General features: G+C 41.7%; 2 protein-coding genes and 1 long non-coding RNA gene across 9 annotated transcripts; all 3 read right to left on the bottom strand.

The window, feature by feature from the left end:
- Positions 1 to 8,183: 8,183 nt before the first annotated feature.
- On the bottom strand, positions 8,184 to 33,742 carry LOC115154889 (poly(U)-binding-splicing factor PUF60). Of its 3 annotated transcripts, XM_029701589.1 has the most exons (12): positions 33,666 to 33,738; positions 26,899 to 26,984; positions 26,500 to 26,595; positions 26,280 to 26,369; positions 25,633 to 25,683; positions 21,468 to 21,629; positions 21,211 to 21,303; positions 19,474 to 19,687; positions 19,127 to 19,359; positions 14,171 to 14,318; positions 10,562 to 10,821; positions 8,184 to 8,876 (listed from the first exon to the last, which is right to left on the bottom strand). In XM_029701589.1, the coding sequence occupies exons 3-12, from the start codon at positions 26,578 to 26,580 to the stop codon at positions 8,577 to 8,579; spliced, it is 1,632 nt and encodes a 543-aa protein (XP_029557449.1). In that variant the 5' UTR covers positions 26,581 to 26,595; positions 26,899 to 26,984; positions 33,666 to 33,738; the 3' UTR covers positions 8,184 to 8,576. The 3 variants fall into 3 exon arrangements, with proteins under 3 accessions (XP_029557449.1, XP_029557441.1, XP_029557458.1); XM_029701581.1 differs by lacking the exon at positions 26,899 to 26,984 and having other exon boundaries at positions 33,666 to 33,742; XM_029701598.1 differs by lacking the exon at positions 26,899 to 26,984 and having other exon boundaries at positions 19,169 to 19,359; positions 33,666 to 33,742.
- Positions 25,720 to 26,273, bottom strand: LOC115154905 (uncharacterized). Its single transcript, XR_003867964.1, has 2 exons — positions 26,091 to 26,273; positions 25,720 to 25,965 (listed from the first exon to the last, which is right to left on the bottom strand). It is a non-coding gene; the product is annotated as an uncharacterized LOC115154905 (long non-coding RNA).
- Positions 33,743 to 38,059: 4,317 nt separating the features above from the next.
- Positions 38,060 to 97,573, bottom strand: LOC115154863 (nuclear receptor-binding protein 2-like). 5 transcript variants are annotated; one of them, XM_029701535.1, is made up of 17 exons: positions 96,930 to 97,573; positions 53,346 to 53,468; positions 52,251 to 52,352; positions 51,008 to 51,097; positions 48,726 to 48,766; positions 48,425 to 48,519; positions 48,137 to 48,160; positions 47,896 to 48,051; positions 47,617 to 47,672; positions 43,535 to 43,630; positions 42,884 to 43,016; positions 40,198 to 40,351; positions 39,895 to 40,030; positions 39,716 to 39,769; positions 39,459 to 39,522; positions 38,566 to 38,621; positions 38,060 to 38,465 (listed from the first exon to the last, which is right to left on the bottom strand). In XM_029701535.1, exons 1-17 carry the CDS (start codon positions 97,047 to 97,049, stop codon positions 38,385 to 38,387), a joined length of 1,581 nt encoding a protein of 526 aa, XP_029557395.1. In that variant the 5' UTR covers positions 97,050 to 97,573; the 3' UTR covers positions 38,060 to 38,384. The 5 variants fall into 5 exon arrangements, with proteins under 5 accessions (XP_029557395.1, XP_029557412.1, XP_029557404.1 ...); XM_029701552.1 differs by having other exon boundaries at positions 47,944 to 48,051; XM_029701544.1 differs by having other exon boundaries at positions 47,896 to 48,030.
- Between the last annotated feature and the right edge of the window lie 24,323 nt (positions 97,574 to 121,896).

The raw sequence follows: 121,896 nt of genomic DNA, 5'->3' as shown, positions 1-121,896 counted from the left end.
AACATAGTTGGTCTCAACACTTCTTTTCCTCAACCCACATTGGCTATTTGCTGTTTTGACCTGTATTTTTGTCATGTTTCACAGGCTTGGACTGTCTGCTCTATATCAGCGTTTATCTTAGGCCAGAGTAACACTGCTTTTGCATGTCGTTTTGACTTTTCCATCCCTAGATGGCCCTTGTGTATTTTGATCAGCATGTTTTTCTGTAACGCACTTGGTATCACAATTCTTGAACCCTTAAACAGAACTCTGTCAAGTACAGATAGCACATCACTGTATTAACCATAAGGGTATGGTATAGCTTGTACAGACCACTCACATGTTATGGCTTGAATCAGCTTTCGCCAACACTCATCTTCTACAGTAGCACGTGAAATAACTGTCCACATTTCATCTGAGACTGGGCAACTCTTTCTGATAAGGTTTACATGAATGGTCTCGTCCTGCTCATATATCTGGTTTGGTTCTGAGCTGTCAAAAGCTCTGGACAATGTGTCTGCCACGAACAATTCTTTCCCTGGCCTGTACTCGAGTTGCAAGTCATATTTCAGAAGTTTTAGAAACAGTCTGAGTGCCCTTGGTGGTGTGTATGTTAGACCATTCTTTGCAATAGTAACCAGAGGTTTATGATCTTGTCACGGTTGTCGAAAGGAGAAGCGGACCAAAGTGCAGCGTGTGTGTCGTTCCACATTTTATTTATACTGTGAAACTATGCAATACATAAACCTTACAGTGAAATGCTTACTTACAGGCTCTAACCAATAGTGCAAAAAAGGTATTAGGTGAACAATAGGTAAGTAAAGAAATAAAACAACAGTAAAAAGACAGGCTATATACAGTAGCGAGGCTATAAAAGTAGCGAGGCTACATACAGACACCGGTTAGTCAGGCTGATTGAGGTAGTATGTACATGTAGATATGGATAAAGTGACAATGCATATATGAACAGAGAGGTAGCAGTAGCATAAAAGAGGGGTTGGCGGTGGTGGGTGGCGGGACGCAATGCAGATAGCCCGGTTAGCCAATGTGCGGGAGCACTGGTTGGTCGGACCAATTGAGGTAGTATGTACATGAATGTATAGTTAAAGTGACTATGCATATAAGATAAACAGAGAGTAGCAGCAGCGTAAAAAGAGGGGTTGGGGGGGGCACACAGTGCAAATAGTCCGGGTAACCATTTGGTTACCTGTTCAGGAGTCTTATGGCTTGGGGGTAAAAACTGTTGAGAAGCCTTTTTGTCCTAGACTTGGCACTCCGGTACCGCTTGCCATGCGGTAATAGAGAGAACAGTCAATGACTGGGGTGGCTGGGGTCTTTGACAATTTTTAGGGCCTTCCTCTGACACCGCCTAGTGTAGGGGTCCTGGATGGCAGGCAGCTTAGCCCCAGTGACGTACTGGGCCGTAGTGCCTTGCGGTCAGAGGCCGAGCAATTGCCGTACCAGGCAACGTCAGGATGCTCTCGATGTTGCAGCTGTAGAACCTTTTGAGGATCTCAGGACCCATGCCAAATCTTTTTAGTTTCCTGAGGGGGAATAGGCTTTGTCGTGCCCTCTTCACGACTGTCTTGGTGTGTTTGGACCATTCTAGTTTGTTGTTGATGTGGACACCAAGGAACTTGAAGCTCTCAACCTGCTCCACTACAGCCCCGTCGATGTTAATGGGGGTGAGCTCGGTCCTACTTTTCCTGTAGTCAACAATCATCTCCTTAGTCTTGGTTACGTTGAGGGATAGGTTGTTATTCTGGCACCACCCGGCCAGGTCTCTGACCTCCTCCCTATAGGCTGTCTCATCGTTGTCGGTGATCAGGCCTACCACTGTTGTGTCATCTGCAAACTTAATGATGGTGTTGGAGTCGTGCCTGGCCATGCAGTCGTGGGTGAACAGGGAGTACAGGAGGGGGCTGAGCACACACCCCTGGGGAGCTCCGGTGTTGAGGATCAGCGTGGCAGATGTGTTGCTACCTACCCTCACCACTTGGGGGCGGCCCGTCAGGAAGTCCAGGATCCAGTTGCAGAGGGAGGTGTTTAGTCCCAGGATCCTTAGCTTAGTGATGAGCTTTGAGGGTACTATGGTGTTGAACGCTGAGCTGTAGTCAATGAATAGCATTCTCACATAAATGTTCCTTTTGTCCAGGTGGGAAAGGGCAGTGTGGAGTGCAATAGAGATTGCATCATCTGTGGATCTGTTTGGGCGGTATGCAAATTGGAGTGGGTCTAGGGTTTCTGGGATAATGGTGTTGATGTGAGCCATTACCAACCTTTCAAAGCACTTCATGGCTACGGACGTGAGTGCTACGGGTCTGTAGTCATTTAGGCAGGTTGCCTTTGTGTTCTTGGGCACAGGGACTATGGTGGTCTGCTTGAAACATGTTGGTATTACAGAGTCAATCAGGGACATGTTGAAAATGTCAGTGAAGACACCTGCCAGTTGGTCAGCACATGCCCGGAGCACACGTCCTGGTAATCCATCTGTCCCCGCAGCCTTGTGTATGCTGACCTGATTAAAGTTCTTACTCACGTCGACTATGGAGAGCGTGATCACACTGTCGACCGGAACAGCTGATGCTCTCATGCATGCCTCAGTGTTGCTTGCCTCGAAGCGAGCATAGAAATTATTTAGCTCGTCTGGTAGGCTCGTGTCACTGGGCAGCTCGTGGCTGTGCTTCCCTTTGTAGTCTGTAATAATTTGCAAGCCCTGCCACATCCAACGAGCGTCGGAGCCGGTGTAGTATGATTCAATCTTAGTCCTGTATTGACGCTTTGCCTGTTTGATTGTTCATCGCATGGCATAGCAGGATTTCTTGTAAGCTTCCGGGTTAGCTCAGTGCGGATGTTGCCTGTAATCCATGGCTTCTGGTTGGGGTATGTACGTACAGTCACTTTGGGGACGACGTCCTCAATGCACTTATTGATAAAGCCAGTGACTGATGTGGTGTACTCAATGCCATCGGAAGAATCCCGGAACATGTTCCAGTCTGTGATAGCAAAACAGTCCTGTAGTTTAGCATCTGCTTCATCTGACCACTTTTTTATAGACCAAGTCACTGGTGCTTCCTGCTTTAATTTTTGCTTGTAAGCAGGAATCAGGAGGATAGAGTTGTGGTCGGATTTACCAAATGGAGGGCGAGGGAGAGCTTTGTACGTGTCTCTGTGTGTGCAGTACAGGTGATCTAGAATTATTTTCCCCCTGGTTGCACATTTAACATGTTGATAGAAATTTGGTAGAACTGATTTCAGTTTCCCTGCATTAAATTCTCCGGCCACTAGGAGCACCGCCTCTGGGTGAGTGGTTTCCTGTTTGCTTATTTCCTTATACAGCTGACTGAGTGCGGTCTTAGTGCCAGCATCTGTCTGTGGTGGTAAATAAACAGCCACGAAAAGTATAGCTGAAAACTTTCTAGGCAAGTAGTGTTGCCTGCAATTTATCACAATATACTCTACTTCAGGCGAGCAAAATCTAGAGACTTCCTTAGATTTCATGCACCAGCTGTTGTTTACAAATATGCACAGACCGCCCCCCCTCGTCTTACCGGAGTGTGCTGTTCTATCTTGCCAGTGCAACGTATATCCCGCTAGCTGAATATCCATGTTGTCATTCAGCCACGATTCTGTGAAACATAGGATATTACAGTTTTTGATGTCCCGTTGGTAGGATATTCGTGATCGTACCTCGTCTAATTTATTGTCCAATGATTGCACGTTGGCGAATAGTATTGACGTAACGGCAGCTTTCCCACTCGCCTTCTCTGGGTCCTGACAAGGCATCCGGCTCTTTGTGCTCTGTACTTGCGTCTAACTTTGAGAAGTATTTAGCCCCTGCTACTGTATGTCTCCAAATATCTCCCCTCTGGTAGAGTGTTCCCTTTTTACATACTTGTTTAGCTCTTTTGGATCCATACACAGTCTGAGCGAGCCGTCTTTCTTCTCAACATTTACTAGCGAGTGGACCCATTCAGTAGGCTCTTCTACTTTGTCCAGGATATCTAAGGACTCTAACCTCAGTAGCTCTGCTTTTAGCTAGCCTCTTAGTGATAATGGCACCTTTCTAGGTGCATGGATCACTGGTCGACAGTAGCTCTGCTTTTAGCTAGCCTCTTAATGATAATGGGACCTTTCTAGGTGCATGGATCACTGGTCTATTTGGCTGCTTTAACTCCATTTTGTGATGCACCTTGAGTTTTCCTATTCCCTGAAAAACATCAGCATATGCATCCTCAACATTTGTCATTTCACCATTCACTGTATAAACCCGTTTCACTAGACCCGGTAAGTTACATGACTTTAACCCAATAATGGGTGTTTTTTTCTCCCTTTACTATGACAAATGGAACCTTGCAAGATTTATCATCTACCTCCAGCACCAATGTGCATGTCTGAAGTGGCAATTGCTTCACCACTGTAAGCTTTCAGTATTATCCTTTGTTTTGTGTTCACCACTGGTTTTACCTGTAACCGTAACAATTCAGTGTCTGAAATGATGTTGACCTGTGCTCCAGTGTCAAGTTCGAACACAATGTCAGTTTCATTAGTCTTGTAGGTAGCAGTCCAGTCCTCGTCTGGTCCTGCAAGTGCGACTGTTCCCACAAAGAGGTCACCCAAAGCCCCCTCACTGTACTTGTTGTCACTGCTGTTGTCCTGGTCCTTGATGACACAGTGTACTGTGTTTTGTTGCCTCCGCTGCTTGCATTTGAATGTGAAGTGGTTCTTCATGCCACAGTTGTGACACTTTCTATATGCTGGGCACTAGCGATGTCTGTGCTTTCCTCCACGGTTGCTGCACTAGCACTGGCTCCCTGAAGTGCACTGCTGACTGCTGTTGGCGCTGTCCAATGAAGTTAGCCATTTAGCTGTAGCTCTTCCTTTGATAACATACTCCACTTTTCATACTGTGTCACTAAGAACATCACTGTCCATTGACCGTATGCGACTGTGTCACCTCTCTAGCTTGACTCATTTGTATCACAGGAGGTTGGTGGAACCATAATTTGGGAGGACGGGCTCATGGTAATGGTTGGAGCAGAATGGTATTAAATACATCAAACATTCCATTTACTCCGTTCCAGCCATTATCATGAGCCGTCCTCCCCTCAGCAGCCTCCACAGATTTGTATTGCTCTTTCTAGTGTCAATTCATTCTCACCAAGTAACTTTTCTCTCAGCCCCTTGTCTCTCACTCCCATGACAATTCTCTCATATCAGCGAGTCTGCAATTTGACTGAAATTACACTGACATTTCAGTTTCAGGGTCCATAATAAATCCCTCAACAGTCTCTGTTTGATACTGACAGTAATATGTTTGTTCAGTATACTTTACTCACATTAAAAAGGTTGGATGGAAACCTGGTTAATGACTGTAAACTTACTTTATAAAAACATGAAAAAATTATCCCAAACCAGTGATGCTGACAACTTCATCAAAAAAATTGCTCGTCAGACGGTTTTGAAATATACTGAACAAAAATATAAACGCAACATGTAAAGTGTTGGTCCCATGTTTTATGAGCTGAAATAAAAGATCCTTGAAATGTTGCATATGCACAAAGAGCTTATTTATCTTAAATTGTGTGCACAAATTTGTTTACATCCCTGTTAGTGAGCATTTCTCCTTTGCCAAGATAATCCATCCACCTGACAGGTGTGGCATATCAAGAAACTGATTAAACAGCATGATCCTTATACAGGTGCACCTTGTGCTGGGGACAATAAAAGGCTACTCTAAAATGTGCAGTTTTGTCACACAACACAATGCCACAGATGTGTCAAGTTGAGGGAGTGTGCAATTGGCATGCTGACTGCAGGAATGTCCACCAGAGCTGTTGCCAGAGAATTGAATGTCAATTGAATGCCGCCTCCAACATCGTTTTAGAGAATTTGGCAGTACGTCCAACCGGTCTCACAACTGCAGACCACATGTATGGTGTCGTGTGGGCGAGCGGAGTGCCCCATGGTGGCGGTGGGGTTATGGTATGGGCAGGCATAAGTAACGGACAACCAGTAGTGGCCCGTCATTTTGGGCTCGCCTGTTTTGTATGTTATTTTGGCATTAATATGTGTCACATATCAGTTTGCAAACAATGTAAAACAAAATATATATCATTGAGTTAATAAAGCTGCATCTGTGGTGGTGGGGCAAGCCATCAGAAAATACAGAGCGTTGCGCCGTAAATGGCTCAGTATTCTGTCACTCATGGGGACACTACGTCACCGCCAAGTCTAAGGGTAGCGCTAGAAATGTATAACCCCTTGGGTGCTGCCATAGAGTTACATTAGAAGTGCCCATCCAAGAAGGCTCAAGGTCATTGGACACAGATAAAATTACGTCAAATCACGTTATATGTACGTACAGTAGCTTTGATTGGACTGATCATGTCAACATCATACTTTCAAAATCTAGTCGACAATCTACTGGCAAATCTTTTTTAATCCTTGTCATATGAAGAGAAATAATGAAGGGAAATTTTAGATAAAAAGTATCGGTGCTCATCGGCCATTGGACATAAACATTACACAAGAAGTTGGAAATGGCAAATTCAACAATGAGTGGTTTGGAAGGAATCAGTGACAGTGGCTGTCTGGTCCCAAATCTGTGATTAAGGGGCTCTTTTCCAAGTTTAAAATTATAAATATTCAACATTGGCCATGCTGTCAATGGAAGCATGATTTGTGCCGTGCTCAAAACAACTGTTAACTCGGAACTGCGAAAACTTGACTTCAGTGAGTTTAAGACAACTGGGAAGTTGGGAATAAATGAGCTCCGACTGGGAAAATACATTTTGAACGGTAAATCCGGCCTCTTCCTGGAGCTACGACCTGAAGATCAATGACATCATCATGATTCAACCTTGTTTTTTTCCGAGTTCCCAGTTGTTTTGAAAGCACCATAAATCCAGAGAATGCCAGACTTTGATGACAAAATTTGCCCACGAAGGACCACAGCGCTACCTTCCTGTTCAAGTGAGCACAGCACAACAAAGTGAGTCCAAAAATGTATTGTATGCTGCATAAATTATGTAATATGCCATTGTTATTGAATATTGTAAAAGCTTTCATTGTCTGCTTATATGCCCCCTTCTTTATCCTACGGTTCTGACTTGGTGTACAGGGAGAACACTAAGAACGGCCCATGTTTTATTGACTACGTCCGTCCTAGCTCACTCATCAATGTCTTAATCTAAATTATGGATTGCCTCATATCCGCTTGTCCTCCCCTTATGCCATAGTTTGTACATCTCAATTGTCAGTAGAAACCACATTTGTTTAAGCAAGTCAGCCATATCAGCCATGTTTTTTTTAAAAAGGCCGTAAATGCCTGAATGAACTGTTTCGCTGCCAGACAAGGCTCCGCTGATAGCCAGGTGAAGCAGTGGTAAGATGTTGGGACTGCTGTTGGGACAGCTTTATGGGCATTGTTATAGTGCAATTAATGTATTGTGGCTTTGCTGGCATGCATCCCACTGTGTTTTTGCCCCACCAAAATGTACATGTTAAAATCCCCACTGCGGACAACGAACACAATTGCATTTTATCAATGGCAATTTGAATGCAGAGATACTGTGAAGAGATCCTGAGGCCCATTGTCGTGCCATTCATCCGCCGCCATCACCTCGTTTCAGCATGATAATGCACAGCCCCATGTTGCAAATATCTGTACACAATTCCTGGAAGCTGAAAATGTCCCAGTTTTTCCATGGCCAGCATACTCACCAGACATGTCACCTATTGAGCACGTGTGGGATGCTCTGGATCAACGTGTATGACGTGTTCCAGTTCCCACCAATATCCAGAAATTTCACACAGCCATTGAAAAGTGGGAAAACATTCCACAGGCCACAATCAACAGCCTGATCAACTCTATGCAAGAGGCAAATGGTGGTCACATCTCTATACTTCTGATCCATGCCCCTACTTTTTTATGTGACCAACAAATGCATATCTGTATTCCCAGTCATGTGAAATCCATAGATTAGAGCCTAATGCATTTCAAATGACTGATATGAACTTTAACTCAGTAAATCCTTGAAATTGCTGCATGTTGCATTTATATTTTTGTTCAGTACAGTAAGTGTTTGTTAACTGAAGTTTCAACTGATATGATTTAATGTTCTATTGTAATGTCAAATGTGGAATATTAGTATTTGAAAGTATTTTTCCATCCCAAACCCATAAGAAATTCACAACAGACATTTGCATAGTTGAAGAATTTATTTGTGTGAGGAAACTGGAACCAATGGCTCTAAAACAATGTTTAAAGAGTCCTGACAATGTTAGAAGAGCAAACATTGGCAAACTTAAAAAGGGGGTAAAACCTAATCATAACTTCTCACTTTGATTACAAAAAAAGCTGCAAATAACACAAAAAGAAATCAAGTCTTCACAGTAGGTGAAAAGACTAAATCCATGAGGCGCAAATATTCCTTTCTTAACCAATCCCTCAAAAGAGACCATTAATAATATTAACATCAATAAAAAAAAATACAAGTTAAAAATAGGCTCAAATCTCTAGCAGCAGTGAGAGTGGCTGAAGTGAATTTGAGCAACGGTTATGGGAAGGGTGTTGGGCGACCATTACAGACAGTTTATGCGGAGAGGTCGCTGCTGTTGAAGCGCTCTTGGTCGTAGACCTCCGCAATGACCTTGCGACCCCCGAACCAGCGGTCGTTGAGTGCCTGGATGGCCTTGTTCATCTCAGAGGCCATTGAGAACTCCACAAAGATCTTGACGATGATCTCGGCATCTTCCTCCTCGCCCTGCTTCTCCTGGTAGATGATGACTCGGTTGACGGCACCAAACTTGCCACACTCCTCAGTTACCTCACCCTCCAGGTCGTCATCGATGTCCTCTGGCCCCACCATGTTCCGTAACACCATCACCGTAGACTGGGGACGAGCACAACAACATGTCAATATGTATACCAATCCAAATCGCATTACATCAAAAAATGATCAACTTTCAGTGAAAGCACTGCACCTTTTGTGAAATTTATGCCACGAAACAAGGCAAATATGACAGAAGCAAACTGGTAAGGGCCCAAAAAGGTTACCTTTCTTAGCACTGAAACACATTTAAAATCAGTGAAGTACAAGAAAATATTTATTTGCGTCCTGTTACCGTTTTCTATACGTTCTGCACGTGCTACACAAAAACCTGTCCCTGATATTTACACCTCTACTCAATACAACACATTGAATTTACCTTTAGAGTTCACTGTATAATAGAATAGGCTACTGCAGAAAATGGATGATTTGCTCCTATCCAAAAGCCTACATGTGATTGGGCAGGCAGAATGTAGTAAGAAATATAAATGCATACTGATCTGCATGTCATTGTGGCAGTAAGTGGAAAAAACTATTTGAAACCCTATTTAGCCTACTTTACACCTTAGACCAGGGGCGCAACTTTGGTTTTAGAAGTCGGGGGGACATAACTTAGGCTGTTTGGATAAACACTCCAAACAGCCTACCCGATCGCTCAGAGGCGTCCGCATGGTCCTAAAGCACACCGTTGCCTCGTTTAGTATCACATTCCAATGATAAAACTGGAGGGGACATGAACCCCCCGTCCCCAGTGAAAGTTGCGCCCCTGCCTTAGACTGTATATTACGCTCTCCCTCCCACACATACTGCTCCAAACTTAGTAAAGTTAGGCACAAAAAATATTTCTGATTAAGATATAGCTTAAAATTACATTGAGTAGGCATATGCATCCTACCTTCGAAGCGCATCTTTGAGTAGGCTCTCTCTACCCCTTTTCCATTCTTCCTGTGCCATCCAAATTTGTGCATAGCATATTGGTCAAGTTACCAGGTTGTTAGCTAGCTAACATGAATAAACAAGGTTGTTTGTTATCAAATCAACAATAAGCGGCCTGCAATTAACATAAAACGGCCCGCGTCCAGGTTTACGAAATTCTATCAAATGCATGCAAATTCACAGTAGAAAGGGGAAAGGTATCCCCAATAATAACTTTTGAATGGTTTGGGCTAGAGACACGGTTTTCAAAGATATAAAGGCGCAAGCATGGCTGTCACTGTGCACCGTTTTTCCTTTATGGCACTTCTCTATGGCTACATGACAGCAAAGTCTAGTCAGACTGGTCTGTGCTTTTGGTTGTAACAGGCGAAATGAATGGACACAATTTGTCCACTTCACTTGCACTGCGACCCACTCCAATAATTAAACAAACAGAAAACTTATCAGTCTGCACACCCCAGCTTGTCATCACGGCTAAATTACATTTTAAAACTGATGGAGATGTGCAGAAAGAGTGGACGGAGACAGATGGATATTGGATGAAGCCCTCATTCTGATAACTCTGATATTCACTTTGTAGAACGGGTAGAGATGCATTCTGTCCTCAGTCAATTATTTCGAGATGAGAAGCATATTCCTCGGATCTACACAATTCACGTGGATGGCCTATAAGCCAGGTAGGTCGTCACTGTAAATAAGAATTTGTTCTTATCTGACTTGCCTAGTTAAATAAAGGTTAAATCAAAATAAATCAAATAAAAAGCGACAAGTTTGCATCCCTGAAATATCTTTATCTTCATGTCTGGTCTTACTTCTGATTTCCTCAGCAGTTTCTGCATGACCATGTGTCTGGCGCTGCTGCCTGAGATACTCATGTGTTCTTGGTCGCTCAACATCTCCTGGCCTGTCCCGTCCTGCAGCATCTCCTTTTCCTCCTGCTTCTTCTTCTGCAGTTCTTGCAGAGAGGGGTTGGGTTGGGCTGGGTTGGTGATCACAGGCGGCGAGGCCAGCACAGGGTTGACCAGGCCCACCTGGGGCAGCACTGGCAGGTTTGGACGCACTGGCGTCACACCTTCAGGGACATGAGAGGGACATTTACATGCGTCAGCCATACAAATATGCACAGAGTACACCAAATATTAGGAACACATTCCTAATATTGGAGTTGCACCCCACTCCCCCCATTTACCCTCAGAACAGCCTCAATTCATTGGGGCATGGACTTTACAATGGGTAGAAAACATTCGACAGGGATGCTGGCCCATGTTGACGCCAATGCTTTCCACGGTCGTGCCTAGTTGACTGGATGTCCTTTGGGTGGTGGACCATTCTTGATACACACAAGAAACTGTTGAGCGTGAAAAGCCCAGCAGCATTGCAGTTCTTGACACAAACCGGTGCACCTGACACCTACTACCAAAGCCATACATGCATAATCGATGGCTCCATTGTCTCAAGGCTTAAAATTAATTCTTTAACCTGTCTCCTCCCCTTCATCTACACTGATTTGAAGTGGATTTAACAAGTGACATCAATAAGGGATCATAGCTTTCACCTGGATTGACCTTTGTCAGTCTGTCATGGAAACAGCAGGTGTTCTTAATATTTTGTATACTCAGAGTTAGGGCTGACCCCTTTTAGTTGTCTGGTCGATTGTTTTGTCGATAAGCTGTTGGTCGATATTTTTTCCCCCAGCAGATAAAATTAAAAATTAAATAATTATGGCACATCTTGATTGACGCCTGTCTCAGTGGACTAATCCATTATGGAGGCCGTTGGGATGGCACACCAGTAGTATATTTACTGTTATTTCCCATCATTTGTAATCTACAATGTTTGTTTGGCTACCATAATTTCTGTTAATGCATTCAATATTTTAATATTAGTCTTTTATAGTTGTCATTGTCGGAGTGGACACGTTGTTTGCAGAGTGCACAACCTATGCTACACTTGTGAGAAACAAGTTTTGGTTTATTTCATTCCATTTACCAGTTGCCAATATAGTCATTGTCTTTTGTTTGGAGCACTCCAGTCAATGTTGATTAAGGACACGCACCTGATTATGGAATAGAAGCTGGCCTAGGCTACCTGGCCTGCGTGCAAATGTAGGCTTATAAATGTGCCCATTTGGGGATCTGATAGTATTTCTGATTGTCTTAACTCACCACCACTAATGAACTGTGGAGCTTCTCAAAGTAATATTTTCATCACCTAAAACAGAAAGTAAACTAAGTCTGTTTTTACATCCATTGAGAATGACAATAGTTCCTCAATGTAGCCAATTAGAAAAATCTTTCCAGCTCTCCCCCTTTCGATAACCACTCAGTTTGAAAGGGGGAAAAAAAACGTAATTCTCTGATCCGGTGGAAACGTCATAAAATAGGTCTACCTGATTATTTCTTATCCCTTGCGCAAATATCATACAGCTGTGTCCGTCTGGAGCTCACTGGAAACTGAGGGTCCAAAATATTTTATGTAATGATCCAAGTTTGTTAGTGCAAGCTTCAGGCTGGACCAAGTCGATAGTTAACACAATGTTTCAAGTTTATTGCAGACAAGCCATGTGTAGCCAATGTGACCTATTTTTATCAGGATATTTTCTACCTGCAGGCTGCAACGTTTTATTTGTTGGCTTTATGTAGACTATTTTTACATAGTTGCCAATGGCAATAGAAGTTATTTTAGATTTGAATAATTTTCATTTAGATAGAATTTTTATTAATCACACAAGTGATTCTGAGATCCGACTTCATTATAAAATAAATGAAACTGTTGCATGAACGTGGCGAGCCTGGCACAGCTCCTGGTATATGTTCATTACGTTTATGGGGGGGTCAATTAAGGAAGACATCCTCTTCTGCAAACCAGGACAACAGGAGAGGATATTTTTAAAGTACTGGACAGCTTTGTGACATCAAATGGACTTTGGTGGTTAAGATGTGTTGGTATCTGTACTGATGGCGCAAAAGCCATGACAGGGAGACATAGTGAAGTGGTAACTCGCGTGCAAGCAGTTGCTCCTGACGCCACATGGGTACACTGCACCATCTACCGAGATGCTCTTGCTGCCAAGGAAATGCCTGACAGCTTGAAAGATGTTTTGGACACTACAGTGAAAATGGTTAACTTTGTTAAAGCAAGGCCCCTGAACTCTCGTGTATTTTCTGCAATATGCAATGATATGTGCAGTGACCATGTAAAGCTTTTACAACATACAGAAGTGTGCTGGTTATCAAGGGGCAAAGTATTGACAAGTTTTTTTTAATTGAGTTCTGAGCTTAAAGTTTTCTTACTGACCATCATTTTCACTTGTCTGACTGCTTGTAGTTTCTCACACAACTGGCCTATCTGGTTGATGTTTTTTCTTGCCTGAATGATCTGAATCTAGGATTACAGGGACTCTCCGCAACTATATTCAATGAGAGGGACAAAATTGAGGCTATGATTAAGAAGTTGGAGCTCTTCTCTGTCTGCATTAACAAGGACAACACACAGGTCTTTCCATCATTGTATGATTTTTTTGTGTGCAAATGAATTCAAGCTTACGGACAATGTCAAATGTGATATAGCAAAGTACCTGAGTGAGTTGGGTGAGCAATTATGCTGGTACGTTCCCGAAACGGATGACACAAACAACTGGATTTTAATCCCTTTCATGCCCTGCCTCCAGTCCACTTACCGATATCTGAACAAGAGAGCCTCATCGAAATTGCAATAAGCGGTTTTGTGAAAATGTCATTTAATCAGAAGCCACAGCCAGATTTCTGGATTGGGCTGCGCTCAGAGTATCCTGCCTTGGCAATTCGCGCTGTTAAGACACTGTTGCCCTTTGCAACCACGTACCTATGTGAGAGTGGATTCTCGGCCCTCACTAGCATGAAAACTAGATAAAGGCACAGACTGTGTGTGGGAAATGATTTAAGACTGAGACTCTCTCCAATACAACCCAACATTGCAGAGTTATGTGCATCCTTTCAAGCACACCCTTCTCATTAACCTGTGGTGAGTTATTCACAATTTTCTATGAACAAATACGGTTTTATATGTAAGATGGTTAAATAAAGAACAAAATGATTGATTATTATTATTATATTACTATTTGTGCCCTGGTCCTATAAGAACTCTTTGGTACTTCCCACGAGCCGGGTTGTGACAAAAATTCACACTCATTCCTATGTTTAATAAATGAATCGTATAGTGTGTGTGTGTGACAGGCTTACAATGATGGAAGAAAAAAAGAAACATTTGAGAGTGCGCTGACCCTGGTGCTAGAGGAGGTAGGCAGCTGGAGGTTGGATGTTTGAAGGGCTATGGGACTATAAAAAGTTTGGGAACCACTGCTCTTAAACATTCAAACAGACCTAAGTGAGTGTGTAAGTCAGTGGACAACACCCTTTGTACTCACACATCTCAATACACACCTGTGATCATTCCGGGGGCCTGGGCAGCCATGACTGCCTGAGGGATGCCCATTTGTCCCATCGAACCCATTTGGCTCATTGGACCCATTTGGCCCATCTGGTTTGCCCCGGCCATCGCCCCCAAGATGGACGCCCCGGTCACAGCCTCCTTGAGAGAGGGGCGGGACGCATTAGCAGGAAAACACAGTGAGGTGGCACAGTCAGACTTCATACAGCATGTATAGTGTTCTACTCTGCATCTCACCTGTCCTCAAAGCTCGGCACCGATTAAACTTTTTTTTTTAAGTGGCAGGACAATATACAATATTCTACTAGCAAAAGTTGTTAATATGTTATAATATAAACAACCACTAAACTTCCAAGACTATTTATTACTAAACATAACTATGACTAATGTCAGTGCCACTGCCAGATATAGCAGTGGGAGTGCATGCTTGAGCAGTGAGACTCCAGAGTGTAATTAGCCTACACGCCCAATTAGTTTACAGGAGGAACTTTAGCATCCCATTATTATCCTAGTACTTTAAATGACAAAAGCAAGGGCCAGTCACAGGATATACTTTTTAGAGATCTTTACCTTTCAATACGTATCTAGATACATGGGCTCCGATATGTTTTCGTTTGAAATTATTCAGTACAATTCAGTTCGTTTAGAGAACGAATCGATGCGATTTGTTTCGATGCACTAACATTTGTTGCATAAACACTAGGGCCGGGACGATACCAGTATCGCTATACTCGTTAGTATCCGGGCAAGGAAACAAAACACAAAGTGGATTTAACTTCTTTAGGAAAACCCTAGTGTTAGAAACAAAGATCATTATGTTGTTGAGCAAAAGCACACAATACTTTACATACTGCATGTTTTTAAAGGACCAAATAATTTGGTCTGTTTTGTGTTTACATTTTTGCCATGGAAAAAAAAAACACTGTGATACTGGTATCGCCCAGCCCTAATAAACACATTCATTTTCCATTCTAAATTAAACCCTGCTGTTGATGGAACTCATGAGGGCTCCCGAGTGGCGCGGCGGTCTAAGGCACTGCATCTCAGTGCTAGAGGCTCCCGAGTGGCGCGGCGGTCTAAGGCACTGCATCTCAGTACTAGAGGCTCCCGAGTGGCGCAGCGGTCTAAGGCACTGCATCTCAGTGCTAGAGGCGTCGTTAAAGACCCTGGTTTGAATCCACGCTATATCACAACCGGCCGTGATTGGGAGTCCCATAGGGCAGCGCACAATTGGCCAAGCATCGTCTGGGTTAGGGTTGGCCGGGTTAGGCCGTCATTGGAAATAAGAATTTGTTCTCAACTGACTTGCCTAGTTAAATAAAGGATAAATAAAAATAAATAAATTGCTGACTTCTGTCTGTGTGTGTTTGTCAGTGTTTCCGTTAGCTGGTAATAGCCAGCTTTTGGCCGATAATAAAAAGTAAAAAAATGTACTGGTAATTGGCATTGGGAGAAGAAAAAAATCTAATTGCGAAGTAATGCATTTTAGCCTATTAATTGATGGAAATACATTTGACTGGTCATGCTTATCAGTGTATAGGTTAATTTGCATAATTAGCAAGTGTGTACAGTATATTCGTTGTGTATGTTATTTATCAAGTGTACAGCATACAGAGCGGAAAATCTGTCAGACAGCCGTGAGCGTGGCTGCTACAGCATCTCAAACAGCAAATTCATAGTTGACTGAAGGCAGGCTTCATCAGCTCGTCACACCACTTTGCAATGAGCTGGAAACATATAGTTAATTGTTTTGAAACCTGAGCGTTTTACTACATATTATGAGGCATGTCTTACCTTGCTTCAAAGTAGCCTAGCCAAATTCAGACCATTTATTTTATATCAACTTTCTTTAATTGTCCAGTAGCCAAAGGCACAACCTTAGGTCATATAAGAAACCAAAATTAGTTGTTGCATATTGGATCTCCTCTCTTTCTAAATTTCAAGAAATAAATGTGGACAGTTATTCTAACATCTTGAAAGTGGACATCAGAATTTGGTAAGAATCACCGCATAATATCGTTGCATCCTCGAATTGCATGTTCTGTTATTATGAATTACCTTAATCTAAATGTGATTTCTGTTATTCTGAGCACCGTGGTGGACGCCCTAATCAGGTTATGCACTCAATGCATATGGGTCTTGTACATTTCTCAAATCTCCGATAAATTCAAATGCTTCCCGTCAAATGTCCAGCGCAACATTTTCCTAACAGAAACCCTGGTGTGTGTGCGTGTGTCTATAGTCCTCAAACTCAACTCTGGACCACGAAGCCAGTTCCACTACTTTCTTTCATTGTTCCCCTCGAAATCGGTCACTGGCACCAGGGCATAAAATGAACACCCGCCACCTGTGGGTAGCTTTAGGTATGGCGGGTAAGAATGTTTATTTCACCAGCCACGTTGGCGGGTGGTCAATTTGCAGGGCTGTCGAGTGCGAGCATTACGTTCGCAAATAAAAAATTGTCAAAAGTCTATATGAGCACATGTGCGAGTTGCGATTTATAGCAGAAAAATGCTGCAGTAGTAGTTTTCCTCTGCCTGATAGAATTGTTTTTGGAGGTGCTGCGCACAGGCATAAAAGTTAGTCTAATTTACTCCAAAGTCTACAAAGTGAGACTTTGTACGCGTGTTTCTTGGCTATTTACATTTTGTTCACAAGCTCGGTTGTTTTCAACATTAGTTTGAGTCTGTTGCTTCAACTAATAGCAAAGAGACCACCTAGTCAGATCTCAAATCTCAGACACATCTGACAAAACTCGAGTGGCCTGTCACCATGGTAACCTCCGCCCTTAAAGGGGCAGCTGAACATTTTGTCTCATTTGGATTTTGGTTAGAAAAGAAATGTCAACGCAAACCGACGATTCGTAATGTTTGATTAGATTTTCTGACTGATGCATGCTATGTTTGGATCGTTTGGTGTCTGCGGACCGATGCATTTGTATCTTAATTAAACATCAGAATGAGAGACCGATGCAAATTGGTGAATTGTTACATCCCTAATACTTTTGCATCTGTAGGTTGAGCTCACATCACATCACAAGCAGATATGGCACAGCACATTTTGTTAGCAAATACACAGCAGTAGAATGCTTTATATTGCCCTGCATTATCAATTCATCAAATATTATATCAAATTCTAGAACTACAGGGTACATCAAAACAAACACTGTACAAAACATTAAGAACACCTTCCTACATTGAGTTGCACCACCCCATTTTGCCCTCAGAAAATCCTAAATTCTTCAGGGCATGGACTCTACAAGGTGTCAAAAGCGTTCCACATGGATGCTGGCCCATGTTGACTACAATGGTTCCTACAGCTGTGTCAAGTTGGCTGGACCATTCTTGATACACACAGGAAACTGTTGAGCAAGAAAAACCCAGCAGCGTTGCAGCTCTTGACACAAACAGGTGCGCTTGGCATGTACTATATTTTGATGAAATAAAATAAAAAAATAAAACTATCATGCCCCGTTCAAAGGTACTTAAATATTTTGTCCATTCACCCACTGAACAGCACATACACAATCCATGTCTCAATTGTCTCAAGGCTTAAAAAGCCTTCTTTATCCTGTCTCATCAGCAATAAAAGATCATAGCTTCCACCTGGATTCACCTGGTCAGTCCATGTCATGGGAAAAGCATTCTTAATATTTTGTACACTCAGAGTATGTTACTTAAAGCACAGAGAGCACAGAGCTTTATATACAAATTACATTTATCTTTAGTATATTAAAACTTTACTGAGTACATTTTGAATTATGGTTACACCTAGCTACCTACAGTACCAGTCAAAAGTTTGGACACACTTACTCATTCAAGGGTTTTTCTGTATTTTTACTATTTTCTACATTGTAGAATACTAGTGAAGACATCAAAACTATGAAATAACACATATGGAATCATTTAGTAACCAAAAAAGTGTTAAACAAATCAAAATATATTTTATATTTGAGATTCTTCAAAGTAGCTACCCTTTGCCTTGATGACAGCTTTGCACACTCTTGGCATTCTCTCAATCAGCTTCATGAGGTAGTCACCTGGAATGCATTTCAATTAACAGTTATGCCTTGTTAAAAGTTAATTGGTGGAATTTCTTTCCTTATTAATGCGTTTGAGCCAATCAGTTGGGTTGTGACAAGGTAGGGGTGGTATACAGAATATATCCCTATTTGGTAAAAAAACAAGTCCATATTATGGCAAGAACAGCTCAAATAAGCAAAGAGAAACGACAGTCCATCATTACTTTAAGACATGAAGGTCAGTCAATCCGGAAAACTTCAAAAACGTTGAATGTTTCTTCAAGTGCAGTCGCAAAAACTATCAAGCGCTATGATGAAACTGGCCAAGAAACACGAGCAATGACATTAGACTGGTGGAAATCTGTAAGTCGAGATTTGAGACCTCCATGTCTGTGAGACGCAGAGTAGGTGAACGGATGATCTCCACGTGTGGTTTCCACTGTCAAGCATGGAGGAGGTGGTGTATGGTGTGGGGGTGCTTTGCTGGTGACAGTGTAGATGATTTATTTAGAATTCAAGGCACACTTAACCAGCATGGCTACCACAGCATTCTGCAGCGATAGGCCATCCCATCTGGTTTGCGCTTAGTGGGACTATCATTTGTTTTTCAACAGGACAATGACCAAACACACCAACAAGTGTTCAGCATATCTGTGAACTCCTTCAAGACTGTTGGAAAAGCATTTCAAGTGAAGCTGGTTGAGAGAATGCCAAGAGTTTGCAAGGCTGTCATCAAGGCAAAGGGTGGCTACTTTGAAGAATATAAAATATTTTTTGGTTACTACATGATTCCATATGTGTTATTTCATAGTTCTGATGTCTTCACTATTATCCTACAATGTAGAAAATAGTAAAAATAAAGAAAAACCCTTGAATGAGTAGGTTTGTCAAACTTTTGACTGGTACTGTGCATCAGAAGTATATTTACCTGGAAGGCCAATAGATCCCTTTGGAAGGGAATCATACTTGCCTGGGCCGTTATCTTAGCGGTGGCTGCTGCAGCAGCCACGGCTGCAGCGGGGGGCAGGCCACCAGGCTGGGTGGGGGTCAACATGGGCATGGGAGGGGTCACAGCCTTGCCCACCCGCAGGTACTGGCCCCCCAGGTCAAACAGGTTCATGGAGGACACTGCGTCCAGGGACGACTGGGGCTTGTCATACTCTGCCAGGGAGAGAGGGGGGGGGGGGGGGGGGGGGAGAGGAGTTAGGAGGAGGACAAACACACAGCAACAGCACATCCCGAGGGCCGCCACCCGCCAGGGGCCTCTCTGCTCACCGACGAAGCCAAAGCTCTTGTGTCTTCCCGTGGTGGGGTCCCTGGCTAACGTGCAGGACTTGATCCTCCCGAAGGCCTCAAAGACGCTCTTGATGTCCTCGTCTGAGAGGTCGGGGTGGACGGAGGCAACGTAGATCCGGTTGTAGGCGCGTGCCTCCTCTGCCAGCTGGTCGATGATGGGTTGCGCCTGACCAATGTTACCTGGCCGCCCCACCTACAGCACAGATACCAGCACAGGGCCAATGAGTGGGGTGTCACAGCCACTGACCAAGCAACGCAACACCTCGAGCTCCAAAACCACTTAACGCCTTCAACTCAGGGCAATGCAATTACGCTTCTTTTCAAACTGTAACACCAGTGTTACACGAGTGTATACTCACTTATGTTATACTAGGGAATCTGTGTTCCATAGCTAGGGCTGACAGTGAAGCATGTGAAGAGCAGAATTAACAACCTCTGCATAAACGGTTGCTTTGTGAGAAGTTGCTAAAATTCACAGTTAGCCATTGTTATGCAAATGCTAGCTGAAAAGTACCAGTGGCCTGGCTTTGGCCCCAAGTGAGAGCAGGCCCGCCGGAGACATGGGTGCCAGCCCACGTAGACGTAAACAGAAAAATCTGAGCCTTTGGGGTAAATCCTGTATGGAAATGCTCTATTAGAGATCTAAAGGAGACGCTTTCTCTTTGTAATTGCCGCCTAATGTATTCTTAGCCAAGTTTACACTAGCCTTGCTAAACTGCATCCCTCCACCAGGGCTAAGGTAATACGAGTGATATGAAATGTGACAACCGGCACTATAGTCTAGAGACAATGTCTTCTATCGACACACTATTTTCTTTAACTCTCACTCTTTCTAGACTATAACATACCAACAACTTAATCACTTCAAAATTGTCAACTGAAATGTACTATAGAAATCATGAAACTAAAAGAAAAGTATAGCCTATCTGAAAATCATGTAGATAATCATTCTGTAAAAGCTGCTACTATGACTTGTTCACTGACTCAGGCATGTTTGACCAACACTAAAAGAAAGGCTTGTTCAGATTGCCTTAAGCCGGAGCTGCAGCTGAGGATCAACTAGTGGAAATAGCTATAAATTAACAAGACGTGTGGCTGGCACTACACTGTCAAGGACCGACATGTCTCAGAGGTATCTCCTCTAACAACTGTCATCTATAGGTTAGTGTTTGGAGCGTCTCTTTGAGCGGCTATGTTGTATATGATCTGTGCTCCAGGTGGGGCGGCCAAGCAACACCAACCAGGCGCAGCCCATCATCAGCACATCTCGGACACAGAGCAACGCATCATCACACGCTGCCCGGGTATCCTAGAGGAACTGGTCACTAAAACAATGTGATGACATCATGGAGCAGAAGACAGCGCATACATTCACAAAAACAAACACCCGCGCACACACATGCAACCACACACACACACACCTTTAAATGAATGGACATACATACAAGCAAAGAAAGAAAAAGAAATGAGTGGCTTTAAATACACAGAATTAGAGATACTACCAATTAGTGATTCACCCAGAAATAGTTCAGTTACACACAAGGAGCGAAATGAGAAAAGGGGATGTCCGAACTGTCTCCATGCATCCTCGATAGAAAAGATTAAAAAGTTAAAAAGATGATAGCAGGAGCACCGCTCTTTCCAGGGGTATAGAGAGGGGGTTCTTAGAGGTCCACTTCCACTGGGCAGGAGGGGCTGCCTCTCCAGGCCACTCACCTTGATGTTCCTGCCCCCGAGCATAACCGAGTTCATCTGCTCCAGAGCCAGCTGTGCAGCCTCCGGTATCTCATACTCCACAAAGGCAAAGCCCTGCACGCACAGACATAGACCCATGAGACAAGTTACAAACACGAGCAATGCAAATTCTCCAGTTGGGAATCAAAAGTTTCATTCATATGATTAATGCAGATCTAATTCTAATGCTATTGCAATTCTGTGTGGCGATGTAGTTTGAGCATGCTCAATAAACTGACCTTGTGCTTCATTGTAACTGAGTCCCATGACATGTCAATGCTCTTGATGGGGCCGAAGGGGGCAAAAGCCTGTCTGATTGTGTCCTCCCCGAGCTCATAGTATATGGAGCCCACATACACCCGGCACATGATGGCTAGAGCGCGCTGCCGCTGAGCCGCCACCTGGTAACCACGGAGAAAAACACACCATGATGCTTAGGGGGCCAAAGAAAGAAAGAACACACAAAATCAAATCTAGATGTGTATGGGTAAACTGTGATTTTTTTTACATTTCTTTTTTTACATTGAGGTAAATCACTGGGAATATTTTTAATTCTCTATTGTGTTTGCTTTTCCCAACAATAGACATACAGGCCAATGTCAGGGATGGATGCAATCTGGGCATATGCAAAATAAAGAGTCCTGAAAAATGGATTTGTGACTATTGCTATCTATACTGAACAAAAATATAAAACGCAACATGCAACAATTTCAACAATTTTACCGAGTTACAGTTCATATAAGGATATCAGTCAATTTGAATAAATTCATTAGGCCCTAATCTATGGATTTCACATGACTGGGCAGGGGCACAGCCTTGGGTGGGCCTGGAATGGCATAGGCACACCCACTTGGAAGCCAGGCCCAACCACCAGGGAGCCAGGCCCACCCAATCAGAATGAGTTTTTTCAGAAATACTCCTGTTTCATCAGCTGTCCAGGTGGCTGCTCTCAGACAAGGTGAAGAAGCCAGATGTGGGGGTCCTGGGCTGGCATGGTTACACGTGGTCTGCGGTTGTGAGGCTGGTTGGACGTACTGCCAAATTCTCTAAAACGACGTTGGAGGCAGCTTCTGGTAGAGAAATTAACATTCAATTGTCTGGCAACAGCTCTGGTGGACATTCCTGCAGTCAGCATGCCAATTGCGCACTCCCTCAAAACTTGAGACATCTGTGGCATTGTGTTGTGTGACAAAACAGCACATTTTAGAATGACCTTTTGTGCCCAGCACAAGGTGCACCTGTGTAATGATCATGCTTTTTAAATAAGCTTCTTGATATGCCACACCTGTCAGGTGGATGGATTATTTTAGCAAAGAAGAAATGCTCACTAACATGGATATAAACAACATTTGAAAGAAATAAGCTTTTTGTGCATATGGAACATTTCTGGGATCTTTTATTTTAGCTCATGAAACATGGGACCAACACTTTACATGTTGCGTTTATATTTTTGTTCAGTATACAAGAATATATCAACAATTTTGTAAATGCAGACACTTATACAGCTACATAACTTTAAGAAATCTGTATCATTACTGTATTTATATTAGTGAAAGCACAAGAGGTGATGGACATGCATGCCCCTCGCTAATATTTAGCCCTTGAAACTGACCTGTAGTCCAGGAGTGTATATGAGATGACATTTCAACATGGACAACAAACTAAATCAACACCTACAGTGTTGTGAAAAAGTACTTGCCCACTTTCTGATTTTCTTTCTTTTTGCCTATTTTTGATACCGAACTGTTCAACCAAAACCTAATATTAGATAAAGGGAACCTGAGTCTACAAATACATAACTTTGTTTATGAAATATGTCATTGTTGTGTCATTTGTTCACTCAGGTTCCCTTTATCTAATATTAGGTTTTAGTTGAAGATCTGATAACATTCCGTTTCAAAAATATGCTAAAGTAGAGAAAATTAGAAAGGGGGCAAATACTTTTTCACAACACTGTATATCAGTTGAGAAGCATCCATACAAAGATAAAAAGCCTGAGGAAAGCATTTCACACTTACGTCTCTAAGGGGAGGGAGGGATGGGTAACCACTGAAAGCAGTTTACTGGTTCCTTTTACTCAAGCATAGCTGCGTTATCACCCACAGGCGAACTAGGCGAACTAGTAACAGCCTAATCTATTGCATAAGAGAAAAGTGATTTCCTATTTTACAACATAAAATTTGAGATTGCCAAAAAGGGATTCCGGTTTGAGAAGGTCTCATTTTAGTTATTGAAAGAGACTACTAACCCTCTTTAGCCCCACACCAAAGCAGGCTTTCTCAGCGTCAATCAATGCAAAGTAACATCATATTTATAAAGAAGACATGAACTTCCCTGCATTGATATTCTCAACCACATTTGCATTGCGATTTCAGGCTATAGAGCAAAAAGCCATAATAAATGTTCTGCTAAAAATCCCCTAATAAAAGGTTTGTATTGTGCTCAAATACACTACATTGCCAAAAGTATGTGGACACCTGTTTGTCAAACATCTCATTCCAAAATCATGGGCATTAATATGGAGTTGGTCCCCCCCTTTGTTGCTATAACAGCCTCCACTCTTCTGGGAAGACTTTCCAATAGACGTTAGAACATTGCTGCAGGGACTTGCTTCATTCAGCCACTAGAGCATTGGTGAGGTCGAGCACTGATGTTGGGTGATTAGGCCAGGCTCGCGTTCCAATTCGTCCCAAAGGTGTTTGATGCGGTTGAGGTCAGGGCTCTGTGCAGGCCAGTCAAGTTCTTCCACACAGATCTCGACAAACCATTTCTGTATGAATCTCGAACACTAAAGGGCCTTCCCCAAAATGTTGCCACAAAGTTGGAAGCACAGAATCGTGTAGAATGTCAATGTATACTGTAGCGTTAATATTTCCATTCACTGGATTTAAGGGGCCTAGCCCGAACCATAAAAAACAGCCCCAGACCGTTATTCCTCCTTCACCAAACTTTACAGTTGGCACTATTCAGTCAGGCAATGTTCCCCTGGCATCCGCCAAACCCATATTTGTCCATAGGACTGCCAGATGGTGAAACACGATTCATCACTCCAGAGAACGCGTTTCCACGGCTCCAGAGTCCAATGATGGCGAGCTTTACACCACTCCAGCCGACGCTTGGCATTTCGCATGGTGATCTTAGGCTTGTGTGTGGCTGCTCGGCCATGGAAACCCATTTCAATGTCACTCCCGACAAACAGTTCTTGTGCGGATGTTGCTTCCAGATGCAGTTTGGAACTCAGTAGTCAGTGTTGCAACTGAGGACAGACATTTTTACTCGCTTCAGCACTCAGCGGTCCCGTTTTCTGAGCTTGTGTGGCCTACCACTTCGCGGCTGAGCTGTTGTTGCTCCTAGACATTTCCATTTCACAATAACAGCACTTACAGTTGACCGGGGAAACTCTAGGAAGGCAGAAATTTATCGAACTGACTTGTTGTAAAGGTGGCATCCTATGACGGTGCCACATTGAAAGTCACTGAGCTCTTCAGTATGGGCCATTCTACTGCCAATGTTTGTATATGGAGATTGCATGGCTGTGAGCTCGGTTTTATACACCTGTCAGCAACGGGTGTGGCTGAAATAGCCAAACCCACTAATTTGAAGGGGTGTCCTCATACTTTTCACCATGCAGTGTGTATAAATTCAAACAAATCCCAAATGTCCATTATGAATCTCTTTCAGTTTAAAAAACATTGACTAACAGCTGTTGCCACTAGTGGAAGTACTTCAGGGCACTTCTGAAATGGTGCAGTGGGCATACAGACACAAGACTTCATTAAAGGTGTAAAATGCAGAACTCAATCTGCCATTTCCTGGTTGCAAAAATTAAAAAGGTTTGGCTAATTTCAGTTTGTGAGACAAAACAAGCAATGTAAAGAGTAGAGAACCGTTGTACCATTAAACCGTTGTGAAATATATTTTCAATAACCAAAAAGATTATATTTTCAGCTGTTTGAAGCTGGTGTACAAAACCGAAAGTAAAAGATGCTAAAACTAAACTTAAGAACGGGAAGCATAGAAATAGTGCACATAGAGAACAGATCTACCGCTTCTTAGACTTGCTTTCTATGAGAATGACAGATGTATAACTCACATACATATACATACATACATATATACATACATATACATACATATATACACATATATATATATATATATATATGAATGTGTCGCCCAAAAAGGTTTTGCAGCTTTAACCAGACTGAATTAAGAAGACGCAGCACATTGTATAAGAACTTGTCCCTCATAATTATAATATTTATAAACATGTCTTCTTTTGAAATATTAGTTATTTGGTCAGCTGCAATGGCTAGGATGGAGCCCAGAATGGCCGATCAAAAAAGGGTAACAGTCCTTTTTATCATGAATGCGCACAGAGAAAAAGTGTAATAATCTATTGACCGATTGTAAAGGTGAGAGAGGATCTCCAAAGCCCATTGTCACTGCTGCCATCTGAAAGACAGTAAAGATGAAAAAGGTACTGAAAAGTAGGTTAGATATATCTTTAAGCTTTGCTTTTTCAAATGTTGTTCCTTTGCTATACATCAGCTTTTAGAGACATTACACACTCCCCATAAAAAGCTTTCAGGACTGATTAGACTTTCCCTCTGCCGCCCACTTCAAATCTTCCCCAAAACCATTTCACAACATCACCCCACAATCAAAACCCCTATGTGAAAACAAGTGCAAAGCATTCAACATGTTTAACAAAGTCTTCCTGCTGATCTTCTCCAGCTGAAAAAAAGAGGCAGAAACAAGAGGACAAATATACCCATCCTATCATCATAAGCAGACAAATATACTTTATATGCTGTGCTGCTATGTTTTGTGCTACTAAACAATAAAGTAATGTTTCATACCTACAAAGCTCCCAGGGCAGATTGTCACATAGTAATTCGATATGACTATCTTGCTAATGGTCCAAGTTACTCTTAGATATGAGCCTATAATTGAGTGCCTGTGGTTGGCGTTAAGAGATAAGAACATATGGTCAACGACATGTAGAGTTAAGTTGCAGTTGTAAGAGTATAGAATTCTGCACGTCTCACCTGTAAGTTGGTAAGCTGTTGTTGCTGATGAGCAATGGTCTGCTTCACTAAGGCACTCTTGATGCTCTGCTCCATGGCATACTTCTTTGCCTGAAGAAAAGTCATTCAGCGTGAGAGAATAAAGGAAACGCGAGAGAATAATGCAACTGCAGGCAAACTGACTAATGTAGAGACATTACGTATACACCTGTATTTAGTCATGTACATGTAGTAGGCTCACCCTTTGTAGTGCCTCCTGCTGCTCCGGGGTGAGAAGCGGCAGGCCAAGCTTCGCGCCTGTGCCCTGTCCATTCTCCATCATCAGAGCTGTCCCTCCCTGAAGAACCACAGCAGTGAAAATACATTAATATGCATGTGAGGATCCTCAGGAGACATGAACACATATTCATTGGAGAAATTAATGACACTTGCTGTGCACTGCACATTTGGTAGGCTACATCTCTCTCTTCTACTATGATCATAATAAGGATCATTTAGGTATAGATTGGGAATCATCACAGTGCATATGTCGTACTGGGGGGGAGGGGAGGGGGGGGGTGTCAGGTAATCTCAATATCAAAGACCAGTCATCAGTGATTGGGACGCTCAAGACAAGCGTGCGTAGAGAAAAGCTCCTTACCTACAACCTGCTAAACGCTGGGACCTCAGAGGCAGGATAACCCAGGGGGGAAGAGTGAATGGGAAGCCTTAACAATTCAAAAAAGTCTGAGAGAGAGAAAATGCCTTCAGACTAACATGATAGCAGCTGCAAGGCGGTAAACTTGGTATCCTTTATTTGCACTAAGTATTAACTAAGCTAGCTAATTTTATACAAACTTAGCTAGCTAACTTGCAAACTAGATAGCTATGTAGCTAGTTAGTTACTAGTAGGGGTGTAACGGTACATGTACTCGTACTGAACCTTTCAGGTAACTCGGTTCTTTCCGCACTGTGAACCCAAATAAACACACACACACACACACACACACACACACACACACACACACAAAAATAAAAAAAATACGCCTTGAGTAAATCTGAGCTAAAAAAACATTTCAGGCTATTTTGTTAAAACAACTACAGCCTATGCCCTACACGCACGTTGTAATCACAATTCAAATCTTAATTGCCGCATTTCAAATTGTCCTTTTGTGAGGCGCAGCTGGGAACTAGTTCTGTACGATGGCGAGTGGTGGGGTCGATAAACCAGAATTGGAGGATCCTCCATCATCGTTTAAATCTCCAGTTTGGTTAAATGTTGGTTTCCCAGTAGATTACAACACCGATGGAAGGAAAGTTGTGGATAAAACTTGAACAGTATGTCGCCACACTCAATGAGAATAGCCTATGCAGCTGATATCATCCCAGTATACCGGTACAAGAAAAAAACGCAAAGAAACACCACAACATCCCCTCCCCTCTGCATCCAAGCAGACCTTCATGCAACCCAAGCACACCTCCCAAATAAATTGCACGAGCGATAAGTAAGCTACGTTTATAGTTTTTAGTTTATAGCCGCGGATATGCGCCCATTCTCCATGGTTGAGAATAGGGGGTTTCAGCACCATGTTAACCTGTTGGGGATAGGGGGCAGTATTTTCACGGCCGGATAAAAAACGTACCCGATTTAAACTGGTTACTACTCTTGCCCAGAAGCGAGAATATGCATATAATTAGTAGATTTGGATAGAAAACACTCTAAAGTTTCTAAAACGGTTTGAATGGTGTCTGTGAGTATAACAGAACTCATATGGCAGGCAAAGACCTGAGAAGATTCCATGCAGGAAGTGGCCTGTCTGACAATTTGTAGTCCTTCTGTTGCATCTCTATCGAAATTACAGCATCTGTGCTGTTACGTGACACTTTCTAAGACTTCCATTGGCTCTCTAAAGCGTTCAGAAAGCGGAATGACGTGTCTCCTGTCTCTGGGCAAAGTACAGCAGCAGAGTTTGTAAGTGGCCTGCCTGGGGACAGTGAGTCTGGAGATGCGCGTTCACGAGACTTCGCCATTTTTTTCTTTCACTCTTTGAATGAATACAACGTTGTCCGGTTGGAATATTATCGCTATTTTACGAGAAAAATAGCATTAAAATTGATTTTAAACAGCGTTTGACATGCTTCTAAGTACGATAATGGAATATTTTGAATTTTTTTGTCACGAAATGCGCTCGCGCGTTACCCTTCGGATAGTGACCTGAACGCACGAACAAAACGGAGGTATTTGGATATAACTATGGATTATTTGGAACCAAAACAATATTTGTTGTTGAAGTAGAAGTCCTGGGAGTGCATTCTGACGAAGAACAGCAAAGGTATTCCAATTTTGCTAATAGTAATTCTGAGTTTAGGTTGCCCCAAACTTGGTGGGTGTCAAATTAGCTAGCCGTGATGGCCGAGCTATGTACTCAGAATATTGCAAAATGTGCTTTCACCAAAAAGCTATTTTAAAATCTGACATAGCGTTTGCATAAAGGAGGTCTTTATTTATAATTCTTAAAATAAATGTTATGTATTTTGTCAACGTTTATCATGAGTAATTTAGTAAATTCACCGGAAGTTTTCAGTGGGTATGCTAGTTCTGAACATCACATGCTAATGTAAAAAGCTGGTTAGTGCAGCATTTAGCTGTGGTTTTGGTTTTTGTGACATATATGCTTGCTTTGAAAATGGCTGTGTGATCATTTTTGGCTGGGTACTCTCCTGACATAATCTAATGTTTTGCTTTCGCTGTAAAGCCTTTTTGAAATCGGACAAGGTGGTTGGATTAACGAGAGTCTTATCTTTCAAATGGTGTAAAATAGTCATATGTTTGAGAAATTGAAGTTATAGCATTTTTGAGGTATTTGTATTTCGCGTCACGCGATTCCACTGGCTGTTGAATAGAGTGGGACGCTAACGTCCCACTTAGCCCATAGAAGTTAAACAATGTTTCGGTTCAGAAAATGTGACATTGAATTTATCGGACATTTGAGAAATTGACCAAAACCCTTATGTATTGGGTGCGTAGCCTGATTAGGGCGTCCACCCACGGTGCTTAGAATGACAGAAATCACATTTAGATTATGGTAACATAATAACAGAACATGCAAGTCGAGGATGCAATGATGTGCGGTCCTTCTTACCTAATTATGTTGCGCACTTTGAAGATGTTAAAATAACTGTCCACGTGTACTTTTTCTCAGCCAACAAGACGAGTAACGAACAGCAAAATCACTAGCCTGTCAATCTACTATCCCCCATAGTAGAGAAGTTTCCTTACTTATCTACAGCTTGTCGAGAAAGAAATAGCCTATTCCAAACCGACTGGGACAGTTGAGGGACACTAGATCCCAAATTCATAGGCCTAGGCTACATAAAGCAAAACTTTAAAAAAGCAATGAGTCTGATGCAACAAATGAGAATATTTAGCCTAAAATGTTGATAAACTATTATTTCTTCACATTATAAGCGCAGCAATACACAGTAGGCTTCGTGCGAATGTTTGTTCCACAATGCAATTAGCGGGATAACACTTGTCAGAAGCGCACCACACATGCGAGCGGTTTCATGTGACAGATTAAATATCTGTTAGAAATTTAGAAAGAGAGATCTAATATGCAACAACTAGCATGGGATGCTAATATGATGCCTTTGGCTACTGGACAATGAAAGAAAGTATATATAAAATAATTGCCTCCACGGATATGGTCTGAATTTGGCTAGGCTACTTTGAAGCAAGGTAAGACATGCCTCATAATATGTAGTAAAACGCTCAGGTTTCAAAACAATTAACTATATGTTTCCAGCTCATTGCAAAGTGGTGTGACGAGCTGATGAAGCCTGCCTTCAGTCAACTATGAATTTGCTGTTTGAGATGCTGTAGCAGCCACGCTCACGGCTGTCTGACAGATTTTCCGCTCAAAGGCTCTGTATGCTGTACACTTGATAAATAACATACATAACGAATATACTGCACACACGCGCTAATTGAATTCCACTCAATTATGCAAATTAACTCATACACTGATAAGCATGACCAGTCAAATGTATTTCCATCAATTTAATAGGCTAAAAAGAATTTTGCGATGGGATATTTTCTTTTCCCAGGCCGGTGGCAATTTTTTTTAGCGGGTATTATTGGCTAACGGAGACCCTATCGTGAAAGTGCTCGAGCCACATTACATACTTCCCACTTGCACCCATTTCAGCAAACAGGTAGCACCTGTCCAATATAAGCAAGCCAAAGCTTTCAATACATTTTCCAATGCACCGTGTTGCGCTTAAGGGCTCGACGTTAAGGATTGTCCGGGGTAAGTAATAAAAAAAAGACAGACAACCACAAAATATTTCAATTGTCCATTAATAAAAAGTAAAAACAATTACTCCGATCACAATTGGTTCAGGCAGCGGACAGCAGGGAATGGTAAATCGGTCTTCTCACAAAATCGTCTGTAGTGTCCGAACGGTTTGGCCTACAAACTATTATGACTATGGAAAGATGAGACTCTCACGAACACGATGGTGCTCTACGACCCCCACAGTTAGGGCTGTGATTTTGTCAGCCGTGATTGTCAAGCAAATAACGGTTGGTCTCACGGTAATTGACCGTTAATTAACACATTTAGCGTCTCCTGGCTTCCACACCTATAAGCCACTGATGCAGACATTTGGAACATCTACATTTTAAATCCATGTAATATAGCCTACACCTTCGCAATAAATCCATTATTTATTTTAGACAGTTCTAAAGAAATTATATGAAGAAAATGTAGTCTTTTTCAGAAAAACAGAATAGCATACTCTGAGTTGTCCTTATGTTAGGTCCTGATCTAGTTAATGCCATATGGCTGTGGGCTACACTAATTCATTTAGCAGACAAGATTTGGTTATAATTCCATGGCATTATTTTATAGTATAAAGAATCTAATTGAACTAAGCTGAATAAAATAGAAAGGATATTTTCTCCCAACGATTTGAGGGAGTGCGCACATGCGTCTATTCTGTGTTGAGCGGTTAACAAAGAAATAGGACCTCCTATATTCTTAATTTAGAGTTATTAAATGTAACAATAGTTGTTCTACAAACGTTGGGCTATATGTTTTGATTTTTAATACATTGTAAGGCTGCATGCGGCGAAGGTTGAGTCATCCAAAACATGACACGCCAAACCACGCTTCTTAACACCTGCCTGCTTAACCGGGAAGCCAGCAGCAATGTGTTGGAGGAAACACCATTCAACTGACGATCAAGGTCGGCCTGCAGGCGCCCGGCCCGCCACAAGGAGTCGCCAGAGGGCAATGAGCAAAGGCAAAAAGCCCCATCAGCCAAACCCTTCCCTAACACGGGCGACACTGGGCCAATTGTGCGCTGCCCTATGGGACTCCCGGTCACGACTGGTTGACACAGCCCGGGATCGAACCCAGGTCTCTAGTAACGTCTCAAGCACTGCAGTGCTTTAGACCGCTGCACCACTCGGGAGGCTTTCCAAACTATTCTAATAAAGTGTTGTTCCTAAAGTTGCAGCTTTTAAATGGGAATAATTATAAAAGTTGGAGTCTATGCTATTGTCATTCACAGATTTATTTTGAATTACAAATATTTTAACCCACAACAAGTGAAATTGAGCAAAATACCAAGATTGAAAAATATAATGAGTCAAAAGAACTTAGGCTACAGCTGAGGAAAGCTTATGAATGAACTGTGTAGTTGGCCTAGGCCTAGTTCCATATTATTCTAGCAATGTGCAACCTACCTACAACGCATATAGTAGCCTAGACGAATAAGAGAGGAGGATGATGAAAAAATGCAAATAGTTTATAATTATCCAGTTCTGAGGAGAGCAGTCGCTCTGCAGCTCATTATGATTTTCAACCCATCAAAAGATGCCAGGAAGGCTCTGTGACGGTGTCACTCGCTCCGTTATATAGAGCCAGATATGTACAGGAGCCTAGACCTCTCTTTCGTGCTACAGCTCCACCAGAGTGGAATAGGCTATTTGGAAAACTTTGGCTCCACCAAATATATTTTGCCAATATCATGATGCCTCTCGTCCCTCGTCGTAGCACACTAGCCAAATGCGTAGCGGGCCATTGCATGGCCGCTTGGGGGCGATAACATCATCTATGTATGGAAAAGCCCCGAAAATGATTTCAGACCCCTCCTTTGCACTTCACTCATTTTCAGTCACCCTTTTGGCTGATGGTGTTATGGACTTTGTTGTTGTTGTTGGAACAAGTGGCATAAGCTGTCGGACAAGTAAAAAATCTGTCTTACTTGTCCCAAGAACAAATGGCTAAAAAAGCTAATATCAAGCCCTGCCGCATACTTAACAGTGATAGCCCCTTTCTCATCACATTACCCCGGAGTGGGAGATGTACCTTGCTACGGCCACGCATCTGGCACTGAAGGAAGCAGTGTCATGGTGCGTTCTCGAAGATGGAAGTGGGAATTTACCACATAAAATTGGGAAAAATCCACTTGAATGGACCCCCAACTAATTCCTACTGGGAAACTTGTCTATCATCCTGAGCACCCACCTCCCACATAGTGACCTCTGTCACCTACTAACGAAATGGCCTCTAACAGCGTTTTCTGTAATTAAAAGCAATTTATTAATGTGGTTTTTGAACTCTATAATTGGTTTACAATCATGAAAGTTGTACTTGTAGTTTATGGTTGACGCAGCTTGTTGACGATTTGCCAATGGACAATTCTCGAGTTCAAATCACATGAATGCGTCCAACTGGTATTTATGACTTCACAACTGGAAACGTTAAATTCCCACATAGTTACAAACGCAGCATCAGAGTGGAAACCTGAGGCCCACATAACAACCCTGTCACAACAGACAATGGCAGGAACATTGTGAATGGCATTTAATTTTCCCGCTGTACCGAAACGTGATAACAAAAACGCAATAGTACGTACCCAACCGTGGGTTTGGTGAACCGTTACACCCCTAGTTACTAGATAATGCGAAGCATGTAAGACGCTTGCTAGTTAGCTAAATGAGTGGAGCTCAATCGTAAGTAACGTTAGAATAGTTGAGGCGAGCTAACGTAGCTACTTAACTTGGTCGTTGCATCTTCTTTAACATAGCTACCTAGCATATCACTATTTTCAATCATGCATTGTAATTCCAACAAGGCAGTCTAACATATTAGCATCTTTACCAGTGAGCTAGCAATTGCTTTATTTTTTTAGCAAGAAAGCATTAGTCTAGATCCAATTGTCGCAGTAGTTAGCTAACTTAGCTTGCTAGTAGTTGATAAAGGCCGCATGCCTAAATTCAGGTTTTGTGAATTAAACGTGGTTCACGGGAATAAACCAATAATTCCTACAAGATATGTAGGTTCACAACTATTTGAGAAACAGGACGGGGACAACAATAACTGAGTTCATATTTAACTTATTTAGCAAGTTATTTACCGCAATCTCCGTCACCGCCATGTAGCACACCTACTTGAATAGGCCCTCCACCAGTTTGCGAGTACCGCGAGACTTGCAAGACAAACACTAAACTTGAGACCGGCGAAAGAACATCGCGAGAGCTTGATTTCAGGTCAGTGTTCAGGCACTGAGGGATGGGGCTGGAGAAATGTAACCACTCAAATGCATAGACAGAGAGATGGATGAAAGGACTGACCATCCCTCAGAATTAAAGTTTTAACCATGTTTTGGCTTCTGATGGGGTAAGACTGTTGAACTAAACCCGGACTATCGCATTGTGTGCCCCCCAACCCCTCTCTTATGCTGCTGCTACTCTCTGTTTATCATATGTATCGTCACTTTAACTATACATTCATGTACATACTACCTCAATTGGCCCGACCAACCAGTGCTCCCGCACATTGGCTAACCGGGCTATCTGCATTGCGTCCCGCCACCCACCAACGCCTCTTCTACGCTACTGCTATTCTCTCTTCATCATATATGCATAGTCACTTTAACCATATCTACATGTACATACTACCTAAATCAGCCTGACTAACCGGTGTCTGTATGTAGCCTCGCTACTGTTTTTCACTGTTGTTTTTATTTCTTTAGTTACCTATTCAGTGGTGGTTCTAGACCATTTCAACTGGGGGGGGGGGGGGGGGCAGTTGTACTGTTAGAGGGGCATGTTACATTAGACGTTATTGTTGTCATATCGTTTTCTTCACTGCATTGCAGGCATTAGCAGGCAAAATACCATGTTGATCATCATCATCGTTGCCACTGTCTAATAACGGATGTAAAAAAAAAGAACGACAGCAAAAATGTGTTATATAAAAATTAGTTCATACTCCACATTTAGGGGGGCCACAAGGGGGAACAAAATTGTCTTAAAGTTGAAATGTTTGTCAGGACCCCAAGACCAATAATATATTTAAAAGAATAATACTAATCTTCAAACAGTCTCACCATGATGTGACAAATTTTTTTTTATTTTCTTTCATTGCAGTACAATAATTTACAGAAGGATAAGTAGAACACTTCCAGTACAATACAGAGCCTACATTAATTCAACAGAATCCACACGGAGGAGAAAGTGATCACTACAGAGAAAGACGGATGGATGGATGAATGGGCATACATTTTTCTTGAGCAGGTCCCACCTGGAGTCAGTCAATGACTAAGGCAATCTTGGAAAAGCAAAATCTGAACAGTTTCAGCTATTATTAATACATGCATTGCAGATTATGAGACCAGATAAGAGCAAAAATAGCACCACTCTAAGCATTCACACTTCTGTCCAAGGTAAACACCGTTATCTACACAATATTCTACCGATAACTCTTCTCCCAGAAACGTTTCCCTCGAGACTAGCTGATAAAAGGCTGGACATTTTAAGAGAAATTAGCAGATTATGCAACATCTATACAGGACCGCAATTGTAACGGGGCCACAGCTTTACAGATAGCATAAGAAACAAATGTAATGTTGTTAACAGGTGCAGATACTGAAGAATATATACTGTTCAAGATTGATTAAGAAAAGTTTTTTTTCTCCTCCCTAAAAACACTGGCAACTTTTTAAAGCCATCCATAATTTACTAAATCCATTTAGACCAAAATCCCTTATTTCTTGACTCTCGCTTTCTTTAAAAGGCATTGGGGATCTGTTAATCTCTTGTGGACAGTCTACTTGGTTAACCGAGGTTAGGGATCGGTGGACATAAAGGCTAAATAGCACATTTATTAACACAGAATTCAGCTTCAACCTACTGTACATAAGTATATAATGCTTTTTTTTGTGTTGTGTACTGTAGTTGTTATATCTTAATTTGACCAGTTTTGTCACAGGAGTAAAATAATCCTGCGGCAGGATTTCATTAAGCTAATAAAAAATCCAAATGGGAAATGAGTTTTGATTGGCTATAGTTTAGGTGTAGCCTATGGCTATATTTCGAATACACTTGTATGTCGTAGTGGAGACCAATATCCATCTTGTGTTATTAAGCTATAGAAAATAACGGTTGTTGATGTACGTTAGAATAAATGTACTACTGCGACATTCAATCTGGTGCTTTGGCATTTGAGTGAGTGAGAGAAAAAGATAACTGCGGGGTTTCAGTGAATTTTTGTAAATGACAAGTCTCATTTGAATTTCCTGCGGTGCAGGAAAATTCTCAGCGACAACAGAATGATCAAATTAAGATACAACATCTGTATCATTCAGTAAACCAGCAATTAATTGCTCCCAAATTATTTTTATTCTGGGCTTTATTTCTTCTGAACTATTTATGAAAACCCTCCATTTATATTTTGTTCGAAAATGTCTCAATTGGAGTGGAGTATATTCACTATATTAAGTACACATTCTATCTGTTTAGCTGCAATTCCTTTTCTAGAATGGATTTAAACATTTCTGCTGTGGCCCCTCTTCACATTCACAATCTAATTTTCAGAATAAAGGAAAATAAAAGTATATCATTCTGTTGACAACACAATAGCCTGAATTGTTGACTGGCTGGAGGAGTTTTTCATCTTATTCTGAAGTTGCTTTATGTTGCTGTGTTATGGGTTTTGTACATGGTAGGTTGCCATCACAGGCACTATGCAAGTCTTTGGCTTACAGAACACTTTCACAGGGAAAACCCTTAAGAGCACTACAGACTAAAAGAGAGGCATCATCTCATTACTACTAATGCACGGAGAGTCATTCAGGCTAGTAAAGGATTGGTAGAATGCACTGCGAGTTTGTTTGAAGACCATTATACACCATTAAAACTTAAACAGAAAAAGAGGTCTGTGCAACGCCAATGCTGTTCATAGAACTAAGCAAACGTAAGTTAAGTGTTAGCATTACCAGTGCATGTTGGACGGTTCTCATCTTTGTCATCAAAGTTACTCTCACTAGACATTTCTACGGTAGGTATTGCTGGGGCTTATAAAACTAGGGAGTCATTTTATATTTTTTTTTCTTTTTTAAGATTATTTTCCAAAAGCAATTAACATTTCTGGAGTTATAATCTATTAATTAAAGTACTGTAAATTAACATGAAAACAGCTGTTTTATTGGTTCGTATCAAATTAACTATGTCCATCCATCATTGGACATATCTCTAATGGCAGTACATTAACAGTAGTGGCATTATGGAGGAACAAGGTCCTGAAGACATTAAGGCATTACATCCCTTTTAGGCAGGGGTAATTATCAATCTTCCACTGCATTGTGGGATAGCTGAACATAGTGCATTTGGGAAGTATTCAGACCCCTTGATTTTATTTCCCAAATTTTATGTTACATCGTTATTCTAAAATGTTTTATAGTTTTTTCCCCTCAATCTACACACAATATCCCATAATGACAAAGTAAAAATAGGTTTTTAGAATCTTTTGCAAATGTATGAAAAAAAAAAAACTGAAATAACATATACATAAGTATTCAGACCCTTTCCTCAGTACTTTGCTGAAGCACCTTTGGCAGCGATTACAGCCTTGAGTCTTCTTGGGTATGATGCTACAAGCTTGGCACACTTGTATTTGGGAGTTTCTTTTCTTCCCTGCAGATTCTCTCAAGCTCTGTCAGATTGGATGGGGAGCGTCGCTGCACAGCTATTTTCAGGTCTCTCCAGAGATGTTCGATTGGGTTCACTTCCGAGCTCTGGCTGGGCCACTCAAGGACATTCAGAGACTTACCAGAAGCCACTCCTGCGTTGTCTTGGCTATGTGCTTAAGGTTGTTGTCCTGTTGGAAGGTGAGGTCCTGAGCGCTCTGGAGCAGGTTTTCATCAAAGATCTCTCTGTACTTTGTTCCGTTCATATTTACCTCGATCCTGAAGGTTCTCCCATCTCCACAGAGGAACTCTGGAGCTCTGTCAAAGTGACCATCAGGTTCTTGGTCACCTCCCTGACCAAGGCCCTTCTCCCCCGATTGAACAGTTTGGCCGGGTAGCCAGCAATAGGAAGTCTTTGTGGTACCAAACTTCTTCAATTTAAGAATGATGGAGGCCACTGTGTTCTTGGGGACCTTCAATGCTGCAGAATTTATTTTGGTATCCTTCCCCAGATCTGTGCCTTGACACATTCTTGTCTCGAAGCTCCACGGGCATTTCCTTCAACCTCATGGCTTGGTTTTTGCTCTGACATGCACTGTCAACTGTGGAATCTTATAAACAGGTGTGTGCCTTTCCAAATCATGTCCAATCAATTGAATTTACCGCAGGTGGACTCTAATCAAGTTGTAGAAACATCTCAAGGATGATCAATGGGAACAGGATGCACCTGAGCTCAATTTTGAGTCTCATAGCAAAGGGTCTGAATACTTACGTAAATAAGGTATCTGTTTTTTTATTTTTAATACAAAGAAATATTTCTTTAAACCTGTTTTCACTTTGTCATTATGGGGTATTGTGTGTAGGTTGATGAGGAAATAGTTTTTTAAAAATCCATTTTAGAGTAAGGCTGTAACTTAAAAAAATAAATACTTTCCGAATGCACTGTAGCCATGATGTCTATGGGTCCTCCAACCAGAGATGCTTCCTGCCCCTCTCAATCCTGGCCTATCCTAGCCCTCTATGGGATGATCCACCAATCCCTCAAACCCTCACTGGACACGACCCCTCTGATCCTGGCTGAGGGATCCTGCCTTCTGGCCCCTTTCTCTTTGAGTGGTCAATGCATGAGGCCCCTCTCTGTGAGCCAGTTTTCATAACGGACCCTTCTCACTGTGTGGTTCCAGAGGCTTTGCCCTTGTGTCTGGTGAGTGCATCCTCAAGGAACCCTGCCAGCTTCTCACAGTCCTCCTGCATGGGGTTACACAGGGTAAGCAGTTAGATCAGTACAGGATATCGATTATAATGATTAAGGCCATTTGCAATAACATTACGCAAAAATAATACCTACCTCACTTATGAAAGCGTAGTGAACAAGTTCATTGGCAAGGTCTTTGGAGCTGTCATCTGAAAGATTCATTCAAAATAGTTTAGCCTCATACAACAGTATGCAATAAACACTATTGGTGTGAATGGCCAAAGAGCTCTATTTTCATGTCATCCAACAAATGTAAACGGTATTGGCAACGGTGCTATGATCAGATGACATGAAAAATTGAGTTATTTGGCCAAGCACACCAGTGGTGGGTTTGGCGTCCAAAATAAGGATGCATAAGCAGAAAATAACCCCATACCTACTGTTAAAATATGGTGGTGGATATTTGATGTTATGGGGCTATTTTGCTTCCACTGGTCCTGGGGCCCTTATTAAGGTCAACGGCATTATGAAGTTTACCCAGTACCAGGACAATGTAGCCCAAAACCTGGTTGCCTCATGGATCTTCCAGCAAGACAATAACCCCAAGCACACATCAATATCCACAAAGAAGTGGTTAATTGACCACAAAATCAACATTTTGCAATGGCCATCTCAGTCTCCAGACTGGAACCCCATTGAAAACCTGTGGTTTGAATTGAAGAGGGCAGTCCATAATTGCAAATTAATTATATCAAGGGTCTGCAAAGATTCTGTATGGAGGGTTGATCTAAGATCCCTCCCAATGTGTTCTCCAATCTCATAAAACCTTTGAGGAAAAGGCTCAGTGCCATTATCATCGCAAGGTGAGGTATTGAAAAAAGGGGTGTAAACAAAATCTTTCTCTGAGCAATTGTGTATTATAAGTTTCACTTTTTTTAAGCATACAATAGAGCCCAGTATTTGTATTTATTTACTTTTTGCTCATCTTTATCAAGGGTGGCAATAAATGTAACTTAACAGATATGAAAGTGTCCATTAGAACTCACTTGGAAGGATGTCACAGCTGAGTTGTCGATGGAGCTTGTCATCCATCTTAAGAAACAGAGAGAGCTAAGGAGAGGAGAGAGGAATACATTTCATTAACCCAGAATATGCTTATCCCCCAAATGCAATTAGTTGTGGGGATCCAAGGATAAAAAAAAATAAGTAGGGGGGGATGTTTTGTCATGTCAGTTATGGTAACTGCAAAAGGCTGCCGTGAGGTGGACGCCATTACTTAAAAGAAGATTATAATCAAACTCACATGAGTTTTGGTCCCTTCTTCATTTGACTCCAAGTTACAGTGCATCTGAATCACCTGCAACACACCATCAGACCAACATTGCATTAGAGTGATAAGCGTACTTTAACATGCAACACTGTCTCTCTCACACAGACATAAACATATAGAATGAGATACAGACATACACACACAGACCTCACCTTTCTGCTCTCTGTCTCTTGGGGCTCAGGGGTGGGGGTCTTTACCGACTCCACCTGTTCATGGGACAGGGAGAGGGCACGGGGGACAGGGTGGGGCCGCGATAACGCAAAGTTCATGAGGGGGTATATCCCATTCCTGAGGAGGGGGATTCAGAATGAAGTCAGGAGCCATAGGTGTATATATAATACCCTTCACAATGAACAAGGCAGTCCTCTCAGGTTGCGTCCTAAATTGCACCTTATTCTCTATATAGTGTTCTACTTTTGACCTGAGCCCAATGGGTGAGTGGAATTAGCCCTTACTTGACGTCCTCCAGGAACTTGTCCAGCTCCAAAGGGGACACATGGGAGTACTTGAGCTGCACACCAGGCCGGTCGCCATGTTTGATCTCCGCCATGAGACCGTTGGGATCAAAGGACTTGGTCTTCTCCTCCACACAGTTCTCTGGGAGCAGGTCTGGATAGAGAGGGGAAAGGGAGCTTTACATGGATTCCATACCAGGTTGTCTATTAGCAAATTAAATAGAAAAATGTTTCCACTTCCATTGTAACAAAATATACATCCCACAAAATCGACATAATTTTTCAGCTGTCACATACCAAAAAGGAAATTAATGTGGAAACATTTTCTCTCTCCCACAGGCATGGCTAGCCTGGATACCACTCTGTTTGTGTCATCAAGCCACTCCTTGTCATACCAAACAGACTGGTACCCAGGCTAGCCAAACAGACTGGTTCCCCCGGCAAAAAAAAGTGATTCCTCTTGAAACCCAGACTAAAAAAAGACCATGATTTGGGGGATTTTCACAACATTTAATCCAAAGAACGGTCCTGTGGAGGAAGGAATGTTGACATATATTTGACAATTGTATCTAAAAGCATAATTGAGAAATAATTCATAAAAATTTGCATATTTCTGACATTTTGGCCTTACCCAGGCCTTCTTTAAGACTTCATAATGTTTAATTTGTAAGTGCTACAAAGCAAAATTTGGTGTCATATGAAAGCTTTACCACTTTCGCTGTAATGTGAGTAGTATTTTGATTACGATAATTGTTTTCTTTAATTCATTTATGAATATTGAAAAATAAACATGAATATATTGAAAAAACAATTTTTGATATTTTTTCACTATATTGTTGAACATAATATACTCTACGGGCATATCAAATTTTATTTGTCACATACGCGCCGAATACAACAGGTGTAGACCTTACAGTGAAATGCTTGCTTAAAGCCCTTAATCAACCATGTTGTTTTAAGAAAAAAAGTGTTAAAGTATTTACTAAAATAAACTTAAGTAAAACATTTATAAAATAAAAAATATACAAATAATTAAGGAGCAACAAAATAACACTAGCGAGGCTATATACAGGGGGTACCAGTACATTTACATTTTACATTTTAGTCATTTAGCAGACGCTCTTATCCAGAGCGACTTACAGCAGTGAATGCATACATTTCATGCATTTTTTAAATGTTTTAATTTTTTGTACTGGCCCCCCGTGGGAATCGAACCCACAACACTGGCGTTGCACACACCATGCTGGCGTTGCAAACACCATGCTCTACCAACTGAGCCACAGGGAAGCTACAGAGTCAATGTGCGGGGGCACAGGTTAGTCGAGGTAATTGAGGTAATGTTTACATGTAGGTAGAGGTAAAGTGATTATGCATGGATAATAACGTTCCAGAGTGGGATCTCTGCTACTTTTACAGTTATGATCCAACTTGTAAGCATTACCAACAGAGTGAATATGAAAATGGATTCAAAATGGTCGCCTCCTACTGGCGATTTGCAGGATGTGCAATGATACAAGTAAAAGGAGGGTTGTGATTGGTTACATTACCTATGCCAATTTCTCTGTAGAAAATGGGTCATAACTTTAAAACTAGCAGAGGTCCCACCCTGGAACTTTGATATGCCCGTAGAGCATATTATGTTCAACAATATAGTTAATAATTATTAAATAAAAACATTAGTTTTTTCAATTCATATTTTCAATATTCATAAATTAATGTAGGAAAATGATTGAAATCAAAATACTACTCATTATGGAACAAGCAGTAAAGCTTCATCTGACACCAATTTTGGTTTGTAACGCTTACAAATGAAACATTACGCCGTCTCAAAGGAGGCCTGTGTAAGGCCAAAATGTAATAAATATGCCAAATTTGACAGTGTCCGATCGAGCAGGCGGTTCTAAATGTATAACTTTCATAGCTGTGTGATATAGATTGAGACCCACACACTTCCTTAAACCTAAAATAAGTAAAGAAGTCATTTTGTGTGGAAGTCAAACTTTCTTTGTCGGAGACAGACACAAAACACATGAATAGAACCAAGAAAAGGCGCCCTTTTCACAGCGCATCTCCCCTTGTCGATAGGGTGGACACGGGCTGATTAAATTGTCAAAACGTTGATTTAGACGTTCACAAATTTTGACTATCACTAATGTCATGATATTTTGGATAAAGTAATAAAGAAGGTGAAATATTTTGGGTAGATGTTCATAAAACTGATTAACTATATATCTATTATAAAGTATGTCATGAATTCACTATGATATCATCATATTTGAATATGGTTTATTATACTTGTATTATATACTAGATCATATGAGTTGAAAAGTGTTTTGTTCTTTGACATAAATAAAACATTCCAAGTGAAAGCAAAAGGCCATAGCTTTGAGGGGGTGAAAAACTACTACATTATTCAAAATATTGCCTTCTTGGTAGATTGTTGAATATAGCCATATCAAAACAGTGCAAAACGGCTGTCAGCTCAAGAGGTTTTATTTTTCAATTATGCTTTTAGATACAAATATCAAATCCTTCCTCCAATTCTATGGATGAAATGTTGTGAACATCCCCAAAATAATGTTATTTGTTTGTCTGGGTTTTGTGAGGAATCACTCAAATGGCAATTCCACATATTGCATGCTGTGTGCTTTGGGGCTCCAGAGGTGAGGACTGAGGAAACACTCACACTGGTTGCTGATGAGGCAGTGGGCAGCCAGAAGCTTGAGGGAGTGGACCTCAAACAGCACGCGGTGGAATAGCAGGTCGTGGGCTGTGGGCCGCTGCTTGGCTTCATGACGTACACATGACTGGGTGAACTCCTACAAGAGGGAGTGGAGCCAAGTTAAAGCTATGTAGTGTAGTGGTTAGGGTTTGATAAATGTAAAGTATGTCAAATTCCATTTAAAATGTGAAGTTTGATTCAACTTGACCAGATGGTTTTCTTTCCTGACCATGTGACCTAACAAGGAAAAACTCTGTCTGGTTTCCTGGTCAGGTCACGTAGTCAAGGAAACTTCCTGTCCCTATTATTGACAGCGGCAGGTAGCCTAGTGGGTAGAGCGTTGGGCAGTAACCGAAAGGTTGCTGGATTGAATCCCCGAGTTGACATGGTAAAAATCTGTCGTTCTGCCCCTGAACAAGGCAGTTCCCTGGTAGACCGTCATTGTAAAATAAGAATTTGTTCTTAACTGACTTACCTAGTTAAATAAAGGTTAAATAAATACAATTGACAAGGTGTTTGTTTTAATCAGAGAAAAATGAATGTGTTTTTGTGCATTTGCACACTGTGTTGCTAGGCTATATTTGGGCCATGAAAGGAAACATGAGTGAGACTCACTCTCATGAGGGGATCCTCCAGAGACTGGCCTGCGTTGGTGATGGCCTCCTTGGACACAACAGCATCCCCATTAGCCTGGATTTCCAGGACAGCCATCTATAAATAAATGAGATTGTTAAGAATGGACATCAGAAGCGGTGCGTGGGTAAAATATACCAGGGAAGCCAAGGCAGGTTGTAATATGACTTTTTTCCCCTATGTGTTGTGATACAGTTGAAGTCGGAAGTTTACATACACCTTAGCCAATTACATTTAAACTCAGTTTTTCACAATTCCTGACATTTAATCCTAGTAAAAATTCCCTGTTTTAGGTCAGTTAGGATCACCACTTTATTTTAAGAATGTTTAATGTCAGAATAATAGTAGAGAGAATGATTCATTTCAGCTTGAATTTTTTTCATCATATTCCCAGTTGGTCAGAAGTTCACATACACTCAATTCGTATTTGGTAACATTGCCTTTAAATTGTTGAACATGGGTCAAACGTTTTGGGTAACCTTCCACAAGCTTCCCACAATAAGTTGGGTGAATTTTGGCCCATTACTCCTGACAGAGCTGGTGTAACGGAGCCAGGTTTGTAGGCCTCCTTGCTTGCACACGCTTTTTCAGTTCTGCCCACACATTTTCTATAGGATTGAGGTCAGAGCTTTGTGATGGCCACTCCAATACCTTGACTTTGTTGTCCTTAAGCCATTTTGCCACAACTTTGGAAGTATACTTGGGGTCATTGTCCATTTGGAAGACCCATTTAACCCAAGCTTTAACTTCCTGACTGATGTGTTGAGATGTTGCTTCAATATATCCACATAATTTTCCATCCTCATGATGCCATCTATTTTGTGAAGTGCACCAGTTTCTCCTGCAGCAAAGCACCCCCACAACATGATGCTGTCACCCCTGTGCTTCATGGTTGGGATGGTGTTCTTCAGCTTGCAAGCATCCCCCTTTTTCCTCCAAACATAACGATGGTCATTATGGCCAAACAGTTCTATTTGTGTTTCATCAGATCAGAGGATATTTCTCCAAAAGTACAAGCTTTGTCCCCATGTGCAGTTTGCAACTGTAGTCTGGCTTTTTATGGCTGATTTCTTTTGATTTTCCCATGATGTCAAGCAAAGAGGCACTGAGTTTGAAGGTAGGCCTCCAATTGACTCAAATTATGTCAATTAGCCTATCAGGGGCTTCTAAAGCCATGACATTTTCTGGAATTTTCCAAGCTATTTAAAGGCACAGTCAACTGAGTGTATGTAAACCTCTGACCCACTGGAATTGTGATACAACTGTAAACATTTGTTGGAAAAATTACATGTCATGCACAAAGTAGATGTCCTAACCGACTTGCCAAAACTATAGTTTATTAATAAGACATTTGTGGAGTGGTTGAAAAACTAGTTTTAATGACTCTACCATAAGTGTATGTAAACTTCCCACTTCAACTGTAATTGCGTTGTTTGCTCTATAACCTGTTAGTTCATATGCCTTGACACTGTGATATATAGGCCTTAAGGCCGAGACAATAAGAAGACACAATGGCAGAATAAATTCAACCACACCTTTGTTTCATCACAAAACCAGAGAGCAACATCTGTCCGGTGAATGCGTAAAAATATATTGCATGTAACAAACAGTTATATGACATACAGCAAGGTCAAGCAAGTAAAATTTTCCGACATTTTCGGACTACTAAACAACTATTGCTTTATAACCAAGGCGAGTTACCAAGTTGCAAAGAACAGGCGCTGCTTCCACTATTCCAGCACCATTTCAACATCATCTAATCACCTATGCTTAGTCTGATAGTGTTAACTAAAAGATACCAAAAACGATTTAGTCCAATCAACATAAGCTATATGATGTGGCTATCCATGGTAATGTTTTATGTGTGTGTGAGACTCTACTTGCAGAGAAATGCCAATACCACCCTCTTTCATGTTGCCTAAACAGTATATGACTCTGTGATACAAGCTTTGTGTTTTTGTTGTCCTAGGCCACCTAGCTAAAATACTTGCTCGCTAGCCTAACTTCCCTTTCATGCGCAATGATGTGCCAGGCAAGCTAGTTAACATTAGCCTAACGTTTCTACATCTAGCTACATGTTGAACTTACATCCTCTCAGGCCAGGGGCACAACGTATGAATTTATGGTTGGATCAGAATCACCGTTATAATCATTGGCCAGTACAGAGAATTAAGTAAAACCACAAGTCCAAATCCCTATCTCCATCCATGGTGAATTTAGGAAAGGGACAATTTTAGCTAGCTAGCTACCGGAGGATAACGACAGCTTCTAATGTGATGTGATTGGTCTGAAGCCAAATCCAAACTGGCTTCCCTTGGCATTCATGAATACATACCACTGATGGACATGGGTGTATTTGTATGGTCTGTGCGGTGTGTTCTGCTATACACAGTGTCTGAAATATTAGGCAGAGAGAGGACATGTGTGCACTGTGCTTAGGAACACAACTTGAAGGTCTACAAAGAGGACAATGCAACAGATCTATATTATAATACACCGAAGCAGGGTCCACTCCTACAATTTTGCACAGATTTTCTTAAAAGAAGCACATCATCCTGTTACATGGTACTGGCGACTTAATATTCCGCAATGTTTTGTATTATTTATCCAAAATGCTCATTGACTTGACATTCCAAATAACCATTAAATAAAGCCCCGGGTGACTATTTATATTAGGCTTTATTGAGTTTGACAAAGATTTACATTTAAAAAAATAACTATGGCGTCATGGCAATGCCATTTTGCTCCCAAGGCAAAGCCTATAAAAGCGTGGGTCCAGTCGCTCAGTGTGTATAAACAATAATCATGCAACGGTAGGCTATTAAACTAACCTATTCTAAATTGATCACAGATCATGACATTTACCCAAAAGAATTTGGCTACATTTAGCCTACATACACTACCGTTCAAAAGTTTGGTGTCACTTAGAAATGGCCTTGTTTTTGAAAGAAAAGCAGTTTTTTTGTCCATTAAAATAATGATCAAATTGATCAGAAATACAGTGTAGACTGAGTTGCAAAGAAAAGACTGGCCAATAAAAAGAAAAGATTAAGATGGGCAAAAGAACACAGACACTGGATAGAGGAACTCTGCCTAGAAGGCCAGCATCCTGGAATCGCCTCTTCACCTTTGACGTTGAGACTGGTGTTTTGCGGGTATTATTTAATGAAGCTGCCAGTTGAGGACTTGTGAGGCGTCTGTTTCTCAAACTAGACACTCTAATGTACTTGTCCTCTTTCTCAGTTGTGCACCGGGGCCTCCCACTCCTCTTTCTATTCTAGTTAGTCAGTTCACGCTGTTCTGTGAAGGGAGTAGTACACAGCGTTGTTCGAGATCTTCAGTTTTTTGGCAATTTCTCGCATGGAATAGCCTTCATTTCTCAGAATAAGAATAGACTGACAAGTTTCAGAAGGAAGTTCTTTGTTTCTGGCCATTCTGAGCCTGTAATCGAACCCACAAATGCTGATGCTCCAGATACTCAACTAGTCTAAAGAAGGTCAGTTTTATTGCTTCTTTAATCAGAACAACAGTTTTCAGCTGTGCTAACAATTGCAAAAGGGTTTTCTAATGATCAATTGTTTATAAAGATGTGCTGTAAAGAAGGTCTATAGCAAGATTTTGGTGTTATGTTTGTGTGCCTGTTCATGGCAGGCACTTGGGTATCAGAAGCCACTGTTTTGATCATGAATGCTTAATAGGTGATGTTTGTGCTACTGTTGTGGAATTCACAATGCTATAGGCCCTATTACCTTACCACTGTAATGTATCCTTTTTCCTGTGTAAGCCTACATAAGAAAAACTTTAAGAGAGCAATAAAAAAAATGAAGCGCAAACTCCATTTCCTGATGGTAATCTTTTCTGTGGCACGGATTGTCACAGGCCTACACATTTCAATAACTTAACAATACAACTGTTTTATATACACAAAGCTCAGACTTGCTAGCAGTGCTTCACTGTCCTAAAATACAAAATTCATTGATTAGAATTAAACTTTTCTTTTCATCCGTAAGGACGGAGAGTAAGGTTTATAATACATTTATAAACTATTGCAGCTGGGCGCTCACCTCTAGAGCACAAATCCCAAAGGAGAAGATGTCAATGGCATAGTCATCCTCAGCCGCTAGACACAGAGAGAGAGAGAGAGAGAGAGAGAGAGAGAGAGAGAGAGAGAGAGAGAGAGAGAGAGAGAGAGAGAGAGAGAGAGAGAGAGAGAGAGAGAGAGAGAGAGAGAGAGAGAGAGAACGTTTATTCTAACATGTATGATATTAACTGCCTAATCACAGCATGGTGGGAAATTCCGTAGTGAAACTGGCAACCAATAAAAGTATGAAGACCAGACATACAGTACATATACTGTATCAGAATCGAGGAAGGCTCAGTAAAACGCTCACAGCCGTATTCAGGAGAGAAGAAGTGCAGGTTCCTCTGCTCGTCTCGGTGTGCACGGACTTTACCATGAACACTGGCCTCCGGAAACACTGGGAGGACAAGACAGACAGCTAGAAAAATCAAACCCAGACCACACAGAATATTGTGACGTTCACTGATAATTAGATGTGCGGCACACTTTTATATGGTTCTTACCATTCACAAACAACCGGTGCCATACTGTGGATAGAAAAGAGCAGGGTGTCCAGTATTAACTTCAGTTGCATAGATAGAAGAACAATGATAATACATATTTGGGCAATTGTAGTACACACAATGTACAGTATAGGGGTTTGCTAGCATGCAATGCTAACTGTTACTGCTACCATTTATTCAGATGAAGCTCTCAAGTCACAATTGAACTGTTCCTAATGCATGTTACCACAGGGTTAGGTTTAGGTTATATTTAGGTTAGGATTAGGTAGAAAGTCTGCAGTGTAAGACCTGAGCCAATCTTGATGAGGCCGTTGTGTTGGATGAAGATGGTGTCACAGGTCAGGTTGCCATGGATGATGGGCGGCTCACAGGAGTGCAGGTAACTGGGGGTAAATAAGATGGCAATTGAAGATCCATTCACTTGACTGAACACTTTGGCCCTGGAGAGCTGCTGGAACATGATTAGTAAAATCAGATATGTTAGTGCTGGACTGGAACAAGAGTTAAAGACCCCAGTCCTAGATTAATAGTTCAGACTGCCATTGGATATAAATCGAGGGGATGAGAGAAAGAAAGTTATTGGTCTTACCTGAGGGCAGAGAGAATTTGGGTACACCATCTCTTCCAAGCCTGGAATGACAGAGTGAACAGCAGACACTTAAATAGTGGAATACGGTTTAAGTATGCGGAAACAGTAAACATACAGTTATGACTGCAACTACTGTTTCCTGAATGAGGGAAACGAGGTACAACACAGCTATGGGGAGTTGGCTCGCTAGCACCCTCTACTGAATAACATTAGAATCGCGCCTGACAAGGATTCATCCTTTCAATTCAGTACCCCACTTCACTGAGCCCAGAACTAGGCAGCATGGGGCCGAACAGGTGTTGTACCTTGTTTCCCTCTTTCAGGGAACAGTAGTTATAGTCATAATGGAACATTCCATTTCAGTCGGTCAGCTTGGTACAACATGGTTATGGGGATATGAAATCACGCCCAAGTGGACACCAAATGAAATAGCCTACCCAGAATTCCAACCCGACAGGAAAACCTGTGGTACTTGGGTATTGTGCAATCTGCCTATCTGCAATTTGCCCTGCCTAATGACCTTCTCATGCCCCAGTTGAAAGCATGATATGGGCTACACTGGGGGCAGTGACATCAAGCGATAAAACCTCACAAAAGTGCGTGGTGATGCCCAACTCACCACAGCACAAATATCTCCTACAGGCAACCGTTTAAACAACACCCAAGACGCCACCAGACCCCTGGTGTAGGTAATTCTTGCCTTTTGCTGTCATATGCCAGAGCAACAGCCTCCACAATCCAGTGGGAGAGACGCTGCTTAGAAAGCACTCTACCACAAGCCGGATTACCAAAACTAATAGTTGGTCGCACAAACTGACACCCCTGGTCCGCTCAATATACCTGCGTAATGCCAGTACCGGCCATAGGGCATGTAACTTTCATTGCTCCTCAGAAGCAAACGGAGGAGGCAGAAATGGAAAAAGTTCAAAAGCTAGAGACCTGTAGGACATAGTCATGACCTTAGGGGTGAAGGCTGCATAAGGACGCAACGTCACCTTTGAGTTGCCAAGGGCGGGGTGGGGTGAACGGATAACGCGTGGAGATCTCCAACGTGTTAAGCCGAGGCCAAAGCCACGAGCAGTACGGTCTTGTAGGAGAGGATCTTCAGATGACCACCCTGGAGAGGAAAGTCAACTTCAGTCCCAGCAAGCTTTCTAAGGAAGGCTACACGGCTCTCGGGAGAGCTTGTACGCAGCAGGCGACAGCGGTCGCAAAAGCTGGTTGGATCCAGGGCAGCCTGAGCATGCACTCAGTCGAGACATACAAGACAACACTTGTGAGTATCATTCAAAGACATGGTGAAACCGCATGACTGTGGGCAAGGTTGTGACCCGGCTTAACAGACTATGTCGACTCGTTCGTGCCAGTCATTTTACTTACAACCAGGGTTGGGGAGTTACATGTAATCTGATTCCCAAAAAACTGTAAATCTGTTACGTTACTAGTAATCAGATTAGACACTTTTGAAAAATTTGATGATTATATCTTTAGAAAGAATGGTTGGGAGAAAAAAATACATTGACACCTTTGTTTTCTCAATGATATTCAATTCAGCATTGAAAATAGGCGCAAGTTTAAGTTTGTTACACCTGAGCGAGTTTAACCACAAGTCAGAGACCACTATGATGAGGACACCAAATGCGTTTGATGGATCCTTTTTGTCATCTTCTAATGCCTTTTAAGAGGAAAGTAATCCGAAAGTAATCCAAAAGTCATGGAAACTAATCTGATTACGTTACTGCTTTAAGGTAATCCAAAAGTTGCATTACTGATAAAAATGTTGGATAGGTAACTAGTAAATGTAGACTACATTTAAAAAGTAACCTAACCAACCCTGATTACAACCAGTTAGCGAGGCTAAACAGGCAGAAGAATAACTAACAAATTGAAAGGAAACTTCACAAAACTAGTTCCCAAACTTTAACAAACAATGTCCAGAAGGATGAGCGTGTCCTCCTGGGACAGTAAAGTTGGAGTAAAGTATTTATTTGGTCCTAACTTGAATACCACTTTTTCCATATGGAGCTGACCGACAAAGGGAACTACCAAAGTATAATCGTCAGAGACGTGCTCAGTAGGGCACAAGGTAGAAAAACGTTTTCAAACGGAGAAAGTAAATCTGTGTTCTTATTGGACAGTTCAGGTATACCTCCCTGTTTCAAATGTTTTCTCCCTACTGAACACAACCCAACTCATGGTACTGTGGGAATCAACAAGTATGTCATTAACTGACTAGTGTCACGGATGTCAGAGGGTATTTCCCCTATGGGAGAGACACTGACCTTGACATTCATGGTCTTGTGGTTTTTCTTGGTTTTCTTGAGAAACTGCTTTAGGCTTCCTGAGGACATGTACTCTGTGATAAAGATGACCTGTCCAACAGATTAGCAGAAAGAGATACTATCAGTCTGCCGACCAAACCAAGAGATGAAGGGAGAGAAACATTTCCTGAGAGTGAGTGAGAATGATCTATTATGAAAAAAAATATAAACGCAACATGCAACAATTTCAAAGATTTTACTGAGTTAGAAGGAAATCAGTAAATTTAGAAGGAAATCAGTCAATTTAAATAAATTCATTAGGCCCTAATCTATGGATTTTACATGACTGGGTAGGGGCGCAGCCATGGGTGGACTTGGGAGGGCATAGGCCCACCCACTTGGGAGCCATGCCCACCCACTGGGGAGCCAGGCCCAGCCAATCAGAATTTGTTTTTCCCCACAAAAGGGCTTTATTACAGGCAGAAATGCTCTTCAACACCCCCTTCCCATCCTCAGATGATCCTGCAGATGAAGAAGCCGGATGTGGAGGTCCTGGGCTGGCGTGGTCACACGTGGTCTGTGGTTGTGAGGCCGGTTGGATGTACTGCCAAGTTCACTAAAAACGACATTGGAGGCGGCTTATGGTAGAGAAATTAACATAAAATTCTCTGGCAACAGCTCTGGTGGATATTCCTGCAGTCAGCATGCCAATTGCACGCTCCATCAAAACTGTGTTGTATGACAAAACTGCACATTTTAGAGTGGCCTTTTATTGTCCCCAGTGTAACAGTATAGCTTCCGTCCCTCTCCTCGCCCCTACCTGGGCTCGAACCAGGGACCCTCTGCACACATCAACAACCACCTCCCAAGAAGCATCGTTACCCATAGCTCCACAAATGCCGCGGGAAGGGAAACAACTACTTCAAGGTCTCAGAGCGAGTGACGTCACTGATTGAAACGCTATTATCGCGCACCCTGCTAAGTAGCTAGACATTTCACACAGGTTACACCAGCACAAGATGCACCTTTTGTAATTATCATGCTGTTTAATCAGCTTCTTGATATGCCACACCGGTCAGGTGGATGGATTATCTTGGAAAATTAGAAATCCTCATTAAACACATTTATGCACAACATTTGAAAGAAATAAGCTTTTTGTGAGAATGGAACATTTCTGGGATCTTTTATTTCAGCTCATGAAACATGGGACCAACACTTTATATGTTGCGTTTATGTTTTTGTTCAGTATAGATAGCAGACATACCCGAGCTTGACTCTCTCTCATGTCCAGCCAGTACTTATGGAACTTGACTATATTTGGGTGCTCAACCTGCATCAGGTTCTCAAACATCTCCTTTATCTTTTCCTGAAAAACAGATGGGGTGGGGAGAGGTTTGAGTACATACAGTACCAGTCAAAAGTTTGGACACACCTACTCATTCAAGGGTTTTTCTTTATTTTCACTATTTTCTACATTGTAGAATAATAGTGAAGACATCAAAACTATGAAATAACACATATAGAATCATGTAGTAACCAAAATATATATTTGAGATTCTTCAAATAAGGCTATCTTCTGAATACCACCCCTACCTTGTCACAACACAACTGATTGACTCAAACGCATTAAGAAGGAAAGAAATTCCACAAATTAACTTTTAACAAGGCACACCTGTTAATTGAAATGCATTCCAGGTGACTACCTCATGAAGCTGGTTGAGAGAATGCCAAGAGTGTACAAAGTTGTCATCAAGAAGAATCTCAAATATAAAATATATTTTGATTGATTTAACACTTTCTTGGTTACTACATGATTCCATATGTGTTATTTAATAGTTTTGATGTCTTCACTATTATTCTACAATGTAGAAAATAGTAATGAATAAAGAAAAAAACCCTTGAATAAGATGGTGTCCAAGCTTTTGACTGGTACTGTATGTACAGTAGTAGGTGGTTCGCCAAACTATGCACTTGTAAATCATTGACTTCTACTTCCATTGGTGAGCTTTCTCTGGAGAATGAAAGTACATTGAATTGAACCAGAGGAGGCTGGTGGGAGGAGCTATGGGAGGACAGGCTCATTGTAATGGCTGGAATGAAATAAATGGAACGGTATCAAACACATCAAACCTATAGAAACCACGTTTCACTCCGTTCCATTGATTTAGCCATTACAATGATCTCGTCCTCCCATAGCCCCTCCCACCAGCCTCCTCTAATTGGAACATATAGCCATTGACAATAGAAACCCTGTCTACATCCCAACTGGCACCCTATTCCTTATATAGTGCCCTATGACCCCTGGTCAAAAGTAGTGCACTATATAGGGAATAGGGTGCACAGCTTCTGTCTGACGTACCTCCTGTGCCTTGAAGACCTTCCTGTCATTGAAGAGCACCTCATTCCACACCACCTCCACTCCCTCCTCTGTGTCCATGGCCAGTGAAGCACTCTCAACACCTGGGACATTACCTTGACTGATCTGCAGGGGGAGACAAACACACATGAGATCTCACAAGCGCCGCATATGCCATAACTGAGGAGGAACAAGCATAAATATAGCATGTGTCTTGTTCCAGCCATAACTTACTACATGTAGCCATTATTGTGAATCATTTAGATGTTTCGGAGCCAGCCATGCTCTCTATGGCTACAAAACATCACAGGTGATTTAGAATGACCCTGCATGGGGAGGATTGCCAGCCGTTTTGCAAAGCTATGCATCCCCATTTTAAATCCTGAATGGACACCGGTTTTCATTCATTAAATGGGCAGATATGGATCTTATGTAAACAACAATTCTATAGCACTGATGTGCCATAACGTCTGACTGCTAAAAACCTGCAGCCCCGACCATCTGTGTCATGATGACGCAAAAAGACAAGGGGAGCGAGGATCAGAGATACTTCCGGAGTGAAGAGATGGATTCATGAAAAGGCAAAACAAGGGGGAGGGGAGATGGGACTAAGAACAAAAGAGAGATTGGGAGAGAGGGGATGAAAGAGAAATTGGGGGTGAGCAATAGGATGTGAGAAAGAAGGACAAAGCCAAATAGAGAGAGAAAGATTTGGGCGAGGGAGCTGACTGCCAGGGGCATGTGGTGCTACCAGACTTATGAGGACACTGAGTCAGGGAAAAGGCCAGACTGACTCTGAACGGAGCAGCAGCAGCACTGTTTATGTCTGTGTTGCAGAGCAGACAGACAGACAAGCCCTGGGCTCCCATTCTTTCCGCCTCAGATGAGCAGTGAGTATGCATTAACACAACACAGATGACTGCTCAGCCCAGAATACAGCCAGCAAGAGAATAGTCAGTCACACATTGCAGCTCAGAGCTAAGCACACACGAGATAGCTTATCCCAATCCCTTTTCCCCAGATGTACAGATAACGCAAAAGGCCCACAGTGGTCAACCTGTTCTTGACAGATACAGGAGGGCTGCCCTTCCTGTCTCTATGGAGTCAGAAAAATATTGAACAGTACAAAGATCAGCTGTTACCGTGAAACCCTCAGAAAACCTGACAGGTTCAACGGCTACACATCTACTGCAGTATTAAATTGTACGATGCACCCAAACCCATTCCACTTGTTAATACCCGGCAGTCTCTTAATGATCCTGAGCAATAGGGTGTGAGAGAGAAGAGCAGAGCCAAAGAGAAAGATTTGGGCGAGGGAGCTGACTGCCAGGGGCATGTGGTGCTACCAGACTTGAGGACACTGAGTCAGGGAAAAGGCCAGACTGACTCTGAACAGAGCAGCAGCAGCACTGTCTGTGTCGGTGTTCCAGAGCAGCACTGATCTTTTACAGGATATGCTGTGTTTTCCCTCATGTAAGATTTACATTCAAAACTTCATAGCATTTACAGAATAGGCATAAGCCATATTTGATCATCACCTCTTCTCAAGCCACCCTGTACAGGAGGAAAATAATCCTGCTACAGGAGGATTTGAATGGCTATAACGGTATTAATTTACTATTAATATCTTAAATAGTAATTACATAGTAGTAGTAGTAGCAGCAGCAGCACAGTATACATTTTCATAGGCACCTTCACAAAATGCAAAAGCTTACACATACTGTAGTTATAAACAGATTTAAAATGGCCTCTTTCACCACAGTGTTACCACATTGTTAATCAACAAGCCCACACCCAATCCACAGACCCACCCTGCTGTGCCCACTGCCATAAATATACAGCCCAGATGACAGCAGCCTGCCACATTGGCATCCTACCAGGCTGCTTTGGCCCATACTCTGCCCACCTAGCGCTGCGTTCTACCCAAGGTGCGTAGGCGATTGGCATTGGCACATGATGATTTGACCAGATAGGTCTTACATGAGGTCGCAACACAGTGTTGACCGCACAAGATGCTTTTAATATCACTGTTATGTCTGTAGAGAAAACCAATATCTGTGGTATACACGGTATACAGCCTATCCATTTCATAGTTAAAATGTTCTTGTAAACACTGTTGGCTTTATCTATTACACTACTGAACCTGCAGTGTGGTTCCAATACTCTCTGAGAAATGAAGCTAATTGATTGCACCCAAATTGGCCATTGTAATTAATAGGATTCATATAATATACAATAAATATGTAGTACCTAAAATCCGATTTGGACAAAACTTATTTCTAGGTATTTACATTTACATTTACGTCATTTAGCAGACGCTCTTATCCAGAGCGACTTACAAATTGGTGCATTCACCTTATGATATCCAGTGGTACAACCACTTTACAATAGTACATCTATATCTTTTTTTTTGGGGGGGGGGGGGGGGGGGGGGTAGAAGGATTACTTTATCCTATCCCAGGTATTCCTTAAAGAGGTGGGGTTTCAGGTGTCTCCGGAAGGTGGTGATTGACTCCGCTGTTCTGGCGTCGTGAGGGAGCTTGTTCCACCATTGGGGTGCCAGAGCAGCGAACAGTTTTGACTGGGCTGAGCGGGAACTGTGCTTCCGCAGAGGTAGGGAGGCGAGCAGGCCAGAGGTGGATGAACGCAGTGCCCTTCTTTGGGTGTAGGGACTGATCAGAGCCTGAAGGTATGGTACTGCTTTGTACACAAACACCACTTCCAGCTGCCAACTGGTGCCGATTCTAAATACATATTTCTTCAGCCAATACTCTTTCTGTTGTTTGGAAAGTCTATTTAGTCCGATAGATATGGGCAATCCACAGTAATAGAATGACACTAAGACTATGATTTTTCTCTTTGAAAGTATGTCAAACAAAAAACATTGATTGCAAAGTTAAACAAACCATACAACTCTGTGCACAATGACTACTTTAAAAATGTCCACAGAAATTTTTGGTCGGTTACGACACCAAACTGTAGTCAGGTCAAGACCCTGGTTAGGACAACAACACGCAGATGAGCTTCCCTGAGACGGTTTCTGACAGTTTGTGCAGAAATTATTTGGTTGTGCAAACCAACAGTTTCATCAGCTGTCCGGATGGCTGGTCTCAGACGATCCCTCAGGTGAAGCAGGATGTGGAGGTCCTGGGCTGGCGTGGTCTGTGGTTGTGAGGCTGGTTGGACGTACTGCCAAATTCTCTAATACGACGTGGAAGGCAGCTTACTGTAGAGAAATGAACATTCAATTCTCTGGCAACAGTGCTGGTGGACATCCCTGCAGTCAGCATGCCAATTACACGCTCCCTCAATACTTTGAGACATCATTCCCATGGTAGCCAATTCACTTTGCAATCATTCTGTTACAGATTTTTGGGTCATTCTGTTACTGATTTGGTAACAGAATGACGTGTTTTAATCACTTAATATATCATAAACCAAATTGTTATCAGTAAAACACTATAACTAATTGGTAGGTCTACCTTTACTTGTAACTTCTGTGAACGTTCCTTAACCTTCCTCCTCATGAGGGATTTAAATGTGAAAATATCTTCAAGATATGTGGGTTTTTGGTAACAGAATGACACTAGGCATTATTTCTTAACTTACAGAAGGCAAATAATTTCAGCAAAATGAAATCTAAATGTTTATTAGTTGGCAGGGGTCTTTACTTCTAGCATTATAGTGTTTGTAACTATTTCTAATACCTTTTTAAGCCCTTTTCCATCTGTTTGACCAAAAATCCAAACCTTTGTTTATTAGACATTTTTGGGATGGAAAATGGTAGAAACATTTATGCCGTCATTTCTCACAAATATAGACTTAGCTTTCATTTGACACCAAATTTGACATGCTCTTCTGAACTTCACATGTTAATGCTCATGGGCTTTTTATGTGGAAATACCCATATTCAAAATGCTTGTTAATTTATATTTTTTTGGCATTTAGGAAATGACTTATCCAGAGCGACTTACAGGTAGAATTAGGGTTAAGCGCCTTGCTCAAAGGAACATCGACAGACTTTTCACCTAGTCAGCTCTTGGACTTTTCAGTTACTGGCCCAATGCTCTTAACCGCTATGCTACCTGCCACCCCATTTACATTTTTATTTGACCTTTTATTTAATCAGGAAGGGCTCATTGAGATTTAAAATCTCTTTTTCAAGAGCGTCCTGGCCAAGATAGGCATGTCCAAGTCATTACAAAAATTACAGACAAACAACACGAAAAACTACAAGTAATCTAATAAAAACCATAGAATTCACAAGAGTATAACAAAATCAAAAACAGCAAATTAAAAACATTGAGTAATGAAGTGCCGAGTTGAGGGAGACCCGTGATCTTTACACCAGCAAAACAAAATAGTTTGCACTACACAACAAGGAAATGACTCAACCATAAATAAATAGGTTATTAGTAGGTTAAAATGTACTAGTCACAGATAAACGACTTGACATGCTGCCATCTTGGACATTCACTGTACCAGTCCATTTCCTAATACTAATAAACAAGTAAACTGGTCATATACTAATATAACTCAAAGCTATCTAAAATGTATGTCAAACAAATGTAATGATCTACAGCAAGCTGATTAAAAATTATGTTGTTGAATCCATAAGCAGTCAGCCACAGGTAATCCACAGACAGTCAGCCACAATCCTCTGGCCGGGGGCGCAACCTAGGCCACAGGAGGGGGGTGAGAATGGGGTCAAAAATGCATACTAAGCTTTTCACACCAACTCCGGATACACTTATAGTAGGCATAAATTGGCTTGTGGATGTCCATCTCTGGCTCTGCTCCAAACCCTAACTGGAGGAAACCAGGGCTGCGTCGCAAATGGCACTCTATAGCCTATAGTGCACACTTTTGACCAGAGCTCTATGGGACCTGGTCAAAAGTAGTGCACTATAAAGGGAATAGTTTGCCATTTGGGAGACAGCACAAATGACTGAAGATCTGATCTCAGGCCTCCCTGGAAATAACCTGATTATAAATATACTGCCGGGAAACCCAACACTAGAGACAGCACCACTACACACACAATGATGATGAATGAAAGCTCATCCACATGTGCCACGGGGCCGGCATAATGTCTCTGTGTGTGCTAGAGACAGGGTGCTAGAATTAGTCAGGCAGAGAGAAGAGGACCAAGGGAGGATTAGGGAGCGGTGGAAGGGAGGATGTTATTAAGGCCCTCTACAATGTGGCAGCTCGTCACCATCTATGGCCGTGCAGTGGGTGTCTCTGTACTGTACTCACTGTAGCAGAGAACAAAAAGTTAAGAGTTCCTTTGTCTGAGGGGGATACAATGTAAGTGTGTGGGTCCTGAGAATAACAAAGGACTCCGTCTCCCCACTACCATCTCTCTCTCTCTCTCTCTCTCTCTCTGCCTCCTACACCTATTTTAATACCAGGTAACAACTCAGGGTAGGTCTACTCAACTACTACATTTTGTTACATCAGCTTAACATTAATGGGACTGAGATATTGGTGCTCTGTTCTGTGGTTTACTGGTTTTCAAACTAACGATGGTGATGAAGCAACCCACAATCTAGTGTTATTCTTTGCTTTGACAAATACAAAATAGTTTGGACGAATAAAAAATGACCAGCATCCCCATACTGCACATCCCACAACAAACCAAGGAATAACTTGAATTATATTGCTAATTAAACAGTCAAACAATTTCCTAACACTGAATTTGTCATTGGTTATCACAGTCCAAGCCAAATGGTATCTTCTCCAAAGTGTTTAACCGGAAGCTCTTCTGAATAATGGCTGGTGAGAGATTTGAACAGACTCCTTTTGATTCATTTCTAAACTTTTATCAAGTTTAATAGCACAGTCATTCTTCGCACTATTTCTTTCCAAAGCGCCGAAATGTTCTGGCTCTTTGAAAGGATTAGCAAGGTCATCCAGGGTGGTCCTAATGGCCCTGTCCAAATAGAATACTCCGTCCCTGTCGACTTCATCCATAGATAGACAAGCTCTCAAGTTTCACCTCATCATTTTCTTAAAGACCATGTCAAGGATGTAATGTACGAGAGCAAGGCAGGATGAAAGATCCTCAGCCCTGAATCAGTAGACACAAAGCTGTACCATAACACAGAGCTGTTGGACACAATACAATCAAAACACACTGGGAAGCCTTGTTGATGTTGCCTTTGCTCCTGAGAGCTTGAGTGGGAAGTGGAGACAGCAAGATTCCTCAACATTTCCCAAACACAAAACAGTCTGGGGATTTGGGAGACGTTGACAGTATAGAGCCACTCAATTCAACCATTTGAAAACACACAGCTTCAAATGTGCTTACGTCAACAAAGAAAAGATTTGTCTACAGATTTTAACTGTAACAACATGGGCTTTACCAGTCCTACAAAAAAACTCCGAAACATATTTCATGTCTTCTGTTCCATGAAAATGTATGGAATACCCCCCCCCAGACAAAGAGAGCGTGATTACTCTTCTCTCTTTGTCTGCTGTGTCCAGTGTGTTGTGCTTCTTCAAGTACCAGGGTTACAAGAGTACACTAGGCACATTGTCTTTGTTCCCCGGGTCAGCCTGTTTTGACAAAGCTTTGTATTCACAGCACTAGTGGGAGAGAGATGACTAAAACACAATCACATTCTAGAAGTTAGAAGTCATTTGTTCTGGGATGTGATAAGCATTAGAACAAGTGTTGAAGACCCTTTAGATAAGCCAGTGTGTTCAGTATGGTGAGTGGAAAGGATTATTTGATCTCACCTCCAGAGACTGTGCCGGTGTCTTTGTTTTTGCATACGTTATGAGTGTGAGCGTACATGTGTGTTTGAACGTACCACGTGTGTGTGTCGCTTTTGGTGAGTGTGATGGCGTTAGGCAACCTTAGGTTGTGTAAGCAGCGTGGTTGTTGTTGCTAGCAGCTTTCTCTGTACGGGTGTGGTCTCTGAGTGAGTGGCAGCCCGAAGTGTGACTTTGCCTCAGGCCTGACTGATTAAGTTGGGTGCATTAAGTGATGCTATGTTCCTGTCATTTTTCTAGATTTTTGAGTTTGGTACGTGTTAGAATATTTTTGCCCCCCTCACTGAAGCCCTAGCTAGGTCCAATAGCCACAGTTCGCCAATCGGCTTTAATCAAGGATTCGACTGAAATTCCACAGACATAACTAGGTGTTGATGTTATGAGCTTGTGCTCATCAAGTCTCTAAAATGGAGGTTCAGATTGTCGCTTTCATGGATGATTGGCTTGAACTGTGAGGATGACCACACAATTTATTTCATAATCAGTCAAATCTATTGGATTTCTTAATAAACACAAGAGACCAGCAAAATGGATAAGAGTGTGGTGGTATAGCAGGAACAGCAGCATCTAGTGGTCAAAACCTGGTACTTTCACACAATTTTATGGCAAATAATGCAAGTGACTTGAATTACTAATTTCTCTGAACAGGGGGAAAAAACATCACCAGATTCACAGGGGATACATTACATATTATGGAGAAGCAATACTCCAATCCACAGCTTCATCCTACTTGTCAAACAGAGAGAATTGATACTGTATACTCGTTGTTGGGGTAGGATTGGCATGGGACGTGGGGACTCCATGGGTGGTGTATTGTCTTATTCATTGGTAGGAAGATGTTTGGTTCAAATCGGATGTTAGGTAATATCACGCCCCACACACACATCTACAAAATACATGTTTCACATCGGGAATTTTACAAAAATTCTAATTAATTGTGTGTTTGATGTAGGCTTATCTTGGCCTGATGTTTTGGATAGCTGTGTAATTCTCTCTCAAACAAGTTGAGAATTCCCTGTCAAGAAGACAGACACGAAAGCCCAGCTAGCTTTGCTAGCCTAGCTAGCCTGTAGCCTAAAATGGAGGACGCTAACAAATGTTTTCAACGCTACAGGAGCTGTGTTTATTTCACTTTATTTCGGGACAATGTGGACCACCCGGATGTGGAATAGAGTTCCATGAAGTCATGGCTCTATGTAGTACTGTGTGCCTCCCATAGTCTGTTCTGGACTTGAGGACTGTAAAGAGACCTCTGGTGGCATGTCTTGTGGGGTATGCATGAGGGTCTGAGCTGTGTGCTAGTCGTTTAAACATACAGCTCAGTGCTTTCAACATGTCAATATTTTTATTTTACCTTTATTTAACTAGGTAAATCAGCTAAGAACAAATTCTTATTTTCAATGACGGCCTAGGAACAGTGGGTTAACTGCCTTGTTCAGGAGCAGAATGACAGATTTTGACCTTGTCAGCTCAGGGATTCGATCTTGCAACCTTTCGGTTACTAGTCCAACGCTCTAACCACTAGGCTACCTGCCGTCAATACTTCTCACAAATACAAATAGTGATGAAGTCACTCTCCTCTACTTTGAGCCAGGAGAAATTGACATGCATGTTATTAATGTTTGCTCTCTGTGTACAGCCAATGGCCAGCCGTGCTTCCCTGTTCTGAGCCAATTGCAATTTTTGTAAGTCCTTCTGTGTGGCACCTGACCACACGACTGAACAGTAGTCCAGGTGCAGCAAAAGTAGAGCCTGTAGGATCTGCCTTGTTGATAGTGATTTTAAGATGGTAGAGCAGGACTTTATTATAGAGAGACTTCTCCCCGTCTTAGCTACCATTGTATCACTTTTTCACCCCAGACGCTTTATCTGGACATGGTTCTACACGACCTACACCAGCCGAAGCTAAGTAGTAACATTAACATGATGCCTTCTAATTGCAGTCGCTTTACTCATAATATACAGGAGAATGATCGCCTTATAGCGGAGAAAGCCGTGCTGCAAGCCCAGCTTCAGACGCAATCGTTAGGCAAGGGTAATTTAAGTGTAGGAAAGGATGAAACAGCGTCTGTGCCACCAATAACTACAGATAGTAACGTTAGTATAAATCCCCTCGATCAGTCCCCACAGCCGGACAACTTTCTCATGGCTTCTGGAGGGAAATGCTGTAGGAATGCTCAACCGGTGTCGCTCATTCAGCCGACAGAAACTTTCAACCGGTTCTCCCCATTATGCTGCGGGTCGGAGTCAGAGGCCGAGCCTTCTCTGGGCTCTACTCCTCCCGTTACGGGGTCAGAGGCCGAGCCTTCTCTGGGCTCTACTCCTCCCGTTACGGGGTCAGAGGCCGAGCATTCTCTGGGCTCTACTCCTCCCGTTACGGGGTCAGAGGCCGAGCATTCTCTGGGCTCTACTCCCGTTACAGGGTCTGAGACGCCGAAGCTTTCCACCATTAGCTCTGACAAATTGAAAACCCTAGTCATTGGCAACTCCATTACCCGCAGTATTAGACTTTAAAAAAATCATCCAGCGATCTTACACTGTTTACCAGGGGGCAGGGCTACCGACGTTAAGGCTAATCTGAAGATGGTGCTGGCTAAGGCTAAAACTGGAGAGTGTAGAGAGTTAGGGATATTGTTATCCATGTCGGCACCAACGATGTTAGGATGAAACAGTCAGAGGTCACCAAGCGCAACATAGCTTCAGCGTGTAAATCAGCTAGAAAGACGTGTCGGCATCGAGTAATTGTCTCTGGCCCCCTCCCAGTTAGGGGGAGTGATGAGCTCTACAGCAGAGTCTCACAACTCAAATCGCTGGTTGAAAACTTTTCTGCCCATCCCAAAAGATAGAATTTGTAGATAATTGGCCCTCTTTCTGGGACTCACCCACAAACAGGACCAAGCCTGGCCTGTTGAGGAGTGACGGACTCCATCCTAGCTGGAGGGGTGCGCTCATCTTATCTACGAACATAGACAGGGCTCTAACTCCTCTAGCTCCACAATGAGATAGGGTGCAGGCCAGGCAGCAGGCTCTTAGCCAGCCTGCCAGCTTAGTGGAGTCTGCCACTAGCACAGTCAGTCTAGTCAGCTCAGCTATCCTGCCATTATTGAAAGAGATTATGATACCTCACATCTCAAAATAGGGCTACTTAATGTTAGATCCCTCACTTATAATCTTGATTTCATTGGCCTGACTGAAACACGGCTTAAGTCTGATGAATTTACTGTGTTAAAATGAGGCCTCTCCTCCTGGTTACACTAGTGACCATATCCCCCGCGCATCACACAAAAGGCGGAGGTGTTGCTAACATTTACGACAGCAAATTTCTATTTTTTTTCAGTGAGGAACGCCATATACAGCGTTCCTCACTGAGTTCCATGAATTCCTATCGGACCTTGTTGTCATGGCAGATAATATTCACATTTTTGGTGACTTTAATACTCACATGGAAAAGTCCACAGACTAGAGGTCGCCCGATTAATCGCCATAGCCGATTTAAATAGGGCCGATTTTCAAGTTTTCATAACAATCGGTAATCTGCATTTTTGGATGCCGATTACATTGCATTCCATGAGGAAACTGCATGGCAGGTTGACCACCTGTTACGCGAGTGCAGCAAGGAGCCAAGGTAAGTTGCTAGCTAGCATTAAACTTATCTTATAAAAAACAATCTTCACATAATCACTAGTTAACTACACATGGTTGATGATATTACTAGTTTATCTAACGTGTCCTGCGTTGCAAATAATCAATGCGGTGTCTGTTAATTTATCGTCGAATCACAGCCTACTTTGCCAAACGGGTGATGATTTAAGAAAAGCACGTTCACGAAAAAAGCACAATAGTTGCACGAATGTACCTAACCATAAACGTTAATGCCTTTCTTAAAATCAATACACACAAGTACATTTTTTAAAACCTGCATATTTAGTTAAAATAAATTCATGTTGGCCGGCAATATTAACTATGGAAATTGTGTCACCTCTCTTGTGTTCATTGCACGCAGAGTCAGGGTATATGCAACAGTTTGGGCCGCATGGCTCGTTGCGAACTAATTTGCCAGAATTCTACATAATTATGACATAACATTGAAGGTTATGCAATGTAACAGCAATATTTAGACTTAGGGTTGCCACCCGGAACGGTTCCGTATTTCACTGAAAGAATAAACGTTTTGTTTTTGAAATGATCGTTTCTGGATTTGACCATATTAATGACCAAAGGCTCATATTTCTGTGTGTTATTATATTATAATTAAGTCTATGATTTTATATTTGATAGAGCAGTCTGACTGAGCGGTGGTAGGCAGCAGCAGGCTCGTAACCATTCATTCAAACTTTACTGCGTTTGCCAGCAGCTCTTAGCAATGCTTGAGCGGTGTATTCCTCAATGTGGTGTATTCCTCAATGTCATCGGAAGAATCCCGGAACATATTCCAGTCTGTGCTAGCAAAACAGTCCTGTAGTTTAGCATCTGCTTCATCTGACCACTTTTTTTATAGACCGAGTCACTGGTGCTTCCGGCTTTAACTTTTGCTTGTAAGCAGGAATCAGGAGGATAGAGTTGTGGTCGGATTTACCAAATGGAGGGCGAGGGAGAGCTTTGTACGCGTCTCTGTGTGTGGAGTACAGGTGATCTAGAATTATTTTCCCTCTGGTTGCACATTTAACATGTTGATAGAGATTTGGTAGAACTGATTTATGTTTCCCTGCATTAAAGTCTCTGGCCACTAGGAGCGCCGCCTCTGGGTGAGTGGTTTCCTATAGTCACAGCCTATATGCGCAATTTATAGACTATAATGATTTAATACAATTAAATGTGGTTTAAATGCTGAGGTCTATGTCCCTACCAGCCTATTGTGTCGCACTCGCAAATGGTTCACAAAGTATTTATTTGTAGGCTATATCCTTAGGCTCCCTGTCTGGCTCCTGATCTATATGCTGTTTAATATGACATGTAGCCACTTTGTTCTTGGGGACCTCCAATGCTGCAGAAATCTTTTGGTACCCTTCTCCAGATCTGTGCGTCGACACAATCCTGCCTCGGAGCTCTACGGACAATTCCTTTGACCTCATGGCTTGGTTTTTGCTCTGACATACACTGTCAACTGTGGGACCTTATATACAGGTGTGTGCCTTTCCAAATCATGTCCAATCAATTTAATTTTCCACAGGTGGACTCCAATCAAGTTGTAGAAATGTCAAGGATGATCAATGGAAACAGGACGCACTGGAGCTCAACTTTGAGTCTCATAGCAAGGGGTCTGAATACTAAGCTATTTCAGTTTTTATTTGTAATACATTTACAAAATTGTCTAAAAAACTGTTTTTGCTTTGTCATTATGGGGTACAGTAATGTGTGTATATTGAGTATTTTTTTAATCCATTTTAGAATAAGGCTTTAACGTAACAAAATGTGGAAAAAAGGCGTCTGAGTACTTTCCGAATGCACTGTACATGTGACTTATGCAATCAGAATATGAAGGTAGCATTGAAAAAACAGGTGTAGACACACAAAAGTCACTTTGTGGTCTGATTGTGTTCAGATCTGGCTCACCACTTCAGTAAGGTGGTCAGGGATGCACTGTGTGCGGATTTCTCCTCAGTCTGGATGCAAATCAGGCTACCGAAAGCGCATACAATGGGCGAGGTCATCAGCACTCCCACAAGTCTCCAGAAAACGTGTGTTTTGGGACCGAGAGGCACCTTTTCATTATAACGTTGGAGGAAATACGTTACTAGCGTGTTAAGAACGTGTTTGCTCAACTCATAAATGCTAGCCAGCTAGCTAACATTTATAAAAGCTATTTTTTGCTTGGCTAGAGTTATGCTAATCCCTTTAGTGTTGCTTGCTAGCTTGCTGGCTAGCTAGAGGTTAGCTACAGAAGTTTGCTAGTTATTGTTGTTTTGTTATGATATTTTGCCTATTCCACCGTTTGTAGAATGCATACTGGCATTTGAATATAGCGCAACAAAATGGAATCCAGACACCCTGTGGACACGGTAGACATTTAAATGTAGGTGTAGACCCATGACCTGTTCGGAATTCCATGGTCAAAACTCTATGATCAGAATACTTAAAGCTGCATAAACTGTCAAGTTTAGACACAGCCAAGGATTTCTTTTCATGCCAGCTCCCCTGTCGAAGGGAGCGCGACAAGACTCAGGCGGCCCATTTCGCATGACTGTTGAGGAAAACACTGCCAGATACCGTTCTGTATACAGTGACCCCAAAGGGTCTCGGCAAGGAACGCTCACACATTTCAGAAATAGGTCACAAGTTCCATAGGGCCATGTGGTCAATAGCATAATTAACTCCTCTGTGACCATAACGTCCATGCTCATGACCTACCAGGGGAATATAGTCCTAGGCCTAAATCGGTTCAGATATTACACTAGCACAAAAGAGCTATCCATCAGTGGACCATATAGTATGCAATATATCAAACATTACAAGTCAAACCAGTTTAAAGAACAGCAAAAAATCTGCTGCATTTCTCAAATAAGAGGAACACTACCCCTGTTAATGACAGACTCTAAGAGGTTGTGTTGGACACCATCTGGTCTGTTGTTTGTTTTGACGGAGCTCCTGCCTCGTTCAGATCTCAGCCCTATGACACTGAGGGACATGGAGTCACACCGTGTCCTGGCAACGGGATCTAGCCACACTAGTGCACCTGACAGACAATATTCTTGGCCAAGGCCAGGCCAGGAGGCCTGGAAACACCATGTGTTGTGCTGTGTGACAGGCTGACAGCCTATTGTAGACACTGACTGGTTATGGTTTGGATAGCAGCTTGTTTCAGCATAAGACAGTAATAGGCCACTTAGCAAGAATGATCACCAATGTCAGTTATTTTGTTAATGCTTTTTTAGCGTTTATTAACACCATTGTGTTTGCTGGAGTATGAATGTGCATTTCAGCATATCTTCTGTATGTTTGCTCAAAGGCAAACACCTGTAGTTTCATGAACATTTGTGACAAAAAGCTGTTCTCTGAGAGAAACTAATTTCTGTGGCAACAAGGTTTTATGAACTACTCATGTCTGACAGACCCATAAAAGGAGGGTCATAAAACATGTCCTCACACACTACAAAGGTCAATTACATTGGTAGAGAAAGAGAATGGTTAACACATTGAACACACAAACTTCAGTACGGAGCTTCCTTTTAAATAAAATGCCCAGAAAAAATCTGAATGTTTGGTATAATCTTTTGTCAATACATGTTTGCTTTTGTAAAGTTTGCCTTCTGTGTGGACTGTGGAGCATCAATTGAGGGGTACACTGTGCAGGTTGCTCAAGGCGAGATTCCCTGCCATCTGAACTCCTTTGCTTTTCACTGATACAGGACACCGTCTGTCTGCCACAGCGGCATGAAACCATTCATTCATAAATCTCCCGATGTGCTCGAAGGGGGAAGGCATTATATCACTACATGTAAAGCGGCCATCATTCTTGATGAGAAAACCTCCTGTTGACACAGATAAGAATCTGAATTTGGTCAGCCCAGCAAAGACGAACTAACAGGCCTTGTGGTAACGGTAGCCAGACGAGCTACACTTTCAGTAATGTATGTTGGCTCAGTGGGTTGTTATGATGGATCAGGTTTAACTGTAGTCCTACTCTATATCTTCATTAAGTAAGAGGTCCTCCTTTAGAATTGTATCCAATAGGGCTAACCAGCTAGATGTATGCAAGCAATTCTGGAGCATTAGGCCTATAATTTCAGCATTTTATATTGATGCTGGCCATTTCCACAGTAACAGAGTGATGCTAAGACTCAGATTGTTTCATTTAAAATGTATGCCAAACAATAACCAATGACTGCAAAGTTAAATAAACCTTACAACTCTATGCACAAAGACAACTTTTAAACAATTTCCACAAAAAAACACATTTACTTGAACAATCTGAGGGTGCACAAAGTACATGAGGATAGCTGGGGGGTGGTTGGAGAATTAAAAAATGTTCAAACAACTGAAACAGCTTTTTCCTAGTCATTATGCTTAATTCTATGTTAAAAAAATTTTTAAAAAAAAAGGCTGTCTGTATCCTCCTGACTGACTAAAGAACTTAAACACGTTTCTCTGCAAAAATCTGGGTAAAAGACAAAGGAATGTGAGCCTTATTCAGTACATCCCACTGAGCAAAAACTTATTGAATCAATGTTGTATCCCCATCATTTCAAAAAATCAATGTGATGACATTGAATCAATCTGAAAAACTGATTGGATTTACAAAAAGTCCTCACTGTAAGGACATGGTGATTTTTTGTTATGTTGAATTAATGTTGAATTCACGTTAGTTGACAACTCAACCAAATGTAAATCAAAACTAGACAATGAACTAATGTCTGTGCCCAGTGGGATTTAGTTATTGCTTGCTTTTCTAAAGTCTAACTAAAGCCAACTTTATAAAATTGATAGGTGGCTAGTAGTATTACAGAAAAATAAATACAAATCTGAGGGGGTATGTGCCCCTGTGCCCCTTAAGGGCATGATGCCCTTGAGTGCAGATGCAAAGTTTGGTAACAGGATGATCACCAACAGCACAAACTTTGCATCTATCTGTACCGCTCTTCAAGTAAATGTGTTTTTGTAAAATGTTCTGTGGAAATTGTTCAAAGTAGTCCTTGTGCATAGAGGTGCATGGTTTGTTTAACTTTGCAATCCATTATTTTAGTTTGACATACATTTTAAAGTGAAAAATCTGAGTCTCAGCATCACTCCGTTACTGTGGAATTGCCCCGATTGCTTTTCATTTTGTCTGAAATCCATGTGTTCCTCAACTCATGTCAGACGAAAGATAATCCAACAGACTCTCCCTGAAAGTGTACATGGAATTCAATCTGATTAAATATTCTTCCAGTTTAACAACCTGGAAAAATAACAATCAAGTGGGCTCTGAATATGAGATAAGGGGGGATTAATTTCTGTTATGTGCTTTTGCATAACAGGGAGTGTCTATTTAAGACATGACAGGGTTGACAAGAGAGAAAGCCATCGGCCCTCTGCTGCGTTAGATGACATGCAGCCATGTGAACAGGTGGAACCCCGGGTTGTGTCCCTCCAGGGGACATCGGAGTGGCTGTCATTCCACGTAGAGCAGCTGTTGCCCTGTCCAGGCGACAAAGTCGAGCGGGCTGTGTTGGATCATTAGGAAGTGGTGGTCATTAGAGAGATCCCTTAAAGCAAGCCAGCTGGGACATGACATGGGTTTACAAGGGCCAGCTACGCATGTGGCTCAGACTGAGCTGAGGGTTTGGTGGCCATTAGGATAATTGGTTGCTTGAGGACGTGTCAATCACAGTTACCACATGAATGTGATCCATGTACAGTACTGTAATATCATGTAGGCCTACTGTATGGTACGATAACTGTAAGGCACAGCTAAAGATGTTGCAGACAATACTAGTTTTTGAGAGACATCAACCTTCTCCATGACAGGCATGTCAAGCATGCACCTTCTAATAAGTTGCCATGGAGAAGCAGTCATTTGCATAAAGCTGTTGGTGCACAATGTTGGCACCTATTCCCCCCTCTGTCTCAAAACAAAGACCTGCAACAGTGAGCAGTGACACCTGTACAAAACTATCACCTTGTCAATCATCATTCTTACACAGTCCCTCAACAGTCAGAAATTTACATTGAGACAATCCACTGGGTTCTTCCATCACTGCAGTCCCATCTTCACTGCTACCATTGATGTAATAAGTGAAGCATGGGATGACTGACAATCTGTCTCTCTCTAGGGAGGATTAATGCAAGCATGGGATGATGGACAATGTCTCTCTCTAGTAGGGATTATTTGGGCAAAAATCCCACTTCCTTCCATCTCGCTCTCCAGCCCCCCTGGGGTTCAGTGGTGAAGGGGCTTTGGGATGCAGGTGATAATCTCCCCAGCTAGGCCACAAGTAAAAGGTCCCACACTTACAGGTCCAGGTAGAGTAGAGTTACTCCGCCATTGTCTGTGAGCTCATTTTACCTCCATGGTGCAATGAAATGCCTAGTCTGCATCCATAAATGGCACCCCTTTCCCTATAGCGTGCACTACTTTTGACATAGGCCTCTGGCATGTAAACTCCTTTCAAATGGGATGATAAGAACATGTTTTATCTTGAAAAGGGATAGGATTCTATGATGACCTTCGCCATGTTTCTGAGGTCCATCTGGCTGTCCTCATGTAAGGGCTGCACAAACACCCAAATCAGACACTATGATTGCCCCATGTAGACAGAGTACCACAAAGCTTTGAAATCAAGCTGCCAAGTTGGGTACCAGTCTGTTTCTGCTAGCTTGCTAACTTCTTATGGAATTGTCGTGTTTAGCATGACAATAAATGACAAGGAATTTTTTGGTAAGATAACAGACAGTTCTGGGACCAGGCTAGTGACTACCTCTAGGGGTTTGCAATGATGTAGAAATTGACAGCAAAAATGTAAGAGAGAAATTGCTCATATAAACATGACACACAAAAGCGAAAACCAGGTGGGGGAAAAACCAAAATGGGTAAAAATATTACCTCAATAGAGTCTCTCTGCCTGCAACATTATGACAATGTCTCTTAAGGGTTGTTCCATTTGAATTAAATACCTTTTTGACCACACGCCTTTTGAGTTGAACAAAACATTCCATACATATTTGCCCATGGTAGAATTGGTCAGAAAGTGACTTTTTCGACCTAAAATGCCAAAACATTCAGAAGATAGAGGTGCTCAAAGTTTATGTCAATGTTTGGGCAAAATAAAGGCCGGTCCAGACGTCTGTGGACGTTGAAATCAAGGATGGTCGGGACCGGACCAAAATGAAATGAACTAAATTAAAGAGAGAGAGCGAGGTTGTCCAGACTTTTCAGACTATTTCTTTGACCACCAGACAACAGAAAGACAACAGAAAGAAAACAGATTTCAACTGAACATAAGAGTATGCCACTGGAATGGAGGACAGTAACAGGTGACTCAACTGTGGTTTGTGACTACTATGATTTTCCTCATCCATTTTTCTGAAATTCTGTTAACGATTTGGTAACAGAATTTTGCGTTTTAATCACTTAAAAATTGATATCAGTCAAACACTAACTAATTGATAGGTCCATCTTTACTTGTTACTTTTGTGAACTTTCATTATCCTCCCTCATGAAGGATAGAAATGAGAAAATATCTTAAAGATGTGGATTTGTGGTAACGGAATTAAGGCACAAGACAATGTTTCTTAAACTTACAGAAGGCATATTAGTTGGCAGGGGTCTTAATATTAGTGTTTATATGTATTTCTAATACCTTTTAAGGTAGATGTTTTCTAGACCCCTTTTCCATCCTTTGACAAACATTCAAAGCCTTTGCTTATTCCTCATTTTTAGGATGGAAAATATTAGAAAGATTTATATATGGCTTAATTTAAAAAAAATGTTGACTTAGCTTTCATCTGACATGCTCCTATGAACTTCACATATTGCTGCTCATGGATATTTTTTACATGGAAATGACAGTAATCAATGAGTGGAAAAACACTGGGAGAAATGGTGGGCCGTGGTGTGTGTTAGCCAAACGTGTCTGTCATGTGAAGTACCCTGCGACTGAGAGCGGGAGGGAGGTCAGGCAATTGTGTGAAGCACAGTGGAAGCAACGGGCAGTGGCGGATTAGGCGGATGAGGCAATTGCATCAATTGCACCATTAGGCAGAGGAGGCAATTGCATCAGGCCTCACATCATCAAGGGGCCTCGTGAGCTGGCTCGTTGATGATGTGTCATCAAGGGGCCTCATTCTGTCTTGCTTCAGCAGGTTGATTCAGCAGCAGCAAAATCTGTGGGAAGCTTCAAAGTTGCAAAGGAAACGAGGAGGGATGGGGGGGGGGGGGTTGCCTGGCTACTGTGCCCTGGTTAATGAGGCCATATTTTTTTCCAAAAAGGCTTCCAAAAAATGTATTAATCCATACAGCAGAATAATAATTTATAATAGATGTTGGGTTGTCATTTGAAATACTTGCTACACCAGAAGTTAATGGTTATATGTAGGAGGAATGTATATGGTGGGGTCAATTAAGGGTGGATATGAGCCATGGGCTTGGAGAGTTACTAAGTAAGTGAAAAGGCAATTAAATGGTTACAGTCACTGATAAGGGCGGATAGCTGTGAATTAGTGAGGAATGGGGGCTGAGGTCAGGTCACTGATAAGGGTGGATAGCTGTGGATTAGTGAGGAATGGGGGCCGAGGTCAGGTCAGGTCACATGAAGGGAGAAGGAACAGTTTATTACCCACATCACTTAACTTCCTGCCTAGCAACAAAGATGTAGTGTTTAGAGAAAAGGAGGAGACTTCACCTAAAGGGGGTATAAATATATGTGCTGGTGGAAACAGGTCTTTGTCTTTTCAGCTGTTTGACCCATTGGGTGAATAAACTTGGTTTGAGCTTTTCCTAGTTTTCTGTTAGTTTATTTAGAACCTAACATAGATCAATGATTTCTTAACATACATATATTTCATATCAATACCCTATAGATAAGGATTTCCTTTGACTACATATTCATAACTCATTCATTACACATCTATAAGCATTTAAGCATCATGAATGTCTTACAACAGGTCGTAAATCCATTATTAAAGGTTAATGAAATATATCCATAGCACATTCATGTCATGCTATGCGAGCGCTCATATTTTGGTATCTTAATAGATGCATCATTAAAATAATTATGGCTGTTCTCAAAAGTGTCCTTCTGCCATACCAGTGATAATGATTATGCCTAAAGGCCAAACCACGTTTAGAAAATTATGCTGATATATAGACTTCACAATCCCATTTCCCATACCGGCCGGTATAGACCCCCGACTTACCATCTCACTGAGGTCAACAGTGCATGAAGATCACCACAGGGTTGAATACTCAGGGTAAATCTTACAGATCAAATCACGTAGTTGAGGGTAACTCTTTTGTAACTCATTAACAGCCTTCCTCCACATCACAATTAAGTTAATGGTCTATAACACACACATGAAGGGTCTACAGTGTACGTATGAATTATATGCAGTCAAACTAAAGTCCAACCTTCTGTATTTTCCCATTCATAAAGCGTTTACGGTTAACATTAAAAGGTCTAGGTATGAATTATACACAGTCAATGTACTGTCATTCCAATTTTACCATTCATACAGAATGTATAAAGCATTTATAAACATGCCACACTTATCAAAAAGAATAGACAACACAGAATGTTAAAGGAAATATGAACATTATATTAACCTTTTCCAGACGTAGAACAAAAAACAATGGACATCGCCAAAGAATCCTACTATTAACATTTTTATGTTTGACTATTCTTGAATAGACTAAACAAATCAAAGAATTCAAATTCAATTCCCCATTTCAGAGTAAAAATAACTAACACAGGGTGGTAAAGGAAGCTAGCATTTCCCTCTTATTCCTTAATGTAGCTAGCTAGCTAGCTAGCAAACAGCTAGCTAAGTCCCTGGCAATGTCAATACGTTTTCCAACTAAGTCAATAAACATTACAAAATCATCATAAATGCTAATACAACCATAAAACATTTAGTTAACAATGGTATCTATCTCACTATAAGAATTAAATTGCACTTTTGCATATTATAAACCTTTACCAACAGGACAAATTAAGATCCAGAAACAACATGAATTTCTTTCTATTTTGGCTACACAGGACGTCACTTCCTGGGGGATCTCTCGAATAGACAAAAAAAACAACAACAAAAAATTGTAACATTTAGTTAAACTTTTTGTTTTTCATGACTGACATTTAGCTAAAATAGCAAAGATAGCAGCCAGAAGAACACAGGGCTGTCACCCGGAAGTGATTACACACTGATATCTCATGGAATTCTCTGCAGTCCAAACAAAAGCAAATGGCTTCTGTCTCTTAATTTGTATTGTTAAAAAAAAAAATCGTAATGTGTGAAAGACAATGTAAATAGTGAAATAACATTGTTAACAAAATGTTTCATTAATTTTATGATGATTAAAGTGTTGACATTCTGCCAGTGGCTTAGCAAGTTAGCTAGTAGCTATATTAGTGAATAAGGGGGAAATGCTAGCTAGCTTTACCACCCTGTCTCAGAACGTTTTACTAGAGTTGTGGACTCGAGTCACATCACTTGGACTCGCGTCTGACTCAAGTCACAAATTTGATGATTTGAGACTTCACTTGTAGCCTTAAAATTATCTGGCCAGGTTTTGCAATGTTTTGTCACTCATTTTGTGGCACAGTCTCTGTGGATTACTCTCCACACAGCCATAGACAGTAGCCGCAGCATCTCCCTTGCAAAAAAACGTGCAACAGATTGACTTGTGAAACGCACACTTGGTGCAATGTTTATTGTGCACATGAATGTTAGCAAGACTCATGATGTAAAAATTTAACGTATGGTTTCCTTTGTTCATATTTCCCGAGTTATGTCGGAGTGTGTCTGTCATTCTGGTTGTGCGTAATTGCACACGCCTCAGTGCGCATAGAAAAAGGCTACGTGACCTGCGCACCACGCATAGGAGTCAGTACGTCGAAGAAAAAATTATTGTTCCATGTATGAATGGTGATTAAATATCATTAGGCTAACAATCATTAAGCTAAGTCTAATTAAGCCAAATGTAAATGGGTGTAGAAATGCATTTTACATTGTAGAACCAGTTTATTGATTGTAATTGCCAAGATTAGACTGGTCAAACGGGAGCTCAAACAAGTACAGTTGAAGTCAGAAGTTTACATACATATGGTTGGAATCATTAAAACTAGTTTCTCAACCACTCCACAAATTTCTTGTTAACAAAATATAGTTTTGGTAAGTCGGTTAAGAGATCTACTTTGTGCATGACACAAGTAATTTTTGCAACAATTGTTTACAGACAGATTATATCACTATCACAATTCCAGTGGGTCAGAAGTTTACATACACTAAGTTGACTGTGCCTTTAAACAGCTTGGAAAATTCCAGAAAATGATGTCATGGCTTTAGAAGCTTCTGATAGGCTAATTGACATCCTTTGAGTCAATTGGAGGTGTACCTGTGGATATATTTTAAGGCCAACCTTCAAACTCAGTGCAAAAAGTGCAAATCAATCACAGAACAACAGCAAAGGACCTTGTGAAGATGCTGGAGGACATAGGTACAAAGTATCTTTATCCACAGTAAAACGAGTCCTAAAACGACATAACCTGAAAGGCCACTCAGCAAGGAAGAAGCCACTGCTCCAAAACCACCATAAAAATGCCAGACTACAGTTTGCAACTGCACATGGGGACAAAGATCGTACTTTTTGGAGAAATGTCCTCTGGTCTAATGAAACAAAAATATAACTGTTTGGCCATAATGACCATTGTTATGTTTGGAGGAAAAAGGGGGAGGTTTGCAAGCCGAAGAACACCATCCCAACCGTGAAGCACAGAGGTGGCAGCATCATGTTGTGGGGGTACTTTGCTGCAGGAGGGACTGGTGCACTTCACAAAATAGATGGCATCATGGAGGTAGGAAAATTATGTGGATATATTGAAGAAACATCTCAACACATCAGTCAGGAAGTTAAAGCTTGGTCGCAAATGGGTCTTCCAAATGGACAATGACCCCAACCATATTTCCAAAGATGTGGCAAAGTGGCTTAAGGACAACAAAGTCAAGGTATTGGAGTGGCCATCACAAAGCCCTAACCTCAATCCTATAGAAATTTGTGGGCAGAACTGAAAAAGCGTGTGCGAGCAATGAGGCCTACAAACCTGACTCAGTTACACCAGCTCTGTCAGGAGGAATGGGCCAAGTTAACCATTTACAGGCAATGCTACCAAATACTAATTGAGTGCATGTAAACTTCTGACCTACTGGGAATGTGATGAAAGAAATAAAAGCTGAAATAAATCTCTCTCTACTATTATTCTGACATTTCACATTCTTAAAATAAAGTGGTGATCCTAACTGACCTAAGACAGGACATTTTTACTAGGATTAAATGTCAGGAATTGTGAAACTGAGTTTAAAATGTATTTGGCTAAGGTATATGTAAACTTCCGACCTCAACTGTACATATAAGCACTTGGCCCCTCACAGGACCATACAATTATGGGAGGCTGTGCAGTCTTGCCCTCCACAGTGCATTTGGAAAGTAAGACAAATTTTATTCCACATTTTGTTATGTTCCAGCCTTATTATAAAATAGATTAAATAAAACAATTCCTCATCAATTTACACACAATACCAAATAATGACAAAGCAAAAACAGGTTGTTAGAAATTGTTATAAATTTATTCCAAATAAAAAAAGATGCCTTATTTACAGTGCATTCGGAAAGTATTCAGACCCTTTCACTTTTTCCACATTTTGTTATGTTAGCCTTATTTTAAAATGTATTTAATTGTTCCCCATCCCCCATCAATCTACACACAATACTCCATAATATTAAACAGAAAGTTTTTTTGCAAATGTATTAAAAATAAAAAAAACTGAAATATCACATTTACATAAGTATTCAGACCCTTTACTCAGTACTTTGTTGAAGCTCCTTTGGCAGCGATTATAGCCTCGAGTCTTCTTGGGGAGTTTCTCCCATTCTTCTCCGCAGATCCTCTCAAGCTGTCAGGTTCGATGGGGAGTGTCACTGCACAGCTATTTTCAGGTCTCTCCAGAGATGTTTGACCGGGTTCAAGGCCGGGCCACTCAAGGACATCAGAGACTTGTCCCGAAGCCACTCCTGCGTGGTCTTCGCTGTGTGCTTAGGGTCATTGTCCTGTTGGAAGGTGAACCGTCGCCCCAGTCTGAGGTCCTGAGCACTCTGGAGCAGGTTTTCATCAAGGATCTCTCGGTACTTTGCTCCGTTCATCTTTCCCTCGATCCTAACTATTCTCCCTGTCCCTGCCACTGAAAAACATCCCCACAGCATGATGCTGCCACCACCATAGGGATGATGCCAGGTTTACTGCAGATGTGACGCTTGGTATTCAGGCCAAAGAGTTTAATCTTGGTTTAATCTTGTTTCTCATAGTCTGAGTGGCTTTTGGCAAACTCCAAGAAGCCTGTCATGTGCCTTTTACTGAGGAGTGGCTTCCGTCTGGCCACTCTACCATAAAGGCCGGATTGGTGAAGTGCTGCAGAGATGGTGGTCCTTCTGGAAGTTTCTCCCATCTCCAGATGAACTCTGGAGCTCTGTCAGAGTGACCATCACGTTCTTGGTCACCTCCCTCACCAAAGCCCTTCTCCCTCAATTGCAGTTTTGCTGGGCAGCCAGCTCTAGGAAGAGTCTTGGTGGTTCCAAACTTCTTCCATTTAAGAATATTGGAGGCCACTGTGTTCTTGTGGACCTTCAATGCTGCAGAAAGGTTTTGGTACCCTTACCCCGATCTGTACCTCGACACGGTCCGGTCTCGGAGCTCTACGGACAATTCCTTCGATCTCATGGCTTGGTCTTTGCTCTGACATGCACCTTATATAAACATGTGTGTGCATTTTCAAATCATGTCCAATCAATTTACCACAGGTGGACGCCAATCAAGTTGTAGAAATATCTCAAGGATGATCAATGGAAACAGGAAGCACCTGAGCTGAATTTCGAGTCTCATTGCAAAGGGTCTGAATACTTATGTAAATAAGGTATTAGAAATTACATTAAATTGACTGCATAGAATTCATTCATTGACCTTTTAAAATGTTATTCATACATTTACATTTAAATGCAAACTGCCACTGATCTATAATTACCATTAAGTGCTTAGTTATAAATGCTTTAGGAATGGGAAAATAGATGACTTTCCTTTGAGTGCATAGAATTCATACATAGACCAGAGTTCAGGTGGGCCTTCGTGCTTCAGCCACCAAAGTGAAAGGAGGAGTGTTCAATAACAAAAGATTAAAATCCTGAGGACTGACCAAGAAATCTTCCAAAAGGACTAATTCAAGGTAGAAAGGAGTTGGAGCACTCAACAACAAAAAAGCTGAGATGGATTAAAGTGAGCGAAAATAAATCAATTGTACAGGATGTGAATAGGCGACTGACATTTCCACGTCAAGCTGACATCTTCCTCAGAGTGACCTGACCATTGCACTTAGCTCTTATTTATAGCCTATTGGCGCATTGAGACACAACAATGTAAGAAAAGAATCATTAGACACTCTGGATGCTAAGAGGCTAAACTCTGATTTTTCACTATCCTCGTTTCTATTAAGTTGTTTCGTAGAGGTGTTGTTTCTCTGGATTCAAAGACACCCAAATATCAGCTGAATATTTTGACATTTACTATTTATTTTATTTTTGTATTTTATTTAACTAGGCAGGTCAGTTAAGAACAAATTCTTATTTACAATGACGGCCTACCGGGGAACAGTGGGTTTACTGCCTTGTTCAGGGGCAGAACGACAGATATTTACCTTTACCCCTATTAACAAGACACACCATTTCTCTTATTATTAGTATTATTTAGTGCTATAATTTGCCATTTACCTTGAACCATATTATCATTATTATCTTCTTAGATTCTAACATTTGTAAAACATGAATTTCTTTAGTATACAAGTAGTGGTTTCCCAAACTCGGTCCTGGGGACCACAAGGGGTGCACGTTTTGTTTTTTGCCCAGGCACTACACAGCTGATTCAAATAATCAAAGCTTGATGATGAGATGGTTATTTGAATCAGCTATGTAGTGCTAGGGCTAAAGCCTAAACATGCACCCATGGGGGCCCCAGGACTGAGTTTGGGAAACCCTAAGAAGTATTCAACCCCCTGTCAATACATGTTAGGATCACCTTTGGCAGTCACCTTTGGGATCACCTTTGGCAGTCTTTCTGAGTAAGTCTCTAAGAGCTTTCCACACTAGCATTGTTACCCATTATTCTTTTCAAAATTCTTCAAACTGTCAAATTTGTTGTTGATCATTGTTATTGAACCATTTTCAGGTCTTGCCATAGATTTTATAGCAGATTTAAGTCAAAACTAACTCGGCCACTCAGGAACATTCACTGTCTTCTTGGTAAGCAACGCCACTGTAGATTTGGCCATGTGTTTTAAGTTATTGTCCTGCTGAAAGGTGAATTAATCTCCCAGTGTCAGGTGGAAAGCAGACTGAACCAGGTTTTCCTCTAGGATTTTGTCTGTGCTTAGCTCCAATCCGTTTCTTTTTTATCCTGCAAAAATTCCCAGTCCTTAACGATTACAAGCATACCCATAACATGATGCAGGCACCACTGTGCTTAAAAATATGGAGAATGGTAGGCTTGGGTGGTATACTGTATATACCATATTCCCGGGGTATTTTGAAATAGCCACAGGATAGTTTTTCAATGACGTCAATACCACTAAAACAATTTCTTTGAAGTTTTTCACAAAATGTTTATATTTGTAGCTACTTTTTAAGTAAATACCTGCAGTCAAATTGTGCAATACATTAGGAGTTAAAGCAGATCGCATTCTTCATTTCACCGTTCACATTATTTCACATTATGAAGCATACCGTAGTTCCCCATAACAGTTGAGACAGTCACGGGTTTGTCTGTAAATGGCACGACGGGAGAAAGTGGGAGCAGGTGAGTCCAGCTATGTATTGTCAGGGGTCACGTTTTATATAGAGTCAACAGTGTTTTTCTGCTTCAATAAACTGATCAGGGACGTGCAACTATAGTTTTCCTTCACAGAAAATACATTAGTGCAACACATTCAACAGAAAGTAGCTTAATTTTCATCAGATGACAACAGAAGTGCAATGCTATTTGGTTGCCTGCCACACAACTAAATAATTTTACAATGAAAAAGCAAGGTATTTTTTAGCAAAAACAATGCATGGCCATCATATTTCCAATGTTTGTCATAAAAAAATGTAGCCAGTTACATTTCCTAATGTTTTGTTTATTCCGGCATTTTACCTGAGAAAAGTAGGCTGGCACACTGATAAAAGCACCGGAGAAAAGTAGCTCCACATCAGTCAGAGCACTGTCTGCTGATAGAACGCCCTTCGCGAATTCTCATCCGAGTGGAGAAGTGCAAACGAAGCACAGAATTTGTCTGATGCTGAGCAGAAATTACAATAAGAAGAATTTTAGTTCTGTGTAGATTTCCTGTGTGAAACACAAAAAAATCTGCATTAATGTGACCCCTAAGTTTAACTTGCTAGTTATCTAAGTAAGTGGCTGAATTAATAAGGTGACGGGGCATCATATTGTGTTAACCTTCTGCCGTGTTGGAGAAGTCAAAGCTCTTTGGATGAGTTATCTGTACAGCTGCCACTGCCATCTTTTGATTTCCTTGCGTTTTTTCTCCTCTCCGTTCTCAGCCAGTCTGCTCCTCCCCCATCTTCTCCGGTGTGCACGTCCACCATCTTCTCTGAGCAGAGCAGGCAGGCCAAACTCAAAACTCCACACAGACAAGCGAGTATATACATGCTGCTCCAGAGCCAGTACTGTTCTTCCTTCAGACAAGCATGCATCAAAACTTTGTTCATTTGCACAATGTCTCTCATTTACATTCACTTGTATATGTCCAAACTCACAGAAAATGGCATTTGATAGCTCCTACCTGTATATGTATAACTTTATGAGCTGGATTACCTGTCTTCGCAATTTGTTTATTTAAGTTAGCATATTTAGCTAGCAGCCTCCATGGAAATTCGCTATTACTTGTGCTATTTTTGTTAGCATTCTGGTGAGACACCCAATGGGCTTTTTTGGCGTAATACTGTAAATCCCAGGATGAGAGAAGTATGGTATGACAATATGCAAATCTGGCTACCGCCCAACCCTAGAGAGGGGTACTTAGTAATGTGCTGTATTGGATTTGCCCCAAACAAAACACGTTGTATTCAGGACAAAAAGTGAATTACTTTGACACATTTTTATGAAGTATTACATTAGTGCCTTGTTGCAAACAAGATGCATGTTTTGGAATATTTTTATTCTGTACAGGCTTCCTTATTTTCACCCTTGTCAATTAGGTTAGTATTGTGGAGTAACTACAGTGTTGTTGATCCATTCTCACTTTCTTCTATCACAGCCATTAAACTCTGTAACTGTGTAACATTGGCCCCATGGTGAAATCCCTCAGGGGTTTCCTTCCTCTCTGGCAACTGAGTTAGAAATAACACCTGCATCTTTGTAGTGACTGGGTGTATAGATACACCATCCAGTGTAATTAATAACTTCACCATGCTCAAAGGGATATTCAATGTCAAGTCACCTGTTCGCATCCTGTCCAATGGATTAAAGTGAGATAAAATAAACCAATCTCTACCTTGTTGTTGTGTGCTCTAACTTTCTACCTCAAATTAGACATTTTGGAAGTTTTTCTCGGTAAGCCCTTCAGATACATAGACCCAACTTAGACCTAATTGTGATATGTTAATGAGTTACGAATGAGTCGATGACCCTCAACTACACGATTTTATTCAACAAGATTTACCCTGAGGATTCAACCCTGTGGTGATCTTCATGCACCATTGACCTCAGAGAGAAGAAGAATAAGGTAATCACGGGCCTGTACCGGCCGGTGGGGAGAATGGGGCTAATATCAGCATGATTTTCTAAATGTCATTTGGCCTTTTGGCATATTTACTAACACTTGTATGGCAGAAGCACACTTTTGAGAACAGCCATAATGATGACACTACGCTGTCATTATCTATTAAGATATCCAAATATGAGCTCTTGCATAGCATGACATCAATGTGCTATAGATATGCTATGGATATTTTTCATTAACCTTTAATAATGCGGTTGGGACCTTTTAAACCACATTCATGAAATGCTTATAGATGTGTAATAAATGTGTTATGATATGATCCAAGTTTCTCATAATAGTAGAAAGAAGTGTCATTAATCACCCACCGACTGGTTCACAATAATGGAATATTCCACCCTGACAGAGTTACCATGCATTGTTTCACGCGATCGGATTGGAAACGTGACTTTTATTGAAATTAAGTTGCAGCAGTGAGGCGCTTTCAAAACGGGGCAGAGAAAAGGAAAAATAAACTAGATTTAATTTTAACTAAAAATGTCCTAAGTTAATGCATTTCTTTAGTAAAAAGACAGAAGCTGCTGATAATACTGCCATCGTCATTGAGGCAGAGGACATGTATATGTAGCCCATGTATTTGATGCTGTCTGGCCAAAAAGAGTTTACTCTTCTTTTGGCCAGACAGCATCAGATACATGGGCTACATATAGTAAGACAGAGGTGTGCTGTTTCGTTGGCTCTGAAGTTTTTTCCGGAATTGAAAGAGAGTTGGCATTGAACTTTGAATTGCAGGAGAGTTGGCAGGTGCACAGTGCACAAATGATTATTGTCGCACCGGTCGGGATTGGGGTTGATTGATGCTCAATGTTAAAATAAGTAGGGATTGATTGATGCTCAAAGTTCAATGAAAATCTCCCTACCATCATAACTAAGCCAATATGACACCAATGTCGATGATAATTCACAAATACCCTTGATTGGAGGTACACAACACACTCCCTGCCTCTGTCATGAGCAGTCCGGCCGTTAACGAGAACCACATACTGGGTCCTTAACATTAGAAAAAAGAAAATGTCTTGCCCCAACCTAGCTCAATATCTACGTGTTGAATAAGAACAAGATTAAAGCGCCCATAAAGTGACCATTAGACTTGCCACCTTTCAGACTGCATAAGTTTGTTGGTGCAACAGTTTTGATTACACTTATAATTTATTGCTCTCAAGTGCTCATTTCTGTCTTAAGAACCAACGATGCGCTACCTCTAAAACCGGGACCAGCAACTCAGTTGCTGCGCAACAGTACAGCTGTTTGCACCAGGCTGCCAGGCATAATAAGTGTATGCGAACAAACCTAGGCTACTGTAGCTAGCTAGTTATATGGTGTTATTCATGCTGAGGTTAAATCAATGAATGCAAACAGATATTTTCATTAACTACGTAGCTAGCTAACTAACATGAGCTTGCTTGCCCAAAGTCCAGCAGCTAGCCTCTGTAGCTAGCTAACACCAATCAGCTGAATGCTAGTTAGCTCATTTTCCCCCAACATCTGACACCCCCTACGGTGAGAGGATGAAATCACCTCGAGCTCAACAATTAAATGGACTGGAAAATAACGGTAAGTTTTGCGACAAAAGACACCCTTCTAGCTAGCTGACCACCGATTTTCATTGCATATATATACACTGCTCAAAAAAATAAAGGGAACACTTAAACAACACAATGTAACTCCAAGTCAATCACACTTCTGTGAAATCAAACTGTCCACTTAGGAAGCAACACTGTGTCGTGTCTTTGGCTATGCCGGAATAAGTGATACGACATGCTAACTTATAAAATTATTTCTCTGTAATTAATATTACCTGATTAAGCTAATCATGTAAATGTAATTAACTAGAAAGTCGGGGCACCACAGAAGAACGTTTATAGAGCTGTTATCTTCTGAATAAACTCTTAAAATACTTAGTAATATTTTACATCGATAGCAGTCAATCTTATCTTATTTTCAGTCTCATCATGAAAGTTATAAATTCTTGGTTATCTTCACGAACCCTGGCTAACAAGTTGAATCAGCAATACAAAATTGGGTTTAATTATTTATTTACTAAATACCTAACTAAATCACACAGAATTACAAATACACAGAATATATATGATGTCATACAGAAAACGTCCTGGTGGACTGAGCCTGTATCATGGCTGGTTACACAAAGGAAGGGGGTTGGGCTTGAATGAAAGAGCGGGAAGACTTAGGAACACAGAAACAGCAGCTATGCTATCGTAAATACATTATCTTATGCATTCTAAATTACCGCCCATTTGGAAAAGGAAAATGCAATAAATATTTACTCTGAGCTGCGCTTCGGTAGATTGGTCGTAGATGCTGGCCGTGGTTGGCCAACAGATCTTCCTGTAGTGGTAATGGATACGTGGTGGTATCTTCGTCTGGTTGTTAGACTGGATCCGTCGTCCGTCCTTTCCTAGCCCACGTTAGCAGCGGCTAACTCAACGGCTAGGAAGTATCACTTCTGTAGTGAATAAGCTCAAAGTTCATACCAGTTCATACCATAGCTCACGCCGAGGTTGGCTTAGTTCTGTTCTTGATATGTGTCTGTCCTTATAACGTAGAGGCTGCAGTCCTCACGTACTGGAACACGTGAATGTCTTTTCGTCAAAGACTTATATAGTGGAGAGGGGGGAAGGAGGCGCCCCATCGTTTATAACCCCATGTCTCTACAAAGGGTTGGGCCACTGATCGGCAGGGCACTTTCCTTATGAAAACCCAATTCTCTCATTTGGAAGCTAAAATTACATTTAATCTCCTAACAAACAATTTCAATATCAAACATGTCAATTGCATAACAATTCCATGTGACTCTGATAACTAGAGGGTGTATACTTTCTCAGGTAAAGTTTATGTCGTCCTGTCATCAATCATAATGTCTCAGATAACAATGAACTGACACACATACTCATTACGTTATCAAGCATATTTCCAACTGGTTTTATTATCAAAAGATGGTTCCTTTCCCCATGTTTGATGTTCCCAGACTCTCTATATTTAACACAGGCTATTCAAGTCCTTCAGTAGGGTCAGAGAGAGAGGGGAAGGGAGAAGGTATTTATGGGGGGGGTCATAAACCTTTCCCACAGGCCAACGTCATGACAGTCCCCCCATGTTGGGTTCAATCTTGCGATTAACCTGCATGTTGTAAACCAACATAAAAATGAACGTGGGTTGTCCTGGTTGTGGATCATCGTTGTGGTCCCCATCTGGCGGTCGACCCGGGTAGGGTGTCTGCAAATGAAGAAGTCCGCTCCAAGGCTGGGCAGCAGATGTCCAGTTGGTGGTTGCTATTGCAGTCCCCCCTCTGGTGGTCGACCCGGGTAGGGTCTCTGCAAATGAAGGTGTCCGTTCCATGACTCGGCAGCGGATGTCCGGATTGGGATCGCCGTTCCGGACCCGTCGTCTGGTCGTCCAGACTGGAATATCTGGGCAGTAACTTAGGCAGAGGTTAACAACGCACACACACTCATGAAATATATCATTACATTTCCTCCCAAATAAGCAGCGTTGTGGCACTAACTGATGGTTGTATGGGGGAGTTGTTTATGGCTCTATCACTTTCTATGTGCCAAAGAAAATGAAACAAAATTAATGAAAGCATAAACAAAACAAAATAGTTATGCCACCTTAATCATCTAATTGGACTGTATTCTATCTACGTCCATGGTCTTGGCAAAATGACCCTATCATGGCATTGTCTAATGTCATATCTAGGGCTTTCCTAATTTGCGGGGTGGCGCTTAGGGTACTATCCTAAGTTGACAACTATATGATAAGTCTACAGCTGTAAGGCACTAGTTTTGGGCAGTCTACAGGATGACCTATGGACTTCTGGTTAGAAAACTGGTGAGTGCTGTAGAGTCAAAGGCCTAGAAGTAAATGTTCAACTTTACTAAGGCTGATATTTTGCTTGGACCCTTAAGTGATCCTAGCATAAATCCTAATTGGATGTTCCGTTGTGCATGTGCGTTTATGCTTACACAATCGCGCATGTCAAGGGAAGAAAACCAAGTATCCTGGCAGATTACAACTTGTTCAGAATGAGTCTGACGTAGTCAGGTCATTTTCAGGTCAATGCCTGGAGGTCAGTCAGAATTGGTGTCAAGGGAGTCTGTAGTAGTTTTCTACAAGTCACGGTGTCTTCCACTATTGTAGTGGCGGTAGGTATGAAGTCTATTTCATAGCTATGTTATCCACGGAGGAGCTAACCTCACGACGGAAGTACTCTAAGTATTAGACCAGTCGTACGTGGTGTGATCATGGTTCATGACTTCTAATAACTTTTCTCCTGAACGGAGGGTTCTATTTATTAGTGGCACGTGTTAACCATTGGAAGAGTGCACTGGAGATTCCCTTCCCTGTGTTGCACTCTGAGTGACTCCTATGTCGCTATTATCAATAGCAATTTAACTTGTGAGGTTACTAATCCTCTTACTGAGTGTTGCTGGACTGACTGTGGTATTGGTACTGGTATTCAAGGGGTCCAGTTGTCCTACCGATTTATTCTGAAATATTATCTACCGGAACACATGATTGGAGCATATTACTAGTTGTATTGTAGTTGAACCTACACATGGCAAGGAATGATTATTGTTGCCATTTGTTTTGGAGGTGGACAAGTCCACTGGACTTCCTTTACGACCAGTGTGGTACACCTCAGTACTATCTTAGATGTGTTCTAAGATAATCCCCGTCTAGGGGCCTGTCTGCTCCTCACTGTTCTCATAGGGGAGTTTACAACTAGATTTGATTTATGCTCTGGCGGCCTCGTACGGTGTTGTCCGTAGTCTCGACCCCCCCACCGGCCTCGATGAGGCTCATCATGGGTCTGGGCTACTATTCCCCCCCTTTGTGTCTCGGGACCCCCCCACCAGCGGGTGGTGTTGGTGTCCGAGGCGCAAACGAGAAGGTCGGACCCTATGTACGAGTTGTCAGTGGCCGCGTTATTATGAGAATGGCTGTAACCTTTCAACCAAATCTCCTGGTGTTTGTGCTTCAACACCCTCAGTGGCTGTCGAGGTCTGTCAGTCACCACCGCTTCCGCGTGTGGCAACCTCTTCAGTACCTGCAAACTGAGACGAGGATATCGGTCTGTGATATCGCAAAGTGTTTCACCAGTGGGAGTCATCGGGTCAGTTGCTGGACTGACGCCATTAGTGTCATTGTAAGGGGTGACAGTCCCCAACAAAGCAGAAGGTGTATCATCGGAAGCAGAGTGTACTCTGCACATCAATGTTTTTCTTGCTGAGACGGCCGCAGTGCTTGCGGAAGTGTCCGAAGGGCCAGAGAAGTTCATCTCAACTACCGTATTGCACGACTGCAAGAAGGAGGGAAGTTGCTCATTCACAGAGACAGCTGGCTCGAAATCATGAAAAGAGTGGTCAATCAGATTGGCTGATGGAATGTGTCGAGATATCGTAATATCTCCTTGGATCGGATTCTGCACCAAGAGGTTTCTACACGTCTTTTTCCCAAGGGGTGCTTTTGACAGATACCCCTCGTGAAGGACTGCGTTGCAGCTAGCGTTAGGGGAAGACAGTGTGGTCAGTGGAGAAGGCACTGTGGCCTGTGACCATACCTGGTTGGTTTTCCAATCCATCAATGGGAGTAACCGATCCATCAAGTCTGCTCCAAGTAGCAGGGTTACAGTTTCGAGGCTGGTAACATACACAGGATGAACGAGCGATACGTCCTGGAAGTGTAGTTTCAGCATGACTCTCAATGTGAGAGGCGAGGTAGTCTGAGTGACCCCTCGAAGTGTAGTGTCGCATCGTTCCACTTTTAACCAACGTTTAGTTGGCTTCAAAGCCCTTTTGAGATCATCAAACAATGTTTGAGAGATGAGTGATATTGTCGCACCCGAATCAATTAGCGCATGACAAGCTAAGCAGTCCTCCAGGACTGTTTCCAGGTATGGCCGTTTAGATTCGTGGTTAGTGGACATATTCCCCACAAAGTGGAGTGGTCGTTCGCAACGACGTGATGTGCCATGTCTGTTCAAGATGGAAGCAGATTGACTTTTCCGATTTTGAGTGGGCTTGGCTTTAACTAAGCGTTTGACCTTTACCTTCGCAACTTTTGTATCGGAGTCTATAGACCGAGCCCGGGGGCTTGTTTCTTGATCAAGCGGGCCCTGGATAGGGTCTTGAATGAGAGCGGGAGAAATTTGAACTTTAACGTCCTTGCTATGGGTGTTAATTCCTGCGGACCTGGTGTCCGGTAATTCCCCATCTAGTCCTTGTGACTTATCTTTTACCCTTTTCTCAAATTGTTCTCGCTTAAGTTCTTCCCATAGTGGGACTTCTGGAGAACATTGGTCTACGTTTTGATCGTCCTTCAACCCTTTGTTACCCTTGTGCTCTGACACTTTTTGTGGGTTGGGTGCAGGAACGTAGCGAACGGGTCGATTGTAGCGGTAGTCATGTTGATGGCTACGTACTTTACAGTTATTTCGACCGCGGAGGTTATTGGAATCATGGTTTCGTGGTAGAAACTGTTGTTGTGCGTCATCTCTCGACGCTCCAATACCTGATAATGCACCCTCTAACTGGAGTGAGTGCTCCTGGTTAAACTTCAAAACCGAGTGGTCAGGGCTCTTAGCGTTGCGAGCTTTTGATGCCTCAAAAGCTGTGCTTGCAAGCTCTCTGAGTTGTAAGATAGGCAAGCCAACGTGGGCTGCAGGGCCCAAGTAGGTAATGAAGGTAGATACATGTTTGACAGGAACATATGTTTGAATGGTAACAGCTCTTCCATTCCTGTTTCCGTGAGTAGGCCAAAGTAAGCTGAACGAAGCCTATGATAAAAAGCTTGTGGGTGTTCGTTCCGAGCTTGTTTGACCGTGTTAGCCAGTGAGCTATCGTGTTTGCGAGTCGCAGAACCACTGAATTCTAATTTCAAAGCTGTGGCAAGTTTAGCGTAGTCATTTAGCACGTGTTGCTGTTGTAGGCGAATGAACCTCGTCACGTGTCTATTCGACGTTCGCTTCAACAGGTAAACCCTGTCAGAACCCGTAGCGTTCGGGTAGCCACCCAACGCGTCCTCTATGTCAGCTAGGAACGTCTCAGTATCGTTTGGCTGACCTGGAACGGGGTCAAAGGTGGGGATATTCTTGACGAGTTTGTCAAGGTATTCCGCACCAAGCGGGCGGAGAGGATTGGCCTCATCCTGTGGAGAAATTGGGGCCGACAGGCCAAGAGGAGAAGCCAAGCTTTGGCTTTGTTGGCCAAGAGGCTCCATGTTACTCAGTGCCGAATGGCCAAGAGGAGAAGACTGAGGGACACATGATGGAGGCAATGTCTGAAACCTATCGTCTTCACTCCTTTGAGTACCGGACCCCGGTTGCTTGGATGGGTAGTCATGCTGTAGAGCGTGACCATTCTGGATTTCCTCCAGATGGTACCTAAGGGTGGTCTTCTGCTGCATTGCAGGGTCCACTTGAGCGCTTAGAGTACCAATTTTGGACACGTGAGTGTCACACCTGCTCCTTTCGGTCTCAAACTTATCTGTCATGGTTTGCAGATAGAGGTCTCGAGTACGGAGCGAGAGAGTCAGTGATGAGATTTCCTCTGCTTGCTTAGAAATCAATATTTCCATCCTCATCACCTGAGTTCTCTCATCATTCAATTGGTCAGCAACTTCAATAAGTTCTGCTGATTTATCATCCAACTTTGTCACTGTGTTCATTAACTGATCGTCTTTGGTCTGCAGCGCTTTGAGGAGCACCGTGTTATTTTGAGTAACATTCAACAAAACAGCATGCATGTTGTCAAGTTGAGCGCTCCTGTTTGTAGATAACTCTTCAGATTTATCTAGTTTGGCGTGGACATCATCGTATTTAGTTTTAGCTAAATCGAGTTGTTCCTGTAGCATATGATTTTGTTGAAGAGCTTGTGCTTGTTCATCGTCATAAGTATTTGCAATTACTTTTAATTGTTCCGATTTCAAACGCAGTTCCTTGACTAGCAGAATGTTTTCATTTCCTGCTTTTGTCAATAGTTGCTCAGTTCTCTCCACCTGTGCCCTCATGTTAGCCATGTCTTGCACGTGCTTCAGCTGTGCACTGTGGTATTGGATCGATGCCAACCTTTGATGGCGATACATAAGTGCTAAAGTGGAGAGAACAGTCACAAAGCCTGTGTTTGATGGTTGATTTTGGACAGCGTTCGCAATTTCGGCTGATTTTTCACTAATGGCATAATTAGGGTTGGTATCGCTGCTGAGGTCAGAGATCAATCCTTTTATGGGTGGAGGTTCACTAATTAGTGGAGGAGTGGTGACCACCTCCTTTGGTAGCTTGCACATTATTAGAAAAATTTAGAGGAAAAATGTTCCTATTTATTGTTTGGGTTTGGAATTCATTGGAAGCTGCAAAGACAAGTTTAATCTATTTATAGATGTTGACGAACCATCAGTACTGTACCAGTAATGTGGAAGTTGGATGTGAATGAATTTACAAAAGCAAATTGAATGAATTAATCAATGCCAATGATTAATCCTACCTGGGTAGGCTATCTGGGTATTAAACTTGAATTAACCTTAGAGGTTGCTTCATCCAGGTTAATATGAGAAGTTTTAAAAGTGTCTCATTTGATTGGAAGAACATTAAGGTTTGTTCAACAATTTAACTTATTAAATTGAATGAGATGATAATCCATACCATCTCCATTGATTGGATATCATAAGTGTAAACAGTAGATTAAATGTTGGGAACACTTCCCACTATGGTACACTTCTTCCTTGGGCCGAAGCCACATGGGATTCCCGCTGGGGCGGGACTTCTGTCAGTACTGGATTACTGAATGGGTTTTGCAAAAACCAAATTTGACTGATTGATCAATTTTAATGATAAATCAAACCTGTATAGGCTTATTTGGGATTTAAACTTTAATTAACCTGAGAGGTTTATTCATCTAGGTTAATGTGGAAAAAAGATTACAATGTCTCATTTAGAAAACTCATCAATTTGGATAATTTTTTTTTTTTTAAAGATCCACTTGAGAATGTAAATCTGGCAATTTCACTTATTAGTTCAATTGAATAAGACATCGATATCCGTCTGGATATCATGAGTAACGACTTGAGTGTCACCTGACTAATTATTTGAAGAAAAGTACTGGTGACTCTCATAGGGGAGTCTGCTGGCACACGTTGAAATCAACGGAAGTACCCAGGGCAGGACTTTCGTTCCGCAAGTCAGATGAATTACAATGTGGCACAAACAAAATGGCTGTTTTCCCTTTTGTTAGCTTAGCATCTCGAGCAAGCTAATGCTACTTGATGCCTGAAAAATGCTCACATAGGATTCACGCGTCTGAAACGCGCGAGGCAGAAATAGCCCAGCGTTTGGCCGAACGCGCTATTTATCAGATAGCTTTATAAGTCCTCCTACAGAACTGTATAGGGTATGCTACCCACTGACTACCTCAGAGCACAACACTGAGGCGATTCTCCAGAGCACACACGCACCAATAATTTCGATCTACAATTCCCATAATGTATATAATCAACTTGGTATATTATGTAATCTGCTTTTCAATTTTATATAGGCTGAATCAAAATGAAAGCTTCAACCTATTTTAGATTCCTCGCACGGGGGCTCCATATGTCGTGTCTTTGGCTATGCCGGATTAAGTGATATGACATGCTAACTTATACAATTATTTCTCTGTAATTAATATTACCTGATTAAGCTAATCATGTACATGTAATTAACTAGAAAGTCGGGGCACCACAGAAGAACGTTTATAGAGCTGTTATCTTCTGAATAAACTCTTAAAATACTTAGTAATATTTTACATCGATAGCAGTCAATCTTATCTTATTTTCAGTCTCATCATGAAAGTTATAAATTCTTGGTTATCTTCACGAACCCTGGCTAACAAGTTGAATCAGCAATACAAAATTGGGTTTAATTATTTATTTACTAAATACCTAACTAATCACACAGAAATACAAATACACAGAATATATATGATGTCATACAGAAAACGTCCTGGTGGACTGAGCCTGTATCATGGCTGGTTACACAAAGGAAGGGGGTTGGGCTTGAATGAAAGAGCGGGAAGATTTAGGAACACAGAAACAGCAGCTATGCTATCGTAAATACATTATCTTATGCATTCTAAATTACCGCCCATTTGGAAAAGGAAAATGCAATAAATATTTACTCTGAGCTGCGCTTCGGTAGATTGGTCGTAGATGCTGGCCGTGGTTGGCCAACAGATCTTCCTGTAGTGGTAATGGATACGTGGTGGTATCTTCGTCTGGTTGTTAGACTGGATCCGTCGTCCGTCCTTTCCTAGCCCACGTTAGCAGCGGCTAACTCAACGGCTAGGAAGTATCACTTCTGTAGTGAATAAGCTCAAAGTTCATACCAGTTCATACCATAGCTCACGCCGAGGTTGGCTTAGTTCTGTTCTTGATATGTGTCTGTCCTTATAACGTAGAGGCTGCAGTCCTCACGTACTGGAACACGTGAATGTCTTTTCGTCAAAGACTTATATAGTGGAGAGGGGGGAAGGAGGCGCCCCATCGTTTATAACCCCATGTCTCTACAAAGGGTTGGGACACTGATCGGCAGGGCACTTTCCTTATGAAAACCCAATTCTCTCATTTGGAAGCTAAAATTACATTTAATCTCCTAACAAACAATTTCAATATCAAACATTTCAATTGCATAACAATTCCATGTGACTCTGATAACTAGAGGGTGTATACTTTCTCAGGTAAAGTTTATGTCGTCCTGTCATCAATCATAATGTCTCAGATAACAATGAACTGACATACATACTCATTACGTTATCAAGCATATTTCCAACTGGTTTTATTATCAAAAGATGGTTCCTTTCCCCATGTTTGATGTTCCCAGACTTTCTATATTTAACACAGGCTATTCAAGTTCTTCAGTAGGGTCAGAGAGAGAGGGGAAGGGAGAAGGTATTTATGGGGGGGTCATAAACCTTTCCCACAGGCCAACGTCATGACAACTGATTGACAATACATTTCACATGCTGTTGTGCAAATGGAATAGACAACAGGTGGAAATTATAGGCAATTAGCAAGACACCCCCAATAAAGGAGTGGTTCTGCAGGTGGTAACCACAGACCACTTCTCAGTTCCTATGCTTCCTGGCTGATGTTTTGGTCACTTTTGAATGCTGGCGGTGCTTTCACACTAGTGGAAGCATGAGACGTAGCATGAGACGTGCTCTTCACAGATGAAAGCAGGTTCACACTGAGCACACGTGACAGACGTGACAGAGTCTGGAGACGCCGTGGAGAATGTTCTGCTGCCTGCAACATCCTCCAGCATGACTGGTTTGGCGGTGGGTCAGTCATGGTGTGGGGTGGCATTTCTTTGGGGGGCCGCACAGCCCTCCATGTGCTCGCCAGAGGTAGCCTGACTGCCATTAGGTACCAAGATGAGATCCTCAGACCCCTTGTGAGACCATATGCTGGTGCGGTTGGCCCTGGGTTCCTCCTAATGCAAGACAATGCTAGACCTCATGTGGCTGGAGTGTGTCAGCAGTTCCTGCAAGAGTAAGGCATTGATGCTCTGGACTGGCCCGCCCGTTCTCCAGACCTGAATCCAATTGAGCACATCTGGGACACCATGTCTCGCTCCATCCACCAACGCCACGTTGCACCACAGACTGACCAGGAGTTGGCGGATGCTTTAGTCCAGGTCTGGGAGGAGATCCCTCAGGAGACCATCCGCCACCTCATCAGGAGCATGCCCAGGCGTTGTAGGGAGGTCATACAGGCATGTGGAGGCACACACACTACTGAGCCTCATTTTTACTTGTTTTAAGGACATTACATCAAAGTTGGATCAGCCTGTAGTGTGGTTTTCCACTTTAATTTTGAGTGTGACTCCAAATCCAGACCTCCATGGGTTGATAAATTGGATTTCCATTGATTATTTTTGTGTGATTTTGTTGTCAGCACATTCAACTATGTAAAGAAAAAAGTATTTAATAAGATTATTTCTTTCATTCAGATATAGGATGTGTTGTTTAAGTGTTCCCTTTATTTTTATGACTTTAAAGAGTTACACTTTCCAATATTGGCAATACAGTACAAAGAGGTGGGACCGATGGCTTAGTGAATATATATATATATATACACACACACACACACACACACACACACACACACACGTATATATACATACATACACACACACATACATACAATACACGTGTGTTTATACATACACACGCACACATTTTGTGGGACACGCTGTACTTTGGTCAAATTGTCACGCTGCTACCTTACAATGCATGCAATGGGCTTCTGCAACACCAGCCAGCTAGCTACTCAGTAGTCCAAGCTATGGTAAGAGCTAGCCACATTTCACTGTCAGACAGAACACAACTCAAACTGCTGAGAAAACAAATTGCTAGCTAAAGTTACATGTAAACAAACAGCACCTCTGCACTGAATCCTGTGTGCAAACGCATGCTTGCTAGCATCAGAAAAACTCACCCGTTTCTAACAGCCATAACACATTCTAGTACGCTCCTCCTGTCTTCTGGACATTTTAATCCAAATGTGTGCTGACCAACAGTGCCAAACGGATAACTCGGCCATGTGTTGGATATTTGTCAACAACTCTTCTAGTGGCGCGGAACGCTTAAGGCTAGAAACAAGATGTAAAAGGCACAGGAAAAACGTGGATCTAGTGTACATGGGGATATCTTAGTTCAGTCTCTATTGCTGAGTTATACGACCTTCAAAAGTCAATGACTTTAAAGAGTTTTCTTTTACTTTGCATTCAATGGGAATTGAGTCATATTTTACAATGTAAGACTGTCACAATCAATTTATCTATTCATCTTCTAAAAACTGCAGACAATTATTTCTGACTATAGTTAGTTCAAAACTGACTTGAGCTATTAGAGGGCAACAGCTAGAAGACCAGGGTTTAAACCAGCAACCCTTGCAGTTAAGCAAGCACACCACCTGTGCCATTAAGGCCCCGACCTTTTGGCAGAGGTCAAATTAGAGGTTACAATAGCACTGCCAATGACAGACGTTTGGTCGCAAATTTTTTTTTTATCACGCTTTGCATGTGGAAATGTTGTATAATGCACCTTTAACTAGAGACTGGCCATTAAAACCAACTAATCCCTTTTAAAAACAGGCCTGTGGGGCATCAATATGAGTCAGAAGCATTCATTCTAATGTCAATTGACTACAAAGTGTAAATAAGCAAATTTTGTTCATAAAGTCAGTCTTGTCTAAAACGGAGTTTGGAACATCAGTAAGTCACAACGAGTTAATGAAGGTTGGGTTTGGATTACAATTATGTCCCAAAAAAATCATGCCCCCCTTTGCCAAACTCCAAGTGCAAATCGGCCCTTCTAATTCACTTCCCGTCGCTGAATGGGGCTCCATTGTTTCATCGCCCTCAATGCAAAAGATCGCGGCCCTGTAAGGATTGACCAACTATGGTTTGCATGCCCTGGCAAAAGACCCAATCATGCAGAACAGGTGGTTGGAGTTGGTTGATCCCCAGTGCAGTGGTGGTGAGTATACAGGTAACTAGACCATAAACTGCTGGTTGTGTAGATTTGAAAAGTTGTATAAAGAAATACCAGGGTTGATAAATTGGCCCAGCGTCGCCCGGGTTAGAGGAGGGTTTGGTCGGCTGGGATGTCCTTGTCCCATCGCGCTCTAGCGACTCCTTGTGGCAGGCGGGTGCATGCACGCTGACTTCGGTCGGCAGCTGTACAGTGTTTCCTCCGACACATTGGCGCGGCTGGCCTCCCAGGTGAAGCGAGCAGTGTCAAGAAGCAGTGCAGCTTGGCGGGGTCGTGTTTCAGAGGATGCATGGCTCTCGACCATCGCCTCTCCCGAATCCGTATGAGAGTTGCAGCGATGGGACAAGACTTTAACTACCAATTGGATTTCACGAAATTAGGGGGGAAAGAACAGGTAAAAAGTACCAAAAAAAATTGCATTCATATTTTTATTCTATGTATGTGTATACTTGTGTACACACACACACAAACATTAGATACACCTTCCTAATATTGAGTCGCACCCCCTTTTGCCCTCAGAACAGCCTCAATTCGTCGGGACATGGATTCTTCACGGTGTCGAAAGTGTTCCCCAGGGATGCTGGCCCATGTTGGCTCCAATGCTTCCCACAGTTATGTCAAGTTGGCTGGATGTCCTTTGGATGGTTGACCATTCTTGATACACACGGGAAACCAGCAGCATTGCAGTACGAAACACACTCAAACTGGTGTGCCTGGCACCTACTACCATACCCCATTCAATGACACTTAAATATTTTGTTTTGCCCATTCACACTCTGAATGGCAAACATACACAATCCATGTCTCAAGGCTTAAAAATCCTCCTTTAACCTGTCTCCTCCCCTTCATCTATACTGATTGAAGTGGATTTAACAAGTGACATCAATAAGGGATCATAGCTTCACCTGGATTCATCTGATCAGTCTGTCATAGAAAGGTGTTCCTAATGTTATGTATACAGTGTATAGATCATTAGGTTGTATGTATTTTTAGATATGGCCTACAGTAAATGTGTATTATTGTCACGTCACCATCTTTACTAAAAAATAAATACAAATACATAGAATGTTAAGCTACATATTCATTTGACGGAGTTAATAAACTGCTCATTGATCAGCACAGCAATTAATAAAACAGGACCATGTTTGCAAAACAAGTCAATATTACACAGGTAAGCTAACGGTTACAGAAATCAGGAAGGCAGACAGGCTCTATAGTCCTCTATATAAGAGTGACTGTGTCCAACACACTGCCACCTGGTGTTATGTTGGGCACCTACTGACCCAGGTTTGAATCCTAAGCAACCCGCATACACATTGTTTAAAGTACAATAGACCAACATACCTACAGTAGTTGGTTAAAGCTGTGTGCTGGAAATCCTTGGTACAGCATGGGTGGAGTAGACTAGGCATTGTGGCTATGTTCTGGCCCCTGACCGTCCATTACTACAAAAAAATAAGGCCGCAGCTGAATATAGTTGCCTGCCACTACTATGGAATGTATCGGTTGCACTTGCTGCTACATTACAGAGTACAGACAGGAAGGCACCATCCGACTGGCATCACCATCCAACCCCAAGGATTATTACATTCGTTACGACGAAGACTATAGGCCTATCAGGCACTCCAGGAAATCATGCTCCAGGAAATCATGCTCCAAACAGAATGATGTTTTTCTTGTCTCCCCTATATCTGTCAATACGTGTATCCCACAAGTTGAATCACTGCCACAGGAGCAACCAAATAGATAGACCAACCTGCTCTTTTCGCTTTTGCCAGCGACCGCATGGGCTTTCCTCCAGGATTTCACTCTCATCTTCACTCTCCTCCTCCTTCCCCTCGGACCCAGAATTGCTCTCCGGGACAGACATAGTCATTGTATTCCGTGTTTATTGGTATTTCCCAGTTGGTTTCACTCGAATGTAGCGCAAATGTCTATGCAGTCTACAATCCCCGACGACACAGCTATAGTAAAGAGCTCAACACATCTTGCTGTGAGCACAGGGGTAAACCGTAGCAGTCAAAAATAAAGGTTTCATAAAACACCTTCAAAATGTACACCTGATAAAGTTTAAATAAAAAGCTTCAATAAATGATATAATAGTCGTGTTGATAGGTTAACCGAGGAAACATATTATAGTCCAGTTTGCGCGCTCATCTGCATGCAAAATAGATTGCGAAATGTTGCTGCTACTATCCGTATTCACAGATGAAGAGCAAAATCATGTGTATGGGGAAAAAATGATAGTAAAAAAGTTGTTTTTCCGTTGCCTCCTTTTGTTTCGTTAATTATCTCTCCCGTTGACGGTATAAAGTATATCTTTTTTTACATCTCCTAACACCATGCGTCATTGTTGTTGTTGGTTAATTCGCTTCCTCTTCTGTGAATTTTATATGGCGGTTGGCAACCAACTTTAAGTGGAATTATCGCCACCAGCTGGACTGGAGTGTGGACCACAGACAGTGAAGGTCTAAATCCAACCCAATAATCAAATCTCCCGAAGAAAATAAAATACATAATTAAATACTACATCTTCCGAAGATTTCCGGGGGAGTTCACTTAATCCTGGCTTTTCAACCCCATTACTCCTCAAATCTAATAACAATCGCTCTCTTTCCCTGACATATTTCTGGCACTGAATTAGAACATGTTTCACTGTCTCCATCTCCTCCTGACAATGATCTTACGCAGGTGTCTTCCCTTTCTCTCCCTGTTCCACAACTCTTGCCATTTGTTTTTAACCACTGTTCTTATTAACCCTCTGGCTTCTGCTTTACTGATTGACAATTCTATCTCAACATTAGGATGTTTAAAAGCCTGCTTGGCGATAACACCCACATCCTCGTTCCCCTCTACTCCCACATGAGCTGGTACCCAGAGGAACATCACAAATACCACCATCTGTTTCACCTCATACAATACAGCCTGTCTGCTCTGAGACATACATTTATTTAAGATCATCAGTGCTGCACAAGAGTCAGAGCAGATGACTACTCTGTCTGGCCTCACCTCTTCCACCCACTCTGCAGCCAATAGTATGGCCAACAACTTCATTGTGTAAACAGATAAATGATCCGTTGCTCTTTTTGTGGCTGCCACCTTAAACTCAGGAACACTAAAAGCTGCTCCTGTCCTCACTGTTTTAAGGTCCTTAGATCCATCTGTGAATATATTCAAGAAAGCATAGTATTGTGTTCTTAAATGTTCACTTACAACTGAATCTACTCCTTCCTCAACATCGCTTACCCTCTCAAGCAAGCCTAGATCTAGAACCACAGAGGGGCTAAACTCCCTCCCAAACAACCCCATCTCTCTCGCCATGCAATTGCCTATCCACCCAATGCTTGTATTCAGATTTAGTTTATGTTCCCAGCCCTCTAGGAGCACCTTTTTTGTAGGATGTGTAACCTTATGTCCTGGTAGATTTACCCAATATGCAATGGCTAGCTGTTGTCATCTTAACTTTAACGGCATCTCTACCAACTCTACCCTGTAGGTCCTGAGTGCTCCCCAACATATTCTCAGGGCTTGGATTACATCTAGCTTTTTTTTTAAAAGATGTCTGAGCTGCTGGTCCATATGCTAAACTTCCGTAAACCGGTGATGACATTAACAGAGCTATATACAGTACCAGTCAAAAGTTTGGACACACCTACTCATTCAAGGGTTTTTCTTTATTTTTACTATTTTCTACAATGTAGAATACTAGTGAAGACATCAGAACTATGAAATCACACATATGGTATCATGTAGTAACCAAAAAAGTGTTAAACAAATCAAAATATATTTTATATTTGAGATTCTTCAAAGTAGCCACCCTTTGCCTTGATGACAACTTTGCACACTCTTGGCATTCTCTCAACCAGCTTCATGAGGTAGTCACCTGGAATGCATTTCAATTAACAGGTATGCCTTGTTAAAAGTTAATTGGTGGAATTTCTTTACTTCTTAATGCGATTGAGCTAATCAGTTGTGTTGTGACAAGGTAAAGGTGGTATACAGAAGATGGTACTATTTGGTAAAAGACCAAGTCCATATTATGGCAAGAACAGCTTAAATAAGCAAAGAGAAACAACAGTCCATCATTACTTTAAGACATGAAGGTCAGTCAATACGGAACATTTCAAGAACTTTGAAAGTTTCTTCAAGTGCAGTCGCAAAAACCATCAAGCGTTATGATGAAACTGTCGCTCATGAGGACCGCTACAGGAACGAATGACTCAGAGTTACCTCTGCTGCAGAGGATAAATTCATTAGATTTACTAGCCTCAGAAATTGCAGCCCAAATAAACGCTTCACAGAGTTCAAGTAACAGAAACATCTCAACATCAACTGTTCAGAGGAGACTGTGTGAATCGAATTGCTGCAAAGAAACCACTACTAAAGGACACCAATAAGAAGAAGAGACTTGCTTGGGCCAAGAAACATGAGCAATGGACATTAGACCGGTGGAAATCTGTCCTTTGGTCTGATGAGTCCAAATTTGAGATTTTTGTTTCCAACCGCAGTGTCTTTGTGAGACGCAGAGTAGGTGAACAGATGAGCTCCGCATGTGTGGTTCCCACCGTGAAGCATGGTGGAGGAGGTGTGACGGTGTGGTGGTGCTTTGCTGGTGAAACTGTCTGTGGTTTTATTTAGAATTCAAGGCACACTTAACCAGCATGGCTACCACAGCATTCTACAGCGATACATCATCCCATCTGATTTGCACTTAGTGGGATTATCATTTGTTTTTCAACAGGACAACAACCCAACACATCTTCAGCCTGTGTAAGGGCTATTTGATCAAGAAGGAGAGTGATGGAGTGCTGCATCAGATGACCTGGCCTCCACAATCACCCGACCTCGACACAATTAAGATGGTTTGGGAGGAGTTGGACCGCAGATTGAAGGAAAAGCAGCCAACAAGTGCTCAGCATATGTGGGAACTCATTTAAGATTGTTGGAAAGCATTCCAGGTGAAGCTGGTTGACAGAATGCCAAGAGTGTGCAAAGCTGTCATCAAGGCAAAGGGTGGCAACTTTGAAGAATCTCAAATATTTATATATTTTGATTTGTTTTACATTTTTTTGGTTACTATATGATTCCATATGTGTTGTTTCATAGTTTTGATGTCTTCACAATTATTCTAAAATGTAGAAAATAGTAAAAATAAAGAAAAACCCTTGAATGAGTAGTGGTGTCCAAACTTTTGACTGGTGCTGTATATAACGCCTCTCATATCTGCCCTCCCACTCCATTCCTGGCAAGCAACGCATCACATTCAATATTGTATTTTTTCAACTACTCTGTTAATATGCTCCACCCATGTCATTTGAGTGTCAAACCAGACCCCCAGGAACCTAAACCCTCCCCCCCTCTCCAGACGCCTTCCATACAGCTTCAGGTATATTTCCTCCCCAACCTTCCTTCTAGAAAAAAGCAGTCTGTTTTTTCTTAAAAGAAAACTTGAAGCCCCACCTGATGGACCACTGCTCAACTTCACTAATCGCTTCTTGAACTCTTCTGGCTGTATTGGTAATATTTCTCCCTCTCTTCCACAGTGCCCCATCATCTGCAAACCATGACCTCCCAATATCAGGTCTTACCTGGGAGAATACATCGTCAATCACAATGGAGAACAACAAATGACTGATGACACTTCCCTGGGGGGTACCATTATCTACGTCATAGCATTCTGGCATAGAGCTCCCCACCCTCACTTGTATTGATTGCCCAAAAAGATAAACATTTATCCAGTTAAAAAAACATTCCTCCAACCCCCATGTTATCCAGCTTGATAAGTAGGCCTTCCTCCCACATCATGGGGCGGCAGGTAGCCTAGTTGTTAGAGCGTTGGACTGGTAACCGAAAGGTTGCAAGATTGAATCCCCGAGCTGACAAGGTAAAAATCTGTCGTTCTGCCGCTGAACAAGGCAGTTAACCCACTGTTCCTAGGCCGTCATTGAAAATAATAATTTTTTCTTAACTGACTTGCCTAGTTAAATGAAGGTAAAATAAAATAAAAATATCATAAGCCTTCTCTACATCAAAGAAAACAGCTACCTTATTTGCCTGTGCCTTCTGTATGACTGACTCAAGGCACAGTACAGGATTCATCTTTCCCTTGCCTTTCCTGAACCCACTTTGATCTGGTGACATTAGTCCTCTACTCTCCAGAAAGTACGTCAGCCTTTCCATTATCATCCTTTCCATACGTAAGATGTCAACGCTATCGGACTATAGCTTGAAGGACTAGTAGGGTCTTTCCCTGGTTTCCGTATTGGCACCACTACCTCCTGCTTCAACTTCCAGGCAGTTTCCCTTCCTGCCACGCCTTATTCTAAAGGCCCAATACTTTCCCCATTGCAGTGTCACTGAGATGAGCCATCGTGATGTAACTCATCTCATCCTTCCCAGGAAATGTTACCCCAGCTTTAGCTAATGCTCTCTTCATCTCAGCCAACGTAAAAGGGGCATTCAATGGATCCCCCACCATCTCTCTCTGATCCAGGACCCCCGGATGTTCTCCTCTGACCCTCACTCTCCCACGTTGCCCCTCTTCTGTCAGATTATTTGAGCTGTGCACCTTCACAATGCCTGTGCTAACATATCTGCCTTCTCCATATCTCTCACTGCAACAATCTCCCCACTTTTAGGCACTGGGAGATCCCAATCTCGTCTGACCCCACTCAACCTCTTAATCATCCCCCAGTCCTCTCCCACAGGAGTGGTCCTGCCTATGTTTCCACAGAACCGGCACCAATACTCCCTCTTAGCTGTCCTAATGATCCTTCTTACTACTGCTTGTGCTTGTTTACACTGAATCAGGTAACTGGTAATTATGGGACCTTTTCAACATTCTGAATGCCCTGTTCCTACACTTCACTGCTTCTCTACACTCTTCACTCTACCAGGGGACTGTGTTATCCTACTATTGCTCCTCTTACTCCATCATTCACTGTTTCTATATCTGAATTGTGATCAACCTGAGACAGCACCTGTTCACTCAACTCCTGAAACTGACCCCACTCCACTTTCCCAAATATCAATCTCCTCAATCCATTTCCTACTGATTCTACCACCCTCCATCCTAAAGTACACATGATAGGATAGCGATCGCGATCCACTATAGATTCCTCCAAAACCTCCCAACTGCATCTGCCTGCCATTGAACTTGAGATCAAAGAAGAAAAACTATTTATTCACATCATATGATGGGTTTTTAGTAAATCAGATGTCTCTCAAACAAAGCCATGCTGTCATTGAAATGGGAAATGGTATAGAAAATGGGAAATGGCTGTAACTTTGGTCATGACACTAATTATACAAGGGAGATTCTGACAGCCAAGTAGGCCAGAGTGTGTGTGTGTCTTTTGGAAATGTAGTTTCATCCTTCGTCCTTTTAGACTTTATAAGAAGCTCAGGGGAAGAAAGAAAAAAACAGTAATGGAAAATTAATCAATGTAAATCTGCTTGCCTGGGCAGTTATTTCCAGAACTGGACAGAGTCTTTGACACACTCCGGACAGTGTTCATTGTAGTGCCTAAACAAAAGTTTATTTCTAATACAGGGGCAGGCAAACGACAGGTCAAAGGCAAGCAGGGGTCAGTTATCCAGAGAAGGTGCAAAGTGTCTAGAACTGGCAGGCAGTCTCAGGGTCAGGGAAGGCAGGGGTCCATAATCCAGTGAGGTGGGACAAGGTATAGAACGGCAGACAGGCTCAGGGTCAGGGCAGGCAGAAGGGTCAAAACCAGGAAGGACTAGGAAACAGGAGCAAGAAACAGACAGGAGCAGGGAAACAAACGCTGGTAGGTTTCACAAATAAAATGAATTGGCAACAGACAAACAGAGAACACAGGTAGAACTACACAGGGGATAATGGGGAAGATGGGTGACACCTGGAGGGGGGTGGAGATAAGCACAAAGATAGGTGAAACAAATCAAGGTGTGACATAAACAATAGTCAGGCAGGAGCCAAAACTCTTACTACAACTGTGCGTCAGATGAAATTGGACATATCACGAAAACAGGTGTCACTATTAAAAGCGTTGTCCCCCATCTAGTGGACATTTTGGCAGAATTTTGTAAAAAAAAATGTACAGAGATCCAATAAAAAAAAAAGTGATTAATCTACTGTAGGCAACAGGCACTGAGTCATGATCGATTTAACTCACATTAAGCCCAAAAGTATCCCCACAACACTTGACCTCATTTGATGTCTTCCAATGATAATTTGTTGAAGACCAAGAAGACCAATCATGCCTTATAAATATTCCCAGATATAAACCCATTCACCTCTATAATCACAGAGTCTTGCACTTTTTTTGTGCACAATAGGTGAGGAGAGCCTTTGAGCCAGCACTCTGCCAACCCCTCCCATTGCTAATGAGATTTAGGCTACTCTTGGCACGAGAAACGACAGGGACAATGTGGTGTCTAGACGAGCCATGTGTCTGGCTCGTTAAGAATGGTACTTCAGAGAGGCCTGTGGTAACCAAGAGGAGGGGCTGCCAACAGAATGAACCTCAACCTCTACATTTCAACAGAGCTATTCAACTGTTTTGTGCGCTATGCACTGTGCTAAAAATATCTGCTCATTGAAACAATTATTCATTATTCTTATCTGCCAGATTCTGATGTGTTCACAGCTCTCAGATTCCCCAATGTGCTCAATAGATGCCATATTGTTTTCTCCTCACATTCATGGCAAGAGGATACTTCAAAATTCTATGATCATTTATGGTTGTTCCGAATTATGTTTCCCCTATTCCTTTTCATTGATAGATAGATCAGGATAATGCAAGAAAAATACATTCAGAAGACAACAGATCTTTTATTTTTACCATGCTCTTTATTGAACATAGGTCAAGGAAGACAGTCATACAACACAGATGGAAAGTGTGGGTATTATCAGCATGAACTTATCCCCGGTAGAGATGCAGGTGCTCTGCTCACTGCTTGAATCCCTTAGACTGAGCAGAGGACCACACCTCCTCTCCGTCTCTCTCCACCACCATGGTGCCATCATTACACAGCCACATGCGGCACATCATTACACAGCCACCGGATGCCGGGCACTTGGTCTGCCATATCATCTTGTTGTCCTTCTTGTACATTACAAAGTTGCAGTCGTCTTGCGATAGGCGTCGCGCTGGCCAGCGGTGTCAGAGTTCCACATGGGCTTCCTGTCATAGATCACAAAGTTGCCATCCTCCTATGTAGAGAAATAGAATGAATACATTCATTTAACTCTCCAGTTCCAAAGTCATGGGCAGTAGTGGAAAAAGTACTCAATTGTCATACTTGAGGAAAAGTAAAGATCTTAATAGAAAATTACTCAACTAAAAGTGAAAGTCACCCAGCAAAATAATATTTGAGTAAAAGTAAAAGTATTTGGTTTTAAATATACTTAAGATCAAAGTAAAAGTATAAATCATTTCTAATTCTGTATATTAAGCAAACCAGACGGCACCATTTTCTAGTATATTTTATTTTTAACGGATATCCAGGTGCACACTCCAAAACTCAGACATAAGTTACAAACGAAGCATTTGTGATTAGTGAGTCTGATCAGAAGCAGTAGGGATGACCATGGATGTTCTCTTGATAATTGTGTGAACTGGACAATTTTCCTGTTTTAATGTAACGAGTACTTTTGGGTGTCAGGGAAAATGTAAGGAGTAAAATGTTTTAAAAAATCTTTCGGAATGTAGTGAAGTAAAAGTAAAAGTTGCAAAAATATAAATAGTAAAGAACAAATACCAAGAAAAACTATTTAAGTAGTACTTTCTGGTAAGTACTTTCTGGTATTTTTACTTTAGTACTTTAGACAACTGGTCATGGGAAAAGTCTTCTATGGACTCCAAAAATAACACTTTCAAGTAGTCCCATAGTATTTTTCAAGTTCTAGACACATACCTGGAAGCAAGCTTTCCACTTGTGGTTGTTGGACATAAGGTAGCCTCCCTTACGCATCTCATCATACTTGGACATGTAGATTCTGCTCCTGACTCTGAAATTAGAAGTTCAGCAGAGATTTAAAACAACCTGCTGGGCACAAACTAGTTAAATCAACGTTGTTTCAAAGTAATTTCTCAACTTATTGTGACGTGGAATCTACCTTGAAAATACATTGGATTTGAAAAAAGTCATCAACTGTTGTTTTGTGGGCAAAATTTCAATCGCAGGATAATGTCATTAAGGTAACTGTCACGACTCCCGCCGAAGTCGGCTCCTCTCCTTGTTCGGGCGGCACTCGGTGGTCGACGTCACCGGTCTTCTAGCCATCGCCGCTTCCCCTTTCATTTTCCATTTGTTTTGTCTTGTTTTCCCGCACACCTGGTTTACATCCCCTCGTCACTCTACGTGTATATTATCCTCTGTTCCCCCCATGTCTGTGTGTGTAATTGTTCATTACGTTTATTGTGTGATGCGGCAGGCTGTTTTTTTCTGGGTATTGTTTTGAACCCGTGGTATTGTATTGTTGTACATTTTTTGTGTGACTAGTGCGCTATTTGCTTTTGCCTTTGACTGGAGTGTTGTGATGCTGTTGCGTCCAACTGATTTGCTTCTGCCAATTAAAGTGTGCCTGTTCACTCATCTCTGCTCTCCTGCACCTGACTCCAGTTGACCAGTTGCGCACCCAGTCTGACAGTAACCAATTTTCAACATAGACAATCCTTGTACAGGTAATATCCACTATAAGAAAACAAAAATAATAGGCTGGGCAGCAGCTTCTACTGGAGAGTTGATCTATCTATAGCTATCCATTCAGGATTTTAGCCAAACCCAATGCTGCTTAGCTTTGATATTTGTCACTGACTATTACCAATGTGCTATCGTGAGAATAATTGTTGCAAAATCTCCACTTAATAGATTCACTGTTGCTATCGAAGTCATTCCAAAGGGTACTTTCAACAAATCAAATGAAATGTAACCATATTTTATCAGTAATATATAATCAATGATGCTAAGTCATCAACAGCTATTGTTTCAATTCAGCCCAAGCTTCAACAAAAAATAGACAATACATATAGGGCTATCCTGGTTTCAAGCTTTGGTTGATTTCCAGTGGTGTAAAGTACTTAAGTAAAAATACTACTTAAGTACTACTTTACTATTTATATAATTTTACTTCACTACATTCCTAAAGAATATTATGTACTTTTTACTCCATACATTTTCCCTGACACCCAAAAGTATTCATTACATGATGAATGCTTAGCAGGACAGGAAAATGGTCTAATTCACACACCTATCAAGAGAACACCCCTGGTCATCCTTACTTCCTCTGATCTGACGGACTCACTAAACACATGCTTCGTTTGTAAATTATGTTTGTGTGGGAGCGTGCCCCTGGCTCTCCGTAAATTTAAAAACAAGAAAATGGTGCTGTCTGGTTTGCTTAATATAAGGAATTTGTAATGATTTATGCGTTTACTTTTTATACTTAAGTATATTTTAGCAGTTACATTTACATATGATACATTAGTATATCTAAAACCAAATACTTTTAGAATTTTACTCAAGTAGGATTTTACTGGGTGACTTTCACTTAAGTCATTTTCTATGAAGGCATCTTTACTTTTACTCAAGTATGACAATTGGGTACTTTTCCCACCACTGTTGAGTTCAAATGGAATCTACAAGGTAATAATGATATGTTGGAATCACATCTCAACCAAAAATCGAATTTAAATAATAGGATTAAATCAAGTCAAACTGTATATAAAGTGCATTTAAAGCTTGATTTGATTTAGTGCTATTCTTTTACTTAGATCTTTGGTTGAAATGGAGACGTGAATCCAACACATCAGTTATACATTTGTAGACAAACTGGAATTAAAGCCAGACCTCAGTGGCACAGATCAAATCAAATCAAATGTATTTATATAGCCCTTCTTACATCAGCTGATATCTCAAAGTGCTGTACAGAAACCCAGCCTAAAACCCCAAACAGCAAGCAATGCAGGTGTAGAAGCACGGTGGCTAGGAAAAACTCCCTAGAAAGGCCAAAACCTAGGAAGAAACCTAGAGAGGAACCAGGCTATGAGGGGTGGCCAGTCCTCTTCTGGCTGTGCCGGGTGGAGATTATAACAGCACATGGCCTAGATGTTCAAATGTTCATAAATGACCAGCATTGTCAAATAATAATAATCATAGTAGTTGTCGAGGGTGCAACAAGTCAGTAACACAAGAGTAAGTGTCAGTTGGCTTTTTCATAGCCGATCTTTGAGAGTATCTCTACCGCTCCTGCTGTCTCTAGAGAGTTGAAAACAGCAGGTCTGGGACAGGTAGCACGTCCGGTGAATAGGTCAGGGTTCCAGCAGGTCTGGGACAACAGGTCTGGGACATGTAGCACGTCCGGTGAACAGGTCAGGGTTCCATAGCTGCAGGCAGAACAGTTGGAACTGGAGCAGCAGCACGGCCAGGTGAACTGGGGACAGCAAGGAGTCATCAAGCTATTTAAATTAACACAGGACACCGGAAAAGACAAGAGAAATACTCCAGATGTGACAGACTGACCCTAGCCCCCCGACACATAAACTACTGCAGCATAAATACTGGGGGCTGAGACAGGAGGGGTCAGGAGACACTGTGGCCCCATCCGATGAAACCCCCGGACAGGGCCAAACAGGCAGGATATAACCCCACCCATTTTGCCAAAGCACAACCTCCACACCACTAGAGGGATATCTCCAACCACCAACATACCATCCCGGGACAAGGCCGAGTATAGCCCACAAAGATCTCCGCCACGGCACAGCCCAAGGGGGGCACCAACCCAGACAGGAAGACCACGTCAGTGACTCAACCCACTCAAGTGACGCACCCCTCCCAGGGACGGCATGGAAGAACACCAGTAAGCCAGTGACTCAGCCCCCATAATAGGGGTAGAGGCAGAGAATCCCAGTGGAAGGAGGGGAAACCGGCCAGGCAGAGACAGCAAGGGCGGTTCGTTGCTCCAGCCTTTCCGTTCACCTTCACACCCCTGGGCCAGACTACACTTAATCATAGGACCTACTGAAGAGATATGTCTTCAGTAAAGACTTAAAGGTTGAGACTGAGTCTGCGTCTCTCACATGGGTAGGCAGACTATTCCATAAAAATGGAGCTCTATAGGAGAAAGCCCTGCCTCCAGCTGTTTGCTTAGAAATTCTAGGAACAATTAGGAGGCCCGCATCTTGTGACCGTAGCGTACGTGTAGGTATGTACGGCAGGACCAAATCGGAAAGATAGGTAGGAGCAAGCCCATGTAATGCTTTGTAGGTTAGCAGTAAAACCTTGAAATCAGCCCTTGCCTTAACAGGAAGCCAGTGTAGGGAGACTAGCACTGGAGTAATATGATCAAATTTTTTGGTTCTAGTCAGGATTCTAGCAGCCGTATTTAGCACTAACTGAAGTTTATTTAGTGCTTTATCCAGGTAGCCGGAAAGTAGAGCATTGCAGTAGTCCAACCTAGAAGTAACAAAGGCATGGATTAATTTTTCTGCGTCATTTTTGGACAGAAAGTTTCTGATTTTTGCAATGTTACTTAGATGGAAAAAAGCTGTCCTTGAAACAGTCTTGACATGTTCTTCAAAAGAGAGATCAGGGTCCAGAGTAATGCCGAGGTCCTTCACAGTTTTATTTGAGACGACTGTACAACCATCCAGATTAATTGTCAGATTCAACAGAAGATCTCTTTCTTTCTTGGGACCTAGAATAAGCATCTCTGTTTTGTCCGAGTTTAAGAGTAGAAAGTTTGCAGCCATCCACTTCCTTATGTCTGAGACACAGGCTTCTAGCGAGGGCAATTTTGGGGCTTCACCATGTTTCATTGAAATGTACAGCTGTGTGTCATCCGCATAGCAGTGAAATTTAACATTATGTTTTCGAATGACATCCCCAAGAGGTAAAATATATAGTGAAAACAATAGTGGTCCTAAAACGGAACCTTGAGGAACACCAACATTTACAGTTGATTTGTCAGAGGACAAACCATTCACAGAGAAAAACTGATATCTTTCCGACAGATAAGACCTAAACCAGGCCAGAACTTGTCCATGTAGACCAATTTGGGTTTCCAATCTCTCCAAAAGAATGTGGTGATCGATGGTATCAAAAGCAGCACTAAGATCTAGGAGCACGAGGACAGATGCAGAGCCTCGGTCACAGATGGAGCTATCCAAGCAGAAGATCTCCTTTAAATGTTGATATTTAGTTGCATTGACAACCAAACACAATTCAATTACTTTTGTAAGACAGTAAATAGCCTAATGTTAAGGATATCTTACAAACTTATGTAAAAGTATTTATTCAACCTTAAAATGAGTTACACATCCATCCATCGACACATTTTGAGGTTGCTGTAACAATAAATGTGTTTTTATAATCCTGTATCTTCAGGATCGCAGGTCTGTGGAAATTTTCACAATTGCTATTACAATCTGGTCAGAATCTCAACCCGCATTGATGACTTGCACCATGTACTTTAATGTAATCTCAACTGCGATCAAGGTCATTTAGTTGTGGTAATAGATGAAGCACAGTGATGACACATTAAGTTGTATAAATAAACAACATATCTGACATTGTATTCCCATTTGAACTTTGTTGTGCTTTTAAATGGTTGAAAGCGCAGTGATAACACATTTAGGTGAATAAAACTAAATAAAACATCTGACATTGATTTTCCATTGGAATTTGGTTGTGCTTTTAGATCATATAATATCATTGATCAACGTTTCTAAAATATTACCCAATTCTCAACATTGACCCCTGTATACCACCCAGTACTTGGATGGGAGACTGCTGGGGGAAAAGACCTTATGTACTGTATATGATGACCACATTACCTTGGTATAGTTGCTATAGGGACAACTTACTGTACGTTCTGGATGTGATATTAAATCAAGGTTCTGACAGATGTAAATCGTACTCTCCTTGTGTTGTGTCCAAATAAATCACATCAGCCAGTGGTCCCAGTTGAGCATCATTTATTTCTGTTAAATGGCAAACAGCACGGTAGTTGTGCAGGGCTTAACGATATTGATGGCTGTCGAAGGTAAAATCCCTTGCATCACATTTTCATACTGGCTGAACAAAATACAAAAATACAATACAAAATATAACATGTGTAAATACCTGTTGTTAAATGGGAAACAGCAAGTTAGTTGTGCAGGGCTTAACGATATTGATGGCTGTCGATGGCAAAATCTGTAGCATGAAGACAACTGTGTTAGCAGTGGGCTTATGTGACCATTACAACGGTGTATGCTAGCTAACACTTATTTACAGCAATCATATGCCAAAGCACATCCCAGAAAGCCCCTCAATCCCTAACAGGTACCATATACCCACACATGTATAAATCAGTAATATACAGCAAACTTGTACACATTGTAAAATATAAAATATAAAACAGTATTCAGAACGTGACCTACCCCTTGCATCACATTTTCATACTGGGAAGACCTGACGTTCGCGATCTCCCCCTATCTGCAAGCGGGGCCAATCACAACACACCTTATTGTTTCAAAAATAAATCCCATGGTGCTTATCGATGGAGTAGGAGTCCTCCTGGTTAAATTCCCAGTCTGAACCCTCACAAAATTATAACCATAATGCCAAGCTTCACATTGGTCCAATCCCTCCTCACTGAAAGGCAATGTGTGATGAATACTCAGGTGCAAAATGGTAACCTGGAGGATGATAAAATTTGTTTGTACCTTTCTCAGAATTACACAATATAGTCTGAGTGGCATAAACCTGGCACAGCAAACAAGGACATGCTGATTCGACTTGTGTTGATCAGATATTCATCTCAGAGTGACATAAGGGCCCCCGAGTGGCGCAGCGGTCTAAGGCACTGCATCAATTCCAGGCTGTATCACAACCAGCCGGGATTGGGAGTCCCATAGGGCGGCACACAATTGGCCCAGCGTCGTCCAGGTTTTGGCTGGGGTAGCCCGTTGTTGGGGTAGGTTCCTTGTTCATTGTCAATCATTGGCTTATTGGTGAAATCAGCAATCAGACAATATCTTCTTTAAGTAAATCAATCAAACCTTTATTAATGCAATTGCAGACAGAAGTTGACAACGGAAACCCAGCACGTATGTTTCAGAGTAAATTCTGCAAAATAAAACAGGTCAAAGTTGCTTTAATATACTTGCAGTCAACCCCTAGTGGTGTAACTGCCTACATCAACACCTTCTACTTATGAGACCAAGCCCATGCATATACAGTTATACAAACTTGCAGGAGAAAACAATAGTCCCGTGTTTTCTAAGGGCTCGGCAGTAATTTTCCATTCCCATGTGGCTTACAGTGGTGTGTCTGACTTGTCTCTTATCTATTTACTCCCCTGCAGGGGTCTATCTATCTCTTTTAGCCTTGAGGCGCTTTCTCACAGACACCCTGTTTTAACTGCAATAACTCACACATCTCTCAGACTGTTTCTTATAAGAAGCAGAGACTAGAAAAGAACTGTGGATCAGTATTAAACCTCATAATGCATATGTTGCTAATCTGTGGTCCAGGACCCTATAAATGTAGTGGGGGAGGGGTCTTATAGCCTTTCCCCTTCTATTAATACAACATAAGCATAATCAATTATTATAATACATCAATCATTTGGTGCAGAACCTATCATGGCCCCAAGGTGACCCCCATCACCGTCATTGTAAATAAGAATTTGTTGTTAACTGACTTGCCTGGTTAAATAAATAACTAAAAAGAAAGACCTCATTCATAGGATGCCCATAAACTTGGTGAATACAGAGCCACTGTACATATCTATTAGTGGAGTGAACTTTTAACTCACTGTACTGTATGTTTTAGAGGTTATTTCAAAATGTGACACCATGTTCACTCAATTACGGTAGACCTGAGTAGCTTTATGTATAAAATGATGTAGAGTATAGATGGATTATGCTGGTGTAAAGGCCATCAGGCTGCTTGTTCAGCGAGTACCACTTCCTCCTGATATGGCTCCCACCAAGGCTCAAACCCAGCACCTCTGCTTTGCTAGCACACTTGACCACTCTCCCGAAGCCTCTTACCAGTCGCGCCACATGAAAAGCTAGCTATTTGTCAGCGCAAGCGGGGAAATTTCAGGCTGAGGAGTAAGTTTCACACATCCACATGTGCTACATTCACCCCTCAAACTTACTCAACAGAGACCCCAGCATGGAGCTGAGCGCAACTGTAGGCACCACTTTAAAGGACCACACATGAAAAAAACACTGCAGTTTACTATAGAATACTTTTGTACTTACTATAGAATTCTGTTGTAAACTATAGTAGGGGAAAGGGGGGTATGTTGAGCCATTCTGTCACGTCCTGACCATAGTAAGATGTTATTTTCTATGATAGAGTAGGTCAGGGCGTGACAGGGGGTGTTTTGTGTTTTTCTATGTTTTGTATTTCTATGTTTAGGTTCTAGTTTTCTTTTTCTATGTTTTTTTGTTGGGATGATCTCCAATTAGTGGCAGCTGGTCCTCGTTGTCTCTAATTGGAGATCATACTTAAGTAGGGTTTTTTTCCACCTGTGTTTGGGGGTAGTTGTTTTCTGTTTAGTTTTCTGTACCTGACAGAACTGTGCGCTTTTGGTTTCCCGTTGTTATTTTTGTTCGAGTGTTTTGTTAGATTCAAATAAATAATCATGAACACGTGCCACGCTGCATCTTGGGCCCCTCTCTACGACAGCCGTTACACATTTAGCATCACTACATCAAGGGAAATATAGTATTCCTTCTAACAAATATATCTACATATATTTCAGAAGGTTGTGTAACCCTGGAAATTATAAAAATTCATTTATACATACGTTTTCCAAACATAGCTTGTCCAAAAAAGTGGTCTCTTGGCACAATTTACCCCAGGTATGGGGTTAGTTGAGCATACCCAGTGCAGGGTAAGTTGAGCTGCCTTGTGGTATGTGGGTGATGGTGTCCTGTGACAGTGGGGGATGGTATGGGTAGGTACAATTTTAATTCATGGAATGAGGGTGTGGTATATTGTATATCTTAAATGTATGCCTACATTCAGATATAGAGCTCTCTGTTAAATATTACTTAGCCTTCCATTTCTTGACCAGTTGTCTGGGACAGGGATGTTGTTTTCAATGTGACAATTGATAGGCAAGTTCTCTGCATTTGAGATGACTAGTTAATCTTGTCTCACAAGACATCAAGTATGGGCAACATTTTCCCTGACCATGTGACCTGACTCTAACCCTAGTTACAGGCTATAACTAGGGCCCAGAGTCTGGTCAGGAAAAACTCATATGGACCCAATTGAAATTATTGGAGTGAGATATTGGATTTAGGTTAGGTAAACCAGTCTATATATGGCCATGATTTTATTTCATCTGTGTGTCAGGAAAATACATAAGCCAGTCAAATGAGGTGGCATGACTGAGCTTTATATCAATTTCTTGTTAAGTTATGAGTTAAGCATGTTACCCTAATAACCTTAGCTGCAAGTGCATGATATGATTGAACTATCTCGGACAATATGAACGGAAAATATTGTCTGTGAAAAATATGTCTGTAAGAGGTTTGGATTTCCCCAGTACAAGGAACATGTGTTCCCAGTACAAAGAATGTGTATGTGGAAAGTTTTAGAAATGTCAGTCAGCTGATTTGCATCAAGGGACTCAGTCAGCTGTTTGCATCAAGGGAGTTCAGTTCACTTGAACTAAGGCATCATGAGTATTCAGTCAGTGGCATGTGTGTCATCTTTGTGTATATATTGATACAATGCTGTGTTGTTGGTTGAATGTTCTGTGAAATCACATTAAGATACGGTGCTAATTGATACTGTTTTGCATCGCGCACTTCTTTTCACTGGCCTACAAAAGACAGTGTGTTTTATCGACCAAATATAATTGAACAGATGCACTGAAAATAGGGATCCTAGGGTTCATGATTTATAGAATCTCTATGGGTGTGGATTCAAAGTTATGTTCAAGCCCAGACCGAACTGGTAGTGTGTTTCATGATGGAGAAAACCTTTCTCTCTGGTGTGGCTATTGGTCTATTTTCAAAGCAACATTCAATCTAAGGAAATCTACATTCTAAAACTAGCAAAAAAAGATGATAGTAAGTTGTATACTGATTTTCATACCCAGAATGATATTTACCATTTAAGTCCAAGGACTTGAATATAAAAAAGCAATAATGGATACAAGAATAGAACACCAAAACTTCAGATACATTTGATAACGTTTCTTTTACTCCACAGAGTGCTTCACTTTGATCCCCTGTTCTGGGCGGAGTTCCACACCATCTCTCCGTCCTTCTCCATCCCCAGGTTGCCGTCGTTCCTCAACCACATGCGGCACATCTTGAAGACGTTGGCCTGAGTTTTGGTGTGCCACATGGCCTTGTCCTCCCTCTTGTACATGACAAAGCTGCACTGTACAGGCGGGGGGCATCTCTTTGGCAGGTGGTGTCGGAGTTCCACATTGGCTTCCAGCCATAGATCACAGTTACCATCCTCCTATGGAGACAGATGGAAATATAGAGATATATTGATCAGAGCTTGGCCCCTGAATGTTGATAATGAATGTTGTAACATGAAAATCTACACTGACTAAGAACACTTTAAGAATCTGCTTTGTATACAAGTTCTAGACACATACTTTACCTGGAAGCAGGCCTTCCACTCTTTGTTATTGGACCACATGTAGTCTCCCTTACGCATCTCATCATATTTGAAGATGTAGTTCCTGGACATGATTCTGAAATGACATAGGATGTAGTTAGAATGAGAATATGGAGCATTCCATATTGCTTTTTCTTAACCCCAAAAACAATTACCAAAATTCAAACAGTGAAGAATGAGCACACTTCTCACAGCCCATTTCAAGTCTAGTTCCCTCCTAACAGTAGTTTTTACATTCAAGTAATTGACTGTTTTCTTGCAACCTCCCTCGTCTCTTTAATACCTGTAACTATGCAATGGTCAGAGGAATCTACTGACAGAGAGAACCAATGTCAAGTGGAATCAAAGACCATTAACATGTCACAGCTAAGGAGGCGACAGATACAGTACATAGCTGGAAACATAACATTGATCATTAATGGGATACTTACAGGCTGGATGTGGCTGTGGAGGAGACGAGAAGACAATGAAACTAGTAAGTGAACAATAGGCAACATTGAGCTGAGGGAATAGGGTGGTTTTATAGTCAGGGAATAAGGGAGGATACCACAGAGAGGACAAGAAGGTTCAGTTTTAGAATTATATTCAAAATGTCACACATTCCTCACAAAAAAATCGTACCCAGCTTGTTTTATCCAAATAGTACCCAGACAGCGTTTTTAGTATAAGAATATTTTGAAGATAAATACACAACGCAGAAGATGAGAGGACTAAAAACTAGAGTACTAATGGTCAATTGCGAATTGTAAATAGGAGTTGGGTTTCAGTTCAACATCTGTTCAGAATCTGTGGAATGTCACTCCTGAACTCAGAACGACGTGTGCTACGTGTGCCAGGTTTTCATTGGTCTGTACATTGAGTTGGAGGCAGGATATTTCTTATTTGGCCATTGGCCAAGTTGTACTGCAAGAACTTCTGATTGGTCAACTCCAGGCTACGGTGGGGGGTTATAAATGGCATCCTGTTCCTTTGTTCGGTGGTGAAAAGCTGAGGACAGGGGAGACTGAACATCTGAACATCTACCTCCCAGCATAACATCTTGATTTGTCCTCTCTGAATAAAGCTATTTTACTCCCCCTGATTTGCTTTGTTTTTTTTATTGAAGAATAACATAAATTGCTAACACTTGGTGCCGTGACCCGGATGAATTGGTCTGAACAACAACAAGAAAACGTATCAACTGTGTGTTTATCCAGAAGAAAGAGAGAAGGCTGAGCGTAACCCACTTTGGGGAGTCAACTCCTAATCTCCTGATTGATGGCAGAATTGCTGGATGAGTCTAGACCAATATCATTTTAAAAGGACCAAATCAGGTTAAAATAGTGTATGCAATGAGTGATATGTATCTGTGATGTATAAGTGTTCAAGTCCTTTGTAAAATTACAGAGTTTAGTCCTTTGTTACTCTATTAAAAGGTTGGAGTCCTCTGTTTTTGGTGAAACCTTCTTGTTGTATAGAAGTGAGTTGCTAGAAGTAGAAATTTTTACACGTGTGGTTAATGTAATCCTTGTAAGCGTTCAACAAGCTTTGAGTGAACATAAGTTATGGGTAGCCAGGCCCTACAGAAACTATTTGTGTTCTAGAAGAGCTTTCAGTCCTCAAAAGGGGTTATAAAATATATATATATATATATATTGGGATTAAATAACTATACAGTGTCTTGCAATAGTATTCATCCCCCTTGCCGTTTTTCCTATTTTGTTGCAATACAACCTGTAATTTAAATTGATTTTTATTTGGAATTAATGTAATGGACAAAATAGTCCAAATTGGTGAAGTGAAATAAAAAAAGTAAAAATGTAAAAATTAAATTAAAACTGATGAAGCCCCTAAATAATATCTGGTGCAACCAATTACCTACAGAAGTGACATAATTAGTTAGATTGCACACAGGTGGACTTTATTTAAGTGTCACATGATCTCAGTATATATACACCTGTTCTGAAAGGCCCCAGAGTCTGCAACACCACTAAGCAAGGGGCACCACCAAGCAAGCAGCACCATGAAGACCAAGGAGCGCTCCAGGTCAGAGACAAAGTTGTGGAGAAGTACAGATCAGGGTTGGATTATAAAAAAATATCAGAAACTTTGAACATCCCACGGAGCACCATTAAATCCATTATTAAAAAATGGAAAGAATATGGCACCACAACAAACCTGCCAAGAGAGGGCCATCCACCAAAACTCACAGACCAGGCAAGGAGGGCATTAATCAGAGAGGCAACAAAGAGACCAAAGATAACCCTGAAGGAGCTGCAAAGCTCCACAGCAGAGATGGGAGTATCTGTCCATGGGAAAACTTTAAGCCATACACTCCACAGAGCTGGGCATTAAGGAAGAGTGGCCAGAAAAAAAGCCATTGCTTAAAGACAAAAATAAGCAAACACGTTTGGTGTTAGCTAAAAGGCATGTGGGAGACTCCCCAAACATATGGAAGAAGGTACTCTGGTCAGATGAGACTAAAATTGAGCTTTTTGGACATCAAGGAAAACACTATGTCTGGCGAAAACCCAACACCTCTCATCACCACAGTGAAGCATGGTGGTGGCAGCATCATGCTGTGGGGATGTTTTTCATTGGCAGGGACTGGGAAACTGGTCAGAATTGAAGGAAAGATAGATGGCATTAAATACAGGGAAATTCTTGAGGGAAACCTGTTTCAGTCTTCCAGAGATTTGAGACTGGGATGGAGGTTCACCTTCCAGCAGGACAATGACCCTATGCATACTGCTAAAGCAACACTCGAGTGGTTTAAGGGGAAACATTTAAATGTCTTGGAATGACCTAGTCAAAGCCCAGACCTCAATCCAATTGAGAATCTGTGTTATGACTTAAAGATCGATGTACACCAGCGGAACCCATCCAACTTGAAGGAGCTGGAGCAGTTTTGCCTTGAAGAATGGGAAGAAATCCCAGTGGATGTGCCAAGCTTATAGAGATGTTCCCCAAGAGACTTGCAGCTGTAATTGCTGCAAAAGGTGGCTCTACAAAGTATTGACTTTGGGGGGGTGAAGAGTTATACACACTCAAGTTTTCCGTTTTTTTGTCTTATTTTTTGTTTGTTTCACAATAAAAAATATTTAGCATCTTCAAAGTGGTAGGCATGTTGTGTTAATCAAATGATTACAAACCCCCAACATATCCATGTTAATTCCAGGTTGTAAGGCAACAAAATAGGAAAGATACCATGGGGGTTAGGGTTAGGGTTAGGGTGAATACTTTCGCATGCCACTGTATAAACATAGAGATATATATTAAACAACTTTTGACATTAAGGTAATGTTATTGTTAAGTGAGAAAACCACTCTGGAAAAGGATGGTACAGCTCTTCCGGATGTGAACATGAAACCGATTTTAAATTCACTGTCTAGAACCATTTCAAAGTAGAGCTGGAGACACGGGTGAAAAAGTCAGACGTGACCCCCACCTGTGGCTTCTCTGTTCTCCAATTTAGCTATCCTCACACTGAGTTGTGCAAGGCAGATCAGGTTTCAAGCATCTGGTCAGCACTGCTTGTCTTTGAGTCAACAGATTCTGATAGCAGTGACAAATAATGTCTTAGGCCAACCAGAATACAGGCTGTAAAAGGGAGTAAAGACAAACTTCTAGTGACAGTAATCACAAATAAATCAGCATCTCCAAAACAGTTGGATGAATGGTCGAAAACTTTTAAGCATTCACGAGACGTGGGTATTAGAGTAGTGCAGGTTCCGAGTGAAACCAACAACATTATTTGTCTGTATGTCATTATTGCAGGATTTCTGGTCACTGGCAACGAGAATGTTGGAAAAGAAAGTGGCCAGGAGGAGAAGGGTCCGTTTACTTCTTAGGGCTAGGGTCTCTTTTTCTCAATTTCTGCCTGACTGACGTGCCCAAAGTAAACTGCCTGTTGCTCAGGACCTGAAGCCAGGAAATGCGTATAATTGGTACCGTTGGAAAGAAAACACTTTGAAGTTTGTAGAAATGTTAAAATAATGTAGGAGACTATAACACAATAGATATGGTAGGAGAAAATCCAAAGAAAAACCTACCAGAATTTCTTTTTGAGAGAGCCCATGCTCTTACAATGCAAAGTATAGAGGCATACTGAATTCTAGCTCCCAGGATGCAAATCCTATGGCTTCCACAGGGTGTCAGCAGTCTATGTTCAAGGATTCAGGCTTGTAACTTCCAAAACGAATAAGAAATATGAGTTTTAGTAGAAGGACAGAGTCTTGGAAATTTGTATTTGGGCGTGCAATGAAGACGCACCTGCTAAAAATCAGTTTCCTATTGAACATACTTCTTTCCGTAAGAAATATTATAGTTTGATTACATTTTAGGGTATCTGAGGAGTCAATAGAAATGTGTTTTGACTTGTTTTAACCTCTACGGGCTATGGGGCAGTATTGAGAATTTTGGAAAACATATGTGCCCATTTTTAACTGCCTCCTACACCACCTCAGAAGCCAGAATATGCATATTATTGTTCAGGTTTGGATAGAAAACACCCTAAAGTTTCTAAAACTGTTTGAATGGTGTCTGTGAGTATAACAGAACTCCTATGGCAGGCAAAAACCTGAGAAGGTTTCATGCAGGAAGTACCCTGTCTGACAAGGTGTTGTTGTTCTTGCTTCTGTTTATTGAAGAGTCAGGATCTTAGCTGTAATGTGACAATTCCTAGGGCTCCAATAGGCTCTCAGAACCCGGGAAAAACCTGAACGATGACGAGGCAGCCTCAGGCTGAAACACAGAATCCCCTTTTCCAAGTACCCCATCAGAGGACAATGGACTTAGGCGCGTGCGCGATTCGACCCCGTGCAGTATTTTCCTTCGGCTGTTTAGCTAATTGCAGATTCCCGGTCGGAATATTATCGCTTTTTTACGAGAATAATGGCATAAAAATTGATTTTAAACAGCGGTTGACATGCTTCGAAGTACGGTAATGGAATATTTAGACAATTTTTGTCACGTTCTGAGCCATGCGCACGACCGTGATTTACCATTCTGATAGTGTCTAGAACGCACGAACAAAACACCGCTGTTTGGATATAACGATGGATTATTTGGGACCAAACCTACATTTGTTATTGAAGTAGAAGTCCTGGGAGTGCATTCTGACGAAGAACAGGAAAGGTAAGACCATTTTTCTTATAGGAAATGTGATTTTGGTGAAGGCTAAACTGGGTGGGTGTCTAAATAGCTAGCCCGTGATGGCTGGGCTATGTACTTAGAATATTGCAAAATGTGCTTCATCCGAAAAGCTATTTTAAAATCGGACATATCGAGTGCATAGAGGAGTAATGTATCTATAATTCTTCAAATAATTGTTATGCTTTTTGTGAACGTTTATCGTGAGTAATTTAGTAAATTGCTAGTAAATTCCCCGGAAGTTTGCCGGGGGTATGCTCTTTCTGAACGTCACATGCTAATGTAAAAAGCTGGTTTTTGATATAAATATGAACTTGATTGAACAGACATGCATGTATTGTATAACATAATGTCCTAGGTGTGTCATCTGATGAAGATCATAAAAGGTTAGTGCTGCATTTAGCTGTGGTTTGGGTTTTTGTGACATTATATGCTAGCTTGAAAAATGGGTGTCTGATTATTTCTGGCTGGGCACTTTCCTGACATAATCTAATGTTTTGCTTTCGTTGTAAAGCCTTTTTGAAATCGGACAGTGTGGTTAGATTAACGAGAGTCTTGTCTTTAAATAGCTGTAAAATAGTCATATGTTTGAGAAATTGAAGTAATAGTATTTCAAACGTTTTAAAAATCGCGCCACAGGATTCAACTGGCTGTTATGTAGGTGGGACGAATTCGTCCCGCCGGTCCCATAGAGGTTAACAAAGTTTAGCTGTAGATTTTCGGATTCCTTTCTCTGCATGTTGAACGAGTGGATTACTCAAATCGATGGCGCCAACTTAACTTACTTTTTGGGATATAAAGAAGGATTGTATCTAACAAAACTACACTACATATTATAGCTGGGACCCTTTGGATGACAAATCAGAGGAAGATTTCCGAAAAGTAAGTGAATATTTAATCGCTATTTGTGAATTTATGAAACCTTTGCCGGTGGAAAAATATTTTGATGTGGGGCACGTCCTCAAACAATCGCATGGCATGCTTTTGCTGTAATGGCTACTGTAAATCGGACAATGCAGTGAGATTAACAATAATTTAAGCTTTCAACCGACATAAGACACTTGTATGTACCTAAATGTTTAATATCCATAATTTTTATGATTATTTATTTGAATTGTGCGCCCTCCAGTTTCACCGGAAGTTGTCCCGCTAGCGGGACGCCTAGCCCTTAAGGGAAAATGGAAACAGGACAACAGCCCCAACGACACAATGCTGATACAGAAATGTAAGAAACTCTCCGGCTCAGCAACCGAGTTTGCTGGATGCTGAGGAGGAAAACTAATAGACCCCCTCTTACGTCCCATCTCAGCTGGTGTACATATGAAATCGGATGGGATATATGTGAACATGATGTTTAACAACTTTGCAGTAGATTTTTTATAGATACGGGTGCTGAAGTCACTGTATTGCCCATATCTCATGCAAAACATATATGTCCTCACTACACGGGCGAAGAAGATGAGAGCGTTATGAAAGGTACTAGACACGGACACGAATGATCCATTGGTAGTTTGTTGTAACCAAGTATTGGTGCTAACCGTGTGTTATTGGATGCTAGCATGCTAGTTAGCTACGGCGTCATAGTATACGGTGCACTGGGTGGGTTTCACGGAAGAATACTGTACCAAGTTATCTAGCTGAATAAACTAAGCTTGAGCCTATTCCTGGAAACATTGAACCACTGTAGTTTACATCAATTAAAATTTCTAAAGTGGAAGTTGGAAAAGTTATATTTGAGTGTTTCAGTGAATAGTTAGTGAGGGAGGCCCTGCTCTTTCGCTTCCCCAGTTGTTTAGTTAATTTTCATTCCAATCTCCTTTGCATTAGTGTAGCCTCTCCTGTAGCCTGTCAACTATGTGTCTGTCTATCCCTGTTCTCTCCTCTCTGCACAGGCCACACAAACGCTTCACACCGCGTGGCCACTGCCACTCTAACGTGGTGGTCCCAGCGCGCACGACCCA

Source organism: Salmo trutta, chromosome 2 (assembly GCF_901001165.1).
Source record: "Salmo trutta chromosome 2, fSalTru1.1, whole genome shotgun sequence".
NCBI classification, from domain to species: domain Eukaryota; kingdom Metazoa; phylum Chordata; class Actinopteri; order Salmoniformes; family Salmonidae; genus Salmo; species Salmo trutta.
This window is presented reverse-complemented; position numbering and strand designations above follow the sequence as displayed.

Bases quoted from the DNA above. Each gene is read 5' to 3' on its own strand.
- LOC115154889 (XM_029701581.1), bottom strand. From the start codon at position 33,686: ATGGCGGTGACGGAGATTGCG. The intron at 21,304-21,467 runs GTCAGTTTATTG...CTGTGCGTGCAG, and splicing joins CAGTTACAATGAAGCACAAG to GGCTTTGCCTTTGTGGAGTA. The intron at 19,360-19,473 runs GTGAGCAGAGAG...TCTCCCTGGCAG, and splicing joins CAAGAGCTTTGGCTTCGTCG to AGTATGACAAGCCCCAGTCG.
- LOC115154863 (XM_029701535.1), bottom strand. From the start codon at position 97,049: ATGACTATGTCTGTCCCGGAGAGCAATTCTGGGTCCGAGGGGAAGGAG. The intron at 48,161-48,424 runs GTCTTACACTGC...TTCTATCCACAG, and splicing joins CCTCATCAAGATTGGCTCAG to TATGGCACCGGTTGTTTGTG. The intron at 40,352-42,883 runs GTGAGTGTTTCC...CTCTCTATCCAG, and splicing joins CTGCCTCATCAGCAACCAGT to ACCTGCTCCCAGAGAACTGT.